This window comes from Myodes glareolus, chromosome 15 (assembly GCF_982192425.1).
Source record: "Myodes glareolus chromosome 15, mMyoGla1.1, whole genome shotgun sequence".
NCBI classification, from domain to species: domain Eukaryota; kingdom Metazoa; phylum Chordata; class Mammalia; order Rodentia; family Cricetidae; genus Myodes; species Myodes glareolus.
The window spans coordinates 78,054,704-78,179,269 of NC_142040.1; the positions used below are offsets into that span (position 1 = coordinate 78,054,704).

The window sequence follows — 124,566 nt, forward strand, 5'->3', positions numbered from 1 at the left end:
CAATAGTGGGATCTTGTATGCCTTTCACTGTTTATCTTGGAGTCCAACCTTCCTTAGGTGACCTCTTCTCACCTGATACTACAGCTTGGCCACTGCTCAGTACTGGGTACTGGAGAGGCCCTGGAAGCCCGATATTCCTGGCCAAACTCGAAACTCATCATAACAGCTGATTAAGTAGGGTATAGGGTGAATCTTCAAACTCACTGGCTGGATGTCACCCATAGGCTTGCCCAGTACCTGTATCTCACTCCTGGGAAAGCACCACCATCTCAGGAAGGGAAAAGGTCAGATCAAGATATAAGATAGTTGAAACACACTTTGCATCTCTTTTAGATTGGAATGTGTATGTATAGCACAGGTCAAATGGGAGGTGTGTGTACAGATAGTGTGTGCAGGTGAAGGTATGTGTTGTGTGATATTTTACCCTTGGCTTTTTGAGGGACCCACCACCAGTTCCCAAATAAATTACACACAGAGACTTATTCTTACTTATGAATGTTTGGCCTTGGCTTGTTTCTTACCTGCTTTTCTTAAATTATCCCAACTATCTTTTCCCTCTGGGCTTTTTCCTTTTTTTTACTTCTGTATATCTCATCTTCACTCTTACTCCACGACTGGCTGGGTAGCTATGTGGTTGGCCCCTGATGTCCTCCTCTCCTTGTTGCCCTGTTGCTGCGCCTCATTCTTTTATCCTCTCTGCCTGCCAGCCCCGCCTGCCCTTGCTTCTGTCTCTCTATCGGCTGTTCATCTCTATTAGGACCATCAGGCGTTTTAGACAGATAAAGAATCACAGCTTCCCAGTTAATCAAATGTAACATAAACAAAAGTAACACATCTGAAAATACTATTCCCCAACAGTATGTATATTTATGTGTATATGCAGGTAGGGATAAGAACTGGCATGTTTCTGGTGAGGATTACACGGACAAAGGTATGTACCACTGTACATGCAGATGAGGGTGAGAATGTGAAGTGTATGTACAGATGTGGGGGTGTGCTGGTGAGTGGTGTGCAAATGGGCTGTGTAGATATAGGTTGTACCAGTGAAGATATGCAGTCAGGTGTATGTCCACAGGGTAATTTTCTCCAAATCTTCGGAAGGAAAGAAGAGTTAAGCAACATTGGCACCACCTTTTGCTCTAATATGAAGGCCAGGCACTGCAGACCTTAGTGAATACTGGCCAGACTTTGGGCTCAGCAGGAGGCAGCAGTTTTCATTGATAATGAGGAAGATTTTACCAAAACTTCTCATTTCCAGCCCTGCAGAGAGGTCCTGAATACATGAATAGATCCTGAGAGCCACAGAGAGGATATGAGGAGAGATGCATTTTGGAAGGCTTACTGTCACTCTTGCAAGTTTAGTACCACATGTAGGAGTGAGGAGCTCATCACCAACCCAGCCCAGACTGTCCAAAGCAGAGATTCTGAATCCCACCTCAGCACACTGGCCTTCCCTCCAGTTGTCCTCTATCATGTTCTCAACCCACTCTACCCAGTGTCTTCAGTACGTTCCAGTCCCTTAATAGTGTGCTTTCCATACAGTCTGGACAGTGGCTTCAGGTTAGACTGTAGACCTTGGGCTAGGTGGGCATTTGGCAGCAGAGCCAGGCGCAGCAGCCTTCAATCACCAACAACATCCTGCCTGCAAGTGGCTTTCTGGGGGTGCTGCATGCCACCATAGGGGCTGCTGTGGATGTAAAGGGTTTATTCTGTCCATCCTATCTCATTCCCGGGGCTGTATCAGCAGCCGGTCCATGCTGGGAGCATCCATAGCATTTTAGGAGTTCATGCGTAGGAACTAAACATTGCTTAATCTAAAATTTGAGACACTGAGGGAACAGACTTAAGTAGTATTATATTTGGAAATTCTCAGAAGAGTCTGGGACTTCAACTCACCACTCAGAGTCCATAGTCTAGGAAACATCCCTGGGCTGTTCAGACCCATGGCTACCAGAGAGTAGCCTGTCAGCAATAGTGGTCAGACTCAGGGTTTTGTGTTTCTCTATGAAGTATGTGCCCCTTAGCTTCTACAGCAAAAAATGGTGGGGATCCAGTGTAAAGAAGTTGGAATTGGAGGGACATGTCAGAGAGCCCACACACAAGCTGATGGCCTTCATTAAGAGATTACATTAGTTGCCAAAACTCAGGACCATGTAAAACCAATTCAGATGTGGGTGGTGAGACTGGGCTCTGCCTTCAGAGTCCCACCCGTGTGAATAAGCCAGCCTCATTCCCACCTAACTCTGCTACCTGTTTGTCTCCCACCTCTTCTGTTTTCCAGTCAACAGCAGGTAGTCTCCTTGGTTGCAGGGGCTGTGGCTTTATGAGCTTTGGAACCTTCCTTTGTGGGATGTTCTATATCTGCTTTATACATGGGAAGCTTCTCCCACTGTTTAATTCAGCACTGAGCATAAGTGTTTGACCTTTGCTGCTCAACCTGACGATGAGAGAGGTGAGGAGGCAGAGTAAGAAATTGGCCATGGGCAGTGGGTTTCACCTCATAACTCCCCGGGCCAGGGCCTCACAGGTGGGGACTCAGGCCATCAGAGACCCCAGCTGTCATGTGACCTGTTTGGTTTCTTGGAGCTGGTAGGGTTTTTCTGTCTGATGAACCTCTCCATGGAGACATACAATGACATAGCCCAGACAGGGACGGCTCCTCCCAAGAAATGAGGGTACTGATAGGAAATCATGAGCAGGATGGGTGGATAACAGCAGTGTTGGACAGATCAAAGAGAAATATGGGAGGAACCTAAAGCCAAAGAAAAGGACAGAATTCATGGCTGAGTCCACACTGAAATCTACAATGAAGGTGGGGGGTATAGAAGCAAGAGATCTGAGTCAAAATAGTTACAGATGCTAGAAACTCTCAGTACCACTGATTCTTGGATCTGAAATCACAGCTCACCAGGGCCTACAGCTCACAGCTCACTAAGGCTGCAGACACCCTTAGCCCTCAGATTTCGAGAGGATCAATTACACTCTTATGAAAGCGGTGAATGAAGGGACTCCAGCTCAGAGGGCGGAGCGTGGCTCTGAGGGAGGCAAGCGTGAGTGTTGGCAAGTGTCACAGGCAGATTACAGACCGATGCCCACAGAGGAGACAGTATGGGCATGCCAGGTAGGAAGAGGAGTCCAGAGGTCCTAAGAACTGAGTGATGCGTATGTTTGATGTGGGGAGTGTGTAGCTTTGTATGGTACGAATGGCACAAGAATGTTCTCACACTGCAACAATACCAAAGTTGAACTTTGGGGCTGTTAGGAAGACGAGGCCAGGGCCCTTTTCCCGTGAAATCAGTCTGCTATGCTTCTCCCCTTGTCCCAGGCCCCTCCCTAGTGATGTCCTTCATAGCAGCCCCCTTCTAGAAGGGAGTACACTGAGAGGTTAGGTTCTAGGGGAATGGATGGATTTGAGTTCTTCAATAGGATGGCCTCAGTGTTGTTTGCTGCGGGAGTACCTTCTGCTGCTTCAGCCAATAGTCGCTGAAGCACGAGCCCACAGTGCTGCGGCCAATAGCCGCTGAAATACCAGCCCACTGGGGTGTGGTATATTTCTCTTTAAAAGAAGAGCGGCAAGCCTCGGCTCGGCCTCTTGGTTCCGGCGCTTGGTTCTGGCTCCTGCTCCAGTGACTAGGCTCCTTTCCTGACGATTTATGTGCATGTAAGTTTACCCCCCAAAATAAATGCCCCTTTAAAACATAACTGGTGTGGGATTGATTCACCATTATTTGGCGCCCAGCGTTTGGTTTAAGAACCACCCCACACCCCCCACCCGCCCTGCTCAGCTCGGCCTCTGGCTTGGCTACCTGCCGCCAGCTCAGCTTGGCACGAGCCCTCCCTCAGCCATAACCTTTACGCCTCCCAGAATACACAGATCCGGACAGTCTCTGCTGGCCTACTTTGCCCTGTTCTGCACAGATTTTTAAAATTTTCCTTGCAACGTGAGTCAAAGAAGACATTGGACGAATGAATGCAGATCAACAACAGACAGACAAGGCAACCCGATACCATCGGGAAACTTCCTGAGGGGCCTCTCGCAGGCCTCCAAGCCAAAAGTGGCCCAGTCATTCCCAGTAACCATGGAGGACATGTCACACCAGGAAAATTAAAAACTCTAGAAGCTTCTGTACAAGATCATATGGCTCTAAATGATGCAAATTTGGAGGATAAGTCAGAAATTCAATTAGGAAATAAGAAACATGTATTTTGGCAAACTTCTATAAATGATCAGAGACCAAAGCTGAGAGTACGTATAAATGGAATTGTGATCGTTGACTTGATAGACACAGGAGCAGATGTGAGTATCATCACTCCAGAATCTTGGCATCCAAATTGGCCTCTTCAAGAGGCAGATGTTCAATTACTAGAAATTGGAACCATTTCTCGAGTTAAACAAAGCACGAAATGGGTTCACTGTATTGGGTCAGAGGGTCAAAGAGGAAAGTTAAGGCCATATGTAGCTGATATTGCAATAAATGGGGCCGTGACCTGCTACAACAATGGAATACCCAGATTAACATTCCTGCAGTCTCAGGAAGTCATGATTCTGGGAAGGATGTAATAAAGTACTATGCACAAAGGTCACCAGCCATTCAGGCTGTACAAGAACATAAAACAACTAACAAACCTTTAGAGGTACCTACAGCCCTACCTTTAAAATGGATAACTGAAAAGTCAATATGGGATAAACAATGGCCTTTAGCTGAAGATAAATTGCAGGCTTTAGAACAATTGGTACAGGAGCAATTAGATGCTCAACATATTGAGGAGTCCACTAGCCCTTGGAATTCTCCTGTGTTTGTTGTAAAAAAGAAATCTGGCAAATGGAGAATGGTGACAGATCTAAGGGCTGTCAACAAGGTAATTCAGCCTATGGGCCCTCTACAGTCTGGACTTCCTCTGCCTTCTCTGTTACTCAAAGGATGGCCTCTTATAGTTATTGACTTGAAGGATTGCTTCTTTACCATACCATTACAAGAAAAGGATAGAGAAAAATTTGCCTTCACAGAGCCTACTTATAATAACTCCCAGCCTACTAGGAGATACCAGTGGACTGTCCTCCCACAGGGAATGCTCAATAGCCCCAGCCTGTGTCAATACTTTGTAAGTCAGCCATTGGAAATAATACGTAAGCAATTCCCTAAATCTATAACATACCATTACATGGATGACATTTTGCTATCCGATTCAAACATAGATACTTTAGAAAGAATGTTTCAGAAAGTAAAGATAATTTTGCCTAAATGGGGATTACAAATTGTTCCTGAAAAGATTCAAAGAGGAGATTCTGTTAATTACCTAGGTTACAGAATAGGTTTACAGAAAATTAGGACACAAAAGGCACAAATTAGAAGAGACCGGTTACGGACTCTTAATGATTTTCAGAGATTGTTAGGAGACATTTCCAGTCTACGACCAGCTGTTGGGATAACACCTGATCTAATAATTCATTTAAACAAAACCTTAGATGGTGACAAAGATTTGAATAGCCCCAGAGAATTAACAGCTGAAGCAGAAAAGGAACTGACCATGGTTGAGGAAAAATTATAGGAGGCACATGTAGATAGGGTGGATCCAAATTTTAGTTGCATTCTAGTCATATTGCCTTCCAGAATTTCTCCTACAGGAATTTTAATGCAGAGGGAAGATACTATTTTAGAATGGATCTTTTTACCACACAAACCAAGTAAAAAATTGAAAACTTATGTAGAAAAAGTCTCTGAATTAATTATAAAAGGTAAACTGAGACTTCATCAACTAGCAGGTATAGACCCAGCAGAAATTATAGTGCCTTTCACTACTGATGAAATAAAAAAGTTATGGGAAGACAATGAACCATGGCAAAGGGCTTGTGCTAATTTTTTGGGAGAAATTAATAGCAACTATCCAAAAAGCGGTAGACTTAACCTTATAAAGAGAACTTCTTGGATTCTTCCTCGAATTGTACGTGATGCTCCAATAACTGGAGCCCGTACATTTTATACTGATGCTAATAAATCAGGGAAGGCTGGTTACAAATCAGATGAATTGAGTAAGGTGGAACAAAGCCCTTATACTTCTGTCCAGAAGGAAGAATTATATGCCATTCTTATGGTGTTAAGGGATTTTAAAGAACCTCTTAATATTGTTACAGATTCACAATATGCAGAAAGAGTTATCTTGCATATTGAAACTGCTGAATTTATACCAGATGATACAGAGTTGACTTCATTGTTTATCCAGGTACAAGACATAATCAGGAATAGGCTTTGCCCAATGTACATAACACACATCCGGTCCCATATGGGTCTGCCAGGTCCTCTAGCACAAGGTAATGAAGAAATTGATCAATTATTGATTGGAAGCGTGTTGCAGGCCTCAGAATTTCATAAAAAACATCACGTCAATAGCAAAGGTTTAAAGAAAGAGCTTTCCATTACCTGGCAACAAGCAAAGGAGATTTGTAAAGAGATGCCCTACTTGCTCTTTATATAGCCAAACACCACTACCTGCAGGGACTAACCCGAAGGGTACTCAAAGGGATGAAATCTGGCAGATGGATGTCTTCCACTTTGCAGAATTTGGAAAATTAAAATATGTACATCACACCATTGACACTTATTCAGGCTTTCAGTGGGCAACTGCTTTAAGCTCAGAAAAAGCTGACTCAGTAATCACGCATTTATTAGAAGTTATGGCCATTATGGGTATGCCTGCACAAATAAAGACAGATAATGGTCTAGCTTATGTCTCTAGGAAAATGAAACTTTTTTTTTGCTTATTATAATATTAAGCATGTTACAGGTATACCATACAATCCTACAGGTCAAGCAGTCATAGAAAGATCAAATCGAACTATAAAGGATATGTTAAATAAACAGAAAGGGGTGGAAAATGCCCCCAGAAATAGATTACATAATGCCTTATTAACCTTGAATTTTCTTAACGCTAATGAGAAGGGAACAACAGCGGCAGAAAGACACTGGATAATGGAAAAGTCTGCTGAACTAAATCAACTGGTTTATATCAAGGATGTGCTGGCCTCTCAATGGAAGCCAGGAGATGTGCTGCGTTGGGGAAGGGGTTTTGCTCTTGTTTCCACAGGAGAAGAAAAATTGTGGATACCATCAAAATTAATAAAGGTTAGATCTGAAGAGAAGAAACCTCTTGGAAAGGAGAAATGACAGCATCTACAATGATGATAACCATACAGGTGGTAAGAAAAACATAAAATGGGGGCAGGGTTCTGTTGTCTCCACAGGAAAACACTCATCTTTGAAAAATTCAAAGGACCCTGGATGTTTGAATACTAACAGATGGAAAAATAACTACCCAATATGAATTATCAAGAAAACTGAATAGGTTCTCTGAGTATGAAGCTCTGGAATATACTAAATCATATTTCTGAATTTATAGAGCTGGTTTTGGAGTTGGACTCTTGGCTTGGTCCCTCTCTAATTCCAAGCCTGTTGTTAGGAGAAAAACCCAGAGTTTCTGGAGTTTCTGTCTTATGTCAAGAGCCATGATATGAGACAGAAAGAAATATGAGCTTAGAAAACATCTTTGCTTTTCTTCATGTCTATCATACTTTTCGTTGAATATGTCTATCATACCTTTCATTGAATATATGTTTGTATATGTCTATATAATTAATGTTTACGTTTTCCACAATGAACAATGAGTTTTTTCTGCACTGACATTTGAAGTTTCCAGGAAGAAGATGGACCCCCATAACAACAACTCCACTCAGTTGATATGACGTCGTGATACTGATAGTGCTACTACAAGTCCTGTTTCGGGTATCAGCTGCACAGATGATTCCTACTTGGTTAGCTGAAATGGTGCACATCTTGTACAACATTCTGGCCAGACCTCCACAAAATACTCAAGAGACTGTTTGCAAAAGACATTGATCTTGAAATTTAACCATCATTTTACTTTCACAGGATCCTCCAGAAAGAACCTCACCCCCATGACAGCTGGAAGTAATTCTAGAGGACAATGTCCCCTCTCTCAGCAAAGTTTATCCTCAGGTTTAGGAACAATATTTAGGGATTGATTATAATTAGTATGCGGTTGAAAGTTGGGAAAGGAATTTTATAAGCTCAGGGATCTTTTTGAAAAAAAAAAGAGGGAAAATTGGATAGATAATAATGGTATTTGTGAGTTATTGTTTATAGATAATTACATCGGCATAGATTTTTGTATATGAATACAAAGTTAAATTATATTGAATATTGTATGTATGCATGCTTCTACCTGTTTAAAACATTTTTTATGTATTGATATATATTATATTGATATATGTATACCATATTGCAGTGTACATTTCTACCTCTGATTAAGATACTCATACATTGTTTATTTATTGATATTTATTGTTTACATTTGGAGGTCATTGTCCTCATTTATTGCACAATTGTTTATTCTCTTAGTCTTTAAGTTGGATACATGTTAAGAATTGTAGATCAATAGTCATCTATGTCTGTCATATTTATGGTTAGACTAATCAGGTTCTTTAGATACATAGAGATTATATATAAATAGTCTTCAACCTCTTCGAAGAGCTGTAGAAAATGGCATTTAATTTAATCTTAGAGTTCTGTGTAGTGAGACAATCACTCCTGGCAACACCGACCTATTCCCGAGAGATTGTTGAGCACCAAAGACGCTCCACTTGGAGCTTGTCTTCTTGACAAAACTGGCCTCTGGGCAAGGAACTGCCCATACTTCAACTACTGACAAATACACGGTATCCGGAAATGGATAAGCAGAACTGTCAAATCTTACCAAGACAGGGTAAGATGGTTTTGAAAAATTTCTTGCTTGTTAAAAATAATCTGTCAGTTATTCTAGGCCTTAGTCAAAGTTGGTTGCTTCGACGCTGCAAACAGGTCTTTGGTGATTGCCCAGGTAGCCAGTTGTCTCTGTGATTTGTTGCATGTTTTGGAAGTTCTTTGATTGCACTTCCTAATTACTCAGGTAACATTATAGATAAATGTAGCTACTTTCCTCTCAGGACTTGGCCAAGTTATTTATTATACAAGACTTTAGCTAGTTAGAATAGGATATTTGTACTTATTGTATATAATTGTGTAGGTTTGTACTTACTGTATATAATTTCATAGTAGGCTTAGAACTCTCTTACTTAAACAAAAGGGGGAGGTGCTGTGGGAGTACCTTCCACTGCTTCAGCCAATAGTCACTGAAGCACGAGCCCACAGTGCTGCGGGAGCGCCTTCCGCTCTGTCAGCCAATAGCTGCTGAAATACCAGCCCACTGGGGTGTGGTATATTTCTCTTTAAAAGAAGAGCAGCAAGCCTTGGCTCGGCCTCTTGGTTCCGGCGCTTGGTTCCGGCTCCTGCTCCAGCGACTAGGCTCCTTTCCTGACGATTTATGTGCATGTAAGTTTACCCCCCAAAATAAATGCCCCTTTAAAACATAACTGGTGTGGTATTGATTCGCAATTAGATGTTCTCTATGTATTTTCTGGTATTTGTCACTTGAACATTCAGGACAGAATTGTGTCAAGGAGAGAGGTGATGCTCTATCAGGTCTGGCCCAACCAAGGGTCTATTCATGGACAGCTGTGCCCACAGAAGTAGGATAGACATATCCCACTATTTTGTGTGCCCACTATTTTGGGGGCTACAAACCTATCTGTCAAGACAAAGATCTCCTGCCAAGCCTAGTCAGCTATACCAACCTGCCATATAGATATCGGCCTTTGACCCAGGTCCTGGTGACCTCCCTGACGGTGACAAGTGGTATTGCAGGCCACTCATTCTATGCCCAGGGACAGAATGCTTTGTGCCCTTTCTATCTCTCAGATAAGCATCTGTGGCATGAACCGGAACAGGGTCCTCCCAGAAGCCCAGGCCAGCAATGTGAAGAAGATCCTACCACCCCCTTTATCCAGGGTGAATGGCTGGTCACCGCCCCTCCACTCCTTCCAGGCAATATCCTGGACCACCTCTCTGGTCATGTTCGTTGCTGCCTTTGGGATCTTCATTCCCTTTCTGCCAAGGAGCTGGAAATACGCTGCCTATGTTGTATCCTTTGTGCTAGTGGGGTGGGGCACTGGGCTGCCTATCTTTGAAGGTGGAGGGACTTCTGAATGTCTTCAAGAGAACAGGCCATGAACCCCATCATACCTATGCAATGGGCTCTGTCTCTGCCTAGACCACTTGTTTCTATGGCCCTGAAGTCAGTCCTGTGACTCCACATTGCCCAGGAGAAGGGGCTCTTGTTACTGTGAACGTAGAATATGCTAAGTACAAGGTAACAGTGGAGGTCCTGGCAGTGGTGACTCCGGTCATATTATCTTTCTTACAGCGCACAGAGAAGCCCCTCTCTGATGACTCACAGAGTAGCTAGATCCATAAGAAAAGACTTCAGAAGCATATTCTTGATTGCCTCCAACCCTCATCCTGCCAATGTGCTTGTATATCCCTACAAAGACTAGCCCTAAGGCATGGAAAGGCCTTTACAGATGATTCCACGGGGCAGTGGGGAAACTTATGTCCATGTATTCATGTACTCTAAGTGTGTATCAGAATACATGGTGTATATCAGGGTGGGCACCTAGAATCTAGCATCACACTTAGCCTCTGATCAGAGAAATAAGGTCCTGAGGCATGGGTCCACATTAGAGACAGTGCCAAGCTGCTGCAAAGAGGACCTGTGCCCAGAAAATTACATCCACAAACCATAGATGATCCCTGGATGACCGTCTAAGTGTGAACATAATCTGGCTATAGGTTCTATGGGGCACATTGCTTTGGCTGACGTTCTGCAGGTCCTGGAGTCGGGAGGACCAGGCCTATGTGAGTAGTGGTTAGGAAGGAGGCAGTGCAGTGCACAAGTCTGAGTGATGGTTGCTAGGGCCAGGATTGGTGCTGTGACTTCTTGGGGGCTGCTTTACTGAGACTGGGCATGGTAGTATCTTCTGGTCACCCACTTCAGCGGTCAGGGATGGTCAGGTTTCCATTTTCCACATGCACGGTCAGGGGATCATCTTTTAAAACCTCAGATTTAATAAACTATCACCTTAAGTGCTGTGGTTTATATCAGAGCCTGGTTTTTATGCTCATAACCACTACGCTATCATCTTCCTGGAAAAGCACACAGCAAACTCTATCACTCATTTCCTAATATCCCTATGGCCAGCACCCTATTTTCTTTATTACTTTAGTAGCACTCACTGCACCATAGTTTGTGGGTGCAGCACCCTGAAACTTCCCACAGTACGGCATCTCTAGACCTTTGGTTGAAGAAACTGGGGCAGAATATCTCCCAGTTTAGCTGTGGCTGCTTCTTTTCTTCTCAGGCATATTTGTGGGAAGGCTCTTGATAATGAGTTCAGTGTAACAGGTAAAAAGTTATTCAGGTTTTCTCTTTCATCTCATGTTTGCTTTAGTAAGTTATATTCATGAAATTTGAGCATTCCTTCTAAAATGTCAAATTTCTTGAATAAAGTTATTCACAATATTTCCTACGTTTTTCATTTCATCTCTGAAGGATACAAATTATTTTGGGTAGGATTTTCTGTGTAGCCAAGTCTGGCTGTGAACTTGTGATCCTCCAGACTCAACCCCTCAAGTGTTAGAATTAGATGTGTACCCCAATACTACATCTGGCTTCAGGACATACAGTAGCATGTCTTCTTTGACTTCCTGTCTCCCTTCCTCCCTCCTTTCCTTCCTCCCTCCCTCCCTTCCTTCCTCCCTCCCTCCTTTCCTTCCTCCCTTCCTTTTTTCCTTCCTTCCTTCCTCCCTCCTTTCCTTCCTTCCTTCCTCCCTCCTTTCCTTCCTTCCTTCCTTCCTTCCTTCCTTCCTTCCTTCCTTCCTTCCTTCCTCCCTCCCTCCCTTCCTTACTTTCTCTCCTTCCTCATCCTCCCTCCCTCCCTCTCTCCCTCCCTCCCTCCCTCATTTCCTTCTTTCCTTCCTCCCCTCCCTCCCTCCCTCATTTCCTTCTTTCCTTCCTGTCCTCCCTCCCTTCCTCCCTCCCTCCCTTCTTCCATCCCCCTCCCTTTCTTCATTCCTTTCTTACCCTTCCACTCTTTCTTTTCACCTGAAATTGGTTTCTCGCGCAGCGCAGGCTCACTGTGTGCTCCCGTGCTCCCTGCCCCAGCCTCTCAGATGCTGGGCTTGCAGGTGTGCAGCACTACCTGACTTTCTTATAGAGTCACCCTTACAGTTTATTACGTTTCCCTACTCCTGGCCTCTTTCTCTTTTTAATTTTTCAGCTTTATCTTTATTATTCCTTCTTTCAACTAACTTCAAGATTTCTGTGATGGTCTTTTTCTATCATCTTTAAGTGGAAATGTAGGTCACTGGCTGCCTCACAGAGTCTTAGAGTTCAATCTCTGCATCATGTAAATGCCTTAGTCTACTACGCTTTCCCTGAGAGGCCAGACCCTGTGTTGTCTAGTTTTTATGGCAGTTTGACACAGTCAGTCATTTCGGAAGAGGGCGGCTTAATTGAGAGAATGCCTCTATAATATTGGCCCCTAGGCAAGTCTGTGGGTCATTTTCTTGATTGATAATTGATGTGGGAGAGCCCAATTTACGTGGGCAATGCCTTCCCTGGACCAGGTGGTCATGGATGGTATAAAACAGCAAGCTGAGCAAGCTATAGTAAGAAAGACAGTAAGCAGTGTTCTATCACGGTTTCTGCTTCAGTTCCTTCTTCCAGGTTTCTGTCCTGCTCAAGTTCCTGCCCTGACTTCCTTCAGTGATGGACTGTTAGCTGGAAGTATATGATGAAATAAACCATTTCTTCCCCAAGTTGCTTTTGGTCATGATGTTTTATCACAGTAATAAAAATCATAGCTAAGACAGGCCCCATTTCCTGTTCTCCTGGAGTAGGTCAAGGTTAGCTGACCATGCAGTCTTGTTAGTGGTTGGAGATTTATTTTTAGGGAGAAACTAATGATGATGTTGGCAGGTAACTGTGAGTGTATACATGTCCTGGCAGCATGCACCCCTGGGAACACATATCCTGGAACACACATCATGGGCATACATACTTGGATACTTGCATAACACACATCACAAGCATACGTGCATCCTGGGCTCATGTGTTTGTGTGTGCGTGTGCGTGCGCACACACACACATACACACACACACACACACACACACCCCTCAGGTGTAAACATCCTGTGTACATATATCTCAGGCACACATGCTTCCTGGGAAGACTTTCTCCACTCTATACATGCATCCTGGGTACACATATGCCAGGCATATACACACACATCCCAGATACACATACCCTGGGCATATGTACATCCCAAACACACTTGTATCCTCAGCAGAACCCCACCCCCAGCACATGCACCCTGAATATGCACACATCCCAGGCACATACATCCCAAACATGTGAATTCTGGACACACTCCTACTCAGTCTGTTTTGGGGGAGATATCATGAGGATGGCCTGTAGGTATCAACTACAGGTACAGTGAATAGCTTCAGATCCCTGTCTGCTCCATGCCTAGGAGCCTTTGCTAAAGCCCAGGCTCTATCTGGGCACCAGGATAGAACGGGCATTTGAGCCATGCAAGGCTAAATCATGCAGAAGTTCAAGTGCCTTTGAGGGAGGGGACAGGAAGGTGTAGTTGCCCAAGTCATGCTCTTCAAACACACAGCACTCCACCAGCCATATTCCCTTCTTCTTATCAGGGTGACAAGTGCCACCTCTCAGTGGTGGCCCACCTCGCTATACCTAGTTTGTATCCCACAAACTCTGCTCTACCCTCCTTGGTCCTCCAGAATCTCCAGACCTTGTTGTTGGCCTGCTGAGCCTTCATTTTGTTCTGAAACCCAGACCCTCTGTCTTCCAATAGCATCTGTCTTGGGTAGTCCCCTCTTACCAAGAGCCCTCTAATGTCTCAGGTCTGAAGAGTTGAAAAGCAGTGCCAGTTGTTCCTGTGTGCCCTTCAGTGTAGCCTATGAGCCTCCTGGGCCCCTGAGCATATGAGGGATAAGAGATGATACCGAAGTCATCAGACACAACTCAGTCCCCTGCTTCTGTCCATGCAGTACCAGGCAGGGCATCCTTACTAGATGTCGTTATCATGGGTGAAAGACAGGCAACAATTCAGCAATTTCTAATTTTCTAAATGTCCTTTATAAGAGAGTTTACAACCCAGAATCTAGACAGCTCTGAGTCTTGAACACGAGGATGCAGCCTCTTTGTCTCTTTTAGTGGAGCTCGGCAGCTGCCGGTCTGAACTTGGCTAAGCATGTCTGAGATATCAGGTGACCTGTGGCCTGTCAGGTTGACAGGTGTTGGCACAACACACTGTCATTAGGGTGGAGTACCCATGGGGGCCCAGCGACAGACAGTGCTGAATCTCCAGATCGGCCACTGAACTTGCCTGCCTATGCCCTAGAAAGGGGGATTTTCCTTCCTACCCTCCACCTTACCTTCTATCTTGCTTCCTCTGTCTTGTATTTTGTATCCATCGGTTCTGTAGGATAACGTGTGTGAGAGACCTATGACTGTCTTAACAGAGCTCTTCAGGGTGCCTTAGGCAAGAGATGATGTTTTCCTCTTAGTTTTGGCGGTAGCAGTCTGAAATGAAAATGACACAGGGTGACGGTGTCCTGAAAGACACTGGAGAGTACGATGTCACCTGGTCCTTGGCCTGTGGTGCTGTCTTCTCCCTGAGTTCACCCATCTTCTGTCCTGGCAATCCAGTCTGTTGTGGTGTGTGTGTGTGTGTGTGTGTGTGTGTGTGTGTGTGTGTGTGTGTGTGATGCGTGATGCTTGCCCCGAAGCATGATGAGTGCGGAGTTCAGAATTTGTCCTCTCCTTCTACCACGGGATCCAGATTGTCAGGCTCACACAGAGAAATCTTTCAGCTACTGAGCCACGGTGTCAGCCCACAGTCCCCATTTTTATAAGGTCTGTGATCACAGTGGATCAGATTGTCCCCATTACCCTCATTTACCTGGTTGGTGATGCCTATTTTGCAAGCGAGGCCTGACAGTTTTGGTGTCAGGACATGGATATGTTAGGAGGTATGCTCTGCCTCACCATCACTGCCTGCCTTCTTATTTGTATCCCTGTTTGGGTTTACTGCAGTGGGCCTGAGCTCTTCTTGCTATGTGCCCCATTCCTCCTGCATACCCAAATGTCTGACTTCCATTCCTTCCCTGAGCTACCCACTTGGTAGCTCAGCCCCCAGCCAGTGTCCAGAGAAGTTACAGCCCCAGCAGCTTTCTTGATTTTTTTTTAAGGTCAGGCTATTATCTCTGGAACCCTTTTACTAACCTGTCCCCAGTCTGGCTACCCTGGGGTCGCGCTCAAACCAGCAGCTAGTTTATAGCCACTAGAGGGCGCCAACATCATTTGGCACCTTCTAGGCACCATGAGGGGCTGAGAAATGAGGGGCTGTGTTAGAAGAACAAGGGTTTTCTGTGGAGGGGACCTGAGGGAACTAGAGGCAAAAAAAAAATATCCTGAATATCCTTCTTGTGGTGCAGAAGAGAAAGGGCTGGCCATTCTGGGGGCCCATGAGAGTCGTGTCTCCAGTGGACTCCCACCTTGTTGACAAGGGAACAGATATACAGCTTAGACAGTAGGGTTCGCTGTGCAGCATCAAAATCTAATCACAGATATCTCTTTCAGAGTCCTGGGTTTGTTACAAATGTGCATTAGGCGTGGGGGCGTCGAGCAGGGTGTCTTAGGCTGCTGTGTAGCTCAACCACAGAATTTGCCCTAGAGGAATCATGAGCCAAGACAGTACCAGAATGTTGGCTTCTCCTAGGCCTCCCCTCTTCCTGCGGAAACAGGACAAGGGAGAGGTCACTAGTTCGAGGAGACTGAGGAGGGTGGTGTCCTGAGCTGGCGCCCTTCCTTTGTTTGTTTACTAAACACAGATTGTTGCTAGGGAATGTTCCAGCCAGCTGTGGTTCTCATAGGCTCCCACATGGAAACTTCCAGAGGGAGTTGGAGGGAGGCCTCCATGGAGTATGCCTCACCCTGCTTTCACATTTAGCCATCTACTGAGACAAGGCTTACGCGAAAGCAGGGGCAGATCCTGAAGATTTTTCTTCTGGTCTCTCTTGGGAATGTCACCTTGGCGTGTGGTAGTTAGTGGTCAGCCAGGTCACTTGAAACAAAATATAGTATAGTAAGGTCACCAGTGTGATTCTTGTGGGTGACAGAAATATCCCTGAGTGGTACAAAATTTGCTGGCACAGTGTTAATGGACAAGCTGTGTACAGGAAAATGTGATAAAAAGATGTAACTTCTTTCATAGGAGAGGTCCATGTCCTAGAGGGACAGGGGACGGTTGTGTCTGAGATCTGAGTTCCCATGGGACCGGAGTCTTTTTATGCCATATTGGTGCTTGTAGGGTGGCCTCCTGGTACTCCACATGAAGGCTGGGTACTGACTTTGTGGCAGGTCCAGGTTCAAGGGAACCCGGCTGTACCCTGAGAACCACTCTGCAACTATAGCCTCCCTATGATCAGCCTGTGCCCCAGGAGCCTTCAACAGTGGGACTTACATGTGCGATCAGAGTATGGATACTGGTGATATAGAGACTATGTGAGGGTATCACAAGGCAAAGTCATGGAGGGCTTCCTCATTTGTTCCTCAGAAGTCCTCTTAGGCTTCCTACCTGCCCACTGGTTTCCGTTAGTACAGGTCTACTCTAGTGTCACAGGGAGAGTCAACACCCAAGCAGTGTGAGACATCCCTGGCTGAGAACATGCTCCCCACTACCCATCATCACGAGAGCAGCACATCAGCCCTCAACTCGGCTTCCAAGGGTGGGATCAACCACTGGCCCATGCTCTTGATCATGGCAGTTATCAACAGCTCTGAGTGACCCTGTACCGAGTCTCGCTGTCCTAAACTATAGCTACAGTCTGTTCTGCAGTAGACCAGGTGGGGAACCACCATTGCCCCAACACTATAGGGGCAGGGTGGCCATAGGAAGGGCTCATATGGAACTTTTCTGTTGTCGCATGTACTGCCTAGTCACTTTTGCCACACGCTCATCCAGCCCTGCACCAGCTTCTACTCTGATCCTCCTGGAATATAGCTTTCTGTCTTTCTCACAGTCACTTCTCTGTGCTCTGCTTCTCAGTCCTGTGCCCATACCCAGAATTCTGGGTACTGGACAGCTCATGCTGGAAGATGGGTGAGCAAGGCAGAATCTGCACCAGGGTTTGGGTCACTTTCTGGGCCTCTCACAGGCCTATCTTACCTCACTGATTTTTTTTGACCCTTCATTGGAGCTCTCTTAGGTCTATGTTGTCTATGCTCACGGCCTTTGTCTTGTCTGTACACAAGGTAGCCTGACTCCTGGCACAAGCTTAGGCTGTGGTGCATGGAACCCTGTTGGCTTCCGCTGGAGATACTGGAAAGGCTGGCCCACCAGGAAAGCAGAACAAGAGAGTAGAGCCCTTTTGTATATTATCCTAGGACAGGAGGAGGGATGGAGGAGACAAAGACCTTCTCCTCCTGGTCACGTAGGCTCAGATGAACAAAGCCCAAAGGTGCTTGAGAGCCTGGTGGCCCAGAAAGCGCTAACTCAGGCTGAGGTTGGGGAGTACCCTCCAACTGCTGCCTAGCCTTCATGGTTCTGGTTAACGTGGCTTTCTCCTGTGTTGTGGTCCACAGTAACTCTACTACCAATGCCATCTACATATCCTACATGGGCTGGTATGGCCTGGTCCTATTTATACCCTAGGCCTCCCCCACCTATGAAACACCCACCACCAGGTGAACCTCTTTGAGCCTCTAAAGCTACCATTCCAAGCTCTTCCTTGTACCTGGTCATATAAGGCATTTCAGGGCTTGTGCACACTGTGGCCAGTAGTTGACTGGCTTGGCTGGGTCTCTGAAGTGAGCTGCCCTCAGGAGCTGCAGATAGCAATGACTAGGAGTTCCAGGGTCTTTCCTTAGTCCTGGACACTATCCGCCCCCCCCCCAGGAGACACCTTACATCATGTCATCCAGGCCCAGGGCTGTGTGTTCCTTGACAGCCCCAGCTGATGGGTGGGTTGTCCTTGTTTCATCTCATTGTGCACTTCGTCGCAACCACCATTGATCCAGCTGACACCAACGTCCGACTCAAAAAGGACTACTCGGAGCCTGTGCCGACCTTCGACCGGTCCAAACACGCACACGTGATCCAGAACCAGTACTGCAACCTGTGTGAGGTTACTGTGTGAGTGGAGTCTCTGCTGAGCAGTGGGGCAGGGTCGCTTTTAGAAGTCTGGGTGGAGAGTACTGCTGCCCGTGGCCCCATAGTTGGCCAGCTGATCCTGCTGCTATTGGGCACTGGCCCTTTGTGGCCCCCATGGAGGATGCAGCCATGTGCTCACAGCCCCCACCCCTCCAGGTAAAGCCACACTATACCACCCTATCCTACAGACCGAGAGTTCTGCCTTCTGGTTCCCAATGCCCCTCTCCCATGTAATGAAGAGGGCAATCTAAGGCCCAGCTATGTTATTCTTGGGTTCTCTTGTACACAGAGACCCTTCTTTGTGGTGGTGGTGATTGGGGGGCAAATGTGCCACTTCCTTATGGTTTTCTGATAAACCTCACATTCCCAACTGGGAAGGAGGGAGGGCAGTTTCAGCTGCTCCTGGTGGGGTCCAAGGTCTTCAGGACCTGAGGGGGCAGCACACTGACTTGGCTACAGGAAGGTGCTGTAGATACTGGGTGAGGTACCAACAGCCTTCAACTCCTAGATTCTCAGGCTCCCATCTAGCAAACAAGCCTGCTTACAAGCAAGTCCAGGGTCCACCTTCCAAGAACAATGCCCATGGGCACAGGCTCATCTCTCTCCCAAGATGACCTTGTCTTTTCTACAGACTTCCAATCTACTTCTGCCTTCAGATAGAGGACCCACCCTCCATTTTATGGTAGACATTCAGTTCCCGTGGTGCTTTTGGAACCAGCAAACTGTTTCTCCTGATTTCTCTCCCAGGAGCAAGAAAGCCAAGCATTGCAGCTCCTGCAACAAATGTGTCTCTGGCTTCGACCACCACTGCAAATGGCTGAACAACTGTGTGGGCAGCAGAAACTACCGGTGAGGCACTCTCAGGGTCAAAGATGCAACCTGGGGAGGGGATCTGTGGTCTGGGATTCATAGAAATCGGTGACAGGCAACCAAGCAGAGGGGGCCATCAAGATGGGAATAGCATGGGGAACGGGTGATCTTTAGGTCGTGTCTCTGTTTCCAGCTATGGCAGAAGTTAACCAGTGCCCATTTGATCCTGGTTCTGATATGTGATGGTGGGGCGGTTCCTGAACATGTGGAACAAGCTCACACTCACAAAGCCCACAGTTAGAGAGCCCACCATGGACAGCGAGACACAGCCTGGCTGAGCCTTCTAAACTTCCTGATTCAGGCCTATCTACCTTCTCAGTGCCGTGGCCACTAACCCAAGAGCAGTGGTTAGTCTCTTGAGCACAGGAGTGAGCATCTAGGCCACCCTAAGGCATTGCCTTGGTCATGAGTGCAGAATCCAGAGAGCTATTGGGCACCAGGTCAGGACAGTACTGGTCAAACCTCCTAATGCTGTGATTCCTTAATACCTCATGTAGTGGTGACCCCAGCTATAAAATTATTTTTGCTGCTACTTTATAACTATGATTTTCTTACTGTTATAAATCATAATGTGAATATTTTTTGGAGAGAGAGGTTTGCCAAAGGGGTCTCTACCCACAGGTTGAGAACCACTGGTCTGGAGTCCTGAAAATGAGCAGGATATAGTAGCTCCTTACCCCCAACCCCATGCCTTGCTGTGCTCTGACAATACATTGGGCTGTGAGGGCTCTGCCACCCATCCAGGGAGGTGCCTGGGGCCACAGATGTAAGTTTTGCTCCTTCCTGATTGAGTGCGAGCTTGAAAAATGCAGCCACCGTTACTAGGCATTGCAGTGTGGCCTGTTGGTGATGTGTTACCATGGTTCTGGCAGTGACTGGATAAGCCAGGAGACCCTTGACCACAGTCCCTTTGAGTGACTCACACTGACTTACAGAGAGTCATGAGGTTCTTCAACTAAGCAGGCATTTCTGGGAAGACAAATCGGAATAGGTAAGGGTGTGGCCTGGCCATGAGTTGGGAGAGGACAGACGGCACACTTGATTGGGCATTGAGACACACCCTCTGTGTGGTGAAACTGGGGTTGGAGAAGAGCAGAGGGTGATGGGTACCACTCATCCTCACTAGGTACTCCTGATCCTTAACATCTTCACTTTTTGTCCCCTCATTCTCCAGGGCCTAAAAAAACATCGGGGGGCAATGAAATTTAAAAAAAAACATTTAAAAAATTTACTTTTATTCCATGTATGTGGATGTTTTGCCTGCATGTTATGTCTGGGCTCCTCTTGGCCTCAGAGGCCAAAAGATGGCATCATATCCCCCCTGGAACTAGAGTTACAAACAGTAACCATATAGGTGCTAAGAACTGAACCCTGGTGAGCAGTCAGTCTTCTTAACTAATACAACTGAACCATATATCTAGCTCTGCAATACATTTTGTTATAATTTGGTCCCAGAGCTGAACAGAAGCCCTGAAAGAAAGTCCCATGTCTCACAGCCCTAATAAACAGGAAGCCAGATCAGTCTTTCAGAATGGGGTGCAATAAAGGCTGGAGGAGGTCAGTTCGGGGCATGGGAAGGCAGTGAATAAAGAGGAGGAGGAGGAGGAGGAGGAGGAGGAGGAGGAGAAAGGCTGTGATTCATGAATGGTCGTGATTACAGCATGGCTGCTGCTGGAAGAGGTTCTGTCTGCCTAGGTGATAGCCTGCCATCTTAGGGATTAACTTTTCCCACTGGATGGCAATGATATTCTTGTCCAGATTGCAGGTTGGAAGGACGTGGGGACTCAGGCAGAAGGCTGTAGGGAATGTGAGACTCAATCAATACAGTTAGAAGCCAGCATCTGCCTAGGGTATGTCAAAGACATGGCAGAAAGAACATAAAAATATAGAAGACACCCGTAGAGTTTGGGTTCTGTGCTTCTTTGAGGTCACCTGCATGAGACCTGTGGGTTGACCTCATGTGCTTGACGGGGGATTAGTCTGTCCGGACCTCATGCTCGCTCATCTCAGAGCAGGCTCCCACTCCTCTCACACAGGTTCTTCTTCTGCTCTGTGGCCTCAGCTGCAGTTGGCATGCTTGTCGTGATGGTTATCTTGCTGTACATCTTCATCCAGTACTTTAACAACCCTGACGAGCTTCGCACGGACCCTCTGTATAAAGGTACCCTTCTGATGCTCAGGAACGGTTTCCACCTGGTTCCCACGTGCCAGGCTTCCCAGCCTCACCCTCCATGTTCCCTCACTCTCCAGTAGACCTGAGTTCCTCTGAGCTCAACACCAAAAGATTAGAGTAAGGTCTACTTGGACTCCTCTGTCCCTTCAGTCAGTCTTGACACTAGACAGTGGATGCTTTAGCAGGGCTGGCTGGAGAAGGCAGGAGCCTATCTTGTAGGATACAACTACTTGTAGAGAATAGCAGACAGTTGGGGCTATTGTGTTGAGCAACAGACTCTGAAGGGGAAGTTCAGAGATTCTGTGATTAAATAGGCCCAGAAGCACAAGTCCATGGCACAAATGTCTGAAATAAGAGGGACTGGCACTACCCTCCAGTATTGAGGAACTTCTCTCTAACCATCATCTTGAATTCATAAAGTGGAGATCTTAGAGCCAGCCACATGGTGGGCCCATGGGACCCGCAGTAGAGCAGGGGATATTCAGGGCAAGAGCACATCCCTAGGCTGGCTGGCCTCACTCGCCCTCTGTCCCTCTGCTTACCTGACCACAGGTGCTGCAGTTTGGGCAGGTGCGAGATGGACATGTCTCTCTGTCTTCATAGAGATCAGCTCTGAGAACACATGGCTGCTGTTCCTCCCACTGTGGCCTGTGCCTGTGAAGACCCCTGTGGTCCTGTCCATCATGTTGGTGGTGTTCCTGCTAGCCATTGCCAGCTTTGTGCTGCTCGGGCACCTGCTCATCTTCCACTTCTACCTGAGTATGTACCCACTCTAGATTTCCCTTGTCTTGGGAAGCTGCGGGAGGCCAGCGGGGCCACTCTTGCAGGGCTGGCTTTCTGCAGCTTGACTTACCCAAACCTCAAGGATGGTGCAGACCCTGCCTGTGGCTATGAGGGTAGTGCCCGGCAGAGTGCTGACCTCCTCCCACGGAAAGACCACACATATGGCCAAAGGTTCTTACCAGCAACATCACCCTGAACCTAAAGAGCACGCTTCTTAACCTATGAGAATGTTTATTAGCACACGTTCCTGACTTCACTTCAGCATTGTGATTACTTGAAACTTAGCTCCTCCTCCCCTCCCCTTTTTCTCTCCCCTCTTGCCTCCCCCTCCTCTCCTCTTCTCTTCTTCCTCTTCCTCCTAATAGAGTGAAGATCCCTGGTTTAAATTTTGTTGGTGCAATTTATGTTTTTAGGTTATTGTTAGAAATGACCTGGTTCATTTCTATTTACTTGTGTCTAGAAGTATTTGTAGAGTGGGATAGACCCAAGTCTCAAACCTACATCAGCTGAAACTATGTATTTCCACAGAATACCGTGTACTAATTTATCAGTAACAAGATTGGGAGAGCCTCTCATATTCCCTGTGAAGAATCCCCTCAGAATTATGCGTCTTTTGGGTTACCTTTAAAACTCTCCACTGCTTTTGTAAATAGGAATTTATAAAAACAATATTTTCTAAATTTATCTAGAAAATTTTTTCTCATGTCTAAATGTTTTCAGATTTATCAGTGATACCGCCTTTTCTAGCACCTGACCTCACGGAGAACTCATTTCTCTCTTTATCTAGTTGTCTCCCCATCTCTCAGAGTTAGGTCCAGCAGCTGGTGTCATACCAATGTTTCCTATGGAGCCTACACCTATAGGCCTGAAGATTATTGGGGCCCATACTGCCAAAGAACACAAATTTGGTGTTGGTCACTTTCCCTTTACACTTCATAGTAAGAACTTTGTACCTACCATGTGAGGGGCAATTGTGTCTACCAATGTAGGAGGCAATTCTGCTTCTGTGGGTCAAGTTTGGAGGCACCCACATTCTGGTAGGGGACCACAATGGTAGGGTGAGGCCCATTGTGTGAGCAGAACTTTACTGAGACATACCCTTGTGGACATTAGACTGCAATGAACTCGCAGGGAAGTCTGAGTGTGCTGAGTCCAGAATAGTGAGCACAACAAACTTCTTCCCACAGAAGGCCACTAGAAGGGATTGTGTCCCCTGGAATATGCCAGGCACCATGGGCTGCTTTGTCCCACCTCTGCCATGAATGAGACACTCAGCAGCAAGGACTCAGGGGCCGTCCGCTGTTCCTGTCTGTACTCTCCTATAAAAACTCTTTAAGATTAGGCTCTGGGACCGCACAGTCTAGTCCACACATGAAACCACCAAAGCTAAAGCTTTAGAGCTTAAAACCTGCACCCGCCTTACTCCTTCATTCAACACACTCAGGAAGCCAGACAGTCTGGGTGCATTCCCTAGTGTTCATTTAGAACAGCCTATTGAATCTTAATGAATCTCAAAGACTCACCCAGAACTTGTGGGGGCCCTAGATGTGGCATGCTTCACTGGTGTCAGGAGTGGTATGTCCTTGGCATTCATAGAACCATAGAAGAGTCACATGCTTCCCAAGGAGTGCGGGTTCAAAGATTTAGCCAGGACGGTTCCCAGCTCTCTCATCTTCTACCACCATTTCTCCCCTCTCAAGAAAGCTTCATGAACAAAGATACATTATAGCAACTTTTGTCAGGACCAGAAAGAGTGAGGAGGCCTCCCATGACCCAAGTGCAATGATGTCCAGTAACTGTCCACAGTATGGTTGCCTGACTCTGTGAATGTAGACCCCAGACACATGAACCAAGGACTCAATGCAGGCAAAACTCACAGATAAAGAGAAAAGCATAGTAGAGAGAGTCCTGACTGAATCTCTAAGGCTCACACTGAGCCTACATATACTGAGAGGAAGGCCCAGTGCACAGACAGGAACTTCTGCTATGGCATCCCTGACTTGACTCCCAGGACAACTTAGTCTGTGAGGTGACTTCTCTAACCTGGAATTCCTTCACTTTTTTATTTTGAGACATCCTTGGCTGGCCTGGAACTCACTATGTAGACCTGGCTGGCCTAGAACTCACAGAGAACCGCCTGCCTCTCCAGAATGCTGGGAGTAAAGGTGTGCACCACCACATCTGCCTTCTTCTGCTTCTTGGCAGCACTTCCAGCTTCAAGGTGTAAGAGACTGACCACCTTCTAGCTTTTGTCCCCAAGATGCTTCAACTGGAAATGACTTGTTCACAGAACTCAGGCTCTCAGGAAAGGTTGTTATACTGGTAATACCAGCATGGGGAAGGTGGCAGGGGCCAAGAGAATACTACTCAGCCCTCTTGCTGTGAAGTGATGCTCAAGTACCCGAAGTGAGCTGATTTTCTCTCCCAGAACACTGACTAGGACTTCATCTGGTTGTTCAGCTCTCCTCCCTAGAAATGTAACCAGGGTATGTGATGTCCAAGGTAATCGCATTGATCAGCTGTTCTGAAGCCAAAGGCCTGTGAATTGACTGGAAATGTGTGTGGTGTGGCCACAGATTTAGACTTCTGTTCTTGTAGCTGCTGATATGGGTTGACTTTTTTTTTTTTTTTAAACCTGTTGTGAGTTGCAGTATGCCTGCACTGTTTCTTATTTGGTATGTAGGGGATTCATAGAGGGTCACGGTGCTGTTCTTCCTGAAGAATGGAATGCTTCCTTTTATAACCTTTGAGAGAAGGTGTTGCTGAGAGAGGCCTGTCTTTCCTGTTCGGGGAAGGGACATACACAGAATTGGTTCCTAAGTCATGCTTCAAAAGTGTCCAAGTGTACTGTGTTTGATACTAATCTGTTGTACAACACCCTGGAGAGCAAGTTAGGAGCAGCCAGTCACTGTGAGCTGCTGTCACCACTGTTACTTATGACACCCAGGATGGGCTCAGTGGGCTGAAAGCAGGGCAGGGTAGAAGCCGTGGCGGCCAGAGCTGGAGTTATTCTAAGGATAGGGCTGTTCACTATGAAGAGATTGGAAAGTGTTTCTCTGAGAGGGAAGAACTGGAGTCAGGCTGAACATCTTGAGTCTGGGGCATTGAGGCATTAAATATTTCCAGGACGTGTTGGCGATTGTTATATGTTAGTAAGACTGCCACAAACCGTAGCACTCACTCATCACTGTAGGGCCAAGGCAAACTCAGATCAGCTGAGTCCTCTGTTCGGGACATTCACTTTGACTTTGTGGTCACAGCGCCACCATAAGATTTTTCTTCTGAGCTCCCTGCAGGGCGACTGGAGGGTGTAGCTCCTCTAAATCTCTAGCCTGCCACCTTGCTCTGATTCTTCTTGGGAGGACTGCACTGTCTCACAACAGTGACCGGCTTCATAGAAGGAGCAGGTCATCAGAGTATCCTGGCCATGCACAAGACTGTGAGAGCTCAGTCTATAGATCTAGCCCACACTCAAGGACTGGATCTCAAGGCACGAGCCCCATGTGGACTGCCCTCTACCTGGCACCACTTTGAATACAGGCTAGAGATTCAAGGGCCCAATACCCAGCAAGTGTGGGAAGCTGAAGTGCCTGCAATGGAGGGATGAGGGTGTGTGTGGTCACGAGGGGTGGGGGGAATAATGTGTTGAACCCAGTAGAGAAAGGGCAGGATTCATACAACGCCAGAGTGAGCTGCCGGTGCCTGTTCACCCTAAAGGATCTAAAAGGACATTACTCAGCTTTGGATATGCTCATCAGGTGGTCTGAGTGGCATTTACATAACCCTTAGAAAGGACTATTTTAATTAGATGTAGCAAGTGCAGGTCCACAGGCTTACTCTGACATAGGTGCTAGAAGCTGGCTCGCAACTGACTGGGCCTAGGGAGATTCATCACTCAAACAATGCAAAGTCAAGTTCTGGAGGACCTCTGGGGTTGTGGCAGCCTACCCCATCTGCTACTTGAGCTACAGATAGGGTCATCGTGTGGCCCTGTAGCTCCTCAGAAATTCTTGCAAACCATCTGCTCGTGTATGTTGGTTTTGAAAATTCAGACCCCTCCCTAGAAGCACAGGCCAGGAATAGGCATTTACTGCTCTTTTCTCAAAATCACATCTGGTCTTCTTGCAGTAAACCATATTACTTCTGCTAGGTATGGTTGTCAAAGTCTCAGCCTGGGCTGGGGTTGCTTGCCATGCCTCAGATTTGTTGGTACCCCTGTGTTCTCTGAGGCAGAGCATCTAGGGCGAGGTGACTGCATGGGGTGGGGGGAAGCAGGCATAGGGTGGCTCAGGGTAGGGGGAAGCAGGCATAGGGTGGGTAGGCAGCTGACAAGGTCAGCTCAGGGATCCAGTATTCCTACCAATAGGACTTCAATCACCCTGAAGATGAAGGACTTCCAGGACCCTTGAACAGACTAGTCTTTCCTGAGCCTGGCCTCCGGAAGCCATCCCAGGAAGGTCTGGAGTCGTCTATCATGATGCAAAGTAGGGCACCCATGAGAAATGCCACAGCTCAGCTCCTCTGGGACACCCTACCTCTGAGCTTAATTAGAGGTTTGCCTTGGGCAGCAGAAAACAGTCAGGTCCTGTCATTCATAAAATGTGTAGATCATAGCTTGTCTGGTCTGACTTACCTGGTCCTCCTCCTGGTCTCGGGACATGCAAAGCAGGGCAGTCACTCCCTGACAAGGCTGATTGACATTGTGCGTGGCTGCTGGATAACCCTGTCCTTTCCTGCCCCTTCCCTTTGCAGTTGCCAAGAACCTGAGCACATTTGACTACATGATGCAGCCCCGATTCCAGAGGAATTTACATTCAGCAGAAAAGAAAGAGATACCTCTACGGAAAAAGGGGAACCTTTCCCAGGTGTGCTTGTTCTTCTGTGTTGTGCTCATGGAAGGGCTGAGGCCAATATGGGGGTGTACCCTATACAAGGATCCCAGCTTTGTCCCGGGTTTCACTGTTGATACTGTCCTAAGACTCACTGGAGGTGTGTGGTATGTAGAGTGTCTGTGTACATATATAAGTATATATAAGAGTGCTTAGTGTATAATGTATATGTACATGTGTGCTCATGTATGGTATCTGTTTCTGTGTGGTATGTAATGTATGTAGCGCATGGTCTAAGTGTAGTTTGGTTGTGTCAATTATGATGTGTATGTCTGTGCATGGTATATAATGTATATATGTTGTGTGTGTAATATGTGATGTATGTCTATGGTGTGTGATGTTTTTGTGTAGTGTGTTATGTAGCATATAGTACATTATGGGGTATGTCTATATGTTGTATGTGATGCACCTGTGTGGTATGTGGTATGTCTGTGTCTATGAGTTGTGTTTGTGTGACATGTGATGTGTATAGTATGTGGTATGCCTGTGTGATGTGTGGGGTGTATGGTATGTGAGGTGTCGGTAAATTTGTATGGTGTATCTATATGGTGTATAGTGTGTGAGGTGTTGGTATGTTTGTGTGATGTGTCTAGTGCCTGGTGTGTGGTGTGATTGTGTGAAATGTGTTATGTGTTTGTCTGTGTGGTGTGTGGTGCAGTATCTGTGACTTAGTCACACTCCAGGTCAGGCTTCATTCTCAGCAGTAGTGACCCAACACAAATCAGACTTAATTTGTGTGTGTGTGTGTCTTCTTCTGATTTTGTTTTTGTTTAGTTTTTAAGAGAGAGAAAGAACATGAAGTTGAGGGGAATCTGAGAGGAGCTGGGAAAGAAGAAAATTTTGATCAAAACATATTGTATGAAATTCTCAATAAAAAAAGAGGAGGAGGAGGAAGAAGAAAGTAGTTGCGCATAAACTCAGCTCACAGAGGAGGGAGTAACCTATTGGGCGACACCAGGATTAACTTGATATTCAAGCCAGAAAATATCAGCACAAGAGAAGCTTATAGTGAGCCAAAGATATTCTGTAAATACAAGCAAAACTCATAAAACATTATCAGACCAAAACATATGGTAAAGGAATACATAGGATTGGCTGTACACCGAGTGTATATATGTACAAGTGATGCGTATTCTAGAAATGCATTTGTTTAACACCTGTAAATTAATTATTGTTATAAAATACAATTAGAATAAGGGTCAAGAACCTTTATAATTATATCAGCCCATACAGAAGATACATATAGACTCTGTTAAAACCCTATTTCCAGTTTTTAAAAAAATACCCACAGTCTGAGAATAAAATAAAAATCATGAAGAGCTTGTTAGTCTGTCACTTTGATGGTGAAAAAGTGACCTCCCCCTTCCCACAGCTGGGAACAGACAAGGACACCCATTCTCACCACCTTGGACATCAGTGCAATGCTGGCTTAAGGCACACAGTGTTTATAGACAACATAATCCTTAAAAATGTGTAAACTAGCACCTTAACAGCCTTTTGACAGCCTTACACCAAATGAATGGAATAAAGACTCAGAATTATACCTTTCGTTTCTGATCAGCTTGTGCTGAACAAAGAAAGCAAGGATAGCTCGGGTGAAGTGTGGCTTCCCTGGATGGCCATGAGCGGAATATGCCCAAGACTGAAAAGCTTTATGAGTTTTTCTTTATCTCTGCAGAAAATTCAAAGCCAACTATAGGTCTAAGTTTGAGAACCAAATTATAAATTTCTAAAGAAAGCAAAGTCTTTGTGATGCTGAACTCAGCAATTACTGCTAAAATAACAGTGGCATCAACGTCTAGATATACATGATACAATGGTAATTTATGAAATATAAAATTTTATTTTTGAGGATTGTCATTAAGAAAATGAAATGCAAGCCATTGTCAAGGTGTTTCTAAACAACACACATACCAAATGTACTAAAAGCTTTCTAATGAAATGGCCCTAAATCTGATCAAACCCTTTGCAAGGAGAACAGAGATGACCAGGAAGCCCATGGAAACTGGTAGACATCGTTTGATAAGACTATGATCAAATACCCACACACCCACCAGCAAACCTCCACCAAAATATCTTACGGTACCCGTGTTAGAGACCAGGCAGAGGGACCAGAAAGCTCTTCCCATGGAAAAAAAGGTGAAAAGGAAATATAGACTCCCCAGTGGTGAAAACAGTAAACGGTCCCCCAGAAAACTGCATAAATATCACCACCTGGCCAGCTGTCAGGCCCTCTCCCACCCAGCCATGGAGAAAAGAAAACATGTGCAATAAAAATGGTTCTAAGGAAGAAGGGACCTTCCCAGGTGCTGTCGCTCGAAACTGAAGATAGAGTCTAGTTGTGAGCTGCAGGCAGGCAGCCTACCATAAGTAGCTTCTTGTCTCACTCGTACATTTTCATTTGCTCTGCAGGAAAAGAATAGCAACTTGAACTGGTCTCAGTGCTCACCGAGGTGAGTGGTAGCATCGTGGTGGTACATTATTATTATTATTATTTTAATTTCATTTTACATTACATCCACCGTTCTCCCATCCCTCCTCCTGTTCCCCACACCTTCTCCCCAGCCCAAACCCCATCTACTCCTCCCAGTGGGTAATGGCTCCCATGGGAAGTCAACAAAGTCTGACACATTAAGTTGGGGCAGGACCAAGCGCCTCCCCATCTGCGTTAAAATTAAACGGCTTTAACTTCTTATCTCAAAGGGCTTTAGAAAGTAGTTTATTTGTGATGTGATGTTTGAAATGATGGAATGGCACAGTATAAAGTAGAGTTGTTCCCCTTAACTTACTGACATTCCTAGCTGTTTATGTAGCTGTACACACTGAGAAACCTGCTTAGCAGTTGTATTAATGCATAAAATAAGGCTGCTCCTTCTCTTTGTGTGTGTGTGCATATGTGTGTGGAGGCCAAAGGTTGACGTCTTCCTTGGCTGCTTTCCATTTTATTTTTTGAGACCCAGCATCTCTATTTCTATCTTTGTCTCTCTACTTCCCCCAGCCCCGCCCCATCAGATGCTTTCTGACTTAGATAGATTGGCAGGCCGGTGAGCTCCAGGAATCTTTCACCTCTGCTCCCCCAGTGCTTGGATGACAGTCATGTGTTTCCACATCCAGCTTTTTACATGGGTGCTAGGAATGAAATCCATACCCTCCTGTTTGCAGGGCAATAGCTTTGCCCGCTCAGCTGTTTCCCCAGCTCTGTTTGTTTATTTTCTACATCCATGTATAGCCACGTGGGCAGATGTGTCAGTCTCTAACAGTGTTTGGCTTAGATTTTAAGATCCTGAGAGTCAGAGCTTGTCATTGAATTCAATCTTGAGTCAAGGATATATTGAGTAAGTATGCTCCCTAGTGACAGTTCTGCCTGAAAGCAAAGCACACGCCACAGAACCACAAGGCAGAAATCGACCCTAACACAGAGGGTAGACACACACTTCATAGTGTTCTCTGTTCTCATGAATTTTTTTTTGTTTAGCCAAGAAAAACTGTAACAGAGGCATGGTTACTCACACTAACTGACTGTTCCACCTTGGTTTTCTGTTGTGCATTCCTTATTACACCGTAAGCACAAATGCATGTGTACTTTGAGGAGTTACCATACAAAGTCCTTTCCAGCTTTATGGATGGTGCACTTTTACTCTCTCATTTCTCTCACCTCATTTCTAGGATCTATTAGTACAAATTAAAGGAAAAATAATTAGACATTCACTGAAGCCTCCTCAGATAGACACACAGATGCATACCCCTAACCAGTCCTCAGTCATGGTCCCCCAGCCAGGACACTGGAGGTTACCATGTCTACTGAGCAGGCTACAAGCAGCTACTCCGGGTCCTCACAGGTTAGTGGCCTGCACAGGGTAGCCTTAGATCTGCATCGTGGCTTCTTTAGCTGCTTCCCTGCAGCCCAAACCTCAGGGGACTCTGTCATGAGCACAGGAGGCTATTCTTCTGAGCAGAAAGCCATGACCTCTCCATGAAAGGTACCAAGAGATGGCAGGCCAGAGGTAGGGACAAAATAGGAGACGAAAGAGAGAATCTCTACTCATGTCTAGTGGAGAGACGATACATTCTCCGTGATTCTCTGAGAATCATCAGTAGATCCTCTCATTCTCTTAAGGAAAAGCTGGTGTTTGTCCGGAGAGGAATAGTGAAGACCCCAGAGGCCCATCTCTACAGGGTGAGGAATAGGCTGGCCCTGTGGTCCCTCTCTGCCCTCTGTGCCCAGGAACTTATTATACCTTACAGAAGTTTTCCATGCACCTCCTTCCTCCCTGCAGTTCAGGGTCAGAGGCACTGCAGGGCCTAAAAACATAGCTGAAGGTTCACACTTCATTCATGCAAATACTGAGAATTGCTTTAGTTTTTCTTTTTTATCATCTGTTGGTCTGTGAGAATAGCTTCTTTTGAAAAAAACCCACAAAATCATTTTCTCTTAAAGAACTAATATTTTGGTCTAAATTGGCTCTCTTAGAAACTTGATTGGCAGTACTATTGTGTAACCAAATAATTGTGAATGTTGGTTTGAAATGTTGTCTAATCTTTTAAGCAGACCTCCAGAGTGGTTTCTCTGTCTATCTGTCTCTCTTTCTTTCTCTCTCTCTCCTCTTCCTGAAAGGCTGGCAAAACCTAACTGTGGCCATTGACTATAGCTCCACTCCAAACCCAAAACCACTTCATTTTGTTTCTTATTACCAAATAGATGCACATTATAGAAAATTATTGGAAATTGCAGAATTTTATAAATAAAACTAGTTCCCTTACCTAAGTCTCCTGCCTATCAAGAGCCACTGCTGGCATTTCCAAGGTTTTTCTTGGAGTTCTTCTTCATCAGATATCCAACCCTTTGTTAAACCAGACTGAAATCATACATCTCACTCTTGGAGCCCACTTTTTAAACTCCACGCATATTTTCAACATTGTTAAAAGAAGAACCATGATTTTGTGAATACAAAAAACTTCATCTTTGGGTATACACATGCCTCATATCTGAAATACTATTTTTACTTTATAGTATTTTTTCCATAATAATGATGAATTAGCCTTGTATTGGAAAGGTCAGTGTGTGTGCATGTGACAGAACACAGGGCATAGTCACAACTCTCAAAATGTAATGGTCAGTATAAGACTACCTGTCCTTTAGTGCCACATCCAGCATGGCTACAGGGACTTGCACCTAACTGGGGTGGTGAAGTAATGAAGAAAAGACAAAGAAATGACAAGCCCAGGCAGGTACCCAGACAGAAAACTGGCATCAGGTGGTCTGGGCTCTCTTCTGGAGAAACCACAGCACCCCAGAAGCTCAGAATGTTTATTACACAGAGCTGAACAAAAAGGTAGAGTTATTGCATACAACTAGATAAGGAGACATGGTTATTACATTCTTATAATAAAGGAACAGAGTTTATGATATACAGTTGGATCAAGGGGACAGGTTTAGCTAATCTCAGTAGGCACAGCCTCTATAAGGGACAGTCTTCAGACTATAAACATCCAGGAGGGAGAAAGTTATAGTGGGCATATTTGCACCTGGCCTCCTGAGGAACATTTGGCATGCCTCTGAACCTCACCCCAGGGAGAAGACTTTGCTGTTCCTCTATGGGTCTGAGGCTCTGGGGTTGACATGGTTGGCTTGTGTCAACATACACATTCACCCAGGACTTGACACAGTCAGGGCTTTCTCGAGTTCCTATACTTTCAGTTACAGGAACTGTTTCTATGACAACCTAGCCATGGATGCAGATAATAAGCACACTGGTCTGCTTTGGCCCATCACAGCCCAAGTTCCAGAGAGCATGGCTATTGTCTTAGCTCTGTGTGGCGCTGCACCAATCACAAGCACAAGTGCCCATGAGATACAGGTATCAATTATAGCTATTGGTTAGTGGAGTATTCTGGCCCCAATTTCACAGAGAACTTTACCTAATGGTTGGTAGACCATTCATTTACTGGGACTATTTCTCTGGCATCTGTTGTGAAATATTCCATGAAATAGATGGAATAATAGAGTTAGGAAGCAAACAGAGACAGAGACTGAGAGTTCACATAGGAAGAATGTTCTTGCTTGACTTTGAAGGAATTCCGGGCAGCTGCCTCCTTCCAGGTGGTTTGAATTTGTTTTCCTGTGCTGTAGAAGACATTAGCAGACTCATTGTCTCCATACACAGCTGGGCTCTCCGGTGTCTCAGAGGCAGCATTGCCTCTTATCGGTCAGCACTACCCAGAGGGGTTGAGGAAGAGTCTGGCTAAGAGCATTCAGGAAGCTTCTGGAATGCTTTCACCCTCAACACTGTCAGTAGCAAGGTTAGCCCTTTCCTACTCTTATGTTGAGTCTCTGTGTTCTTCTGCCTTCCTATGCTTTAAGGTGATTACTTCAGAGCTCCCTGGATACTCCAGATCATCTCTTAATAAGCTTTCTGGATCTGCTACAAGAAACTTCCATGAGTTGGAGATGCTGTGGGTGCATGGTGTGAGCTTTTATTCATTTGCAAAGACTGATGATTACTTGGGAAAACAGAGGTCTGACCCAGGGCCCAAGTCATATGAGGATGCACCTTTCTGTGTCGAAGTGAGGGTCCGTCACACTAGAATCCAGTTATAGTTTCCCATTGGGCAGTACACATGGCCCTAAAATACTGGTATGAGATTCTTCAGCCTCAATTACGGGGTCTCCCTCACGCTGATGTGCCTGCCTTTCCTCTTCAGGCTGGAGTCCCGGAAGTTCCTGCTGTCTACTCTTTCACCGAAGTCAAACATGGGTTTCATAGCTCCAGCTCCAAAGACTCCTCCACAGTAAAGGTGAATATAGCGTGCTGATTGGGCCTCAGGACACAGCCCGGTGTCACCTGCAGGTCCACAGTCTCTCCAACCTGAGGAGAGCGATGCACTGAGCTCCCATTTGACTGATACTGTTTTACAGTTGTGGAATGGTACTCAGGCAGGAACAACAGTGAGAAACAAGGAGAATGGAGGGACAGAAATTCTCAGCCATAGGTGTCCGGAGGACAGGAGGAAGTGAGGGTAGAAAATGCAGTAAAGAAATGAAACTTCTGAAACTGAAGCAACATTGCACATGTTAGTGAGGCACACTGAAGGCTGCAGTTGTAACATACACCTAAGAGCTAGTTCCAGGACAGGCTCCAAAGCTACAGAAAAACTCACTCTCAAAAAAGCAAAAAAAAAAAAAAAAGATTTACAGTTAAGTGACAAAAACAGATGGTTAAGGGGCCAGTAGGGTTCTCTGGAAATAATGGCACAATTTAGAAGTTTTTGGTTTTGATATGGTACAAAATTAATACTACAAATCATGCTTCTAATTTGGAGTTTTGGTCTTTTCCTGGGCTAGCGATAAGAATGAGCTTCTCTCAGGATGGCAGTACCAAGCCGTCAGCCCAAGATCATGAGGAAACGCCTCTACTTTGTGGTACATGATGCTGCTGAGCCGTGACCTTCAGTAGAGTATGTGTTTTATGTGTATTTTGGACTGAAGATATCTTCCATTTATGATGATGAGTTCCTCAGAATACAAACCCCATTGTCATTCAAGAATAATCTATATAGAAAAATATTAGCAATAATAGAATCTAGGTGTTAAGTACATGTGTATTTTCACTTTCAAATTTTCTAGATGTTTGAAAATTTTCACAATAAAATGTTGAGGTATGACTTGGTAAAAATAAACATGGCAAAAGTTCATGTGTTGTGTATAATGTGGTATATAGTGTGTCATGTAGGTGGGGTTATTTTGTGTGACATGTGGTGTGTGGTACCTATAGTATTTCTGTATCTGTAGAGTATATGGAGAGCTGTGTATCTGTGTGGTATTTGAGATGCCTGTGATGTGTCTGTGTGGTGTGTCTAGAGTTTTATAAGTGATGTTTGCTGTGTGATATATGTTCTATGTATGTCTAGGTGGTATGTGATGCAACTATGTGGTGTGTGATATGTCTATGATGTGTCTTGTGGAGTGCTGTATGTGATGTGTGTTATGTGATATGTATGCTGCTTGTGTCTATGTGTTGTATGATGTATCTGTGAGATGTGTGAAATGTCTATGATAATCTGTATGATGTGTCTTGTGGTGCATGATGTATAATATGTGGTATTTGTGGTGTTTCTGTATGATGTGTGATATATATGGCAAATCTGTGTGCTGTATGATGTGTCTGTGGTGTTTGTTGTGTGTGGTATGTCCATGTGCTGTGTGATGTGTATGGTATGTGGTAGTGTCTGTGTGTCTATGTGGTGTGTAGCGTGTGTGTATGTTTACTAAATCTCTGTCCCTTCCTTGTGGAACAGGTCAAGAGAGTTGACTGGGTCAGGCCCATTTGTATTTGTGTTCATCCCTGAGGGTCACCACTAGTGTGGGTTCCTGGTGGTGGTGGCTGAAGAGGTATGAATTTTGAAAGATTTTGAAAGCTTCATTTTATGGGAAGAAATTCACTTTGCTTCAATCACTGATGGCTTCTGACAGAATGCTTCCTAATTTACAGGGGGTTCCTCAGCTGCCTGGAAAGGCCCTGAGGCTGTAGCAAAGTCCTCAGTGACTCTTTTCTGGACTTTTACTGATAGACATCGTAGAAATTCTGCTGTGACATGCCTGACCTACTCCAGACTCAGCCACTAGAAGTGACTTTGGGTTGTGCCACACCAAAGCAGGCAGCTCTGGGGCTTCCTTACTGCTTTCATGATTGTGAGACCCCATGTTCCTGGTTGATACTTGTCCTGGAGTTATCTCAAGCGCTCCATTTCAGGAGTGTCTGGTTTTATGGATGAGTTACTCAGAGACCCTAACTTTAACCCACTATGATGCCTGGTATGATGTCAAAAACCAGCAGCTCACATCTAAATCCACAAGTCCTCATCGGCTCCAGACACCCTAGAAAGGACACTGCAGTTTGGTCATCAGTGCCATTAATGGGTAACTCCACCCTCAAAACTGGGCTTCAGGCATGCCCCATCATGGATCTGAGTTACATATGCATTTTCATAGACTATGGAACAGCTTCATGGTACACGGTGCAAGGTACAGCATTATAGAGAGCCTTCATGGAGTCTCCTGGGACTCACTGGGAAGGGCATTCTGTAGGGAACAGAAGGTTACAACAGTGTGTGATGAGTCTTCCTAACTCTGAACTATGCCTGAGCAGAGCTATTGTCTACAAGCATCCCCCTTTTCATCTGGTTGGGACCCCGCTGAAGCTGTCACTTAAGGCCACAGTTCCAGCCAGTGCTGCTGACTGCGGCAATCAATTGCTGAGATACACCAGTACAAGTACATATGCATCAACAAATTTATTGCTTCTTTGGAGTCTCTCAGGCCATTGGGAGAGGTGAAGTCCACCTAGGAGGGACCTGCCTGGCCTGCTAGGTTTACTCTGAAGCAGTTCTTGAACCCAGAGCAAAGCTAGTCCAAAGAGGGATTGGATGTGACTAACCAAATTCTAAAACATACCACCAGTCTGCTGGAATCTGACATGATCACTCCCAGTCCCCAGCCGCTCTTGGGATCATCCACTGTGGGGACTCTGTACCTTCCATTAATGAAGCCTGAGCCCGAGTCAGACCTAGGGAAAATCAGCGTAGTGTTCTTCCCCAGACTCAGGTGTACCCGAGGCAGCAATGAGCCCATTTGCTGAAGATCCTGTCTTTGAAGTGCCTTTCAGAGCCCATCCCCAGACAACTTTCCTAGAGTCTCACAGGGAATTCTGAGGAAGCAAGGGACAGAAGGTGGATAAGGTTGACTGTAGCTCACTTAGTTGGCACTTACAACCAGATAAGCTAGCCCAGATATCCCTCTGCATATCCTGAGCAGATAGCTTATCCAGGATGGAAGAGGAGCAGATTGAACTCCAGCCTAATCTGGGATGCACATTGCCTGTGTGGTCACTATCTGCTTCTTGCTTATCTATTATCAGGTATAATTCTGATAAATTATCTGAAAGAAGCTCTCATTGCTGCCACTGTGGTGATTAGTGCTAGATGGTGGGACCTAGTCACTAGGAAAAAGTCTTGATTAATGTCTTTCTGCTCAAATACCTGAAAGAACAACAGCAATATCTTTTCTGCTATTACTTAACAATTTCGTAATTGTGATAAAAACTCTTTCCCTATGGTCCATTTGAGTATAGGCTGTGAAGGGGTCTGAGTCCCTCTGCACCAGATTTCTGTCTGGTTCTGCTCATTTCGGTGGGTAGTCCTCACATTGCCTGTTCTACCAAAGCACCACATATGTACCATATGTGCAGTTCTGTATCCGCCCTTTCTCTCCCTGCTCTAGTCCTCCTTACTCCGTGCCTCCTACATCCCGATAAACAGGAACCTCCTCCAGGAAGGTCCCTGATCTCCAGTGGAGACACTGTTACAGAATTACAAGTAGGAGTGGATCCTTAGCAAGTATGGTCACCCCTGCCACAGAAAACGAGCGAGAGTCCAGACCTAGGCGTAGAGTGACAGTGGGGGCAAGGGTGAAGGATGAGGGATGGGCTGAATGTGCAGCGGAGCACAGGCTTGGGGCGGAGGCCCACTTTCTCCACGCAGAGCCGTGAGCAGGTCTCACATAGCTAACGGTCAGTCTCTTGCTCCGCATGGGAAACACGGGGACTCCACCGTTAGGACACAAGACAAGGGAGACATCATGGAGAAAAGATGTAGAAACAGCAATACTGGAGATTAGGGACATTCCCGGAAGAGATTCTTGTTTTATTTCATCCATCACTACTTTTTTTTTTTCTGTTTCTTTCCCTCACTCTCTTACTCCTAAGACTCCTGTGACGTTTGCATCGATGTCCTTGCTGTCTTCTGGGTTCCTGGGATCCCTCTGCTCTGTCTTCTTCATTCTTGTTTCTGTGCAGTCTTTAGGTTGGATAATTCCCATTGTTTTCAGACTGATTCTTTCTTCTGCTCAGGTCTGTTGAACTTCCTGAAAGAACTCTTTGTCTCAGTAGTAGTACCTTCTAGTTCCTGAGTTTGTTTCCTTTCTGTAATTCCTCTCTGCAAGTATTCTCATTTGTCCGTGGCTGGCTTACACAGTTTCCTTAGTTCTTGGCTGTCGTTTCCTCTAGCTCATTTAGCATATTTAAGACAGCTGATTTAATGGGTTTGCCCATTAATTAAAAAGTCTGAGCTTCCTCATAGATGGTTTCTGGTGTTTTTTTTTTCCTCTCAGGAATGGATTGTTTTGTCTCTTTGTGTACTTTGTAATTTTAGGTTAGAAAAAGATAATTCCAAGCATTAAAATGTGGTAAGTCTCAAAATCAAATTGAGAATTTCAGGACAGGTATTATGAATTTTCAATTGTTGAGAGCTAAAACCATCCCTTTGTGACTTTTCCTAATAAAATTTGAAAATGTATACTACTAATATTGAAGCTTTTCTGTCATTATCAGTCAGAGACAAAGATTTCATCAGAAGCTTAACAGCATTTAAAGTAACAGGCCATTTTAAATCTTGAAGTTATTTTAAATCTTCTAGTAGATGCTAGGGGAACCCAGTGCTGCCAAGAGGGACAAGAGAAGGCGGGCATCTGCGCTGTTCTTTCAGGGTACCACCTAATGAACTAAAATATGTCATGTAAACTTTTGGAGAACAGTACCTCTCTCATGTCAGCCAGGTGCCTCCTGGATGAGGTATATTTCCCATATCTACAGAAAAGTACATGAGGTGGTGGCTGGCTCGTGCACCCTGTTCACTTAGGAAAAAGCAGCAGCCTCCGCTCTCCTTCACGTTTGCCTATTGCTTCAAGAACTTCGTGGGTTCCAGGATTTTAATGTTGATTCAGCTGTTGCTCATAGTTTTAGGGCTATTGTGATGTAACTTTTCCTGGGGAAACATGAACAAACATCTATTTATTACAGATGGGTTTCCTATAAAAGACCAAAGAAACTCTATCAGGAAAGACACCAGTCTATCTTTGTGAACCATTACGGTTTACTGTAACTACTTACAGAAATATGAGTGAGAGGCTATTTACAGGGGCATCACTATAAAGTCCACTCCAGCGTGGATGATGACTCACAAAAGCTGTATCCTTAGAAATCTCTGCAGGACTTACAGGCAATTCAGATTTGTTTACTGCTTTTATAACCTTTCTGGAGGGACCTTGTGAATCTTGTGACTTTCTGAGTTTCTAAAGTTTCATGAATTTCTTGAGCTTCCTAAACTTTCTAAGTTCAGTTAGCTTCTTGAAACTTCCTTTCAGGAGGAAATGTTTCAGTTCAAAGGAAATAGTCACACTACACAACAATAGTCTCTTTCTAGGGCTTTAGGAATCAAGATGCTACATGACTTCTGGGTTAGATTCAGGCACTCAAACATGCAATCCTAGTAGAGACATCGATAGTCTTTTCTCATAAATCCCCACCCAAGTCTTCCACCATCTCACCCACTCTGCTGTGTTTAACTTTCATTTCAAATCAATAGTACATTTTCTCCTTATTATGATTTTTAAAATTATCCTTATATTGCTATGGTAATATGGTGTTTCATCTTTGTTCCTTGGGTCCTTCCCGTTCCTTCTCTGTTTTTCTTGCACTTCCTTGTTTGCACTAACATTCCTGCATTGCTGTTTTCACTTGAGGTGGGCCTCCCATTGCTGCCTCAAGGCTCAGTAAATTCTGTGGTAGGACTGGTTGTAGGGCTTCTCATCTCGCAATCCTCTGCCCTCCCCTACATCAGCATCCCCTGCTAGAGGACAGGATATTCTATCTTCTTCCACATACTCCCCTGACCAGGCCTTCTATACTCTGGTGCCTCTGACTTCTCTCCTTCTGGATGCTGTTTTTGGTCCACTAGTGTTTGTTTCCCTGTGGGATTTCCTCCTGGTATAATGTACTCATCTATGAACCTATTGGCACCCTGACTATATTTTTTAGAATTAGATCACTGAAGGGATACCATATCATTGAAACAAATGATAAATATGCTACTTTGACTTAAAAGTGTCTTAAAATGACTTTACTATTTGCAAGTAAAAAAATGATAAAGAAAAGTTTTATATAGTAGTTATCTATCCATCTTCTTAGTATATATGGGGCACAGACTTATCAGCTGCCTAGACAATAGAAGCACCGGGGCCAGGGACAAAATACTTCTGTTTAGCATGTAGGTTTAAAAACAAATGGTATGGAACTCACTATCGCAATTACTGGGCCTGATGGCTCTGGTGTGCCCCATGGTTCCTTATTTTCATGTTGGAAACTTTGCCTATCACAGACCCCTCCACTTGTCAGGCTCTGCACAGCTCATCTTTTTCCTGGTGTGCAGAAAAGAAAGAAACCCAACATTCATCCCCGGTGCAGCTATACTGTTGTTCCCACATATGATTATCTAGGCCCTAAGTCCTAGATGAAGGACACGCTTGCTGGCCTCCCTACCTCTGCATGTGCTTTCTGATTCACTTTACCCAGTTTTACCGAAGAAGAAACCACACTAACTCTGTCCATTGCTTCCTTTTCCTCTATAGAGAGTGCTAAGTGGACAAAGAAGACAAACTGCTCTTTAACAGAGACAATGATGAAAGTAAACACTTAGTTCATGTAGGTAGTTTTCAGTTAGGGTAATATAGGGATCTATCCAAGTTTTATTCAATAGAGTGTTAAATATTTTCTTTATTTAAAAAATGTCATCAGGACCAGCAAGATGGCTCAACAGATAAAGGTGCTTACTGCCAAGTTAGATGACCTGAGTTAGATTCCAGGACCCATGTGGTGAAAAGAGAGAACTAATTCCTACAAATTTTCCTGACTTCCATATGCATGCCATGGTACCCCCATTAAGTAAATAAATATAATAAAATATTTAAAGTAAGTTATCAATGAACAGTGAAGGGTTCCTGTGATCCTCCTGCCTTCCAAGAAGGTAGTTACGGTCCACAATACAAACACTGTTTTCATCTTCAGAAGCATGCTGCTGCTGAGGTACAGAAAAGCTTGTTTTGTTATTTCTAGACCATTTGTTTTTATACTTTAAGTATGCTAGAGCTATTTTCTCTCAATTACACTAGTATGAGAACTCTAACAAGGGACCAACCCCTGAAATTCCATGATAGTTTTGTATTAAATGTCTTTGACTTGACCTGTCCTATACGTCTGTTTACACAGTTAGGAATATCTATCTACTGCATTGAAAATTCATTAGAAGATGAATGATCGATTCTATCAGAATCAAGTAGGATGTATAAGCATTAGAAGGCTGTTCTAGTTAGGGCTGTTATTGCTGTGATAAAATGCCACGACCAAAGAAACTTGGGGAGGAAATGGTTTATTTGGCCTACATTTCCACATCATCGTTCATCATCAAAGGAAGCCCGGTCAGGAACTCAACCAGGGTAGAAACCTGGAGGCAGGAGCTGATGCAGAGGCCATGGAGGAGTGCTGCTTATTATTTTGCTCCTCATGGCTTGCTTAGCTTATTTTGTTATAGAATCCGGGACCACCAACCCAGGGATGGGCTGGGCCTTCCCCCATCAATTACTAAAAAGAAAATTCCCCATGGGCTTGCCTACACCCCAGATCTTATGGAGGCATTTTTTAAATTGAGGCTCCTTCCTTCCTCTCCAGTGGCTTTAGCTTGTGTCAAGTTGACATAAAACTAGCCAGCATAAGCTGGTCAAATAAAATAGGAAAATTGTTCTTAATCTCCTTACCACCTGTTTCTAGATGAGAAGTACGAGGTGTGATTGGACCAGAAAGTGAGGTTTCAGCCCCTTCCTATTCTGTTACGGTGTCTTTCTAAGACAGAACTAGTTCCTGATCCTGCCACGCCAGCTCAGGACACTCTTACAACCTTTCAGGAACATGTCATATCAGACAGGAAGGAAAGACAGTGAGAACCTTCTCACCTTGGGTGTGGTGCTACAGACTCCTCTGGTAGGTCAGCATCTCTCCCCAGCTACATAATCTGAACATGTGAACAAACCTGACCTTCTCTTCCAGGAATAGATGGTTTCCCCCTTTTGTCTGAGTGATCTGTGCTCAGTTGAACACTTGGAGGATCTTATGAAGTTCTCTCCCAGGTCTCATGGCTTTTCCAACTTTGAGGTTACTGCCTGGGTTCTCCACTTTACTCCACAGTTGGAAGCTACTATGGTCTCATCTTTCAGAGACCATAGTCCTTTGCTGTCTTGTTTTCAGACATCCATTTTGTGTCACTTTATAGGGAGAGGGAACTCCATCCTGTTGGGAGGCCCTCTGCGACAGTTATTCCCATGTCTTAATAAAGACTATGTGTCTTTATAAATATTGCTCATGAGCAAAGCATTGCTCAAACATACTCAGGCTCCTTCTGTTACCGAGTGGGCTGTGAACCACACACTTCATACAACATCAGAGACCTTCAGACCTGTATTCTCCCTCTGTACACAGGAAGATGGGTGATCTGTTATATAGTAGGATATAGTAGATATATAGTCAGGATATATAGTAGATGTCCACCACATGGGTAGAGTACAACGATGTCATTCTCTGCATCACTGCTATGGGCTTACAAGGAAAGGAGGAGCTGACAGTGCCCCTCCTTCTACAGGGATGGAGACTTCCTGGCCACAACAGGTAGATCCACTTTGATTTTATCTTCCATTAGGGCTGAGCTTCATTGTTGACCAGTGTGACTGGAGTCCCAGGACAAGGCTGCATAGGCAAATTTCAGTGTGTGCTACTGAGAAGAAGGAAGCTCTTAAAAACTCCCTTTTGTAGCAGGATGGAAGTCTATAGCCAATATGAGCCACATTTTGCCTCCACAGGTTTCATTCATGGTGACAAATGCAATCCACACAAGTTGAATTATTTCCTGTGGAGGGGAACACTCTGACCAGCCTTGAGGCCATATGGTCAAGAATGTTTTTAGCCAGAAGAAGCAAAATTTTAGGTTCTTATAACTTGAAACATTTTTAATACTAAATTTTAAGGATTATAGTTGAAAAATAAAATGTGATAACTGAGTTAATAGAATGTATAAATGTTTATCGTGTGTGATAAATACAGAAGCATAACAAGGCTTTGTCACGGAGACGTTCAGTGAGAACCACTGGCCAGGTGAGGAGGGTTGCTGGGCTGCTAGCTCAGATGCGCCCCAGTGGAAAGGGTCACTTGTCCATCTCTATGCTCTGTGTGGGACAAGCTGCCTCCAGTGTGCTCCTTCTCTGCCTCAGATGGGATTTCTGGGGGTCAAAGTCAACCAGAGTATCATTGTGGCTGGTAGGGGGACAGTCAGCAGAACCCCAGGCTTGAAGAAGCTCACCTATTAATAGAGTTTTCTGTGATCCTTTAGCTGTGCTACACTGTAACTCAGTGACAACCTGACCCTGCCTGTGACTCTGGAAGACAAACTCTTGGAATGGAGCTGTGCTAGACAGGAATTAAGCTGAGGCTCAAAGCAGACCCTTGTTTAAGGCTCTCTAAATTTGGCCCTATATAGGTACAAAGTTGTAGGGTGGTATGCAAGGAGAACTTGGCCATCTCCAGGCCTGCTTGTTCACAAGGCTCATACTGAGCAGAGCAGTGGCAGGGTCCCAAGGCTAGGCACTCCTCTCTTCCCTAGGGGTTTAAGCTCTGACCCAGGCCCCAGAGCTATGAGACCCCTGGTCTCAGTCTGGCTGCCAGGCTTTTTTCGTGTTTGACAGCCACTTAGGGACTGAATTTGCTCATGGCCATTGTCAGTGAGGGTCATAGGCGGGGCCTCCCTGGCATCTTCAGCCGTGGCATGAAAAGAAACTGGCCATATCTGTCCATGATGGTTTAAAACATGCCAAGCTTTTCCCAACAGTAAGAACATCACCACAGTCCCTCATTCTCAGCATAGTCCCCATACCCCACAGCCCAGCTACCCTTATCACTTCCCGGGGACTGTCTTGACTCGAGGTCTGTGTACATCTCTGTTATGTTCTTGTAAAGCAGGACCCAACTTCAAGGCCAGCAGGGCTTTAACCCACCCAGAGTCAGTCTTTGCCTTTATCAGTATTGCTGAGCCTGGACCCCCTTCTACTCATGTCTGCCTAGTCCCCACAAGGATGGGAAGAATGAGGGATATATATATATATATATATATATATATATATATATATATATATATATATATATATGATGGTCTGGACCTCACCTGTGTGCTCACACCTACAAAGAGATGTGATTTGGCTTGGGGGACATACATCCTACAGAATTAATCAGAAGATACCCTAGGATGCAGGCTAGGCCCAGGCTATGGCTGCCAGCAGCAGCAGGGCACTTTCGTGCCTACCTCAGGACTTTAGAGAGACACAAAGGCCGTCAACAAAGGCTCCTGCCAGGCAGTAACAAATCTGTGGAGCTGTTTGCTTGAAGACCCCGAAGCACTAGTTGCTCTCCCAGATTTGGTGCAGGATCCCTGCACAGGTTGTCTGCAGGTGAGATCCTTGAGGCTTCAGCAGCTACCATGCTGTAAGAGGGTCAGGTCAGAAGACACTCTTCGAACCCTAAGTTCATCAGGCTGACATCTTGGACCATGGTTGTTAACAGCAGGTCCTCCAGAACTTTTTAATATTGATACAAGTCTGCAGAGGACCTGGGTTTGGTTCCCAGCACCCATATTGGACATCTCACAATTACCTGTAATTCCAGTTCTAGACACCTAGAATACCCATCTGACCTCCAAGGGCACCTGGCAGACAAGTGGTGCACAAACTGACTAACAGGCATATACACATACTATAAATAAAAAAAAATAGTCGCTTTTTGAAAATAGGCTGGTAGGAACATAAATATGAATGCCAGTTTTCCAGTACATCACTTACATTTTGATTTTCAGGAGACGATGGGGATTGGGGCTTTGTGGGACTTAACACAAGTGGCCAAGCCAGGACTCCATAAAAAAGAGCTGAGTGACAGAAAAGGGCCTGGGTCTGGTTCCCACAGTTCTGTACTCATAAGACTTCCACTGTGGGAATTCGCAGGTGAGCAAGAATTAGAAGTGACTTTGAGTCATTTTTGAGTAGCTGAAGAAAGCAGGGAGTCTGGAGATTTGAGAGTCAGAGACCACCAGAGAGAGGGAGGGGTAAATTGCTCCAAGCGCACAGGTAGGCCTCGTTCTTAAGTTTCAGAACAAGGTACCCTCAAGCATGAGCTAATGTGTCAGACATTCATCTCCCAACTCCCCTTTGGGCTGACTTGGCTAGAGTCTAAGACAACCCGGAGGACGGAGAAGTCTATTGCCCCAAAGCCTCTGCCTCCAGCCCCGCTGCATCACCTTACCAACCCCATAATCTTCTACAGAGTCACCTTCTCCTGCGGCAGGGAGGCCATGACCTCACCACAGAGTCAGCAGGGTAGAGATCCCGTGGCAAGTATCCCTAGAAGGAAGCAAAATCAGCAGACTCTCAGCATCTTTCTCATACAGGTAACCGTAGCGGCCAGCATCTCCTCACGCGCACCAAGCTCTCGTGTAGAAATCAGCAGCCAGCTAAGCTCTCTGTAGGCTGCGACTGCGCCACCAGCCTCAGCTTCCCCTCTTGGGACTGGCCGCACGCCCGGCGCCCCAGGGCCAGGTGTGCCCCACTAGCTCTTCCCTAACCATCGCCCGGTTCCCACGCTCCACAGCTCCACAGACAACCGCGCCCTGGGTCGAGCTGCGTCCATAGGCCGGCAGTGCCTGCGGCAGCCCTTGTAAGGCAGTAGCGGCCTCCGGTCTCGGTGCAGCGCGCTCCGGTCGGGAGGAGCCTCAGTGCGCGCCTAGGCGGGGCAGTAGGAGGAGGGGCACGTGGGCAGGGCTGGAGGGCGGGGCCCGGGCGGGCGGCTCGGAGAGCTCAGCGCCCCGGGCGCAAGTCTAGTCGCGGAGGCGCACCAGTGGACTCGTCTAAGAGGTAAGCTAGCGCTGGGCGCTGTCCGTGGTCCGAGGCACGGGTCCGGGGCCCTGGGCTCAGGGCGCCTCCGGTCTGTGAGGCTGGTCACCTGCCACTCTCTGCAGCGGCGCGATCAGCTCCCACTGCTGGAGCGGTGGTTCCTGGAGACCTCGGTGCAGTGGTGTCAAGAATGGGTATGCGTGTACACTGAGCCAAGCGCATTGCGTCGCCCCTTAATACGGTGGACTGAAAGCACCCCACGGTTCCCCACCAGACCCAGGTGCTAGGCCTCGCCGGGCCTCGGGTCGCTGCCTGTGGAACCTGATGGGAAACGGTGTAAAGAGAAGAAACTGCCCTGATCCGCGCATCTGGGAGCAGGAGCTGCCTGGGCGTTCACGGGTCTCGAATCCTGAACCAGCGTTACGTCCTGCAGGTGACAGAGCCCATTCGCTCCTCCACCCTCCTTGTGAACCTGTAATGTCGCAGTCGAGATAGCGAGGGTTCTGTCAGGGTCGCATCTTGAATTCCAACGTTTGCGTGCGGCAGAGGGAGGATCCGACCCTTCCTCGGCGGTTTCGGTTATGTAAACGAGGCCTTGAACTAGGTGAGGAAGACGAGTGGCCCTTTGAGGCACGGCGTTGGACAGGCTCTGCTGTCCTGGTAATCGGTCCTGTGTGTGTCCTGGATTTATGATGGCGTTTGGCCCAGCGCCCATTTGTCTATCTGTCCTCTCTTGGCCGCGTAGGTGGCCTGCATAGGCGGTGTGAGCTCTCCAGGACTGGAGTAATGGGGTGGGGGGTTGGGGGGGCGCAGCTTGATTAGCTTTCAGCAGGGTTCTCTGGCGGCGGGCTGCTGTTTGTGCTCGCGTGCTAGCCCCTCTCCCATCACGTGACCCCTGAGGACTGGCGAGGGGGAGGGGCACAATCTGAGCTTAGTGTCTCTAAAGGACTCCTCTATTCAGAAAAGCTCGTGATTGCAACAGGGACCCACCCTTAGGAAAGGTGCCCTAACTCAAGTGGCGCATTGAAAATCTTTGTCTTTACCGATGGCAAAGTGCGGGTAACGCGCGCAGCTTAACCCTTGGATCCATCTTTTCCATTCTTTGAGGTTATTGAATATAGCTATTTTAACTATCACCTAAGGTTTTGGAAGTTTTTCTAAACATTAGAAATTTTCATTTAAGAAAATTGAAATCACCCATGAGGGGTGGAGGTTTGTGAGAAATCTCCGGATTTTTCTGGAAATTTCTGGGCCCTGCTCTGCTGGGTTCCACAGAGGGTGAAAACGGGCTTCTTCAGCAGTGCCTGCTGGCCTATTTATAGCGCACAACTGAAGGAGGAGCCTGTAGGAGGTGTGATTTCTGTTCTGCCAGGGAAGGGGACCTTGCAGTCTTGTCCAGCCCTCCCCACTCACCCAGCAAGGCTGTGCCCACCCATGCAGGAGAATGGAGCTTTCCACTTCTTACTGCAAGGAAGGGCTGGAGCTGTTCAGCCACAGGCTGGGTTCAGACATGGTGGCCAGCCCCTGCCACTCTGGTGGGGTCTCCTACTGCTGGTAAGACCGGCTTCCTCATAGAGAAGAATCACCGTGTTTCAACCTTAGCATCCTCTGTTTATGGCCAGGACTTTCCTTGTCCACAGCATCCTACTACCTACAACACCTCCCAGTCAAAGCAACCTCACCCACGTCAGCCACCACCCATCCACGACCCACGGGAATCTCCTTATGATATCCTTTATCAATGGTATTACTTACTTAGGGCATTCCCCACCCAGGGCAGCCCCACGGAGGACCTACAGTATCATCCCATAGCGCCTTCAGCTCTATGCCCCATTTTCCCTCTGCAGCACTGGGGAAGCCTCCTCCTGATGTCCTGTGCCAGTCCCAGAAATGGCCCTGCTTGGGTCATGGTTTCTGTGACCCACAGATGGCTTACTGTTATCAGGGTAAAGGGCATGAACAGAATGCAACTTCCTGATGATGAACGAAACCATTTGGGTCCATTATCTCTCTTAACTGTACAGTGATGTAATTCACAGTCATGTCTAGATGCTCAAATGTAAGGCTTTCTTTAGTCTTTCAGGCAAGTGTGAGGAGAATGGTTCATGAGTCGTATCCCAAGCTCCTCTCCCACCTGCCAGGCTTAGTGAGCTCTGCCAGATGGCTGCCTCCTCAAGTCCCTCCCATAGGGACCCTGCTTCAGTACTGTAATTTCAGTTTCCTCCTGGCAGTCATTCCCGTTGCCCTTTGCCCCGTGGTAGATGTGTGGGAGTGGAAGGGTCTTATTAGCTTCACCTCATGAACATATATCCCTGCGCGCTATCTTAGCTCTTGCCTGTGTTTTTTGACCTTTACACATGTGAAATCATACAGCGACGGTTCTATTGAGCTGTCTTCTTTTAACTAGTGTTCGCCTGAGCAGATTCACCCATGACTCTAGCTTCCTGCTCTGTGAACCTCTTCTGTCAGCTGTCTTTGGTTGCTTCCCTGTTGGGAGATCAAGGATACAAATGTCTTGGACTCTTCTACAAACTGCAAGGCTCCTGAAGAACTGAAGTTGTTGGGCTTCTATGTACCCCTTCAGATTTAGTGAAGGGTATCCCGCCAGTTACCTTCCTCGTGTGGTGCTGTGTGCTCCACATCCACCAACAACTGCCTAGGTCAGTCATCTGGTTTGGGGGTCTTGTCTGCACTTTCCTGATTATACTTTGAAGCTTATCATTTCTTGTGTTCTCTGGCTCTCCCCTGGACTGTCTTGTTCTGTTGAGTAATCTCCTTTTTTACTAGTTGACTATAGAGGCTTTTTTATATATTGGACAACTCAGTGTTTGTTGTATAGAACAAGAAGAATCTTTCCTTATTTGAGCTTTGCCCTTTTAGTCTCTTAATATTCTTTGATAAGCATAAGTCCTTAACTCCAGTCTGGTGCTATTTAGAATCTTTTTTCCCCTTTTGGGAGTGTGTGTTCTGTGTCAAGTCTTCCCGACCCAAGAGTATCTGTCTCTGGACAGCAGTAGACGGACACAGGAGCTTAGCTTCCTCAAGTTCCCCGTGGCTGTGTCATGTGCTTATTCTTTTTGTTTACTGTCTGAGTACCCCCTTTCTCTGCTGCAGCACGTAACACCTGGAAATGAGCTGGATGTCACAGAAAACAGTGCCATAGGTAGTTTCAGGCAAAATTCAGCCTACTTGGACTGACTTCCCAGGGCCTCTTGTTCTAGCCCCATCTGACCCTCTGCTTCCATCCCGTGGCTTTGCACCCATGGGGCCTCTGCTTAAGTGGCTGTCTTAGAGTCCTGCTTCCTCTTCTGGTCTTAGAAGCTATGTGATGACGGCGACACACTGAGTGACGTCACATGACATAAACCCATTCTTCTGCAGTTCTGCATGCCAGAAGTTCAATGTTCCAGGTAAACTGTGTTCCTGCCCTGGCTCTGGCAGGTCCTTCCTGCCCCTCAGCTTCAGGTTACTCAGCCACTTCTGGCTTTGTGCCTTGACACTCTGACAGTCTGGAGATCTTCCTTTAACTCGTTCTCTCAAGTCTACTTTTGCTATTCTAACAAAATACCAAGGATGGAGAATTTATACAGAACAGAAATGTATTTCTGAGAGTTCTGGGGGCTGAAGTCCAGAATCAAGGCGCTGCAGGGTCACGGTTTGATAAAGGTGACTGCTTCTAAGATACTGCCTTCTCAGAGCATACTCCAGAGGAGAGGTCAAGCCCTGTGTCATCACATGGTAGAAAAGCCTTAACCAGTTCCTTATAGCCCTCTTGAAAGGTCTTACTCCACTCATGAGAGACCAGGAACCTGACTTAATCCCTTCTCCAAAGGCCTCGTACTTTTGGAGGGATACATGCCAACATAGCACTGTCTGGTTTCTGTCTTACAGGGGGAGTTGGCGTACAATTTACCTCCCAACTGTGGATAATCTAGGTTGACTTCATGTCGAAATCCTATTTCCAAACCCGGTCCCATACAGAAGTCCTGGCGTTAAGGTGTAGATATATGCTTTGAGGGGCACTGGTCATCCCTGTTAGGTAGCTCCCTGGCTCCAGGTCAACTGCACCCACTGACCAATCTACACAGCCCCCTCACTATCCAAGGACAATACTGAGAGGTGTGGCATGCAACTTGGTACATTTGGTGTTCATGAAGCCGTGTTGATGCTGAGTTAGGAACCAGTCGTTTACAGGTTCATTAGCATCCTCAGGACCCATGGAGCCCATGGAGCGTCTAAAGGGAGCATGGTGGCAGACTCTGGAATGTCACTGTGAGAGACAGGCGCTTGGAGGAGTGATTATGTAGCTCAATCCCAGAACATGGACCCACAATGAACACACATCTTGATCCTGATTTTTATCCATCTGGATTCATGTAGAATGCTATATTGGCAATATTTTGCAGGGTGGTTTAGAAATGGTGTTTGTTCAGAGAATGCATGATGGGATTTGAGTTCAGTACTCCCTGCTGGCCTTAGACAGTTGTCTAGAGCCTGGAGCTCATACTAAATGCTAGATATGTAGGAGCTACCACTCTCTTACTCTCCACTCACATTTCTATAGCCATCAAGGGCTCTGGCTGGACAGTGGGGACAACTACTCTACATGCTCAATCTTAGGCTTCCACTTAGTGACAGGGGCTTGTTGAATTCTTCATTTTTAGAAGGTATTTCTGTAACCCCCCCCCCCCACACACACACAACCTTTACTGGTGGTTTTCCTCATTCTCTCATTCTAGAACTGTAAACCAGAAGTTTAAATGGTCACTCCTGAAAGTGGGCTGTATCCTTGTATTCCCTACCGAGGGGTAGTCAGGGCAACATTGTAAGGAAGGTCTGTGAATTGCAGGAAGGTAGGGATGCTGGGCAGCTGGGCAGAGCAGCCAGTGGCTTTGCGGAGTTCTGGGTCCATTTTTGTTGCATTAGATGGTGAATACAAAGAAGGACATGGCTGGGTAGAGGGGTCTAGGACTTTCCTCAGTTTCCTATCTTCCATAGATTCCTAGTCTCCTTGCCCAGGATTCCCCTCTCCTATCTTAAGTATGGGGTTTTCTGGGGTGTGTAGTCCTGCTCTGCCTGTAGTCCAGCTCAGGCCTGGAATATAGGAAATGTGTGGACATGGATACTGGGCTCCCCTTTCCCTACAATACCCAGGAGAATTGTGTTCTGTTTGACCTAGAAACAGTAAGAATTTGGTTCTCAAGTCACCCTGTAGGCAGCAACCTGGTCTTGGGACTCCTATCCTAGTGACTGTTCTGAGACCGTGTTACCATCCTGGTCAGCCCTAGTCATACTCTGGGCTGTAGGCCTCTGAATGAACTGTGTAGATGTGGCACGGGTGAAAAGGGGCCTGGCTGGGTCTCCTGATAGATTGGGCTTCTGGTATTGCCTCTGTGTGCCTGTAGGAGATTCACATTCAGAAAATGCCCACTTTGTGGGAGTTCACTTTGCACGGGATGGCTTTCTCCACTGATATAAGAGGCCACTCACATGGAGTAGCCCAGTGAGGAGCAGGGTGTATGGCTGTATTATTAATGAAACAAACAATTATCAAAGACTGTGTTGTGTATAAGTACACTCTGAAGTACAGAGCTTGTACAGGGAAGGCTGCCTACGTCCACCCTCAGACACTCTCTAGCGCTGGTGGGATGTGTCTAGATCCCACACGGTCAGCCTCACCCTGTTCTTACATTGGGTCCCACAGGACTCAAGCCTTGGTGGGATGTAGAGAGGAGAAAGAAGTGAGTTCCGAGTGGACACTGTCCATATCTTCTCATCTTAGACAGACTTCTCTTGTCTTTCTAATTGGCTGTCCCTGGCCTCACTTTTGCTGATGAAGCCTGTGGGCCTAAGAACGGCTCATCTGGTGGTCAGGGACTGAGTGGCATGTGTCTTATTCATGGACACTCATCACATTCACGGATGCCTTCTCTGCTCATGGGCACCTTGACCTGGTTGTAGGAATCTAGTTGTAGTAATAGATTCCTTTCCCTGCTTACAGTCAATTTTCTGATCCCCTCCTTCCCATTTCTACTGTCATTGGGCTGTGCCCTGAGGTATGTAGCAGTTGATTCTTGGTGACAAAGTCTTTCTTTGTCACGTTTAGGTTTTTCTTTCTTTTTTGATGGTAGAGGTACATGTGTACAAGGTTTTCATTCTGAAAAATGGAGTCCAGTTGATTTCCTGTGGGCTTCCTTCCCTTGGCAAGGAAGACTTGGGGTATATGGGATGCAAGAAACCCTGCCTGAGTTAAAGGGTCCTCAGGGTTTGCAGAAAATCCTGTCTCTGGCATCTGCCCATGTGCCCTCCCACTGAAGATCTGTAATTCTACCTCTAGTTGGCCTCCCCTGCCCTCCTCAGGCCTGGTCTGAAGATGCAAATCTAGTAACATAGTCTGTCCCTACACTCAGGGCTGCTGTGGATAAATTACCATCTCCTGTCCTCCTGACCCCTCAGGAAACATAAGCCGTCATTGCTGGGTCACAAGCTGGTGCCCCTGTTCTCCTCTACCACACCCACTCTCTTGGCTCCCCAGGCAATCACTGTTGAAGGAGACTGGTCCAGAAAGGGGCGCATGCTGGTAGGATGAAGTTTGGGGTATATTGCTCCTGGCTGAGAGATAATAAATCATAGGCTATCAGGAAAGGGTTACAAGGCACAGCCTCATAGGACTCATACCTTGGAAGTGCAGAGTATACCTGAGAACTTGTCCCTTTACAACCACAGTTGGTGCCTTCCTGGAACCTCTTCTAAATGGCCTAACTTCCCTGATGGAAATTGTAGGGACATGATGGGACACACTAAGGTCTCTTTAAGTTTTAAGTTTTCCTCAGATGCTGTGGGGCAGGAAAACCAGAAGGCCAGAGTCTTTGAATGGAGATGGGGAAACACTGCAGCCAGCCATAGGGGAATGTAGGGGAGAATTAATCCTCTAGGCCTCCATATTCCAGGATACCTTGGGTGAGGCCTCAATTCTCTCCAGATTCGGTTTTTTTTCTCACTGCTGCCATCATGAGCTAATGGAGCAGGTCACACTAGAAAGACGGCCTGTGGATAAGAGCCCTGTGTCCTTACAGTCTACTCTGATAAGGCAGAACGAATAATAGTCTATTTGTCTTTGGATAGCCACAGTTAGGACCTAACCCACTGTTACTTTTACTTTTAAAAACTTTTATGCTATGCTATGCAGGCAATACATGTTCAGGGTAAAACAAAGCAAAGCTGGAAGCAGAGTTTGGAGGCCTAATTGCAGCCCCTAAGGTACATTCTGAGCACCACCCAGGGAAGGGTCTCAACTCCTGTTTCAGCCTAACCTTTGTGCAAATGTAACTACTGGTGCCTCATGGTTGCTATGCAGTAACTCATGCTGGGTTGATCCTGCTGAAAAATCTTGGCACTGGGGCTTTAAAATAGTGTGGCCATGCTGTCAGCTACTCAGTGAAGCCATAGATGTCAGCTGCTCTGCCACAGGGTCCAAAAAACTCCAGGCTGACTTATCCCAGGGTTGAGTTTAGACAAGTTCTGCTTTCCAGATGAGAAGCAACTTGGATGTCACTTCACTCTCCTATTGATTTGTGCAGGTATCTTTCAGCCTGAGCTGCTGCCCTGACTCCTGAGTGATGATCACTCATCTTCCTAGAGTGTCACAGCAACTAATAAGCGCTCTGAGCTCCCTCTGCAATCCCTAGGGAGGAGTCCTACCCAGAAGCCTTTATCCTACATCAGATGAACAGTGGTGGGGCGGCAAGTGAGGGCCATCCCCTGCCCTGGGACCTGTTCACTATCTCGCGGGGTCAGTGTGCTGTAGGAACCTAGACAGAACACAGAGGAGTGGCCACATCCGAGTGAGACATATGCCCTCACTGTCCTAATGTGCCATCACCCTGATGTTGGTTTGCTCGCAGTTCTTTTGCTTGGTTTGAATTTGTTGCTCGCCAGGACCTTACTTGGTTTGAGTCCGTCGCTTGCCTTAGTGTCCTGCAGTCCTCAGAAGGGCAGAGCCCCTCTCGTGTTTCAGTATCCTGTGAAGGCTGGGACAGAAGCTCAGATAACCTATCAGGTGCATGGAGTTGATTCACCATGAGTCATGTCTAGTGGGGATGAAGGAACTCCTGAGCTTCAACTCTCATTTAATCCTGCTGTCCTCATCTGCCCTGTTTTGCTGCCCCCCTCCACCATGAAGCTCCATTTTGGGGTGAATTGGAGTGCCTTAAGAAGAGGCTCTCATTAAAAAGACTGAATTTTTCCGTTATGCTTTTATTACCATTTTCAAAGGGGGTGAGCAAGAAGGGGATCTGGCTTTGTGGCTAACTGTCATCTGTGTTATTCTGGATGTTTATGCAACTCATACCATTGAGAGTTCAGCAGGGGCCACAATTCACATAGTGGTGAAGATATGCCTTGGCCACATTGGCATTGAAATCTCCAGTCTGGACAGGGCCTGCATGTTTCAACTTCGTCACTGACCCTCTGTGGAGTACGTGCCGGTACCAGGAGTTCTTGTTGTATTGAGCTGTTAAGCATTCAGTTCCCAGAGAGATGCTAACTGGGAGCTCAACATCCCTGCTCCCCAAGCTGGAAATGGCATGTGCCTGCCCTTGCTGGAACAATAGTGGCCATGTTGGGGGTCACTGAATATCCTTGTGTTCCCAAGTCTTGCTGGGAGGTGGCACTACTTTCTCAGTCTTCTTAGTCCTCAGGGATGTCTGCCTGCCTTTGGAGTCAACAGTCCACAAAACTCCAAGACTATGACTATACTTCAGGCTTCTTTATGGGTTCCCTCCTCTGAGCCCAAGGGTCAACCACATGTTCTAGGATCCCAGAGCAGGTCCTTATTGTGTGTCTCCAGGGTCATTTGCCACCCCAAAGCATGGCTCAGTTCTGTTCAGAAGACTCAGATTTGAGGGACAGTAAGCATAGCATGAACACTGTCCCGGATCCTAAGGTTGGCATCATTTTATAGACCCTAAGCATCCCTCCAGACAATCGCCCACAGCAGGTGAGACCCAGGGAGGAGGCCATGGAAGTGCAGCTGGTGGGGTAAAGGCAGAACCCACTTTTGCTGAGTCAGACCCTATCTCCTTTGCCTAGAGTGTGCATGTGTCAGGGTGGCAGGGTCAGTGCCAGGTCCTACAGCTGAGCCAACACTGCTGGGCATCCAGCTCAAAGGGGTCCCAACCCCCAGAGAGGGTGTTTTTCAGCTCTTGCCATATCTTGTTGCCTGGTACCACATACTGCAGCTAGAACCAGGAACACAGATGGGCTGTGAGAAGCAGAATGACCCTTTTCTTCTTCTTCCCTAGCAACATGGCTGACAGCAAGGCCAAGCCTGCCAAAGCTGCCAACAAGACACCACCCAAGTCCCCGGGAGACCCAGCCAGGGACAAGACTGCCAAGAGGTTGTCACTGGAGTCAGAGGGTGCCAACGAGGGGGCAGCTGCAGCCCCTGAGCTCAGTGCCCTGGAGGAGGCCTTCCGGCGGTTTGCCGTACACGGGGACACCAGGGCAACGGGAAAGGAGATGCATGGCAAGAACTGGTCCAAACTGTGCAAAGACTGCCACGTGATCGATGGGAAGAATGTGACTGTCACGGATGTGGACATTGTCTTCAGCAAGATCAAGTAAGTGTCGTGCAGGCTTAGGTAGCACAGTTCCTGTCAGTAGCGGTGAGGGTCTGTGAAGGGTCTTGCTTGCAGATTCTGGAGGCTTGAAGCTAAGAAGTGTGTACAGAGCCTGTAGTGTTTGGGACAGTCTGAGGAGCACACTGGCCCTAAGTGCCTTGGAACTCCTTGGCCATGTCCTGAGCTATGGTCCTAGCCTCAGTCTGTTTGGCCTTGGATGTAGCCAGGGTTGGGGATTCTAGCCTTGAGAAAACTTAATTAACTCTAATCAATACCCAGGTTAGTGAGCTGTTGCTCAGGATCTGCTTAGGTGAGCAGAGACCCAGCCACCGTTGGTTGTGTCTATGAAGTTAGTGTGAGGCCAGGCCTGTTTAGCCTTGTTTCCAGGATATGGTCGTGGCTCGTGACACCCTCTTTCAGCTCTTTGTCCATCTCTGTTAATTTTGTTCTTAAGAAATGCTGACACATGCAGCTAAAGTGATAGGGATCAGAGAACGGCCATTCATCCCGTGTTGTCAAACATCAGTGTTCTGTCAGGTCCTGTGGTTGATCTCTGTGGGTGATACTAGCTGAGCATTACTTCCTCCTCTGGCTTTGGGTTTATGATCACCACTTTGCTTGTGGAATTGTTGGTGTTCTCTAAGTACAGAAAGTCTTCCCTGTCCCCGGGTTGTGTACTTTGTGTACTCATGCCTGGAGGAGAAAGGAAGAGGTGCCCTGGCAGATGAACTCTTCCTGAGAACTCCAGCAAGTATCTCATGCCAGGAATTCCTAAATTCCTGGCAAAGTGGAGGGATTTAACATGTGTCCCAATGGGAAGTGGTGAAGTAAGCCAGATTATCAGATACAGGGTACCATGACCAGGGGGTTTGGGATATGGGCATCTTCCTGCTCCAGATGAAGCCTTCCTCCAGATGCTGGTTGAGAGAGATGAAGGCTGAGCCAGAAACTTCAAGGTCCTGGCACCTAGCAAGGGACTCTGGAGATTACTGAGCCAGAGCCTGGCTGTCTCCACCCATCCCAATGCTGATATCAACTGAGAGTTTGAGACTCTGCAAAGCAAGAAAATCTCAGTCCCATCTTCCCTACAGAACTTCTTATTGTACAAAGTATACAAGTGTGTGTGTGTGTGTGTGTGTGTGTGTGTGTGTGTGTGTGTGTAGAATCTTAGGTGTGAATGGTTGTAGAACCATTCAAAGGCTGAGAAAGACTGAGAAATGTATCCCCAGGGGCTCTGCATCCTGACCCTCTCCAGGCCCCACTGACCAGAGCTGGTCCATTCTCCTTGTTCTGTCTCCCCGTGGCTTCCAACCCCAATGAACAGCTGGAGAAGAGACTCTCCATGGAGCCTTACCTTCTGAAAGCAGATGCTGTGTGTGCCCTAGTTACCCCTAGACCTGTTTCCCATCCATCTCAGGTCCTGATCCTGTGATGTCTTAGACCTACTTTGGCCTGAAGTTCAATTATTGTAGGTTAGGATTTGAGAAAAAATTTGTGGCTAGTAGCTCAGATGTGATCACTTCACCCTACTGTGCACCTACAAAAGCGCTCATCTTTGTTTTCTGGCCAGGTTCCATTGAGATAATACTGGCACCAGTTCCCCATCTAGGACACACTTGGCCAGGGGTCCTATGTACTTCTAGACTGTGGTCCTTGGGTTTCTTAACACTTCTTTCTCCTCAGCTTCATCTGTGTGCAATGCTGTGTGAGCCTCACAGAGGAGGGTCTACTGAACATCATGTATTCATTCCATTGCTTTTATGGGAAGGCCCAAGACAAAGTGTCAGGAGATGGCTCTTTTCCCTGAGTCCCTAAATAGAACAACATAGTCATTGGAGATGGGAGTCATGAGGAGTTTACAGAGTATAGACAAGCATATGCATGCAGCAAGATGTCTATCAGCTTGAAGGACCTCCATACTGTTGTTACTGCTCCATAGATGACCTAGAGATCTTGACGCTTGTAGTCCCTGTGACCCTCTAAATTTCACCAAAGTGACTGCCCCCAAGTTTGGGTACTGACACCCACCATGGGCCTTGTCTGTGGGGGACTTTCCCAGGCTTGGTAGAGCTCATGATGCTGGTCACATGACCTATCCTGCCTGTCACCTGGGAATGTGCAGCCTTCTCAGAGAAACTGGCCTTATGGGTTCAACTGGACAGTTCCAGGCAGGCAGGGACAGGCAGGTGGGTCCTAGTAAGCAGAGGTGCTTTGGTAGGCTGGCCAACCGTGAGTGAGGGGCACTGACCCAGGCTGTAAAAATGATTAGCCCTAGAGCCTCTGATACAGACAATTCTTTCATTCTGGTGCTAAGAGCTCATGCTAGGCCAGTAGACGGGTCCTGCAACACTGAGACCTAGAAAACCTAGGCTAGCTGTGTCTAGCATGTGCATATAGTTAAAGCTGATTGTTTTATGGACCTCACCACCTTGTCTAAACTGGCAAATGAACTTGGACAGCTCCTCACCTTATCTCTACCCATGTTCCTTATCCACCAGCAGGTGGCCCTTACAGACCCAGCCATGAGCTTTCCAGAACCCCTGGAAGCTGTTCCTATACTGGGAGCACACAGGGTATGCCAGTAAGGCCAGTGAACTATTCCTGCTCGTCTCCTTAGACAGGCCCCCATGGCACCGAGTCCTCAGTAAAACCAGTGTACAAAATAATCAAGAACTCAAGAACAAGGAGACCCAGAGACTTGTGTCTATGAGGGCACTTTTTCTAGAAGGTGTTGTTGGAAGGCAGGAAGAAGTGACCTGCGCAGAGGTTCGTCAGCTCCTCCTCTACCTGAAGAGGAGAGGAGGAGCTACCTTCCAGCTGTTGTGTCCTTGAGCTGTGCACCCCACCCCATGTAGAACTTGTGTTTCTAAGCCTCCCCGTGGGTGGTGATATGTGGTTATGAGTCCTTTGGATGATGTGGGTCAGAGGACTGAGAACTCCAGCTCCACATGCCCTTCCTGCTATGTGGGTGGGGAGGGCACTAGACTCATATGAGTGAGCCATGTGAAGGGAATGCTTATTCCCAGACTGCAGACCTTCAGACGCTCAGACTCTAGGACAGAGCCATTCCTAGACTCTGGGATGCCTGGGAACCTGGGTGGGTTCCTGCCTTACAAGTCAAGGTCCTGGAGAGCAAGTCCATGCAGAAGCCCAGAGAAATCCCAAGACTATGCTAGTCTAGGCAGACAAGCTATACATGCTGTATGTTCTAACACCAGATGTGCTTGCTAACACTATGGAACACACCGAGGCAGGTGTCTAGCTGGGTGGCTGGGGAAGCCCAGGTAAGGATCCTGCACTAGAGGCCCAGAAACTCTAATGTTCCTTTTGCCTTCACACCTGGATCCTTGAGACCCTAGAGGCTGCCATTCCTTCACCTATACCATCTTTGAATTCTCCTTCTCTCTCAGAACCTGGGCTCTGCTGAGGTTCTTTATGACCTATGTCCCACTTGGGACATCTCTGTTCTTGAGGAAGAGCCTCGCCTCAGGCAAGTGTGAACAGAAGATTCAGACTCAGGTTGTCCTCAAGTATAGGGGGACAGTAACCTGAACACCAGGGTGATGGGAGAATACTGAGAGGGATCCACAAAAAGGACTGGGGAGCTCTGGGATTGAGATTTCCAGGAAAACTGTGGCTGTGGTAGCACTGTTGGTATTATGAAAGCTGGGTGTTTGTGGTCCCTTGAGGGACAGCAATGGCAGCTGCAGAGCCTTTGCCTCCTATGGGAGTTTGGGGCCTGGGAGGAAATTGCTTAGGTACCTCCAGGAAGTTGCTGACTCTGACAGGACTTGAGAGAAAAAAAAGTTCAACTATTTCTGTTTTGGGGCAGGTTGCCATGGCTCTGCAGGCGTGGCGCCAGCTGGGGTATCTGCAGTCTTTGTTTAGGTCCTTGTCACCATGGCAGCGCTTGTTTGTTTTGATGTTACTATGTGTTAAATTTTAAACAAATTTCTCGAAGCTCTATACCAACTTTTATTGTGGACTACTCCTGTTAACCTAGACTCTCCATCCTGCAAAAGGCTCAGCATGGCCAGACTCCATGCGGTTAATGGAGACCTGACCCCGAAGCAAGGCCAGTGGGGGCCCTAGGGATCGTATCCCTGTGTGGCTGTCTACAATGGGTCTGTGTTCCTGAGTGTCTGGTGTGTACCTGTATATGCTTGTGGAAGAAAACGTGCAGGAACCTAGGCTGGGCTTACCTACTACTGCCTCCTTACTTTGACCAACATACTACCAGATGAGGAAGCCCAGAAATCTTTGGCATTCCAGGGCCTGGATTGGGTGCTGGGTGCCCTCCAGAGTAAAGGCACGGATTCCTGCCAATACTACGCAGAGTCAGAAAGTAACTTGGCTGGGGTGTCAGGGCTGGGTGTCCATTATGTCTAGATATAGGTCAGAAGGCAGCAAAGCCAGTCCCTACATGTAGAAAGCAGGGTCTGGATTTGTTTAGCCTGAGGATTTGTCAGCCGCTGCTAAGTATATGAACTTGGTCTTCCTTACATGTCACAGCTAGCCAGCAAGGCCTGCTGGGATCCTTCTGACATCTGTATGTTGCTGAAGAGGTTCAGCATAGCACCCACCTAGGCTAATGCAGCTCATTACTCCTAGGAACAAGCCCTAGGACTCTGAAGAGAGTCCTAACAAGAGTTTTGGAAACCCACGGGAAGGACAGGGCTCTGTGTGTACCCATTCAAACATCACAGAAATCCAGGTGTCAGGGACCCTGGACATGTGAGAACCCTTGGAGGCAGCCTCTGTTCCTGACTGTGGGACCCACCCAGTTCCATTCACCTATGGCACACATGTTCCTGGAGCTCCTCCTTCAGGCTCTACTTCCTGGGTCTTGGGTAAGATTAACAGTCACATGATCTAGGGGAAAGTGGCCTGACCCTGCAGGCCTTGAATGGAGCAAGATCCAGCCGGCACCCTAGTCTTCAGGTGTCCCCGTGTCTGGAGACTTGCTATTCTTACTTCTGCATGGCCCTCTAGTGGCTACACATGGCAGTGCAGAGTGACCTCTTAGATGCCTGTGGGGAACTCAGGGTTCTGACCTCTGTTGGGGGATAGACAGGGGATAGACATGTAGATTTTTTTTTTTTTTTTTTGCCAAAGTCATTGAGTTAGTGGTCCCTGTGGTCAAGACTTCATCTGCTCTGGTGAGTCTGAAGTAACCAGGTAAGGATCAGATGCATCTGTTGTGATGAGAGGCAGCTTCCTGCACCTTAGCTCCTCCACCTTGCCTTGAGAGAATGAATACCTATAAGCTGTCTGAAAAGCTGTAGGAACACCTATCCTCATGACTTACCCCCTACTCAAACCAGGTCAGAGCCGTGAGGGGTGGGGGTGAGCAGATGTGGTGCTCATTTGGGGTCACCTGGAGAATGTTTATCCCTAACATCCAGTCCTTCGGAAAACACAGAGACAAATGAGAGGAGGCTTTAAAGATGATTTGTTCCCTAGAGAAAGAAGTGGCAATGCTGCAGGTCACAGATGCCCCCTCTGGGCAAGCACAGACATGGCATGTGCCCAGAGCATTGCCACAGCAGTGTTGCTGCTTGGCCTCTGATTTCCTGAACCAGGCAGAGTCCCTGTGACTGACTGGCATCTAGGCCCCTCTAGGCAGAGAGCACATCGCCTGCTCCTAAGGGATTCCTTGAGCCCAGTGACCTGCTGAGGGTACAGAGAACTGACGGCCCAAACTTTCATTGTCTTTGGCATAGAGCCCAGGATGGGTAGTCAGTGGGTATGGGAGAGACCTGATAGAGAATGGTGTCTGAGGAGAATGACCAGATTTCTGCACCTCCCTTGAACATATCTGAAGAGTCAGAGACAATGGTAGCAACAAGAAATTCAAGGTCCAGGGCAGCCAGGGCTGCTCTGTGGTTCAGCAGGCTCAGGTCAGCTCCTGCGTTGTTCCTACAGAAAGCCCCCCAGAAGGGGTTCCTATGAGGAAACATTCCTGCAGGGCAGGATCCTGGCTTAGATGGTCCCCATCACCAGGGATCCCTTCCAGATCCTTCAACTGCACTCAGACCACATGTATAGAGAGGGTCTATCTTTCTACTCCTCAGAAGCACCTTCTCTGCCTGCATGGTATCTAGCTATAAACCGCAGGAACTAAGAACTCAGGCACCCCTGTCTTGTCCTGTGTGCTCCACTGTTTCTCCAGTTACAAGTTTCGTTACTTGAGTGTAACTGGAGTTATAAGAGTTATTACACAGGCCTCGACAGGGACCCTTCATAAAGGTGGTGAACAGACAAGGGGCTCTGTGAAGGTCCAAGCTGAGGTGGGGAGTGGTTGTGTTTATGGTACTGGCCACAGAGGAACAGACCTTCCTCAGAGGGTTGTGCTGCCTGATGCTGGGTCTTGACCCCGCCCCTCCAGTCCAGGTCCTAGGATTCCCAAGAGATTGAGAAAGTTCCCTACACATATGGGGGCAAAATGTAGGAAACAATCCCAGGCTCCTGGAGTAAATTTGGGCAGACACCCACTTGTAGGCCAGCTTCAGACAGGCTGGGAGTCAAAGGCAGGAAAGGCCAAACCCTGGGAAGAGGCCCTCAGTCCTGGGCGCTCTAGATATAGGCTCACTGTATAAGAGAAACCTGCAGAGGTTTTCACACTGTGAGGGAGAAATGAGCATTGTCTTCCCAGAGCTAGGTGGGGATTCTGCTTCAAGAAGTGCCTGGGTCTCCCGGGAAGAGTTCTCTGTGAACTGAGCACCAAGACAGGACCCACTCTCCCCAACAACGCAGTTAGACTTGTGGGGACACAGGCCAGAAAGGGATTCTTGGTACCAGTGGAACAAGCATCCAGCTCTCTCTGAATGTGGCCTGTGATGGAAGAGTCCCTGCAGCTACCCCATCCCCCAGTGACTCATGCTGGTAGTGCCTGGTGCTGAGGCTGCCCAGAAAGGGCTGTGTGCCCCAGCAGCAGGTTGCCAGGCTGGCCTTTAGGCCTGGCATCCTCATGTCAGCCCAGGAAGGGTTGGGAGTTGGAGACAAGAGTGCCTTTGACTTCTCAGGACAAACAGAGCAGCCCCGAGGGGCCTTAGATCAACACACACCCCTAAAGTCCTAGTAGAGAGGGAAAAGCTGTCAGCTCCAGGCACCACTGGACTGGGAGGTCAAGCTGGTCAAGTGCCCTGAATCACCGAGTATTGCAAAGGTAGCTGGTAAGTGCTGGGGCTGAGAGCACTGAAGAACTGGAACCCACCCTCTAAGGCACAGGCATCTACTGAGGCCCCATTGTGTTGTATCCTGGATCCAAGTGTAATGCCTCAGTGGTTTCCCCAATCTCCTGAGTATGGGATTCTGTGCATTTCCCTAAGGACGTTGGCTCAGCTCTCCTGATTGTTTGGTTAGAATGCCCTGTGTGTTCAGGACTAGAGTAAAGTGTGAGACTCTTCTAGGACCAGCAAAAATTCAGGGTGTATTTTCATGTCTAGTTCCTTAGCCCAGCCACTAGGGGTCCACTTTGTTATTGCGTGTGTCCTCCCAGTGCTTTATTAGGTCACTGCTAAAGGACATTTGGGTGGTTTTCAAGTTTGAATGACTGAAGAAAATCTGTATGTTTACAAGTGGGTTTAACATGAGCTTAAACCTTCGATTCTCTTGAAGCAGCTCCCCCCACCACACACACACAAAGACTGGCTCATGGTCATTCCTGCTTGGTGTGCAGCATTCAGTTTCTCTCATTACTTCTGCTATTCCCGTGGGTGACTTCCTGTGTGTGATGGTTGCCCATCAATGGGTTTTTGTTGGTGAGGTGTTTGGTTCAAATACTTGGCCCGTTTGAAATTTTCTTTTCTTACTGTTAAGTTCTTCACATATTTCAGATACAAGCTTCCTTTAAAATATGTACGTCCCAAGTTTTTTGTGTTTGCAGCTCTGGTATTTATCTTAATGTCACTTGAAAGAACATGGCTCTCAATACTCTCAAATCCAGTCAGCCCGTTTTCTATTACTGAACATGATGACTTAGCATCATTTCTTAGAAGACCTTGCCCACCCTAAGGTCACCCAGGTTATATACCAGATATACTTGAGGAACTTGGCTCTGGGGTCATGCTCTGAGTACACTCTGCATGTGGTGTGAGCTGTGGATCCTAGTTGGTTTATTTTGCAGATGTATTTGTTATTTTTTTTTAATAGTCCCTTTCTCCTTGACCTTGTTCCAGTTAGGCACCTGTGTGGGCATTTCTGGACTCGAGATACACTGATCTGTATGTTTCAGACCTTAGTATCTCTCATGCTGTCTCCTTCATGGAATAGTGTAGTCTCAGGCCTCCAGCTTTTTGTTTTCTTTACCTCTTCTTGGCTTCTCTGGATCCTATGCTGATGGACAGCCGTGAAAGCCCCACTGGGATTTTGCCAGCCAGCAGTTTGAAAGTCCTGAACTCTTAGCTCTAGCTAGAGTCAGTGGCATACCTGGCTACAGAAGGTAGCTTATTGTGGGCCATTTGATCAAAACTCCACAGCATCATGCAGTACTGGCACATCTGTGCCTCATTCACATTATGTCAAAACACTGAAACTTCACTAATTTGGATTAGTTGCAGGTGAATGCCAAGTTGAAAATACTTTAAAGTAAAATTACTACAAATAACTTCATAACGTTTTAAAATACTTCCTGAATAGCCTTTGCAGGGAGGATTCTGTGAACTGACAGGCTATCTGAGATGCTCCCTGGTGGCTGGGCGTACATGGTGTGTGAGAGCTCCAGCTCGAGTCATCCTGCTGACCAGGCTGCTCAGCACTGCTCAGCACGGGTCTTACGGCTCCTTCCAAGCGTGCCTACTATAACCATGGACTTAGGCTCCACGGGCCACTTCTGACCCAGGTTTAGGCCTGGGCTCCCTCCTGCTCCTTGACTGTTTAGGGTGTCTCTGGAAGAGATAAGAGGATCTTCTTTCCTAGTTTTCCCTCTGCTCTCCCACCCAAAAGAGATCACGGTGCCTATTGTGGAACAGACAGAAAAGTCCTGACACTCGGCAGTTCTTAAAGAACATGCTTCCTTATTGTTTCCAGGCTGTTGGCAGTTGCTGGTGACTTTTGGCTGTGATCAGTAGGAATCACTGCAAAATGCAGGAAGGGGTGGTATGCATGCGGGATTGGTCCCAGAGGACTGCTGCCTGAGGACTTACAAGCTCTGTTACCCACAGAGGGAAGTCCTGCAGGACCATCACCTTCGAGCAATTCCAGGAGGCGCTAGAGGAGCTGGCCAAGAAGCGGTTCAAGGATAAGAGCAGCGAGGAGGCTGTGCGTGAGGTGCACCGGCTCATTGAGGGACGAGCGCCAGTCATCTCTGGTGTCACGGTGAGGGAGTGAGGCACGGGTGGGGTGAGCACTCATGATTGCATCTGACTTTGGGGAAACCATGGCCCCATAGACTTATTAGTCCCATAAGTCTGGGGCTAACCTGGGGCCAGGGGAGGTGATCCCTTGTCTGGACCTATGGCTAGAAGATTTACACCCCTTGCCAGCTCTTCCTACAGCCCCTGCCACCACCCACTGAAATGTGGCAATTCTTACGCAGCTCCCTCACTTGGTGTGTATTAACACCCTCTTCTGCTCTCTTTCAGAAAGCTGTGTCCTCACCTACGGTGTCACGGCTCACAGACACAACCAAGTTCACAGGCTCCCACAAAGAGCGCTTTGACCAATCAGGAAAGGGCAAGGGCAAAGCTGGCCGCGTGGACCTGGTGGATGAGTCAGGTTATGTGCCTGGCTACAAGCATGCAGGCACCTATGACCAGAAGGTGCAGGGGGGCAAGTAGCCTTATAGGCCGAAGCTCTGAACACTGCAGGTGCCAGGCACAGGACTGAAACCCATTGCACTTCATTACATTCCTATGTTCAACTGGGCAGAACTCAAAATGCACCTCCCCTAGGCAATGGTGGGGGCAGTGCCCAGGCCTCCTCCTGCTGGGTGCTTTGACACTTCTCTCTCAGACCCCAGGTGTGGGCCGCGATTCATTGTCCTTTCCTAACATACCTGCTCTGTCCACAGCTGGGAAGTGGACTGCTATTTCCAAACTGTCTCCCAGGATCATACCACACTGGCCACTTGATCTGCAGGTAACAGGGGGTGTTTGAGGCATTGGTAGGCATAAGGATGAGCAGAGCAGACATCAGAACTCACACTGACTTATCCAGACACTTCTAGGGCAGTGGGAGCTAAGGAACTAACCAAGTGCATAGAGTAATCCTAAACAGGCCTCTTTCCTGACCACGGGAAGTGACTGACACTACTGGTTGTTGTGTCACTGTGTATGTGGAACAGCTCACATTAGTACACATGTGCACACAAACACACACAGACACGCACACACATATACGTGCTCATCAACCAAGTCTGTGCTGAGAGTGGTCAAGAGACAATGGACGCCTGGTGACCAGGGGAGTGACTTGGAGCATGAAGCTGGAAGATTTTCAGTGCCGTTCTGAGAAAGGCTAAGACTATGTGCTTGGTCTCAAGAGTGATCCACAGAGACCCAAAACATGAAGCTGCCATGACTTTCTCCTTGTCCTGTCCCATTATCAGCTTGGGACACACAGGATGCTGAGACATTTGGTCAGGACCAGGCCTGTGCAGTTGTTCTACTGGGTTGAGATGGGAGCTTTTGCCAAGGCAAGTTATGCTGTGCCTTGTTCAAAAGTATGTATCTTCAGCTTATGAAGCCACCTCTGGGCTCAGTTTTCCTAACCTTTCTCTTGAGTGCAAATGCAGGGCACTGGACATTAGAACTAGCCCCCCAAAAAGACTTGTAGCATTTACTAGGGGTTCTTTTTCTGCCACAGGAGAGAACACACGACTCAGCTCATCCATGTGTGAGGGCACCACTTAGGCAGGCCCAAAGGCATGAGCCACCATCATTACAGTCCCACAACAACTGTTCCTTTGCATTAACACAACCCTACCCTTGCATGAAAATGAAACTTGCTGAACTATGTGGTCTTGTTCTTAGAAAGCACCCGCAGTGGTCTCAGGACATGGCTACCAGCGCAGGTGGTTGTTGAGGATGGGACATCTTACATGGCTTGGCACAGCACAAGTAGACAGCAAAGATGCCTTCCTCATGGTCACAGCACAGTTGCATTATTCACTCCTCTGGGGCCTAGAGAGCATGCCTTCACTGCAGCATGAGGGAAGACTGCCTACTAACCTGAGCGAGAAAGACAAGCCCCTCAACACAGCCACAACTGGAGGGTGGAGACAGTCCAGTAGTCAATGTCGTCCAAAGATTCTGGGAGTCTGCAGTACCTGGCATTAAAAACCAAGTAATGGCGCCTCCATTCTGAAATCTGACCTTGCTGGTCTGGTGAAATAAAAGGACACTGGTACTTCTCACACCCTCCTCCAGAACCCGTAGTCCCCACATGGCTGGTAGTCTCTTGATCTGAGGCTGTTCTTTTCTACTGCCTATGAACAGCCTAGTTGAGTGAATTGGAACACATGCAAACCCATCAGGAGGTGACTGCATATCAGGTCAGGGCAGAGGGACAGGCTAGGGTAGTATCTGAGGATCCCCATACCATGCAGTGGTCAGATGTTTTCCTGACCCCGTAGTGTATTCTAGACACAGCCTCCTATTCAAAGGGCTGAGATGCTGGACTGATATCCAGATGAAGATCCAGACCAAACCCTCGGTTGCCTGCCTAGGAGCATCTAGGAAACAATGCAAATGTGCAGCCTCATGGAGGAGATTCGCTATCAACTGGCCACCTCGCCTAAGGGCTGGGGACTGAACAGAACAGCGCAGAGTGGCAAGTCCATAAAGGTTCTGGGCAGAAGGCCAGAACTACCATCTCAGCTCCCAGCCCTCACCCCCAATGACATCCTCGGTAGAAGATAAAAACTTCAGAATGCATTTGGGTCTGGGTAGTTGTTCCACCAGTGTGAGATGGGAGTTTTTGCTCTGATACAACTTGGGCTCTGTAAATGAAAACTGGGTCACTGCCTTGCTGGCCCTCACTGTCCTCGCACAGAACCTAAGGACAGTTCTAGGCCCTCCCATGTAGTCCCTTGGTAGCACCCAGAATTACGCCAGACAAGTGGTCTTCATTGTGTCCCTTCTTACCCCAGTTTCCTCACACAGCACCTTTATTTAGTCAGTGTTAAGTTTAACTTTGAAAATACACCCTCCCTCTAGATGATGTCATCTAGCAAGGAAAGGGGCAGTAACAATTAGATCACGAAGACTTAGTGTTTTCATATTGTCAGTTTAAAGTGTCTGTGAAATCTGTGTGTCATCTGTGTACCCTCTCGACATAGAAACTGATCGGACTCCAGCTCTTCTGCACAAAACAGATGTGCATTCTCCTCAGTTTCTGATTTGAACACACAGGTAGGGTGTTTGTCTCTGTTGCATGTTTTATGCGATACCAATTAGCTTTTACTAATCATGGATAAATAGAATTCAGTATCTATCTGTGAATAAAAAAAAAACCCAACAACTGCATAGCATGTAAACTGAGATCCAGGGCCATGTGCTATTAGGTGACAGGTCCTTTCAGAGGATGACAACCAGGAGATGACCTTTTTTCTGGAGGGGACACCTAGGAGACAGAGACATACTCTGCTGTGAGCTGACACCCAGGAGACAGAGGCAGGTTCTCTTAAGGTGTGGCAGCAAGAAAACAAGGAGAGGTTCTGTCAGGAGCAACACTCAGGGACATGGGTTGGAGTGACAGAGACGTTCTGTTGGGGCTGACACTCAGGAGAAAGAACAATGCAAACGGTATCTTAAGTGTCAGGGAAGGAAGGTAGGCAGGTAGGAGGTGCTTGCGAGCACTGACTCTAGTAGAATACTTATTTATTTCTATTTAATACTATAAGATAAGCAACTAGTTAGTGGGAATGTTTTACCAAAATCAAAGCTCAAATTACATGTTTAAATATTGTTGAAAGATCTATATTTATACTGGAGTATTTTTACACCTTTCAGTATCCTGTCTTACACGGGGCATAGGGACATTACGACGGATGGAGACAGCTATGAAATGGGCTGCACTTTCCTGTAGTCTCTTCCAGAGAGATGACGGTGCCTGCCCTGGGCTAAGACTCAACCTTCCCACTTCGAGAGGCCCTGGGCTGCTTCAGTGCCTGTTTTAATGAATAGTCTTACTGGCACGCAACTGTACCCATGCATCTACATACTGTTCTGTAGCTGCTTCTGGCATTAGAACTGGCTGGGAAGATTGAGGCAAATGCCACGGCACAGACACCTATGGTATTTTCCACCTGTCCCCTTTCAGGAAAAACTGCCTGTCTGTCTGCCTGGCCCGCTCTCTCTCTCTGCAGACTTGTATACTACCTGGCTACAGCATGGGCACATGGGAAAGTCCTGCCAACACCTTTTAAGTATGGCAAGGGTGACAATTTAGCTGTACTGTGAAGACATCAATAGATGGAATATCCTCCCAACACTGAGCCAAACTGCTCTTCTTCACCAATATACTACTGACCATTCTGAACTTCATGGTTCAGGGGTGTGGCCATCTTGGGACGCTTAAATTATCTCTTCCTTTAGACCTCTTAAACTAAACCAAGCCAAACAACAAAGGAAGCCTGTACAACTTAAACTTGAAAGGAATAATATGCTACTACTACTAGTTTGTACTAAGTTTTTTTTCAAGAAAGGGAGTTAAGTTTATATATATATGTGATATATATTTTTACACTATTTTATTAATGTTAAGGAATATGGAGTGTATCACTTTATCAGTGTGATGGGTAATGTTGATGTCATGGGTGTTCTGACTCAGAAAGACACTTATGCTGACATCTAAACCACACTTGCTCAGAATGTCTGTCAGGTCAGGATGGCCCTCCTGTCCCTGCTATAGAGTGCAAGGCATCTATCTAGTCACCTGTTGGACATATCATTATGGCCTGGCCCATACTGCTTTAGTGAAACAGCTTGTGTCTATCAACATTTTGTTCATTGTGTTTGCTGTTATTAACATTGTGTCAAGTTGGTAAAGTGATGAATAAAGGTGTTAAAATGTGGATTTCTAGTTTCCTCAAAGTGCATGCTGTGTATACTAGCTGCCACATCCTCTGGTCAGCAGGGCCTTCATACTTGGGTACTAACATAGAGGTGCCTAGAGTCTTTCCTGTGTCAAAGCTCAGCAAAGAGCCTCACATTACACTCTCTCAAGGGGTTTATGCTTCCTAGCTTAGGCAGGACTGCAAGGGCGCAGAACAGCCATCTGCCAGATTCAAGGCCAGGTCTGACTTGGTGCAGCCCTTATGTGAGGCCCAGACTTAAGGTGATTATTCATAAACTGCATCACAAAAAGCAGCACTCCAGACTCAGGCACATCATCAAGCTGATGAGCAGAATGCAGGTCAACCTCAAATGCTAGTCCAAGGAAGCTGCTGCCCCCCAATTTTTTTTTTTTTAGGAATGTGATAATTTGCTACCTGTAGACAAATAATAAATAAATTCTAAACGCAGAAAGTGCTCACAAGGAAATGTCTAACATAAAGTAAAGCAAAGATTAAGCAAGCAGATGGCTTTAGATTAACAGTAGCTATGCATGTATTTTGTGAAACTAAAAATATTTCATTAAGAAACTTGGGAACAATCAAACCCAGTGGACAGAGTGAAGAGGGGCTACTACTCACAGCTCTTGTGTACTTTGGAGGTGTCCAGAGTGCTGATCAGCTCCTTGGTTAGCAAGGGTAGCGGTGCTGAAAAGATGACAACCTAAAAGCAGCCAGGAGTAGTGGTGCACACCTTTGGGCCCAGCACTCAGAAGGTAGATTTCTGTGAGTTCAAGATCAGCCTGGTCTACCTGGTGAGCACTAGGCCAGCCAAGCCTACATAGTAAGGACCGTGTCTCAAAACAACAAAACAAACAAACAAAAAATCCCACAAAACCCAGAAAAACCAACGGCCCACAAAACAAACAAACAAACAACAACAAAAAACAAATGACAATCCTGGAGCCAGAAAAAAAAATCACACTAGAGAAAATAAACAAAATGTAACAGCAGATAGAACAAAAGGAAAACCGATGAAACAATAAACCCAAATAACATTTGTAAATGCCATGAGTAACATGGGGGTGGGGGAGTAGACAGGAAGCTGGTTCAGCAGATACATAGCATACGTGTAAAGGACAGCAAGCAGAATGAATGCTCTGGAGTTCACCCATCAGTGACTCATTGAAGATGGGAATACCAGGCCTACTTGTTTGCTGGCTTGAGGAGCATGTCTGTAGTGTGAGAGCTGAGGCAGAGCCAAAGGCCAGAGGCTATCTTCTTACCCTGACAGTGAGGTCTTTTTTAAAAGCTCAGGTGTCACAACATGTCTACACATTGGCACAACTTCTAATACTGAAGCTATTAAAACGCAAATAAAAGATCACCAGCTTTACACGAAAAATAATCTGAAAACCAAGGCAATATAAATTAATTCATAGACATACAGGACTTAACAAAAAATTCGAACAGAAATAGACAGCTGACTATATAACTCCTGACTTAGGGTTAGGAGCTACAGAACATAGCTGAAAGCCCCCAAAGCCTCCTGCCCTGAACACAAAATCCACCTGGGTCAGTGCAAGGTTGGGCAGGAGAATCTTTCTGATCTTGTGAGGCAGAGACCAAGGTCCATTAGGACAACCGCTGAAGAGGCTCAGCAGCTGGCGCTTCCTGTGTGTGATCCTGCCAGGACACACCTCAGTTGTTGCCTCTATTAGTAAAACAGCCCCAAATCAACCCAGGGGAGGCTGGGCTGTGGCTGAGAACAGGCTCTGCCACACCTTTTAACAGTCATCCTGAACTGGTATAAAACTCTAAACACCAAGGAAGTTCCAGGCATAAGTGACTTCACCAGCAAGCTCTTCCAAATGTCAGGGATGAAAAGATTTTAAATGTATTCCCCTTAAAGAAAAATGGGTGACAGTTCAGTGTTGCAGATCCAGATGAAGCAAGGACAAGGATTGTAAGTCACTGTTACCTGTCACTGTATTGCAGCAAAAATGCATAGTGCTGACTAAGTGTCAGATACTGTTGCAGAATTTACTTATGCTCACTCATTCAGAAGTCAGTACTCAGCAAATTGTGAAATGCAAAGGATCAAAACCAGGCAGACATTTGAACATAAGATGGAAGGATGTGTCCTAAAGAAAGTACCAGTCCAGGCAAGGCTCAGAGTGGAAATGAGGTGTTTTCAGGGAATCCTGGGCTAGGGCAACCATGCAGATCCATGGAGAGCAACGGCAGCAGACCCTTAACCTTCTTAACAGCCACAGAAATTCATTCTAGGTGGAATACACACCTTAAAACTCTAAATAGGCAAACTACCAAATATTCTGGAAGACAGACTCCTAAAAGAAAGAATACCCCTATAGCAGTCAACACAGAAGACTTCTGCGACCTGAAGACGATTTCTGCCCACTAAAAAGCAAACAACTCTGAAGCAGACATTGCTAGTCACCCTCTAATTCAAATCCATTCAGGTATCATTCACCTGGAAGAAGGACCAGATCTCACAGGTCGAGGGCCATGACTGCCTTGGAACTTCAGAACAGAACATAACAAGTCTATAGTGATATTTTTCTTGTGTTTTAGTAAATAAAGCTTGCCTGAAGATCAGAGTGCAAAGCTAGCCACACTAGTCAGCCCTACAAGCCAGGTTGTGGTGGCACACACCTTTAACCCCAGCAACCACAGAGGCCGGGCGGTGATACACACCTTTAATCCCAGCACTAAAGAAGCATATAAGACAGGACGAGACAGGAATTTGCTCTTTTCAATCTGAAGATTTCATAGAGGTAAGAGCTCTCTAATGGTTTGGCTGCTTCGCTTTTCTGATCTTTAACTTGAACCCCAGTACCAGTCTCTGGGTTTTTATTGGTCATGCTATATAACTCCACATTTTCTCCTGTTTCTGACTGGCTAAAAACTATGGTTCTTTAACTTCCTTTTTAGAGTCAATTAATTTGCTTAAACAGCTTTCAGAACTTAGAAAGCACATTAACAATTATAAAGTCCCTACAACCAATAGGGACGAGAGAGGTGGGATGAGGTGTGGGAAGGTGTAGAGCTCCCTCTCTGGGTACCACCCTCCAGGAACCTCCAGCTGCTCAGCTCCTCAGATGTTCTCTGAACCCAGTCCTCTTGACTTTCTGAGGAAACATATTATGTAGGCATTACTAACTCTGGTCACTGGTGATCAATTTAACCAGCATCCCCTTCACTTCTGGGAGCTTGGGGTTGGGGTCACATTGCCTCTATCTTTCCAGTGGCCAGCCACATCCTGAAGCCACTTGGAGTTGGCCAGAAGACAACTCATTAGTATACAATGATATCACCCTTCAGAGAGTCTAAAGGTTCTAGGTGCTGTGTGTTTGGAAACCAACACAAACCAGATATTTATTTTACAGTGTTACAAAGACTACAAAGGGAAAATTATAAAAAAAATAGTACCCAAAATTTGTTAATAATTAAAAGACTGATACACAGAACCAGAATAAAGTTAGAAAGTTCTCTCAGAAACACTATTAGAAAATAAAAAGAAAAGCCGCTATGGATAAATGTGATCCCCAAATTGCAGAATCATAGGCTACTTCCCTTATCCATGCTTGGGATAAATGTTCTAGATTTCAGAAAATTTTTCTTCATTTTGTTTTGAATTTACAGACATCTTGGTGAGCATTCCTAATGAGAAAAGTGTAGATCTTCCTGTGTTTCATGTTTTTATTTGCCCCCTTCAGTGCTAGAGATGGAATTCAGCACCTCCTGTCCGGCAGTTGCTCTACATGGAAATGACTCCTAGTCCAAGTGTTAACATTTGGACACCAAGACAACGCTCAAAAACTTTCAGATATTCAGAATCCTTTCTTAGTGAGGTTTTATTTCTACTATGATCATGTTTCCTTCAGCTCCTTCAGCACATTCACAATAGCTTTTCCAGACAACCCCAGCAGTCTCCAGAGTGACCGTACTCAGCAGCACCAGCACTGTCTGCACGGGCTTCACACTAGAAGGAACATCTTCCTGGTGGATCAAATTTGCCTTTTCTAACGAGCACTTTTCACACATCCAGTCATCTTGTTTCATTTTGTACAGTGTGTATTTAATTCTTCCCCTGGTTTTTGGCTGAATAGTCTGCTTATTTGCAGGAGTTATTGCAAGCAAAGGGTGAGGTAGGGAGTGGGGAGATTTTTTTAACTATGACATGTTAATATTATATAAATTCTTAAAATGTTTTTCATATTTATAAATGCTATTTTTTATTACAACTTGGAACTTATTTCCTACTGTTACTTATTGTATGTAACTTGTTTTATTGAAGAATTCAATGAGAAAGTCAGTTATAATTTATAAAGAGCCACATAAAATGTTTACTTTTTAAACATAACAATATTATTAGTTCTTTAATAAGGACTGCTTGTCACATGAAAACTTATTTTAATTATATAAAACTTTCATGAATTAGGAAGAAAAAAAATACTACTTTACAACAGGATGTATAATGACAAAGGAAGTGTTTCAAATATGGCAAAGTCCCAAGGTTGACTTTACCAAGTTAGGACACATTAAGCAAGCTGAACTTCAGTCCTAAGGTAATTACAGTCTCACCAGGCTATTCAGAGAGATGCATGCCCAGGTGCAACGCTGGAGCTATCATGATGGAGAACAGCTAGCAGGACTGGCGGCCACCAAGGTGGGAACTGTGGCGCGGGAACAGGGCAGTAGTCTTCTTAAACTCCTGGAAGCTCCAGTGCATCTGCTCTACCTCAGCTCTGTGTTGTGCCCGGGTACGGCTCAACTCCTGCAGGAGATGTTCGTTGGTACTGACCAGGGAACTGGAGGATAAAAGGAGATTAACTGCTGAATCCCTCTCAGTACTCAGCCTGCTGCCGTGTCCCAACTCCCACAGCCTAACTCAAAATCCACAGCAGGAAGGATCCCAGACCCTTGTTCTGGCCAGGTTTTTCTAACTGCAGCAGTGCCAACACTTGTTCATGGCTCCATTATTTTCCACTTCTTACTGGCTACTGTCCCTGTATATGACTTTTCCATACCATACATGGGGTGCAACCCGATCCCTCGGCTTGAAGTTTCCGAAAGGCTCTGCTGGTCACTGTGAGCTGAATTTGGGAATAACTGAAATAACATACTACATCCTGGTCGCACAGGTTAACTGTGATTCAGCAACAACACAGAGCAGAGCTGGACTCAGAAGTGCTAGTGCCATTTTCAGTTTGTCAGCACTGCTTAACTCCCCCAGGTGGCCACAAGTTTAGATAAAGCAAGGCAACGCTAATCTCTGCAACTTTTGAAGACAGTCACCCCACTGAATAATCTATGAAGCAGGTGCTGGTCCTGTTTGTTTAAACCACAGAAATGACTGCTGAATAATATCGGCAAGCACATGAGTGGACAAAAGCCTCATTCCACTCTCCTCAGAGTTCTGCCCATATCTGGGCCAGGATGTTGAGAGTTCAACCACCAATGTCACTGGATGAACCACAGATGGCCCACTGGATTCCAATAGTCTATTGTTTTGCCTGTTATTGTTTTTGCCTCTAAATTAGTAACTCGGATTCCTTCCTTCCATTCCTCCCTACTAAGTGTTGGCTCAGTCTCCGCGGCCAAAAGCCTTTCCCTCTTGCTGCTGTAGCCCAGACCTGTGATGGGCCCATGGCTAGCCTTAAAGGGAGAGCTTAGCTTAGCCTGACTCCACATAAAGGGATGTGGTCACCTAGCAAGGGAACAAGGAGAAGGGTTAGAAGGGAGAAAGGAGAAAAGAGTGGTAACAGTGACCACAGGCCAGCTCGTCTCAGTTGGAGGCCCCAGGAATGGGGCCACTCTGATGACCTAGTCTCACTTAGGCACTTGCCTCCTTCCCAGAAGAAACTTCCTCAATAAAGCGAGGGTCTGCTTTGCCCAACCCAACATTCTTAGTCCCCCTTTGACTACCCACACAGCAGGAAGTAGAGATATAATTTCCATGGACTGCAGTGAAGGGGAAGGACATGCCAGACGATCCATGATCCAGGGGAGAACACTGTATCATACCTCACCATCTCTCACATGCACTTACCCCTCAGATCTCCTATACATACTTCCAGGTTCATACACACCTCAGTGTGTTCACACCTCAGTATTCATACCTCAGACTGTATACTCCAGTCTGTATCTCAGAGTACACTCCTTGCAGTCAACATCATCTCCATTTTTACCAAGAAGGGACCACTGATACTCATTGATATTCAAAGTTAACATGGCAATGCATGTGGGCCCTGAACACCAACTCCTGAGAGACACTGCCAGCTGCTTCTCAGTGCTGACCACCCGTGTTCAGCCTCCCCCTGTGGCCCACTCAGAGATGGACCTGTGGCTCTCTTGTAGCATCTGTGTGAGCTCCTGGATCTTATCATAGTGCTCCAAGTGCTGCTTCAGCTCCACAACTTCCCCTGAGAGCTGCTTCATACTTGCCTGAAGTCCTGAGGGAGGAAGAGAGAAAGTGGTATTGAGCAGTGATGTTCATTCACACATTCTGACCATTCTGGTTTAAATTAAAGCCAGAAAAAGAATATCAGAGGCTTAAAGATGGGGGTGAAGAGTATCCTGGCAACTCTGTTGTAGATAGAAGTTACTGACCCACCGGGTCCTGCGCACTTCAGTCCTAAAGACATACAGACAGACTTACATTAATTATAAACTGTTTGACCTATTGTCCAGGCTTACTACTAACTACCTCTCACAACTTAAATTAGTCCATAATTCTTACCTGTGTTTAGCAATATGACTTAGAACCTTTTCTCAGAAAGGCATTTTCATTGTGCTTCCTTTGCTTCTGGATGATGACAGCATTTCTGCAATATGTCTCCCTCAATGGGAACTAATACCCCTGCTACCTACTCCTGATACCCTAAAGCTGGTACCCTGAGGAGTCACATCCCTATGTGGAAGCACATGGTGATGACAGATAGCAGAAGACTCCTCCACTGGATCTGCCTGCAGAGTCTCCTTCTTCAGAAAGCAACCTGCACCCATAAGGGAACCTATGGCTTAGGGAGAAGCATTACCAAGTCTATGGTGGCCACACATCTGATGTATCCACTGATTCCTTCCTACCAGCACCAAGCAGCTGTTCTCTTTCAATCTACATGACTCTTATTATTTCTGTTTCCAACTCAAGGGGAAAAGAGATACCTCATTTATTGACTCCCTACATCTGAACAAAGGATATAGATAAATCCATATGAAGATACAAGGCAATGAAACTGTACAGTATCAGTAACATCAAGAAAGCCAGAAAGAAAAGTATGGCAAATGATGACAATGGCACTGGCATACAGTTCTCAGGAATCAGCAGTGTATAAACATCTGTGATGATCTGTGACAAGAAAACAGCCTCCCCAAGAACATAGGTGAAAGGGAAGACAGCAGGGGCAGCCTAGTTTTAGGACCTGCCAGGAGTCCCACATTAACCAAACTTCAAGAGACACTAGATGAAAACCCAAACCCCACAGGAGTCTCAAGTCTGTAATCCAAAGGACTAGGCCAAGTCCCAGAGGTATGGTAGTATATGATGTCTATGTCTATGGGGATCATTGCCATTAGTGGGTATCAGACAGATCCAAAGTAGAAGAGCCCCAAAAGACCCATTTTCCTGGGTCAATGACAGGATTATGGTAGATTAAATGAAGGTTTCACCTTGCTAGTGAGGGGGAGACCAGGTGTTCCATGTAATCTAAGGAGCTGGCCAGCCCAATCCCTTTTAGAACAAGTCCCTCGTTGGGGAAAAAAAAAAACTGCTATTGGAAAAGGGCTGAGCAAACCATGACAGCAGAGAGAAGGAAAGGGAGGACCAAGAAGTTCCTAAAAGGACACAGTAGTATTTCTGATTCATACAGTCAGAAAAGGTGCTATCTCCTTGAAATCACGGAGGACAATGTGATGCAAAATGAGTGACAGAAAAGCCCTGCAGCCACAGCAGGAGTGTGAGGAATCACAGTTTTTGAAAGTCAGGTCCACAAAACAGGTACACCCTCCACCCAGCATTTCAAAATGAGTAAAGACAAACAGAAAATGAGACAAGAAAGAAAGAGCAGCCTGAGCCAGAGTTACAGAACGTCAGAAAACTCATGTTAGATCAGCAATAAAGAGCATCACACTAGAACTGAGGGCAAGGCTAGAACAATACAGGTCTGTCTCACAGAACCGACTAGCAAGGCACAATTAGCCCTAAGGATGCAGAGTACGGCATGCATACCATGGCAGCAACCAACAGCTCTCATTATGGATCTAAGACCCATTCAACAAGACGGAAATCATGCCTGGTACTGAAAACCTAGTCAACTACTGAGGGCTAGTGAAGTCATGAATCCTGGAGGAAAACTAACAACCATCACTTTACCAAACCAGCACAATCCCTAACTACCCTTTAAATTTTATTTGTCTTTATAGCCACAGATAAGTGTAGTCTTCACTCCTTATCAAGGGAACGTCTCTTTGCAACAGATGGAGACTATTATAGAAAACAAAAGCCAGTCAGAATGCAAAATTGTAGATCCCAGTTCCAATAGACACATCTACAAACAACTCACCACAGTTAAGTTTCAGGAAACATTATGGAAGAAGGGAGGGGACTGGGGAAGGCTGTAAGAGCCAGAAGATCAGGGGGCTTGCTATGAGACTGTGTCTCCTGGTAATGTCAGAAGCTACACCCATAAAGTCTTGTCAACATGACTGCTTAAACATGAGCTGAACAACAGACATGCCTAAGTGGATGGGGAAAGACCACAAAGCTTTAAACCCTACACAAAGAATTACAGCCTACTAGGGAATTCTGGCAGTAGGAGAATAGTCTTTCCCAGGGACGAGTACACTGCTAACTGGTTATCTAATACCAAATGGTCAGCCCTAAAAACATACATAAAAGTAACATTCTATAGACTGAACAGGTTATATTTGGAAGTATATATACATACACACATACATACATATATATGCATGTAACAACAATTAATGAAAAAGGAGGTCATGAATTTGAAAGAAAGTGGTATATGGGAGAATCTTGAGGGAGGAAAGGGAATGGAAAAAATGACATATTATAATTTCAAAGAGAAAAATAAATAAATAAATAAATAAGATGAGATGGCACCCGAGGAAAAATATCCTTCCCAAACAAAACAAAAATCCCCTCTAATTAAAAAAAGGAAAATAAAGAACGTTTATTATTCAACAAACACCCCATTGATAGCGACCAGCAAGAGATCTGAGGAGACCTTGACTCAAGAGTCAGACCTGGGTGGCACTCCCCACACATGGTGCTTCGTGTGGCAAAGGCTATGGTGCAAAGGATCAGGAACGAGGCAGTTACCTCCTGGCTCTTTAAAGTTTCTCTTAAAACAAGAGCAATGTGTACTCAACAGTCTGCCCTCCTGCAACACAGATGACCACTCTAAGCATTGGAACTAGCCTCTTCTTAAAAACATAACACTCCAAAAAGTGAAGAAAGAAATAAAAATTATCTGGACTTGAAAGAAACAGTGATCACAAACAGCCATTAAGACACCTGCTTTCTCAGGAAGCAGAAGAGTCAAGATTCAGATGGTGGTGGAAAACAGCCAAAAAGTTACCTCCACACACTGCCCCAGATGAGCTACCATTAACAATTGGGCTGGGTCTCCAGACCTACTCTGGCAGTATTTACTGATTCCAATTCCTGGCATAAAGTGACTTAGAACAATGTCTACCCTATGCATGCATGAACACTCAAATTTTACCAAGCAGTATTATCAAATAAACTGTGTACTTACCAGTGATCTGCAAAGTTAATGCAGTTGAAGTGTCTGAATTTTTTACTTCTTTTTTCACATTGAACAGAAGAGATTTTAAGTTATTATTCTCTTCCAAAGATTTGTCTAAATGTTGTCTCAATGTGTCCTAGAGGTACAGAAAACAAATGTAGACAAGTCAAATTTAGTCAATATATTTAATGAATGGAATAAAATTCTGAACAACCAGTAGGATACTGGTGGGAGAATACGCTGTAGTATAATTCTGAATCACAATAAAAACAAAAAATCATACTCTCCAGCACATTATCCCACCAGTAGGGTACCCTAATTACCCACTGGAAGCAAAAGGACACAAGGAAAGGAGAGAAGGGAGGTGGGGTATACACCAGAGGAATTCAGGCGCAATACCAGAAGAGCAATGATTGGGCCTCTCTTTCCATGAGGATCCCATTGTCACAGGGATCCCCAGGGCCTCTATACTATTCAATATTATTGGCATCCTTCCTATGGGAACTCCATTATGATATGGCTTCTCAGTCTACAAATGTGTGGGATTCTATCAGTAATCCCCTATCACAAGTAGGAACTGAGGCCTGAGCTCCTTACTATCTTCGTAGGCAGGGAAAACGCTGAACACAAACTGGGCTGTTAAGACTGGAACATAAGACAGACCCAGACTACATCAGAGTCATAATAACAGCTGTTGCAAGGTGGTACAAGTTACCAGGCTTCTTGACAGGAGTCATGCAAGCTGCCTGTGAAGTCAGGGCTCCCACAGATCTGTACTCACCTGCCTGCAGCTCGGGTACCAGCAGACAAAATCATAAAGGTCTGAGCTCTAGACAGGACCCCATGCCCTTCTACCAGGGGTTGGAAAAGAGGAGTGAGAACTAGCATCACATCAAGACCCAAGTCCAGTTCACAGGAAACTGATGAACTTATTATGTATGTGGCAACCCTACCCTTTCTGCACGTATATACCCATTAGGCATGATGCCTCCTATTAAAGGCTGATTGCTAGACCCAAAACCATTTCACTCCACTGCAGCTTTAAATCTTCTTTCAAAGCACCTCACAATGAGGACCCACACAGGCTCTTCTTTCTGGCACTAGCTCTCAGCGGTGGGTTGTGCCGGCTCCTACCTGTCAATCATACTCCAGGCTGTGATGGGCACAGGTAACAGGGACTGAACACACCCAGACTGGGCAGGTACATCTGGCTTGGAAACTGTATTAAGGATACCAGGTTAGGGGCAGAGTCTCTCTCTGCCTCAAGACATAATTCTAGATGTCACAGGAAGCTCCATCCAGGCTAACATCTCTACCCTGTGAAGCTCACTAGGACTTGACAATAGTCACTCTAGACAGTGGCTCTTGTTGGTCCCTTACATGCACTTTCCCAGTTGACCCAGGAGGTGGTAATTACCAAATGAATTTCTGATCTACTTGCTGGGCTAGTCCTTCTCCAAGGCTGGATCGTCAGCAGCATGCCTCAGCTCACTCAGACAGGGAACTTTAGCCTGTTCTTAAGGTTTCCCTTTAGCACAGATACTTCTGTGCATCACTTCCATACTGCAGCAGGGCAATACTGACTTCTGGACTCTCTTTCTGGGTGCCGCTGTTCCAGATCCATCAGGGCTGACTCATACTGTGTCTGCCTTAACAGGTACTACCTATGGTTTTCTTGTAAGACTATGCTGTGTTCCACAGAGACAATACTCTGCATAGCACAACAGTCAAGGCACACTGGGCTCGGGCTCTCTCCAGATGACAGAGTTTTGTGCACATGCAGGAGGTCCACAGTGTTTTCAATACCAGAGACCGTCTGTATCAGTTCACTGTTCTTTCATTTTCTCTAAATTGAGGTTTCAAGTGTCATCTCTTATGCAGATCTTCCAAAAATGAAGATATTTAAAGGCAACTTTAAACTTTCCCCCAGAAAGACTGGTATATTCATCTATTTTATAAATAAAGTCACTAAGGCAGGAGGCAAGCCAGGCAGTTGCTGCAGGAATCCACTGGCTTAGTGTGCACTCAGTTCCTAGGTGCTCACCTTGCCAGGATGGACCAATACACACTGACAGAGGGGACAAACTGGCAACCCCTTCTTGGTGTCATAAAAACTCCTGCAATCCATACAGAGGCCCACATGGTATCAAGACTTTCTGTGAGGGAGCCTGGAAGAACATCCTGACGTGTCAGGCTTTCAGATCAGAGTGTTGAGCTTTGGCAACCGATTTGTGCTTAGTTAATACCATCCTATTGCAGAAGCTGGCCATAGCATGTTGGTCCAAGGCTCATTTTGAGGTTATTATGTACTACAAAGTCACAAAGCTAAGCAGACAATTAATACTTGCTCTGGTGGGTGCACTCGCAGGTGGCTCTGTGGTCTAACCCTTCTGCCTTTGATGTAACTATCAGCATAAGCTTAAAAGAAATGAGAGCACCCCAATACTTTACACATGATACAATCCCATAAGAATCAATTTAGAGGTGACATCCAAGTTTGTATAGTTCTTTCTGGGTACCACCTGCTGTTAGGGAGTCCCCTAGACTCAGACACAACCTTCAAATGTTGTCTAGTTGGTGCAGAACAGAGCAAAGACCATAGATGACCCAGCTAATCGGAACCTTATGTAGCAGGACTGAGAAGCCTATGCCAGGTACAAAATGAGTCTGGTTCACTTCTTCTTCCCCCATCTCTTCCATCCAGACTCTGAGAAGACAGCGCCAGGCAGAAGTTTGGCAATCAGCAACAACACCATCGTAAGTTCACTGTTTTCTGGGATCTGGGTGTGAAACAGTCAGGGAAGTCCTGGAGAAAAGAACTGCTAATAGGGGAAACTGCTTGGTCCTGGAGCCACAAGAGGGAGTGTATGTAGTATTATGATGCTTTTTATCTTTTGGCTCTTTTTGCAGGGCCACTACCCAGCTCCCAAATAAATCACATGGAGACTTATTCTTAGTTATGAATGCCTGGCTTTAGCTAGGCTTGTTTCATGCCAGCTTTGCTTAACTTACATTATCCTATCTACCTTTTGCCTCTAGGATTTTCCTGTTCTCTTCTGTAAATCTTACTCTTACTTCATGGACTGCTGTGTAGCTGAATGTCTGGCCCCTGATGTTCTCCTCCTTCTCTGGCTACTTCTCCTTCTATACATTCTCTCTGCCTGCCAGTCCTGCCTATCCTTTCTCCTGCCGCGCTATTGGCTGTTCAGATCTTTATTAGAACCATCAGGTGTTCTAGACAGGCAAAGTATCACAGCCTCACAGAGTTAAACAAGTGCAACATAAACAAAAATAACATTCCTTAACATAATATTTCCAACAGGAGAGCCCAGCAGTAGCTGTGAGCAGAAGAGTCATCACTGCCCTTGTCTGAGGGCCAGACCTGTGAACAAATGAGAACAGCAGGGAACACAGCTCACCAGCTCCCTCTTCGAATTGTTGAGCTCTGCCGTCACCTTGTTCACTACAGCAGTATATTGTTGCTGCTGTTCAGCAAGGCAGCTTTGCAGAGACTTGTTTTCAAGAGATAGGTAACTAATTCCTTCCTTTTCAAGTGCTGAACTGTCCCGAGCCACTGTGAACTCTTGAAGAGATGCCAAAACATGCCTGGCCTGAGCTAGAAGTCAAAAGGAAGTAGAGTTACCATATCATAGCTAAAGGATGGAATATAAAAAAAAAAATCCTCACTACATAGCTATGTGATTTGAAAGCAGAAGACAGAAAAAACAAACAAACAAACAACAAAAACCCCAGACACTGGTACCTTGATTGCCTCTCTATGAGAAATGGACATGGCTTTTTTTGTTTTTTTGTTTTGTTTTGTTTTTTGAGACAGGGTTTCTCTGTAGCTTTGGATCCTGTCCTGGAACTAGCTCTTGTAGACCAGGCTGGCCTCGAACTCAGAGATTCGCCTGTTTCTGCCTCCTGAGTGCTGGGATTAAAGGTGTTTGCCACCATCGTCCAGCTAAGAATGGACATGGCTTTTAATTACAAAAAAGGCAACCTTTAAGAGAAGACCACATATACTAGGTAGCCACATCAGGAAGACGTGGTGAATGCATGGTAGCTTGGCTTGAAAACTCCCAGGACGCAAGGGCATTGTGACTATCACAGCTACCATGGATCACTTCTGCTGCAGCAAGACACTGGCCCTGGTTAAAGGATAAATGTACAGTTATCAGGATCCAGTACTACAGTTCCCAGGGTTTCTGATCCAGGAATAAGTAAAAAGGTCACAACCTCCAAGGGGAGGTCAGGAACTATTGGCTACCTAAGTCAACATGACACAAGCTAAAGTCACCTGTTGGAGCCTCAGTTAAGAAAATGCCTGATAAGATGGGGCTGTAGGCAAGCCTGTAGGTCATTTTCTTAATTAGTGATTAATGGTGGAGGGTCCAGCCCATGTGGGGGGCACCCCTGGGATGGTGGTGCTGGTTCTATAAGAAACAAGCCAAGAGGGGCAGGGAAATAAGCAGCACCCTCCATGGCCTCTGCATCAGCTCCTGCCCTGACTTCCTTTAATGATGAACTGATGTGAAGAGTCAGCCACATAAACCTTTTCCTCCTCAAGTTGCTTTGGTTATGGTTATGTGTTTTATCACAGCAATAGTAACTCTGACTAAGACAGGAGCCATGACAGGCAGTAGCTCAGGCATCTCAGTGTTGATGAGCCTGACTCCAGAAGGACACTCACTTGTAGCCCAGGCTTCTGGAGAAGGCAGCCATCGCCTAGGCCTGGAGCACAACCCTGCATGAGGAACCCTAGCACACTCTCATGCTGTCTAGTCTGCAGAAGCAAACAGACCTACCTGATCTTCACTAGGGAAGACAGTCTTGTTGGGTATCACATACTAGAAGTTTTGTGAATCCAGGGCCCTGTACTCAACCAGATGCACATAGAAAATCAGAAGACAGCAGACAGTTTAGTAGATGCTGCCAGGACTCACCAAGGAATGCCTCACTGCCATGCAGGGATCCACCGCCGCTTGCGCACCTATCTATTAGGTCGAGGAGCGCCTCCAGGAGTGCCACTTCCAGAGCAGGCTTCTGCTCAGGCACCACCGCCGAGCAGAGTTTAGGAGACAGCTATGATGAAGACACAATCACAAGACTGGCTTTAAGTTGGCAGCTCACTGCGAAAACTAGGTCTCTAGTACAACATGAATGAGTATAAAATGCTTGTCTCCTTTATGGAAGAAGTCTGTATCCAGGGGCAGATCCTTGAGCTGAGAACAAGACACACCTGTGGAGACACCCATTCGTGAAGCTAGCTCCTCATGAGGCTGTGACAGCATAGCACTCTCCTCTCCTATTTCCTTCTTTCCCTCAACCCAGAACCCGAGAAACTGAGGCTGCAAATTAACATGGTCACATCACATATGAAAGTATCCCCCAGGGCTGGAGAGATGGCTCAGTGGTTAAGAGCATTGCCTGCTCTTCCAAAGGTCCTGAGTTCAATTCCTGGCAACCACATGGTGGCTCACAACCATCTGTAATGAGGTTTGGTGCCCTCTTCTGGCTTGCAGACATACACACAGACAGACCATTGTATACATAATAAATAAATAAATATTTAAAAAAAAAAAAAGAAAGTATCCCCCAAAACTAACACTTTGTAGTCAACTAACCATCGTCTCTAATATGGTTCAGAAATTCCAGGAGTGACCTTAACTGTGGCTCCAAATAACCAGCTTCTGTTGTGGAATATTATTTTAACTAGGCAAAGATGTGCTGTATTTGTTTATGCTAACTGTGTAAAGGTGTGTTACATTTGTTTATGCTGCATTTGTTTAAGTTTTTTGTTTGTTTGGTTTTTCAAGACAGAGTTTCTCTGTATAACAGTCCTGGCTGTCCTGGAATTCACTCTGTAGACCAGGCAGGTCTCAAATTCACAGAGATCCACTTGCCTCTGCCTACCGAGTGCTGGCATTAAAGGCGTGAGCCACCACCCAGCTTTTATCTTCTTTGTTTAACAATGTAAGGATGTGTGTTTAATTATGTAAAGACGTGTTGTGTCTGTTTCACTTTGCCTGCCTAAAGGACCTGGTAGGTCTAATAAAGAACTAAACAAAAAATAGGTAGGCAGAGAAAGGACAGGTGGTGCTTGTCTCTGCTGAATGGCAAGGAATAAATAGGAGGAGAAATCTAGGCTTGGAAAGGAAAGAAGAGAGAACAAGGGACACACCCAGGGAAGAAGCCAGGCAGCGGCCAGGCAGATACAAGTAGTGAATGCAAGACATAGACAAGGAAAGAAAAATAAAAAGTCCCAAGACAAAAAGTGGATAAGGAGAAACAAGCTACTTTAAGTTAAAAAGAGCTAGCCAGAAACGAGCTGAGCCTTTATGACTAATGAGAAGTTTCTGTGTCGTGATGTGGAAACTGGGTGGTGGCCCAGAAGAAAAGGTCTAGTACAAGCTTCCCTTGTTTTACCTCAGGTTCAGGTTAGACCAATCAGAGAAACAACCACCCTGAATCCGCTGCAGCTTCTAAGCCAATTTAAGAGTTCCCGAAGCCTGTAGGTCCTTGAGGGTATGGGAAGTCTTAATCCCCTCAGCAGGAATGAATCTTTCAGAAACCATAACATGCATTTCCAGGATTATCCCTTCATGACAGTTACTGATGAGTCAGCCTGCCATAAAGCCTGACTCCAGGTTTTGAGACAAATTAAACATGGGGAAATAAGGCTACTGTGTGGCTGTGCTTGCCCCTCAGAACCAGAGCACTATAACAACACAGCATGAGGATCAAGCACCAAGTGCTAGAACACACTTGGTGGGAGTGAGGCACGTCTCTAGCTGCTGACCCCTCTGCTCCAGCTGCTCACCACTCTGGGGTCACTTGTGCCATGAGACGTCTGCTCTTCAGCCTCCAAAGCCTCAGGATGAGACATGGTCACCTGACTGTGGCTCTCCAAGCCATCCTGTATGCTCAGACTGTCCTCGAGGCTGGAGGGCCCATCAGGCCTCTCTAAGCAGCTCAAACACTCCCGGTCTGAAGGCACCTGGAATCTCCCACCAGGCATCCTTCGCTTTCTGTACTTCTCAGGAACAGGCAAAGGATTTAATATATTTTGTGATGACAAACTTGACTTCTGAGAAGATGAACCATAGTCCTCAACATCCACAGAATCTATAATACAGAGAAAGTGAGCAGAATCCTCATTAAACTGAATTCTTTGGGATGTAAAGGCTGATATTATAATTAAAAAATACATACTTTAAATGTGAATGTATGTCCATCAAACACAGGCATATGCAACAAACACATGAGTATCTATGCACACATATACACAAAAAGACACATAAGAGGAAGGAGTAGGAGGTGAAGGAGGGAGACACACAGGGAGCAAACGTGATAAAACATGGATCTTGAGGAGTGCCTGGATGAAGTAGACAAAATCCCTCCTTGTTCTGCATCAGCTCAATGGCACAGATGCGTCAACAAAGTTCTCTATACAATATCACATACGTGCATTTCCAAGAAATTAAATGGGCTGAATTGGCCAGATGAAATGGGACATCCTATGTACTTGCTCACTAATACCCTCGTGGAGGGGTAGACATGCTCTTCTCTCAGGAAGAACAATGAGAGCAGGGAAGTCATTGAACAGGGCATGATCCTGGCTTAGCCACAGCCCAGAATTCTAGACAGCCACATACCTGACCATTGTACTTCAAATGTGATGAAAACAAGAGGCCTCAAGATAACAGGTTCACTTATGTGGGAAGTTTTCACACTTATAATATAGATGCTCATGGTACTCTCAATTAACTTATTTAATTTTCCTCATCTTTCGTATTAAAAATGTAGCTACTGTAATGAGCTTGGCCTGTGTATTTAGAGGAGAATGTGTGTCTATGGGGCTAGATAGGAATAGGAAGACATGTGAGAGGCACAGGAGGAAAATACCAAGAGATGTACAAACCTGCAGTCTAAGTATGAGTGTATGATAGATTCCAATGTGCCAAATCCTTTCCAATGATATTACAGAACTTCATATGTAATATGAAATAAGTATAAAGATAACAGAAAAAATGTCTGAGTTGTATCAAACACTGAATAATGTGTAACTGATCACCTGGGTGTGCAATGAAGCGGGTTTGCTGCATATTCACATGGCAGGCCTCTGGCACTCCGTGCTGTGGGGTGAGCTCCCCACAGAGATGGTCCTGTGATAAATGGCCCGAACAGCACCCTCTGGGGTTGCCTTTTTTCTTCTCGTGGCCTCTCCTCACTGAGTCCCCACACTGGTGCTGGATGGACAAAGGACTCAACAGACGTCCAGACTCTATTTTATTAAAAACATTTTAAGTTTTACTTCATTAAAAATTATATTTTAAGTTTGTTAGAAAATATGAAATTTATAAAATATAGTCTTCTTAAATCAATTAAATAAGACAAAGAAGACAGCGTAGGTTAATAGAACAGTCAGCACTGAAGTGAATTCCAGGTAGTCTAGAGACAGGAAAACGGCAGTGGTCAAGGGTGACAAGACTCAATCCCAAGTAACCAAGATTGGGTGGCAGTGTATGGAAGACAGTTTTACAGATCAGGAAATATGTAGTGATATTTCATTTGTATTTTAATAAATAAAGCTTGCCTGAAAATCAGAGAGTGAAACAGCCCCACTGGTCAGCCTTACAGACCAGACAGCGGTGACACACACCTTTAATCCTAGTGGTCACACTAGTTGCCATAGAAACTGGGTGGTAGTGGTGCACACTTTTAATCCCAGCCCTAGAGAGGAATATAAAATGGGTGGAGACAGCTCTCACACACAGTCTCATTCTGAGATTCCTGGAGGAAGGATCGCGATTTCAGACTGAGGTAGAGGTAGGAGCCAGTGACTGACTGTTTTGCTTTTCTGACCTTCAGGTTAAACCCCAGTTTTTGTCTCCTGGTTTTTATTAATCGTGCTACAGAAGTAGATGCAAGTCAATTGTCTCAACAAATGTCCAGTTATTACATGATGGCTCTTTCAACAGATGCTCAGAATAACTAGAAGTGGGAGATGTTGTGAAATATTAGTTGATAATGTGTTACATTCATTTATGCTGTGGAATATTTGTTTAATGATGAAAATATATGTTGCATTCCTTTATGTTGCATTTGTTTAATTCTATGAAGCTGTGTTACTTTGCCTGCCTAAAACACCAGATTTTTGGTGAACGGCCAATAGCTAGGCAGGAGAAAGAATAGGCAGGGATAGCAGGCAGAAAGAATAAATACAAGAACAATGTGAGGGAAGAGAAAGAAAAGGAGGAGAGAGGGCACCAGGGGCCAGCCACCCCACTACATATAGAGCTATGGAGTAAGAAGTAAAGAAAATATATACAGAAATAGAAAAAGGTAAAAGCCCAGAGGCAAAAGGTAGATGGGATAATTTAAGTTAAGAAAAACTGACTAGCAACAAGCCAAGCTAAGACTGGGCATAATAAGAAAGAATAAGTCTCCTTGTGATTACTTGGGAGCTGGGTAAAGGGCCCCAAAAGACCAAAAAAAAACAAGACAAAGAAAAAAAAAACTACAGGGAGAGGTCTTGACCAGTAATGCAGTACTTTTATACCACTCAGCACTGATTTCAGTTGTGGACTGTGTGCAGACCTGGACAGTCTTTCTATAGCATCAGGTGGAAAAGAGTCATATTAGGACACAATCAAGCACATTCTTTTATAGAAAAAAATGACTGCTTGGACTTATTGGTTCTTTGAATCACTGTTATGAAAGTGAAAAGGCAATTAATAAATGGATTGAGAGAAAGGTCTTAGATCTAAAATCCACACATAATTTGTATGATTCAACACCGAAAAGAGAAATAGGCCCATTAAACAACAGAGTAGGAAGGCTTTAAAGTACTACAAGAGAAAACACACAAAAGGCCAACACTGCATCAAAACCCTTCAGGAAAAGGCAAGATAAAATTATAAACACACATACGCCTATGGGGAGAACTAGGATTAAGAGGGCTGAGGTCAGCAGTATTGGGAAGATATGGCTCAGGACCTGCTGGTCCCAGCATGAAGGGCTCTAAGAAACTTATCATGGAGTAAAAGACATTAAATTAAAGCTTATAAGCAAGACTCTGGGGCACATTAAGTTCACACAGTGTGAGAAGTTCTGAGATTCTGGTAGGTATAGTGGCCTAATCAGGCTCTTGAGCACTGGCATATCATGAGAGCCAAGTGACTGACTGCTCCTCCTCCTCAGGTGCTGTGGTCATCTAGCTTTCTTGTTTATATCAAATGATTTTTCTATGCTCTGAGAAAGAACGATACTCAAACAACTGTAATTATGACTAGAATCAAATTACATTCATTAACTTTCCATTTTGTAATTCCATAAACCAAATAACAGTATTCAAAGTCAATACTATAAGCATCAAAAGTCCATGCTGAAGCCAAACCCTCCCTAAACCATGGAGGCTTCACTGTGCTGTGCAGCGCACCTTGGGCATAATGGAGGTCAGCCTCGTGTTCCTTCTGGCTGGAGCTCGTGCTCCCTGGAGGATTGCTCAGGTCCCACTCACACTCAGCAATGAGGTTCAGGACAGCCTCATCATCAGCATCCATAACTAAGCATTTCTTAGCTGAAGTATCAGCACATCTGGTTCTGGAGTGGTGTGGTCTGTAAGGGAAAAGAAAAGTCTTCAGTGTCAACAGGCCCATGTATACTACAGTCTACAGGGGACCCTCACACATCTGTTGGGAAGATTTCAGTGGTAGGATGGCTCTCACTAAAAAGTAACCTGGAAGAAGGTCTTACCTAGCATAACTGACAACGCATGACAAAGTCATGAGTTGCAGGTGATGTGGGATTCCCCTCTGTATGCTGTGAATACCACTGTTTAATAAAGAATCTGCTTTGGGCCTAGTGCAGCACAGAATAGGGCAAGGTGGGATTCCAAGCAGATAGAGGAGGAGGGGTAGGCAGAGTCAGGGAGAAGCCATGTAACTGTTGCAGGAGACAGTCACGAAAAGGAACCTTACCAGTAGGCCACAATCACATGGAAATACACAGATTAATAGAAATGGGTTAATTTAAGATATAAGAGCTAGTCAATAATAAGCATGAGCTAGTAGGCCAAACAGTGTTGTAATAATACAGTTTATGTGTGATTATTTCGGGTATGGGTGGCAGGGAAATGAATGAGCAGTCTCAGACTACAGAATGGTTTGCCAATGTGGACCAGCTAAATCCACATAAACCTGAGAGATCGTGGAAAGGAATTCTAGGCACAAAAAAACAACAGAAAAAAAAATGACACCTTGAAATCTGCTGGCAAATGGATGGATCTAGAAAAACATCATATTGAGTGAGGTATTGAGTGACCCAGAAAGACAAATATCTTATGTACTTATTCATAAGTTGGTGTGGGACAATTGTCTATATTCTGTCAATTATGTTTTAAATAAATACTAATTGACCAGTAGCCAGGCAGGAAGTATAGGTAGGACAATCAGACAGGAAGTAGAGGCGGGTCAATAAGAACAGGAGAATTCTGGGAAGAGGGACGCTTCCTCTGCAGTCCTGTCCAGACCCAAAGAAGCAAGATGTGACTACGCCACTGAAAAAGGTACTGAGTCATGTTGTTAACACAGATAAGAATGATGGGCTAATGTAAGTTACAAGAGTTAATAAGAAGCCTGAGCTAATGGGCCAATCAGTTTATGATTAATGTAGACCATTGTGTGATTTCTTTGGGACTTAATGATTGTAAGAACTGGGCAGGACAGAAACTCAAAACAGCAATAAGTGGCTGTTTGACATAAAACAAAGAAAATCAGCCTACAATTCACAATCCCAGAGGACTAGACAACAATGAGGACTCTAAGAGAGACATGCATGGATCTAATCTACATGGGAAGTAGAAAAGAACAAGATCTCCTGAGTAAATTGGGAGCATGGGGACCACGGGAGAGGGCAGAAGGGGAGGGAAGAGGCATGGAGGGGAGAAGAGAAAAATGTAGAGCTTAATAAAAAAAAAACTATTAAAAAAAAGGAAAACAGAAAAAGAACTTCAAGTCTTTGAAGAAAGAAATTAGAGAAGATATCAAAATCTCCCATGCTCATGGATCAGTAGGATTAACATAGTAAAAATGATCATTTTATCAAAAGCAACTTACAGGTTCAATGCAATTCCCATTAAATTTCCAATACAATTCTTTACAGACTTTGAAAGAACACCCAGCTTCATAAGGAAAATAAAAAAAATCCAGGATAGCTAAACAATCCTGTACAATAAAGGAACTTCCGGAGGTATCACCATCCCTGACTTCAAGCTCTACTACAGAGGTAAAATCATAAAAACAGCCTTGTAATGGCATAAAAACAGATAGTTGCATCAATGAAACTGAACTGAAGACTCTGACATAAATCCATATATCTATGGACATCTGATTTTTCACAAAGCCAAAAACATACAATGGAAAAAAGAAATCATCTTCAACAAATGGTGCTGGCATAACTGGATGTTGGCATGCAGAAGAATGCAAATAGATTCATATCTATCACCCTGCACAAAACTCAAGTCCAAGTGGATCAAAGACCCCCATGTAAATCCAGTTACACTGAACCTGACAGAAGACAAAGTGAGAAGTAACCTTGAACACAGTACAGGAAAAAACTTCTTGAGTAGAACAACAGTAGCACAGACACTGAGATAGACAATAAATGCGACCTCATAAAACTGGAAAGCTTCTGTAAGGAAAAGGACACCGTCAATAAGACAAAATAGCAGTCACCAACCCCACATCTGACAGATCTCCAAAATATATAAAGAACTCAAGAAACTAGATACCACCCCCCAAAAAATAATCCAATTAAAAAATGGAGTACAGATCTAAACAGAGAATTCATAACAGAAGAATCTCAAGTGGCTGAGAAACAAAGAATTGTTCATGATCCTTAGCCATCGAGGAAATGCAAATCAAAACGACTCTGAGGATCCATCTTACACCAATCAGAATGCCTAATATCAAAAACACTAATGACAGCTTATATTGGAGAGAATGTGGAGCAAGGGGAACACACTCCTCCACTGGTGGTGGAGTGCAAACTTGTATAGTCACTTTGGAAATCAGTATGGGGGTTTCTCAGAAAATTGGGACTCTATCTACCTCAAGACCCAGCGATATCACTCTTGGGCTTATACCCAAAGGATGCTCAATCATTCTACAAGGACACCTGTTCAATGACGTTCATAGCAGCATTATTTGTAATAGCAAAAACCTGGAATCAACCTAGATGCCACTCAACAAAAGAATCCAAAGAAAATGTAGTACATTTACACAATGGTTTATTACTCAACTATTAAAACCAGTAACATAAAAAACTCTAAAAGCAAATAAATGGAACTAGTAAAAATCACACTGAATGGGGTAACCCATACCAGAAAGACAAAAATGGTATATACTCACACATAAGTGGTTATTAGCTGTAAAGTAAAGAATAACCATAGCCCCAGAGAGGCTAGGCAACAAGGAGAGCTAGGAGAGATGGTCTAACCTTACAGGCTACTGCAGCTAGGACGTCAGATAAGCCTTGCACTTTTCCATGACATAGAGTATGGACAATAAATAATAAAATGATACAGCTATCTCTCCCAGGACTTGAACATTATCCCAATTTTCTCAAGGTTCCCTAAAGATGCCATCATCTATAGATGGCAGGAAATAATTTTAAGAGCAAGACATTACATTTCCCAAGAGGTAGGATGAGTTGTTTCTGGTCATTCGATGGTTTATGGATGTTTATCATTGTTTGGGGGGGCGGTTGGCTGAAGGTTGTTATTGGTCATGGTCAGGGAGGAAACTAAACAACATGGTCAGGGAAGTTAGATTTAGGGATCTCTTTCTGAAAAGATAAAAAAGAAGACATAGGACTGATAGGATAAAAGGGTAGATTATTGAATCTACTTTTAAACTAAAAAGCAATCATTAATCTCAAATATTTTACACTGGTATGGATTTTTGCATATTGACACAAATTTAAGGTTACTTTATTATATTGTATATATGTTTCTACTCTTGTTGAAGGTACTGGATCTATGTAGCTTATTTAAAAATGTAATGTATAGCTCTAGTCCTTGAAAGCTATTATTACAAACTATTCAGGATAACTAAGAAATGTAGGTTAGTAGCTAGTCATCTATAACAATCAAATTTGTAGCCATGTTAGATGTTTAACAGATACATATATTTTAGATAAATAGGCAGTCTTCAGACACTTCAGCGATCTACAGAAAATGGCAGTTGAGATGTTTTAATAACATAAGGCTTTCCATGACACTGAGATATATCTGTTACTGGCAGCAGTACTCTACTTCACCAAAGAATCTTCATCTGAAGTTTGAAATCATTTGTGGCAAAGTTAGCCACTAGACAAAGAACTGCTCTTGCTTCAACTGCTGAAGGTATGCTGTCCAAATTGGGCAAACAGAACACAAAAGAAGGCGACTGCCGAATTCTGCCAAGACAAGGTAGGACTGTCCTTCAAAAATCCCTGTTTCACAGAAAAGTCTGTCAGATATTCTAGGTATGTAGGCCAAAGATGGGTGGCCCAATGTTGCAGCGGAACCCTGGGTGACTTTTCAGGCAGCCAGCTGTGTCATTTCTATAGTTTTGGAAGTTGTTTCTCTTTACTTTCTGTCTACTCAGGTAGTATTTTATCATTCTTGGGTTTCTGATAGAAATGAATACTATATAATTACACCATTTTCTTTGTTATCAAATTCAGAAAAAAAACTTACAAAAGAGATGTAAAGTTTATAAGGTTTAGAGACATAAAAGTTTAAATGTTTAAAAAATTGTTTTAAGGTCTAAAAAGATTTTTTAAGATGGTAAAACAACTTTGATAAAAAGTGGTTTGAGTATAACTTTGGACTCATTAAGATAGAATAGATACCAGAGTGATTTCTCTGAATTTGCCAAATACAAATGGACTGGATATTGTGAATGTAATCCTTACTTGATAATTGTTCTTATTGTACATAGTTCTATTGTGCTAGAGTTAAAAAATCTTTCCTTTTTATTTAGACAAAAAGGGGGAGATATGAGATATTTGTTTACACTGTGTGAAGATGTGTAGTGATTGGTTTGACAAAAAGCTGAACGGTTAATAGCTAGGTGGGAGAGGTTAGGTGGGACTTTCAGGCAGAAAGAAGAATGTAGGTGTGTGGGAGATGCCAGCAAGACAAGGAGTGAGTCAGAAATACAGAATTGAAGAGAGGTAAAAAGTCACATAGTAAAAATAGATTAACAGAAGCAGGTTAATTAAGTTCTAAGAGCTAGTTGGGAATAAGCCTAAGCTAAAGGCCAAGCTTTCATAATTAAAAGTAAGTCTCAGTGTCATTATGGGGAGTTGGTGGTTCCAACTACAACTCAGCTCTCCAGTTAAAGGCAGAAGAAATGGAATGCATGATTCAACTATATGCTGTGTATTAAGACATACATATATGTGAATGTTAGCTTGTAAGTCCTTGATAGCAACATGTGTGCTACAATCCACATCATCACAGAGTTAGGAAATTAGAGGATCTCCCAAGGAAGAGGAAGTAGAATTTACTGTTATAGAAAGATAGGGAGGAAACTGGAGTGGGATAATTAGACAGACCTGGTGATACAAGAGAAGGGTAAAGGAGAAATACGAGGAGGGACAAATAACACTAAAAACCATTTGAGGATCTATATGACATCTGCTACTGTAGACGTTTCCTAAAAATATGTGTGCTGGGTAGTTTTATGTCAACTTGACACAAGCATGAGTCATCTGAGAGGAGGGAATATTATGGAATATGCCTCCATAAGATCAAGGGTGGAGGCAAGCTTGCAGGGCATTTTCTTTATTAGAGATTGATGGGGGAGGGTCCAACCCATTGTGGTGGTGTCATGCCTGAACTGATGGTCCTGGTTCTATCAGAAAACAGGCTAAAGAGCGAGCCAGTAAGCAGCACTCCTCTATGGCCTCTGCATCAGCTTCTGCCTCCAGGTTCCTGCCCTGTTTAAGTTCTTGTCTTGATTTCTTTTGGATTGTAAGTGCAAAATGAAACAAACCCTTTCCTCCCCAAGTTGCCTTGAACACAGTGTTTCATCACAGCAACAGAACCTTAACTAAGACAATACACACGCATGTGTGTATACATACATACATATGTGCATATACATACATACATATGTGTATACATACATACATGCATATGTGTATATATGTATATATATATAAAACCCCAAAATTTAAAAACAAAAAGAAAAACACAGAACAGGGTCAAGACATGCTAATGTTCTCCCTTAGTGCCATAATGTGAACAGCAAAATAAAGGAAAAAGCTGACAATGGAGACACCAAGAGATCAGAAATGCAAAACTCTATGGTATGGCCATCTGCACAGCAGCTCTCCTGTTTGAAATGGGTTGGTAGTATTGAAAGAACATCTGAACAGAGAGACAGACCCTGCACCACCATCTACTCGATCCCCAGGGGCAGTAGGCACACAGATATTCACGCCTGATGGCTGAATGTCCTGTCAATAGGCAAGTTTGAAGTCCATCTCTGAGCAGAACTACATCAGTGCATACCTTCCAGCTGTGACAGCAGCCGAGAAGCTCTGCTTTGAGTCCAGTGAATTCTCTGAAGCAAAATGAAGCTGAGAAGCCTTTCGCTCACTCTCTCTCACAGGACGGTCATCTAAAGACAAAATTCCCAAGAACTATAGAAAACAGCAGGGGCAGGTGATTGCCAAGTTTTTCATGAGAGTTGACATGCCCAATTCCCCTACTCTGGAGCTTACAATACAGGAAGACTTTGGTCCCAGGACTGACTCAATCATAAGCTCTCATCAGCAAATGGCAAGCATCATCCTGGAATTATGAGCTCTGGTGGCTATACTTGGCTTCCCAACAATGCCAAGTGCAATGCCAAGAGGCTAGCCTATGCCCTCAAAGCTCACTGTCCATGAACTGCTACTGGAACAGGCTAATGCCCGTTGCAAAAGTAGGACACATAAGAAGTGCACACACATTTAAGATGCTTTTAAAATGTTTATTAAATATGTACATGCCAGACACTGGATGAATCTTGTTACATAAGCGAACTAAAAGGTCTGTACAGATGAGTCCACAATGCGCTGAAGAGGACTGAGAATCCCAAATGTCCCCAATAGAGATCTGAGGCCTCAGAAGGTTTTGACCAACAGTTCCTGGAACCTTTTATGTAAATACCTGAGGATGGAACTCTCCCATTTTATAGTAGCATTCAAGTTGTACATGTGGTTAAGTTCCGATGCCAGCTCCTAAATGGTATTTACTCTGGCACCAAATTATAGAAAATAGTAAAGAGTGAGGAAAAACCCATAATGTTGTAAAATTAGACATGTCTTCTCTAGTGGAACATGTCTACACTGAGCTACTTTCCAGTCAGAGGTAGTAAATCCTGGAACTCCTCCAGCAGAACGCAAATTCAAAGCTTCTAGAGCCTTCCAAATTCCTACCTTCAAGCAGGCCCTGAATCAAGAAGGTATAGAATCAAGAAGTTCCTCTTCTAGCACCTGTTGATTCAGGGCCTTTGGACAGGGTTTTCCCAATGACTCTAATATCACTAACATCCCTTTGCTGTGTATGAACCTCTTACACTCTTTCTCCGTATAAACTCTTTATGATTCTCAATCTAAACGCTTTTGGCAAGGGGAAGGCAGTGATTAAAAACTGAAGAATCTCAAGATTACTCAAAGCTGTACTGCTTCTAAAAACAAAGCCAACCTCAACTGTTTATGTTACATAAACAGTCAAATAAAGAATAGAACATAAGCACTTACCCCCCGCCCCAACTATATTCCGATTAAACATAGATATTCCAAGTATGTTTTAACTAAACAGTGTGCTCTGGGCACCTAGTCTATCTGTTCTGCACTTGTGGTCTAACAATGTTCATGCCCCCAGGAGTACACACCTGTGCTTTCATCAAAACAGAACTGTACGTGGGACATGGGGTTGAAACAGTTCTGTCAGCACTCACAATGTGCTGGAGCTGGGCTCTGTGGGACAAGACACAAAAGGTACAGGCACTCAGCACCCTCTATCCTTTGACCAACAACTGTACTCTGAGGCTGGAGACACATGGTCACTACTTCAGGGGCAATAGACTATCAGCCACAAACAAGACAGTTCTGCCCACCACTGCTACTGGCCCATTCTGCCCTAGGGAGCTGAGCTCTTGGGAAATGGAACCTGTTGGGCTAGGAGAGCCTAGCTCATTTACACAGGACTATTATGTCAGGTCCTCAAATTACCTTTAGAGGATTAAAGAAAATAGTTCCAACTGAGTTCTGGCAATAACCAAACTACAGCTGACCAGAGAAAGGACTGTTTTGCAAGGACTAATTCATCCCCGCTAATTTACTGTTACAGAAGGATGAAACAAAAAGAACATGTGCTTTCATGCTGTTAAATTCTTCTGCTATCTCTAGAAACATCTTCAAGATGCAGAGAAAGGGAGTTTAAGGTATCAGAATACCATTTACACATGAAAGATCAGTTCATAATCAAAACATTCTAGTCCTTGGGGCTAAGACATGACAGCTCAGACTGTATGGATGAGTTCAATTTGATGTTCACTCATGAAAGCTTACATATAATAATCCCACAGAACAGGGCTTACATAGTGTCCATCTCCCAGGGCTGAGGAACAGTTGTGCAAGGCTGGCATGCAGACTATCTAAAGGAAGACTGACTGACAGACTGTGTCTCTCCTACAATTATGCACTGGGTATAAAAGCGAGGCTGATTCAGATCTAGCCAACGCATGGCTACATACCAGGGTCCGGCAGAACTACTTAGAGAAGCTTGCAGACACTCAAGTCACATCAGTCTCTTTTTGCTTGTTAACTGAAAAATAGCATCTGTTCTTTAAAATTATGTCTAATTTATGAATATATTTATGTGTATGAATGTGGGTGCACATATACCATTGCAAAGAACAACTTGTAAGTTCTCTCTTCTGACCATGGGGTTACTGGGAATTAAATCAGGCTATCAGACTTGGCAGCAACTATCTTCACTCATTTTATCCACCAACCCAAAAATTGGCATCTACACTTTTTCCAAAAGACTTTGAATGGCATCTTTTGCAGGCATTTGCTATGAAGAAAAAGTGGTCTATTTTTCTAATATTTCTAATAGACCTTCAGGGGTTCTATTAGACCCCTGGGCTCAGAAAGGGAAGGTTTCCAATGATCACTATGATAAGAGGTCTGACCCCAATAACAATAGAAAGGTCAGGAAATGTTTACAAGCTCCTGTCCTACAAGAAACTACCCTGGGAACTTAAAGTTATTAACTAAAGAATGACCGTAAACTTGGCATTTTGCTGTTGTTGTTGTTGGTAGTGGTATGTGTGTGTATATGTGCTATTTAAGTACTTGTGTTTGCTAGTGCCTGTGCATGTATGTGTGCATGTGGGGGTCATATGTAAACTGCTGTTGGGTGTCTTTTCTCAGGTGCTATCCATCTTGTGTTTGAGGCAAGGCCTCTTAGTAGGCCTGGAACTTGGTGATTAGCCTGGGCTGGCTGGCTAGAAAGACCAACCCAGTGAAGATGAAGGGTACTTCAGAGCCACCAGGGATATAAACACCACTGCAAAATACCAGCTTCAGTGTCCGTCAGGGAACAACAGGAGCACAAAAATGACCCCACTATATGAGGGTGTGAGCACAGTGGCTCCTCCACCTACCTAGCTGTCGGAGCTTGGGGAGCATGTGCACAACAAACAGGCGATAGTCAGACTCATTCTTCACAACAGGGTTAAGCCGGAAGTCCACATCCTGGAGCTCCGTTAGGGAGTGGAGCCTAAATACTTCTGCTAATGAAGAAATACAGTTGTAGTAGAGATTGAGATTCTCCAGGAAGACCAGATGCTGAATGCCCTGTTAATGAGAAAATACCTCAAAGAGTGCATCATGAAAAACAAAATATTGGTAGGAGCTAATCAATTTACCTACAATGCACACATACTATTACCAGAAAAAACTAACAATGCAACAAGTTTTCATTTGTAAAGTTCTATGTTCCATATAGGGCAGCAACTACATGGGGTGTCTAAACACAGGTTTGTGAGTCCCAACAGTAATAAGCACAGCAACTCTCTCGAGGGCCAGTATGAACCAGGCTATATAACTTACACAATTTCATTTACTCTGCACACACCCAGATCAGGAGGCTAAAGTTTGGGATTAGAGAGAGGAGCCAACCCTTGGTTTTAGCCAAAGCTGGAGCCTGCACCTAAGTCAAGAATGGCCCCTACTAAGTAACATTTTCCCAGGCAGTAACATTGTATGTTTCTTCACCACAAGGCCCTCCTCCCTGAATTGAGACCTAAGTAGTATTTATACAAACTCTGGGGGACTCATTATTTGTCATCATGACTGGGTACCTTTAATGAGCCTCAAATCCACACACTGCCATTGAGGGTTGGAGGCCAATGCCAGGCGCAAATAGATAAAGTACAGGAAGAGGAAACAGACTAGATGAAAGGATGAAGAAGGATGAGCATGCACACTTTAGTCCTTAGGCTCTGGTTCCATTCAACTTCAGGATAATTCATCTTCTTTACAAAGTCTGTTACTTTGGTATTTAAAGTAGGTTAAAGATATGATGGGATGGGTGGGACACAGCTCCAGATGAGCAGCAGTGACATTATAACACAATCATTCTAAATGTACAGTTTAGAAGCATTCTTTCTGCAGCCTCAAAACACGTTGCATTTTTTTAACCATTAAAATATGCTCCTCTGACGCTGATAGTGATAAATTTTAACAAGCCTAAAACGCACCTCAAGACTAACTAAGGAGTTACGTGAGAGATCCAAGGATTTTAGAGATGTCAAACGCATCAGAGAGTTCCCCAGGTGAGTAATCTTCTCTTGGTATGTTCCAGGAATAGATAAAGATCGAAGCTCAGCTAAGAAGAGAAAATCGTAAGATTTTAATTTGTTTTTAAAAAATTGAAAATAGTATAATAGAAATTCAATTGGGGGGGATTATTTTAGAAGTGTTTAGAAACAGCAGACACTGGCAGACACTCTGCTTGACCAAAGTGTAATTAGGCTTACAGTCTATCCTAGGCTCACCCGTGCTCTTCTTATAAATCAACGGTCAGCAAAGGACTCTGACCAGTCATTTTAGCCTGCGTTCCCTGCCCTCACCTTGACCCCTCATCCTACTACTTGCCCTTCATTACCCCCAGTGCCAGCAAGGTTCTCCTCCCTCCTTTCCTCTTAGCAATGCTTCATCTATGGACTCCTACTTGTAAGCTAAAACACTTGCATGCCCGTATCATACTGGGAACAGAATCCTCTTTCCTCACTGCAACAGGGCCTATGCCCGTCTCAACAGCCTTGAATAGAGTCTTCATTAAAGTTCTTGATGTTTTTGTTTGTTTTGGAGACAAATCTAGGCAGCCAAGCATGGCCCTGAATGCTAGGTCTTCTTGCCTTAGACTCCTGAGTACCAGGATTACAGGTATATACCACCACTTCTTAGGGCTACATAGAGAGACCTTGTCTCCAAAAGAATCAAGGAATGAATGAATAAATAATAAAAAATGGAGAAAGCAGGCTGGCATTCATCGCTGTCTACTTCCTAACTGCAAATGCAAAGTGAACAGTCACCTTATACCCTAGTCACTATGCCTTCTTCGCCTGGGCTTTTATCTCCTCCAATTGTGAGGAGATAAAACCTTTTCCTCTCTTAAGTTGCTTCTTGTCAGGTATTTCATACTGGAAATGAAAAAAACAACTACTATACCCTCTTAGTAAGTAACAAGATCACTAGACAGAAAATCCTGACTGAACAGAACTCGATCAGCCAAGAAGATCAACCCGACATTCACTAGCATTCCAGTCAACAACACACTTTTCAAGGGAACCGTGAACACTCTCGCACAGAAACCATTACACACTCTGCAGATTTAAGAAAACTAAAATCATACACAGTAGGTTCTCTGACCATATTAGAATCACACTAGAATCAACAAAGAAAACAAGAAAACCTGCAAACACGAGATATTCTTAAAACAAATTTCTAAAGTACGTATAAAAAAGAGTAATTCTTAAGCAATCCAAAGGTCTAAGAAGATATCCAAGGGGTATTTTAGAACCACATTGAAATCAATGAAAATTAGAGCCAGTCACGGTGGCAGCTGCCCGTAATTCTAGTTACTTGGGAGTCTGACTAAAAATCCAAGGCCACCTTGGGCTAAATATGGAGATCAAGGTCATACTGGCTTAACACCACACTGGAAAATTATAAAAGCATGGGGTGAAGTTCCATGATAGAGCATTTGCTTAGCATATGCAAGGCCCTGGGTTGTATCTCCAGTAATAGTCCAAACAGGAGGAAACATAACACTAACAAAGGTGTATGCAGCTAAGTGATACTTAAAGAGAAATTTATAGATCAAAATATTTAAATTACAGAACAAGCTTTAATCCATAAGGTTTTGCTTCTAGAGTCCAAAGAGTAAAATAAATGCAAAGTAAGCCCAAAGAAAATAAGTAGAGAAAAATTTTTAAAAAGTGAAGACAAATAAACCAACCCAAGAGTGGTGTCTTTCAGATGATCAAAAACAACCACAAATCTCCAACATGACTAAAGAATAAAGCCATATTACCATTATCATTCATGAAAATAGGGATATCCCTACAGACCCCACAGCAATAATAAACTAGTAAGAGAATGCTATAGACAGCTCTACGTACATATGCTTGACAACCAAGAAAAAACAAATCTATTTTAAAAAAAACAAAACTTCACTCAACTGAAACCACTATAATTTAAAAAATCGAATTTGTAACTTAAAACATTCAACAATGGAAAAATCTATCACACAGGCCCGGTGCCAGGCTCTCCCCCCCCACCCCCCCAAGTCCGCCCCCCCTCCCCCAACCGGCCGGGACAGTTCTCGGCGAAGCGGCATCCGCACTGAGGCCGACTGAGCAGACCAGGCAGGCCTCCGGGGGGACACCCTGAGCCCCGGGAGTCGTCCTCACACGCACCCAGGTCCCGGTGCGGACCCAGGCCGCTGCGCTCCCGGACCGTCTCCTCGCACAGGACCAACCGCTGTCCTGGCGCCATAGCTTCAAACCCGACGCCCGCGCGCTGCGCCTGCGCAGTACGGTGAAGTGGATGGACAAGCCCAACGCTGCAAGGGGCGGGCCCAGCCAGGAAGGGGGCGGAGCATGCGCTGTCTCTAAAGCTGTGTCTGAGGCGGTTTCTCCCACGCTAACCCACCAGCTATGTGCGTCCTCACTCTGCTCTGGACCCTCCCCAAGACAGCCCCTTTGGCGCTATGTGGTCTGTGGTAGCAGCTGCTCGTGACCCGGACATTCGTGTCCACTCACACTTCCGTTCACCTTCTCTCTACTCGCTCCTGGAGCCTTCACTCCTCAGGTTCCCTCCTGCCCAGAACCTGGGGTGTTCCTCCCGCCTCCCTCTAGGACCCTTCACAGAGAGGCTTCCATAGGCTCTCACCCTGTATAGTTGGAGAGATAGGCTGGGTGCAAAAGTTTCACAGTGTTCCCCTGCCTCGGACACATTGAAAGTCTCTTCATCAAACCCGGAGTCTACTGAGTAAAACTTTGTTCATCTAGTTGACTTCCAGGCAGTGAACAGATAGATACCCAAGCTTTTCAGAAGCAAAATGAATGGCACCTCAGGGCACAACACAAGCTTCCAACACCCTCTTCCATCCTATTATGCCTGATCGTGGTCAGAGTCTAAGAGAGCCCTTGGGAGAGGGGAAGTCTGTCTGGAACCAGCTCTTCTACTGTGATGGAAGTGCCAGCAGAAACTTGGGAAATAACATTTCTGCTTACTAAAATTTTCTATCTTTGCTGAGGAAGGGACAAGGATTAGCTATGCATCCTGCAGAGATTCCTACAAGCCTCAATAAGGTTATGCTAATGATTACTACTACTAAGTACTCTTTAAGGTGGTTTATTGAATACCATCTGCAATGGTAACATAGATTATGAGCCAACCCCAAAAGTATTTAACCTGTCTGATATGCCAAATCTACTTCTACCAGGTGAACATCTAATTTGATAACGTCCTTAAGTTCCATCTGAGGTGTTTTGAAGTGAACCGTTGGCACTGGAAATGGGTTTGGTGTTGGTAAAAACACAGAGCAGGGAACAGTAACGTGACATTGAGTCAGAGATGGTGAACCAGGCTGGTCCACATCAGGAGCTATGCCCTCTTCCTCTTAGCTCATAAAGATTTCCCACCTAGACCTGAAGTTTCCTTAGCAGGAGCCTTCCTTTGCTGGGGTCCACAGTGTGGTCTTCTTACCACCTGGAGAGTTGTCAGGCAGCACTCAGAACATTCTCTGGATCTCACATACACTCTCTCCCACGCTGTCTCCAATCTTGGCATTTGTTAGATGTCTGCGATGTGGTGAGGAGAGCCACCCTAGCCATATATCGGGCTTGTGAGAACTATGTCTTTTTTTATATGGTATCTCTGCAGACCATGCCAAAATATGTGTTGCTAAAGACCCTCAAGCCAGGCCAGCTGAACACTAGCAGACGATAGGGGAAGACCTCCCTGATGCCCCTTGCCGTTTCCTAGGTTCTTCCAAGGAGGCTGCAGAGCCCCAGGCTGAATTCTTGAACCTGTGGAACCCCAAAATCTAGAGCCAGTCATCTTCAAAAAGACCAGTAATGAGGCAGGGCAGCATGAGGGTGACCCATGTGTGCCAGAAGAAAATGTGGGTTCAATCTGGTTCCTGAAGGTTTTTGCCTTTCTCCGTGACTGTCTTTGACCATATGGAGTAGAAGGAGGAGGCTATGGTACTGATTGAGGATTTTCGGTAGAAGAAGGGCTCATCCAGGTCCCCCTGGCCCTGTCTTCACTGGGTCTCATAGGGCAATGGGGGGCTCTGTTAGCTGCCCTCATTCCGCTTGTAGAAGCAGTACTCTAGTATGCTTCAAGTTAGCTGAGTTAGATCTCTCTTTCCTGTTACAAAAGCTGGGCTTAGGTGTCACCACAGGGAAGCACACAACAGTACTTCCTCCTAAAGTCAAGCAGGAGACACATCAGCCTGCTGACAAGGCTGAAAGGTACCCTCTCATGCTCGTAGGTGGACTTCCCATTGGCACAAGCACACACCCGCTAAAGGCTCTGTCTCTGTGTCTCCCCAGATTAGTGTTGAAACCCAACAACTGTGGGCAAAGGGTACTGAACAGCCAATAAGAGCCACATGCATTACTGCAGGAAGAGAGACTCAAGCAGGGGCTTCTTGAGGGAAGTGTAAAGTTGCGGCTGAATGCAGAATGGCTAGCGTCCTTGAAGGCAAACAGCTTTTGCTATCTCAAGGAGCAAAGCAGGAATAGGGGTAGGGGAGGAGGGAGTTTCCCACCCTGTTCCCATTGCTCCTACTCTTAAAGAGACTCTGATCCAGGACCAGCCTCCCTCCCTGTTGCAACTATCCTTTCTTAAATGTTAAATGAAGAACTCTTCTCCCTAGCTGTATCTCTACCAGTTAAAATCAACATTAGTGTTTGGAGTTGTTAGTATATTACACGCACACACACACACACACACACACACACACACACACACACACACACACACACACAATGTATGGAGATGTCTTGCAATGCCCTTCTCATGACTGCTTTATATAAACACAATTGGTGTGGGCCTGAAGGCCTGTATCAAGGTGTCTTGCCATACCCATTAGCTAAATCCAATGCGGAAACCTCACATGCATCAGTTCCTTTCAAGAGGCATCAGCAAGCTCTTTTCTTATTTTCTGTCCAGAAAGGATGCAGGGAGACAGGTCCCCAGTAGCAGACCTGTCCAGGCCTGATCCTGGATTCCAAGCCTGAGAAAGGAGCATATGTTGTTGAAGCCCGTAGCATCTCACAACAGCATGAACTGCCTGAGATGCCATGAAATTGTTCATATGGCAAATGTCACCTTGTAAGACAGAAGAAAAGCTGCCCAGGAATCTTGAGATTTGTTCTGGGTTATTATCAGGCTGGCCCAGGTGCCGTCCTTGTAGATGTCAAAAGCCACTACCAAGATGAACCATTGGAGGCTGAAGCAGATACTGAGGTGGGGTAGCCCTAGTCTGGGAGCACCTGAGGTCATAGGAGCTTGACAAAACTGGAAAGACCCTTCCTGATGCTGCAGAGGGAGCCCAGTTTTACCCAAACCTGTGTGGGACTTGTGGCCTCGAGGACTGTGAGAAAAGAAATCTGTGTTGTTTCAATAGAGCCAGTCTCTAGTAAAGCAGCCACAGAAACAACCCTTCACACATTGGTCAACATCAATCACAGAGTGTCTAAAGACTCCTGTGTTTGGGATTGAGCACCACAATGAGACCATGTGAGCCATGTATCTGAGGCATATTCAGGGAATGAGACAAAAGAAGACTTTCAAAGGTAAAGTAAAAAGCCTGCATAAATTGTTCTGACCCTGTTTGGCTCTCATGACCAGAAACCAGGATGTCAATAACCCCAAAGTGGGCAGGCAGTACTGGCAGAAGCTTCCCATGTGAGGCTGAGGTACTTTTTGCCTGGCTCTGGCTCTGGCAGAGTCTTAATTCATAGCTATTGCTATTCAGGCACATGAGCATGAGATTCCCTTTCTTTACAACCTTGGAGGCTTTCAGTGTACCTTGATTAATTTTGATACAAACAACTCCATTTGATTATGACAACAATATATATATATATATATATATATATATATATATATATATATATACCAAATCCAAAAATGTACCAAGACAATAGAACATAGAAGAAAGTTTGGTGAGGCCCTAATAGATAAAGTTGTTCACAGATGTTCACTGTCTTTTCAGAAACGCTGAAGAGGCCTGGTCAGGTCTCATTGCCGCTGTGCAGAGTTCTCACCCACATTTCCAGGATATATCATCCTTGAGCCTGCATGTGGGGAGACAAAAGATGGTTCCAAAGTCCTAGCCCTCGCTCACTTTCAGAAGCTATAAATGAGCAGGGTTCATATCATACTAACTGCCCAGCTGGCTTCTGCAGTTGCGCACAGTAGCACCTGCCTCTGCCGCTCCCCACAGGAGCATCTAAGGTTGATAAGGATCCAGACACAGCTATCCTAAGAGGCACCAAACCTACTAGATATTCTTCAGGTTGAGAACCTGTTCCCTGAGACCACCTGAGGCACAGCAGCCTGCAACTTCGCCTTTGAGCTGTTTGGAACAGGAGCATTGTAAGTGCTATGTAAGTTAAGAGCCCATCTTGCAGAAGAATAAACTGAGGAGCCAGGGAGTCAGGGACCTTCCTGGCTCTGATCCCAAACCCATGCAGAGAAGGCCAAGTTTTCATCTATTAGACATAGGGATCCCTGGGAGGGCCTACACCCTCATCAGCCTGCTGTTTCTGTTGGTACACACTTGCAGGTTTTCCTGTGCTTTTTCTCACTCCTGTAGTACTATCTCCTAAAGGAAAGACTGAGCTATCTCCTGTGGACTCAGCTATTTTGCTGTTCTCTGTCCTCATTTGACCCCAGATTTCCAGAACTCAGTCCTGACAGATTTTTTTGTCTTGTTTATTTTGTTTTGTTTTTTAATCTCAGGTCCCTTTTGGTATCAAGAATCAGGAAGCACATCCTTTAAAAACCAATTAGCCATACACTTTTGCTGGTTAAATACATGTTTTACTTTGGACTCAATTGATTTTTCAGATATATGAAACAATGGGCCTGACTCACCTATTTGAATTCACAACCTCTTTCCTGCCCAAGACCTTTGAAGTCCTAAGTCACCCACACCTGGTCCACCAGCAGGGCCAGCAGGTACACACCTGAATTCCCAGCAACTTCAAGGGGTGTGTTTAGCAACTGGCTCTTGATCTGCCGACATGACTGATGTCTTAGAATCCCAAGGTGGGATGCACAGTGTGACATGAAGCCACAAGGAAAAGGGAAAGACATGCAATGCGGGGATGGGCTGGAAGATCCACTTTGTAGGGGGTCATTGCCTGAGTGGTGGAGGTGAGTGCTGGGGAGCTCCATCACCGGTTGGATCACCCATGCCAATTTCCCCACCCAGTTTCAGGGTCCTGACACAGCCTCAACCTCTGACCCTTGGCCTTGTTCCATGACTGCTATCTTTCTTGGCTTCCTGTGTTCTGGAAAGGCAGGTGTACTGGGTCAGAGCCCAATAACTTCGCTGGCTTACTCCAAAAAAAGGGCCTCATCCCTTTGCTCTCAATTGTCTTGTCACAAGCCTCCAGGCTCTAGGAGTGTGCAAAGCCCTTGAAGAAGAGCAAATGGCAGGAAGGGATCACAGACCTCAAAAAGCTGCAGGTTAGAATGAAGCTGAATGAGGTAGGGTAAATCAGGCTGACCAGGAGGGTGCCACGGACTTGGGAAAGCCATCCAGCAAAGAAGAATTTCGGCAACTTGGTGGCTCTTGCCACACAGACTGGGGATGGGGGTATGTACCTATCTTACATGTAGCAGATGCTACCGTCACTGACCATTGCCAAGTGAGGATCCAGATGCCACTCTTTTTATCTTGTGTTTCTTCTTGCTTGGGATTATTTTTTCTGCTGATCTCTATTAGACCCACTTCTTTATCTAATCACTCACTGTATTTGGTCTTTCTCTACTTTTGTGCCAACCTGCACAGAAGTACTTAGTTTTATTTTGCTTTTCAAGATGAATATCACATTGGTTATGCAACGCCTTAAATGACTTGTTTAATGCCATTGAATTAAAACTCCTAGGGATTTGAAGAAAAATTAAAGACTCAAAGTGGAACTTCAAGGAAGTAGAACAGACAAGTAACAAAAACTCGTGACCAAGTGTTTTTCAAAGGTCATATATTAACTGCACTTGAGTAAGAACCTCATTTTCTAGTTCTTCATATTAACCATAGAGCCATGAGCTGATTTCTCTTTGGGGGTGAGCTATTTCCTGTTGTATAAATCCAAGACAAGGCATTGCTGTCTCTTGTACACCGTTCCCTTTCTTCCTTTCTTTTGAGCTCTCTCCTAGGTGCACAGTGGCATCACATTATTGCTTTAGAGGTTTTTCCTTTGTGGCTAACAATGCTGAGTATCTTTTCATGTTCTTTGGTGAACATATTCTAATTCTTCCGTGAACTCTGAGTTGTAATCCCTATGTGCTCCCTGCCTTTGAATAAAATAGAGATGGGTTTCTGTGTGTCAACACTGGGCTTTGGGACCTTGCCTAACTAGTTCTAGCAGGGCTTGTCTTATTGCTAATTCTTTGGAATTGCACACGTAAACAGCAATGCCTTCAGCAGACAAATGGTTTCATTTCCTCCTTTGCAGCTCGTGAGCCTTGGCACCTCTTGTTTTGTGACACTAGCTGGGATTATTTCTGGTGTTTGCAATGTGTGATAACAGTAGACCTCCTTGTGACCTTAGCTCCGGGAGAAAGAGGGTAGTTTCTACCACAGTGAAGGGCAGCGTTGGCTGTAAGTTTTCCAATTGATATACTTCACCAGGTTAAATAAGATCCTTCCAATTCTCAGTTTGTTGAGTGTTAGGTAGGGTTGAAAATGAAGTCTTTTCTTACTCTTTCTGCTCCTCCTCCATCCTCACTCCTCATTCCTCTGCCCCAACTTCCTTTCTCTGATCAGTAGGTTAAAGGCTTACAGATTTTATTTATCTAAACAAAATAAAATCTTTTCATCTGGGCAATGGTGGAGCATGCCTTTGATTCCAGCACTCAGGAGGCAGATGCAGGTGGATCTCTGAATTTGAGACTGGCTTAGTCTACAAAGTGAGTTCCAGACAACCAGGGCTACATAAACAAAACAGTTTTTCATTTCCTTGATTTTCTTCATTGTATTTGTTTTCAATTCTATTGATTTTACTTATGTTTATTATTTCTTCCCTTTTACTTGATGTGAGCTTCACTTTTTCCTAAAAGTAATTTGAGATGGAAACTTAGACTGTTGTTTCCATCTTTCTTCTGTTTCCAATATGAACATTTTAACTCTAAATTTATTCACTAGTTAAATATTGCTAATAGAAACAATGAGTGTTATGAATTTCCCTTTAAGCGCTGTTTAATTTGGATATGTTATATTTTATGTTTATCCTGGAAAATGACTTTACTCTTCTTTGAACCTGACTATTTAGAATAATATTCAATTTCTGCATATTTGGGGGTTTATCCAAGGAGTTTCTAATTTCCGGTTTCCTTCTATGTCAGTGTGACTAAAAGCAGATTCTATCAAGGCAAAACGCCCCTGGTAAACGTGAATCTGTCTTCAGTGGAGAGATCCATAAAACCAAGCATGTCTTGTGGGTACTCAGTACTGCTCACACTTGATATCATTCTGATCTGTCTGGGATTATTGAGGCAAATGGGAAGGACCAGCATTGCCACACCCGAAATCTGAGCACCAGTGTTGCTATATTTAGAGGTGAACTCTGAAGAGGCAGTGGGTGATAAAGGAGTGTTAGAAGGTGGACCCTGACCTGCTAAGACAAGAATCATCACAGGAGGAACACTGGGCACTAAGCCATGAGAACAAAGCAGAGGCCACTAGGAATGGATAGCATTTAGAGTGTAAGGGAGGCCTCATGGTCTCCAGCTCTGCACCGTCTTGACTTTAAGCTTCTGGGCTCTAGAACTGTGAGAAGTTAATTTAGCCTATTTAAAAGCACTGCTTATGGGTACTTCTGGCTGTAGGGCTGATGACCCTGTAAGAACCTAAGGCCTCTAATACTGATACAACTGTTTCCCTTCAGTCCAGACGACACTTTGTAGCCTTCTTGTTAGCCATAACCACATTCAGTGGTGCCATCCTGGTAAACTGGTCTGTGGTGTCTCTCATGACCTGGCCCTTTGGCTGCTCTAACATCTGTTTTGTTACTCCAGTGTTTGTGGCGGGTGTTTGATTGACATAGAATTTTTAAAATTTTTGTTAGTTTTAATGTCCCTAAAATTTACATGTAGTGTAGGTTCAATGTTGGAACATTGCTTTCAAACACATATATTCTAAAGGCTCATCTGCATGGTGCCTATGAGTAGATCATTTTAAATATAATGATTTGGGCTATTTAAGAATAATGGGAAAGACACACTAGACAAACTCCAATAAAATAAAAACTCCAGAGAGATGTGTGAATGTTAGACAAAACTGACCTCAAAGCAACAGAAAAGCAGAGAGGGGAATGCCATGTGTTCTCTCTTCCTTCTTTCCCAGAGCTGTGTCCTGATGGGAGCCTCCTCTCTGCTTGCAGGCTGAGTCCCAGGTTCTGAAACATGTTTGGCTGACCCACATGGTACTCTTAGTTTTTCTTCATCTGTCAATGTCTTTGTTTTCCTCAATTTCTGATCGTAAGCTTACAGTCACCCTGCTCTGGCTTGATGGTTCTCTTGATTTAGCTTTTTCCTTCTTATTTGTGAGAGTGAGTGCATGTATACATAGGCCAGAGGAAAAGTGGAGTCTTCTTCATGCTCCATCTTATGTTTTTAAACTCTCTCTCTCTCTCTCTCTCTCTCTCTCTCTCTTCCCCCCCCCCACCCCGTGCAGCTTGTCAGTTTGGCTAGATTGGCTAACCAGTAAGCCTTAGAGACTCATCTGTCTTTACTTCTCTAGTGCTGAAGTCACAAAGCTCTTCTTGCCTTTTGAGGGGTGTGGTGGATGGAAGTGCGGGAGTGATAGGAATCCAAGCTCAGGTCTTCGGATTGAACATAGACAGCATTTCACTAACTGAACTGTCTTCCCAGCCATTGGTTTGGAGTTTTTTTTTTTTAAAGACAGATTCTCACTATTTAGTCATGACTGACCTGGAGCTCTCACTACAGGTCAGCCTGGCCTCAAACTCACAGATATTCAGACCAAAGGAAACTCCATTTCTGAAATAATAGAAATAACTCCAAATATCTAGAAGTGAGCTCAACCTGGACTACGGGCCAGCATTCCCCAAGAACTTGTGAAACTGGTTTATATCTATCAAAAGAAGTCATTTCTATTACCTCTGGCAGGAGAGACAAATGTCTACTTATGGTGCCTATTAGCATATCAAAGTTCATACTGGCCTCCAGGCCCCTCAGTATCACAGGAATCTGTTATATATTTCAAAGTCCATGCATCCCCTACCTCAAACTCTCTCCTACTCACAGGTTTTCCCATCCACACCTACTCATTCTCCTTACGACACCGCTGTTTTGGTTATTCTTTGTCTGTCTGTTTGTCCATCTCTTTCTTTCTGCTTCTCTCACTGTTTTCTCTGTTTTCTATCCCCTGTTGTTCTCCCTTCTCTCACAGACAGCCCTGGCCAGGTTCAGTCTGCTGGCTATACTCAGTCTATATTTTTTCCCTCTTTATGCTCTGGACTCTTCCAGAAATCTTTGTCTGTTCTCTTTCTCTCTCATATCTACAATAAAAACTTTTCTCTTAATTGTATGATGGAGTTGTTATGTCATCAGTTTATACAACAGAGATCTACTTGCTTCTGCCTCCTGAGTGCTAGGATTAAATGTATGTGCCACCAGGCCCTACTTGATTTGGGAATTTTAATATTCTACTGCCTGCTTCTTGTTCCAGTCCATAGGGAATGTTTAGTTTTTCTCTGGTTGCTTCCCTGGCATTAAATTAAGTAATTTAATCTCTTTTTAAAATAAACTTTTTATTAACTACTTGTCATTCATGAGACTCTGGTACAAGATCTCCCATCTAGTAGAAACCAGATATAGAGAGATATCCTCTCCGATTGATGTGAACTGTGGGAACAGGTTGATTGGTTACTATGGCCTTTTGGAAAGAGCAGAAGAGGTCCTAAGGGAAGAAGGCAACCCATGCGCTTGCAAGAGAGAGTACCCTATAGGTCTGTGTCCTCAACAACAACTTATTCAAATCTTGATACCCTAAGAACTGTAAGATGGCTCAGAGGGTAAAGGTGATTGTTGAGCAAGCTTGATGATATGAGTTCAACCCCCAGAACCCATATAAAGGTGGAAGGAGAGGACCAGCTGACCTACACACAAATACCAGGGTATATGCAATCTCTTCATCATACACACACAATAATAAATAAATAAATTTAGTTTCCAACAAATCCCAACACCCAGGCTTTGCTTAGAAACAGGCTTTGCAAGCAATGTGCCTTCACCTTCTCTGAGGAGTAGATGGTGGGGAATTGGTGGAGGGAATGGGAGGAGAGGAGGAAGTGGGAGCTTGGATTGGGTATGTATAATAAAGAAAAGATAGTTTGTTCTCTTTTTAAAATAATAAAATAAAATGAAAAAAGTAATGAGTTGTGCATCTCAAAATTTGGACATTTTAGGCTTCTGAAATGTTAACTATTTGAGGAATCAGTTACATTAAGCCTGATTTAAACATTACCACATATGTATGCATAAAAATGTAATGCTGTCCCCTTTCATGTGTTTAATTTTTGTTTTCTTATGTATCAATTAAAATTTTGTTTCATAACTAGAAAAAAGAAATAGGCTTGCAGATGTAACTAAGTTAGAGAATCTCCTTAAATAAGGTGGGCCTATGACAAACGCCTGTGTTTGAAGAGTGAAACTTGGACACACAGAAACACAGAAGGTAGATGATATGTAGATAACAAGGAGAAGCTGTTGAAATTCCCACCCTAGAGCCCATGGAGGGAGACTGGTCTTGAAAGTATATTGATGAGATACTGTAGTTCAGAACTGTGAAAGTCTGTCCTTCTCAGCTACCCAGTGTGTAGTCTTCTGTCTTGGAGCCCCCCAAGACCCACATATCTGTCCTTATATATTTAGCCTTGTCATAATTAAGGTTTCTATTGCTTTGATAAAACACCATGACCAAAATAAACTTGGGGAGGAGAGGGTTAATTTTGGCTTACACTTTCAGGTCATACTTAGTCACTGAGGGAAATCAGGGAAGGAAGTCAAGGCAGGAATTGAAGCCAAAGTCAAGAAGGAATCCTGTTTGTAGGCTTACACAGCCAATTTCCTTAGGTAGTGTGAGATTCCCCTCTGAATGCTGTGATTACAATTAATGAAGAAAGAAATTGCTTTGGACCTATAACAGGGCAGAACTTAGCTAGGCAGGGAAAACTAAACTGAATCTTGGGAGAAGAAAGGAGGCAGAGTCAAAGAGAAGCCATGGAGCTACTGCCAGAGACAGACATGTTGAAACCTTGTCAGTAGACCATGACCCTCATGGTAAAATATAAAATAATGGAGATGGGTTAATTCTAGATGTAAAAGGTAGCTAGCAATATGCTTAAGCAATTGGCCAAACAGTGATTTAATTAATGCAGTTTCTGTGTGGTTATTTTGGGAGTCTGGGCAGCCAGGAAACGAACAAGCAGTCTCCTTACCATAAGGTACCCTGTGACCACCCCAGGTGGCTTCCACAATGGACAAGGTCCTCACATGCCAATCATGAACCAAGAAAATGCCTCACAGGCTACCTACAAATCAGTTTTATGAAGGCATTTTCTTAATTGTGGTTCATTCTTTTCAGAGAACTTTAGCTTGTGTCAAGTTGACAAAAACAAGAACACCAAGAAACAATCAGGACAAGCCTCTTCTCTTTTCAGTCACGCATGATCTCTGGCCACAGAGTCGAGTCATGAAGAGATTTCTCCATAAATTTTGATATGGCCTCATGATTGACAGCTCTGTCACTAGCTATTTGTGTCAAACCTCTGTCCCTCTTGGTAAAAGCAGTCTCTTTTGCAGCAATAGGAAGATTCAACAATACACAGTTATTTCCCTTGTCCCTGGGGATATGTCCAAGAGTCTCAGTGGGTGCCTAGGGCTTCAGCTAGTACTAACATGTCATGCTTCATACCAGGTTCTTTCCTGTGTGTGTGTGGTGAGGCTTTATATATATCAGACACAGGGAAAGATTAACAGTGATAGATGAGTAATTGTGACCATATGTTGCAACATACCTTACATGAGTGTCCTCCTCAAGACCTCCCTGTGTGGTACTTGGCTTATGCTTACTCCTGGGGTACTGTGGCAAGTTGTAGAACCCATGTGATGAGATAGGGAAGCAAGCTGCTGAAATAATCCTCATTGATCACTGGGAAGCTGCCCTGAGTAGCCACATGAGTTGTAGGCTGTCCAACTCTGTGCTTCCATCCTTGGAAAAGAATCAAGCCTTTGTACAGCATGCTCTTGCTACAAACATTGATGCCTATTAATTAAAGAGTCATCTCAGTTGGCAGATTAACTGTCATGGCATAGCCATGTATTCAAGTAACCCTCAGAAAAGAGTGCAATTTAAAAATTATTTCTGAAAATTTTCTTTTACTATTTTTATGCCACACTTGACTTTGGGTTAGGCTGTGGACGATGAAGTCATGAACGAGGAATGACTGCCATTTTCAAGGTCTAGAAACACATTAGGCATCTAATCAGTATTTACTCAGAGCAAAGCAAATCCACCTAACACTGTTCTGTTTACAGGAACCACATAGGTATGTGGTCATCTGTCATCACATCAGGGCTAGACTTTGAAACCATTTAAAGGTATCAGATCTGGTGGGTGTCATCTGAGATACAGCTGTGGAAGGCTGTGGTGATATCCTGAATGCTTACTTGGATTGCCAGCACTGGTGACCTCAGGAGAGTTTTCAGTGTCTCTGTGAGTCTTATGAACATGACTGGGAAAAGACACAACTTTCAGTGCTCCACCACCCTACACAGAGCTGACACAACCACATAAAAACTATCACAGAACCCAGCCCTTCTTGTCCCTCTCAGATTCTTTATAAAATTTTGTAAAGGCTTGTGCCTGTTTTAAGCTACCAACCTCCCAGAGATTTGTTTCTTTGCAATATTGGATGACTTAGGTGAGATGAGTTGGTAGTTTGAGTTCTGTGGATTATCGACATATTCCCTTTCTTGTGAGTTATAGTTCAGGAGTTTTAGGTCTTCAGGGTTAACAGCATCTAATTGTGTTACTTAAAGTTCAATCCAGTGAAGCAAGGAAGTTGATCAAGATCTTAAGTGAAGTTGAGGATCACCCACTCACCTGGGAGTCTAGATAGCAATATCCTGCTAAGCCTGGGATTTCTGAAATGACCTACCAGGTAATACAGAATTTACCATCTTACCAGGTGGTGGAGACCTGCACTGTAGGACACAAGAAGAAGCTGTGACATACTACTGTGGGAGAGCTGGGTGTCAAGAATAATGACATGCCTGTGCTTCACCACAGTCCTGAGGAGAACTGGTCATCCCTTCTTGCTCCCATGATACTCTAGCAAGCTGCCTATGACATTTTATGGACTTGGGGATAGGATCTCGCTCTGGCTTCCTATTGACTCTCTGGTCCTTGAGTTCTCTGCTGAATGAATTCAGACAAGACTCAGAGTGTCATGTAGAAGAAAGGCAATCTATCTATCTATCTATCTATCTATCTATCTATCTATCTATCTATCTTTTATCTATTTTTGTTTTTTCCAGACAGGATTTCTTTGTAGTTTTGGAGTCTGTCCTGGAACTATCTCTTGTAGACCAGGTTGGCTTCAAACTCACAGAGATCTACCTGCCTCTGCCTCCTGAATGTTGGGATTAAAGGTGTGCACCACCACGGCCTGGTCAAAGAAAGGCAATTTATTATAGAACAAGAGGAGGCACTCTCAAGGATGATAGTGAACAATAAACCAAGGGGCATTATGCTGGCATGCGTATTTAGATAGACTTTGTACTATTTTCTTTTTCTTTTTCCCTCATATATTACATCCTGACTGCAGTTTTCCCTCCCTCATCCCCTCTCAGTACCCCCAACTCACATCCCTTCTCCCCAAGATCCACTCTTCCTTCTTTCTCTTCAGAAAAGGGCAGGCCTCCCAGGGATATCAACCAAATACGGCATATCAAGTTATGATAAAACTAGACACATCCCCTCATATGAAGGCTGGACCCAGTAGAAGGAAAAGGGTCCCAAAAGCAGGCAAAAGAATTAGAGACAGTCCCTGCTCGCACTGTTAGTAGTACTACAGGAACTCTAAGATACAGAACCATAACATATATGGAGAATATAGGTCAGACCCATACAGGATATAATTTGATTGTCGGTTCAGTTTCTGTGAGCCCTTATAGGCCCTGGTTAGTTGATTCCGTGGGCTGTTTTCTTGTGATGTCTTGACTTGTCTCCTACAACCCTTCCTCTCCCTCTTCTGCAGGATTCACTGAGCTTTGTTATGATTTGCTATGGACCCCTGCACCTATTCCCATCAGTTGCTAGATACAGTCTCTCTGATGACTGTTATGCTGGAAATTGATCTGGTTATATAAGATGACTAGTTCAGGTTTCATAGCTACCATTACTAGGAGTTTTCACTAGGGTAACCCTCATGAATTCCCGGGGGTTTCCACTGTGTTAGGTTTCTACCTCACCCTGAAATGTCCCTCCCCCCTCAATTTCAGTGATCTCAGAGATCTGCCTGCCTCTGCCTTCCAAGAGCTGGGATTAAAGGCATGTGCAACCAAGTCCAGCCCAGCATGCTCCTAGTAGAGAAGGATCTTAGAAAATACAATATGAGTACCAGATGTGGCTTGCCGTATCTGCCCATCCCAGGTCAGAAACGGGGAACACATTCATGTGCATACCCAGGCAACACATGGCTATTTACGTCTAGAATTTGTTTCCAAATACCCTGACTCATTTTGGATGTAACATGGGTTTCTCCAACTCCAGTATGAGTCACTTTAACATCACTGTTTCTCTTCCAAATTGGACTTCTCTGACAGTAAGATACCACTGTCCTCAGCCCAGGTCCTACTTCACCAGGCTCTGGGGATGACTATGCTTCTATTTCTCATGGGTCACATGACAAGTCATGTGCTCTTTCTGCCCCCTCTCCTGGCATACTTTGACTTGCCTGTGCAGAGCACACGTCTAGGAATCACATGGGCAGAGATCTTATACTGCTGTAAGGTTACCTGATCTTGGAGAGTCAGTGGCACCAAGAACCAGTTGAATTGAGGGCCCCAAATAGGATGAGGAGTGAAGAATCCTGGAAAGAGCAAATACCCTGGGAATTTCTCAGAAATCTAAAGAGTGCTCCATGGACACCCTTTGCTATAATGCCCATAGGCTGGACAGTGGTTTTAGCTTGAATTGGGTGTTATTTGAAGTTTCTCTTGTCTCATGTGGTGCTCCTATCAGGGGCCAAAACCCTCGATAAAGAGTCAATTAAACCCTGCTTCTTTATCTGCTGTTATTTTATGTGACAGCAGTAACTAATCTCTGGAGACAGGTGGCCTTTTGTCGCCCAGGACAGGGAAGTAGGCAAAGGCTTTGAACTCCTGCCTGGAGGAAGTGGCCTGCTGCTTTGTAGGGAGATGTCTTGAGATGACAGGAGACATGGGCTGCCTACAACAAGGTTGGGCCTGTGGTCAGTAAAGGGGAGGGTCCGGGCAGAGGAGGGGGAGCCAGCTGTCCCTCTGATAGCTATAGAGAAGCTGATTATGTGCCTTTCCAGATCAGCATTGCCTGTTGAGAAGTTCAGGTAAAAACTCAGCCTGTGGATCATACTCCCCAACATGTGGACATGTACCCTTGTTCTGCTGGCCTGGTTGGTGAGTAGTGCTTACTCCCAGCCTCTCTCTGGCCCAAGTCTGGGTCCAGAGCGTCTCCATCCTTGGAACAGCAGTGGGTACTCAGTGATCAGTCTACAGTGGCTCTCTGTGCAGGCTCCCTTCCTCACCACTGCATGGACCTTGGTGGCTCTTTCCTCTGTCCTAGGTAAGCAGCTGCATCGGCTTAAGGTTTTTGTTCTATGTTCATTAACAGAGATTTTTCTATTTCACGTCCTACTTACCAGGCTTCGTGAATAATCTAGTAACTTTACTCTTTCCGTACAGGAATGGGTCTCCAGAGCCCTGGTATGCATCTATTGGCCCTAGTCACTCAGTGATCTTCTCAAGAGACCCAGAGACTCTCTGGGCTCTCAGTCTACCCCATCTCTCAGCTGGTCAGGAATAAAAGAGGCTGCACTTTGAAGCCTGTTGGATTTTGAGGGGAGAGTGAAGTGAAATGTGTTCTGAATACATTGGGCTGAGTAGCCCCTGAGTACATACAGATGCTGTAGAGCAATCCCTTACTCACAGCGGGGAGGGGCCCTGTGCCTGGCTGCTGCCCATCTGTGTACAAGATGCACAGAGAGTGACATGTCCCTTGCATGTGGTCAGCTGTCCCATCTAAGTGCTCGGTATCTTCCTTAGGTTTATTTGATGCTGTCTATGAAGTGAGATTGAGGTTTAATTGGTACATTGACTGTACCAAACTGTATACCCAATGGGTAAAACTACACAGAACTGATAACTCATCTTGAAGGCAGAATCTGACCTGCACTGTTATATCCAATTAAATGAGAGCTGACCACTACTTGGAAATGATCACATTAAGATGAAGAAAACAGGGTATTGGGGCAAGAATGTGCCTTTTTTTTTTTTTAGGAGGATTCACTGAGCTGGAACTCTTCTTGGCAGTTAGTGTTGGTCACATCTTATTGGCAGTGGATTAAAGGGCCAGTACAGCCCCACTTGGCCATTAGGGTCCATTGGCACAGAGTAAAGAGTATGTGAAGAAATGGCATGTGAAGTGGAAGCCTGACCCCTGAAGCCTGGCTGAGGCCACAGCTCAACAGAAAAGTCATTCCCATGACTGGAGCAGGCTTTCTCCACTTCCCAGGGACATAGGCACCACCTCACACTCCTCCCCTGTGCCAAGTTCTCATAACCCTCCTAAGGTTTCCATGTACCAATGTCTCATGCTCTTCTCAGGCTTCCTGTGTCAGGTCTTATACCTTCCCCAGAGTCTCTGTATGTCAAAGGTTCACAACCATTTTTAAATTTTTTTAAAAAAAAACTTATTTTTTTTCTCATTTTACATGCCAAATCTAGTTCCACTCTCTCCTCCTCCCGTCCCTCCACTTTTCCCCCATCCCACTCCCATCCACTCCTCAGAGAGGGTAAGGATTCCCATGGGGAGTCAACAAAGTCTAGCACATTGCTTTGCGCCAGGACCAAGGACCTCCCCACTATATCTAGGCTGAGTAGGGTATCCCTCCAAAGAGGGTGAAGTTTGAGAAGAGCCGTGCAGCACTGGCTCAAGAGTAGCAGGAGATCATAGAATGTCCTTAAAGAATTTCTCACTACACATGAATCTTTGGTCAGTTTTCTGAGCTGTGCTCAACTTCTGGTCAGTAGCCTTTATTTTAGTTTTTTTTCCTTGAGAAGTGTATTAACACGTGAAATTAATCTGTATGAAACTTTTCCTTTGTGCCTTTGCCTGGCTCAGTGGCACTTTTCCACTAATCCGCCTCCCCTGAAGCCCACATGGTTCTTTCTAAGCTGCTGTTTTAACAAGTATGCATATGTTTGCTCCATTAATGATAAGCTAGTGGGTCATTTTAAAGTATGTGGAATGATGCCCTTGGAGGGCCTTGTTTCTCCCCGACTGTTTCAGGAACCCAGGAGGAAGTGCAAGGCCACAGAGGACCATGGAGCTGGGTCTCCTGGCCTGTAATATTCCTAACAGCAGCCTCAAGAGTGCTCAGGGGGCTTAAGTGCGTATAAAAAACTCCGCTTGGCACAGAACCATCCAATACAGGAGGTTACTGTGATGAAGAACTCAGGAAGTGCTCACCCCCCTGTCAGCCCAGACTGCCAGTGTGTTGTGGGATGCCTTGCATAGCCTGTGCAATAGCCTTCCCAAGGGAAGGGAGGGAAGGGCATGTATACCTACCAGGGATGTGTGTGCTCCGGGCTTCCACCTTTCCTACATTTTAGCATTTGGCCTGCTGGGCTCTGGTTCCTCAGAGAGCAAACTCTGCCCTCAAGCAGGAGGAACCATACTATTTTTCTCTTCCTCATCACTCCCTTTAAGCCAACTGAACATCAACATTTGGGGATAACCTGGAATATCAGAGAGACTGCAGAAACCAACATTGCACTGGTGGTCTCAGGTCTGCTCCCCAGCCCCCAGCTAGGCAGGAAGAACTGGGTTTCAGGGATCGGGACTCCTCTGAGGGCTCTTGCTCACCTACCTTTATTTGAGGTCCCCGAAGCCCTGAGAATATGAATCAACTCCTCCTGCTTACACAGTCCCCTTAAGTTATTTTGTTTCCATCCACATGTACTAAGTATATGCACCAGGTGGTGGTGGCACACACCTTTAATTCCAGCACTTGGGAGGCAGAGGTAGATCTCAGTGAGTTTGAGGCCAACCTGGTCTACCAAGTGAGTTCCAGGACAACCAGGATTGTTACACAGAAAAATCCTGTCTTGAAAAGTAAACAAACAAACAAAAAGAAAAAAAGTATACACATTAGTGGCATTCTGTGTGATATTTCCACACATGTACACAGTGTGCATTGATCAAACCCAGCCTCGCTTCATTCCCCCTCTTTTGTTCCAATCTCTAATAAACACTCCTACATCCAGATTAACATTTTAGGCTTCACATAAGCAAGAATAGGTACACAAGTATCTGGCTCCTCTCCTGTTAACATGTCTTGCAGCTTCATATATTTTGCTGAAAATGTCAATATTTTGTCTTTCTTTATGGCTTAATAATATTCCATTGTGTATATATATCACATTTAATTTATCCATTTTTCTACTGGTGGACACCTACCTAGGCTGATTCTGTATCTTGGCTCTTAAGAATAGCACAACAACAAATGCAGGTATGCAGGTCTCTGTAGCATGAGGATTTAATTTCCCTTGGATATGTAGTCAGGGGGTAGAATCACATGAAAGGTCTAGTTTCTGTGTTTCGGGAGCCTCCATAATGTCCTCCAGTGACTGTGCAGCATTCTAGGCAGTATCGTGTGTGAGTTCATTCTCCACACCCTCACCAGTATCGTTTTTATATGCCAATAACAAACTTCCCGAGAAAGAAATCGCAACATCAATAATATTTACTATATATAAAAATAAGTAAAATAAAACCAAGAATAAATTTAACCAAGGATGTGAAGGATATCTGCAATGGTAGTTAAAGAGTTCCTATGAAAGAAAACAAAGAAGCAAAAGAGTGGGAAGGCCTTCTGTGTTTAGTGAATTAGAAGTAATGCTATTGCTAAAATGTACAGACTACAAAGAAATCTGCATGTTCAACATACTCCTCCATCAAAGCACCAATGACATTCTTCATAAAACTAGAAAAGTGATTTAAAACTTATAAAGATACTCAGATTCAGAGTAGCCAAAACAAACAATCCCAGGTAGGAATAGCAGTGCTGGAGACATCACAGTACCTGATCTCAAGCTACATAAAAGAGTAACAAAACACGTGGAATAGCATGAAGACAGACATGTAGATGAATGGAACAGAACAGAGAATCCGGGAATAAACCCACAAAGTTATAGCCAACTGAGTCTCAACAAGGGCACCCAAAATATACATTGGTGAAAGCAGATCATCAACAGCGATGCTGGGAAGCTGGTGATCCACCTGTAGAAGACTGAAATCTGAACACTATCTCTCGTCTTGTCCAATAACAAATCATGAATAGGAAAATTAAATACCTAAGTGTAAGATCTGAAACTCAGGACAGAGGATATGTCTGGAAGAAGAAGGAGAAAAAGAAGAAGGAGGAGGAGAAGAAGGAGAAAAGGGAGAAGAAGGAAGGGAAGGAGGAGGAGAAGGGGAGAGCAGGAGAAGAAGGAGAAGGAGGAGAAGAAGGAGAAAAAGGAGAAGGAGGAGAAGGAGAAGGGGAGAACAGGAGAAGAAGGAGAAGGAGGAGAAGAAGGAGAAGGAGGAGAAGAAGGAGAAGATGAAAGAGAAGAAGGAAGCAAAAGAAAGAAAAAAGAAAAGAAAGAAGGAAACTACCAGAGGAAAACATAAGGAGATATTTTAAGATATTTAAGAGCCATGGAATTGAACAAGAATTGAAAATGGAATTTTATCTACACTAAAAAAGTCCCTATAGTAAAAAAAAATCATGGAAGGAAATCTTTGTCAAGCATTTGCTTGATTGATACTTGCATAGATAGGGGTGGTGTCTGTTCAGGCCTGGAGTCTGGGCAAGGTTGTGTCTATGCAGGGCTAGGCTTGTGCGTGGTGGAGTCTGGAAGTGCCTGCTCTGGTGTAGAGATTTGCTCATTAAACACAACAAAGCCTGTCATAGTCTCAGCAAAGCTGTCCATCTCGTCTTGAACTACCCGTGTGCTCAGTGGGTAACCAAGTCTGTCCTTAAAGGCCCCTCTATATCACAGCCAGCAGGGGGCAGGCAGTCACCTCTTCAGGGCCACCAGCAGTGAGCTCAGGGCACTCTGCTCTATTAGTCATTTTATTTGTCTTGGGATCATATGTGCTCATTTTGTCCCCCCCCCCTTGTTTAATTTTTATTAGAAATAATTATTAGAAGTCAGAAACCACAACTAAAAAAAAAAAAATCACCCTTGGATTGATTCACCTTTGGGAAGGGTGAAGCAGGTTAGGGATGAGAGTCAGTTGCCTCCTCCTCAGCCCCACCTCCCATTGTTATGGGCCTGAAGAAACAGTAGAATACAAGGGGCCAGGCCTTCTCAGAACTTCGTCTCTGTGGCCCCACTTACCCCCATGGATGCAGTGACAGACGCTATGGTAGTTTCCTGGGCTGTGCCATCTCCTGCATCCAATGTTCTGCCTGACTTCTCAGTCAGGGCTCAGAGAAGATGTACTTCTAGGTGCCATGCTGAGGTGGATGTTTACCTGGCCCTCTTCTGTTACTATTTACGGCCTTGTACCACTTATCAACATTACTCTAATGGAGATTTTTCTAGCACTGGCAAGTTTCTAGACTTAGTACTCAGGCAAAGTCACAACCTGCGGCTCCTTTGTGGTTCCTGTCCTCCTGTGGTTCAAGCCTCATCCCAAGGGTAGGTCAGCACACTCAGACTTGCCCATGGTTCCACTGCGGAATGTGTCAGGGCCAAAAACTATGCTCACACTGGCGAGAAGTTCAGTCTTGTGCTCATTTCTACCCTAGTCCTACCAGACAAGTCTGAAGGAGTTCAAGAGGTTGGGACCCTCATTTTCTGGTGGCTCAGAAACCCTGCAGAGAGAAGACTGCCCCATCACAGTATTTTCCCAGCGGCCCAGACCCAGCCGAGTCCAGCAGGTGACTGGCTTCCTTTGACCTGCGACTCTTTCTTACTAGAGATCCTGAAACTGTTTTCACCATTACATCATGAGGAATTTTGTTGTTATTTTGAGTTTTTGTTCTTGATTTTTGGTTATTTGTTTGTGTGCATGCATGGCTTGTGTGTGTGCATGTGTGCATGTGTGTGTGTGTAAACATGTGTAGAAACCAGAAGTTATGTGGTTATATTGGGTATCTCCATGTAGAGCTCTCTATTTTAGTTTTTGAGGCAGGGGCTCTCATCGAACCTGGAGACCATTGATTGGTTAGACTGACTGGTCAGTGAGCTCCAAGACTGTCTACCTGAACTCCTGAGTACGGGGATTACAAATTCATGCCAGTACAACCAGTTTTCATGTGGGTGCTGAGGATCTGTGCTGAAGTTCTCATGGCTTCCAAGGCAAGGTATTTACTGAATAAGCTATCTCCCCAGCTCCTGGACTTTGGCTCTTTTTCAGACACAGTCTTGCTATGTAGCCCTAGCTGGCCTCACACTCACTGTGTACACCAGGCTGACCTCAAACTTGTAGAAATCCTCCTTCCAGACTCCTAGGTACTGGAATTATAGGAATATGCCACCATACTGACCATACCATTTCGTTGAGACAGGAACAATTGTAGTCACAAGTCAGACTTTATGCTCCTCTTCCCCCATGGGTTCTGCATGGACACATCTAGGAGTCATGCTAGTTGAACTTGGCCTTTCATGCATAATTATCTTATATTGAATTAGTAACACAGTTGCCACTGGTCACATTCTGCATGTAAAAAGAGACCTTATCATTGGAAGTGAGCAGAGGTTTGGTGGGAGTTTTAGGGATTCACACCTAAGGGTCAGATCGAGGATCCCTGGAGTCAGCTCCTTTCAGCATGGCTGGGCATCCGAGCACAATCTCTTGCTCCTCTTCCCCAAACAGCCAGTGGATGCAGGTTTTTCCAGAGGTAGTTTGCTCTTCTTAAGGGAAGAGGCAATTCCTTAAGGGTCTCATTCTCTAGGGTTAAGTCACCAGCTTCCCCAGCTGCTGCAAGTTAAGATATGGTTCCTGAAGGCAGATTGCCCAGTTGCCATACCTGCCCCGCGCTGACTGGAATTGCTGTCTGATTATTCAGGAGACAGCAATGTGTGGAGGCAGCACTGTCCCAGGCTGTGCACGCGGAAGCAGAGCCTCACAGAAGTGCAAGGTCACCTAGTGAGGTGGCCACACGTCATCTCAGAGCCCACTGCAGTATTTGTCTTCTGTAACCTCCCAGGCATCCCAGAAGAGACTGGCTGCTAAGTTTCTTTTCTATTTTTAGTTATCTTGTTCTATGTTGAGAATGACTTTATAACTTGCTTG

At 45.1% G+C, this 124,566-nt stretch overlaps 3 protein-coding genes and 1 long non-coding RNA gene across 9 annotated transcripts; 2 read left to right on the forward strand and 2 right to left on the reverse strand.

Annotated features, from left to right (window-relative positions):
* The first annotated feature begins 1,977 nt into the window (after positions 1-1,977).
* LOC125416224 (palmitoyltransferase ZDHHC11-like) lies at positions 1,978-34,596 on the forward strand. Of its 3 annotated transcripts, XM_048459080.3 has the most exons (10): positions 1,978-2,452; positions 9,810-10,031; positions 17,995-18,173; positions 18,939-19,040; positions 21,098-21,222; positions 21,787-21,993; positions 26,770-26,882; positions 29,319-29,359; positions 33,609-33,701; positions 34,249-34,596. In XM_048459080.3, the coding sequence occupies exons 1-9, from the start codon at positions 2,444-2,446 to the stop codon at positions 33,697-33,699; spliced, it is 1,089 nt and encodes a 362-aa protein (XP_048315037.1). In that variant the 5' UTR covers positions 1,978-2,443; the 3' UTR covers positions 33,700-33,701; positions 34,249-34,596. The 3 variants fall into 3 exon arrangements, with proteins under 3 accessions (XP_048315037.1, XP_048315027.1, XP_048315045.1); XM_048459070.3 differs by lacking the exon at positions 1,978-2,452 and having other exon boundaries at positions 3,823-10,031; XM_048459088.3 differs by lacking the exon at positions 1,978-2,452 and having other exon boundaries at positions 3,823-10,031; positions 21,838-21,993.
* Positions 32,139-45,647, reverse strand: LOC146891515 (uncharacterized). Of its 2 annotated transcripts, none has more exons than XR_014996969.2 (2): positions 44,668-45,647; positions 32,139-33,958 (listed from the first exon to the last, which is right to left on the reverse strand). It is a non-coding gene; the product is annotated as an uncharacterized LOC146891515 (long non-coding RNA). The 2 variants fall into 2 exon arrangements; XR_014996968.2 differs by having other exon boundaries at positions 32,139-38,723.
* On the forward strand, positions 45,647-69,345 carry Tppp (tubulin polymerization promoting protein). Its single transcript, XM_048459103.3, has 4 exons — positions 45,647-45,732; positions 55,014-55,331; positions 64,496-64,649; positions 64,916-69,345. Exons 2-4 carry the CDS (start codon positions 55,018-55,020, stop codon positions 65,108-65,110), a joined length of 663 nt encoding a protein of 220 aa, XP_048315060.1. The 5' UTR covers positions 45,647-45,732; positions 55,014-55,017; the 3' UTR covers positions 65,111-69,345.
* A 3,839-nt stretch (positions 69,346-73,184) lies between these two features.
* On the reverse strand, positions 73,185-102,261 carry Cep72 (centrosomal protein 72). 3 transcript variants are annotated; one of them, XM_048459115.3, is made up of 12 exons: positions 102,158-102,261; positions 99,935-100,062; positions 98,837-99,029; positions 95,689-95,797; positions 89,563-89,741; positions 87,196-87,405; positions 85,942-86,246; positions 84,065-84,203; positions 82,538-82,734; positions 79,128-79,254; positions 75,692-75,803; positions 73,185-74,159 (listed from the first exon to the last, which is right to left on the reverse strand). In XM_048459115.3, exons 1-12 carry the CDS (start codon positions 102,234-102,236, stop codon positions 73,994-73,996), a joined length of 1,944 nt encoding a protein of 647 aa, XP_048315072.3. In that variant the 5' UTR covers positions 102,237-102,261; the 3' UTR covers positions 73,185-73,993. The 3 variants fall into 3 exon arrangements, with proteins under 3 accessions (XP_048315072.3, XP_048315099.3, XP_085532691.2); XM_048459142.3 differs by lacking the exon at positions 102,158-102,261 and having other exon boundaries at positions 98,837-98,965; XM_085676565.2 differs by lacking the exons at positions 99,935-100,062; positions 102,158-102,261 and adding an exon at positions 97,058-97,142 and having other exon boundaries at positions 98,837-98,966.
* Between the last annotated feature and the right edge of the window lie 22,305 nt (positions 102,262-124,566).

Excerpts from the sequence above, each read along its gene's own strand:
- LOC125416224 (XM_048459070.3), top strand. The coding sequence starts at position 9,768 with ATGCCCAGGGACAGAATGCTTTGTGCCCTTTCTATCTCTCAGATAAGC. Across the intron at positions 18,174-18,938 it reads AACCTGTGTGAGGTTACTGT|GAGCAAGAAAGCCAAGCATT; the intron begins GTGAGTGGAGTC and ends TTTCTCTCCCAG. Across the intron at positions 21,223-21,786 it reads CACGGACCCTCTGTATAAAG|GTGCTGCAGTTTGGGCAGGT; the intron begins GTACCCTTCTGA and ends ACCTGACCACAG.
- Tppp (XM_048459103.3), top strand. The coding sequence starts at position 55,018 with ATGGCTGACAGCAAGGCCAAGCCTGCCAAAGCTGCCAACAAGACACCA. Across the intron at positions 55,332-64,495 it reads ATTGTCTTCAGCAAGATCAA|AGGGAAGTCCTGCAGGACCA; the intron begins GTAAGTGTCGTG and ends TGTTACCCACAG. Across the intron at positions 64,650-64,915 it reads CAGTCATCTCTGGTGTCACG|AAAGCTGTGTCCTCACCTAC; the intron begins GTGAGGGAGTGA and ends GCTCTCTTTCAG.
- Cep72 (XM_048459115.3), bottom strand. The coding sequence starts at position 102,236 with ATGGCGCCAGGACAGCGGTTGGTCCTGTGCGAGGAGACGGTCCGGGAG. Across the intron at positions 99,030-99,934 it reads ACTCCTTAGTTAGTCTTGAG|GGCATTCAGCATCTGGTCTT; the intron begins GTGCGTTTTAGG and ends TCTCATTAACAG. Across the intron at positions 75,804-79,127 it reads ATTAACTTTGCAGATCACTG|GACTTCAGGCAAGTATGAAG; the intron begins GTAAGTACACAG and ends TTCCTCCCTCAG.